This window comes from Plecotus auritus (genome assembly GCF_963455305.1).
Source record: "Plecotus auritus genome assembly, chromosome: 12".
Classification (NCBI taxonomy): Eukaryota; Metazoa; Chordata; class Mammalia; order Chiroptera; family Vespertilionidae; genus Plecotus; species Plecotus auritus.
Window position 1 is genome coordinate 31,693,889 of NC_137778.1, and position 133,658 is coordinate 31,827,546.

The 133,658-nt window shown below is 49.6% G+C and overlaps 8 protein-coding genes and 1 pseudogene across 24 annotated transcripts; 4 read left to right on the plus strand and 5 right to left on the minus strand.

The window, feature by feature from the left end:
- Positions 1 to 2,134: 2,134 nt before the first annotated feature.
- ZNF687 (zinc finger protein 687) lies at positions 2,135 to 11,296 on the plus strand. Of its 3 annotated transcripts, none has more exons than XM_080648618.1 (9): positions 2,135 to 2,270; positions 5,596 to 7,715; positions 7,858 to 8,036; positions 8,372 to 8,548; positions 8,640 to 8,802; positions 8,958 to 9,287; positions 9,391 to 9,503; positions 9,708 to 9,849; positions 9,973 to 11,296. In XM_080648618.1, the coding sequence occupies exons 2-9, from the start codon at positions 5,613 to 5,615 to the stop codon at positions 10,462 to 10,464; spliced, it is 3,699 nt and encodes a 1,232-aa protein (XP_080504744.1). In that variant the 5' UTR covers positions 2,135 to 2,270; positions 5,596 to 5,612; the 3' UTR covers positions 10,465 to 11,296. The 3 variants fall into 3 exon arrangements, with proteins under 3 accessions (XP_080504744.1, XP_080504745.1, XP_080504746.1); XM_080648619.1 differs by lacking the exon at positions 2,135 to 2,270 and adding an exon at positions 2,356 to 2,475; XM_080648620.1 differs by lacking the exon at positions 2,135 to 2,270 and adding an exon at positions 3,619 to 3,713.
- On the minus strand, positions 11,278 to 38,516 carry PI4KB (phosphatidylinositol 4-kinase beta). Of its 13 annotated transcripts, none has more exons than XR_013959454.1 (14): positions 38,117 to 38,261; positions 29,768 to 30,704; positions 24,788 to 24,832; positions 22,195 to 22,422; positions 21,153 to 21,380; positions 19,074 to 19,183; positions 18,131 to 18,235; positions 17,789 to 17,912; positions 16,461 to 16,726; positions 13,477 to 13,609; positions 13,108 to 13,228; positions 12,489 to 12,551; positions 11,594 to 12,123; positions 11,278 to 11,508 (listed from the first exon to the last, which is right to left on the minus strand). XR_013959454.1 is itself a non-coding variant. In XM_080648626.1 (14 exons), exons 3-14 carry the CDS (start codon positions 30,674 to 30,676, stop codon positions 11,942 to 11,944), a joined length of 2,514 nt encoding a protein of 837 aa, XP_080504752.1. In that variant the 5' UTR covers positions 30,677 to 30,704; positions 31,741 to 31,839; positions 38,117 to 38,441; the 3' UTR covers positions 11,278 to 11,941. The 13 variants fall into 13 exon arrangements, 11 of the variants coding, with proteins under 11 accessions (XP_080504752.1, XP_080504751.1, XP_080504757.1 ...); XM_080648626.1 differs by adding an exon at positions 31,741 to 31,839 and having other exon boundaries at positions 11,278 to 12,123; positions 38,117 to 38,441; XM_080648625.1 differs by having other exon boundaries at positions 11,278 to 12,123; positions 38,117 to 38,516.
- A 5,054-nt stretch (positions 38,517 to 43,570) lies between these two features.
- On the minus strand, positions 43,571 to 50,379 carry RFX5 (regulatory factor X5). 2 transcript variants are annotated; one of them, XM_080648634.1, is made up of 10 exons: positions 49,850 to 49,980; positions 49,301 to 49,435; positions 49,034 to 49,067; positions 48,536 to 48,618; positions 47,924 to 48,043; positions 47,633 to 47,752; positions 47,410 to 47,491; positions 46,907 to 47,108; positions 46,578 to 46,678; positions 43,571 to 46,430 (listed from the first exon to the last, which is right to left on the minus strand). In XM_080648634.1, exons 2-10 carry the CDS (start codon positions 49,414 to 49,416, stop codon positions 45,438 to 45,440), a joined length of 1,851 nt encoding a protein of 616 aa, XP_080504760.1. In that variant the 5' UTR covers positions 49,417 to 49,435; positions 49,850 to 49,980; the 3' UTR covers positions 43,571 to 45,437. The 2 variants fall into 2 exon arrangements, with proteins under 2 accessions (XP_080504760.1, XP_080504759.1); XM_080648633.1 differs by lacking the exon at positions 49,850 to 49,980 and adding an exon at positions 50,302 to 50,379 and having other exon boundaries at positions 43,720 to 46,430.
- Positions 50,380 to 71,651: 21,272 nt separating this feature from the next.
- LOC308237614 (protein S100-A7-like) lies at positions 71,652 to 72,872 on the minus strand (the record flags this gene model as incomplete). The annotated part of the gene is made up of 2 exons (XM_080648420.1): positions 71,652 to 71,816; positions 72,732 to 72,872. The coding sequence occupies 2 exons, from the start codon at positions 72,870 to 72,872 to the stop codon at positions 71,652 to 71,654; spliced, it is 306 nt and encodes a 101-aa protein (XP_080504546.1).
- Positions 72,873 to 83,886: 11,014 nt separating this feature from the next.
- Positions 83,887 to 85,078, plus strand: LOC308237278 (protein S100-A7-like; the record flags this gene model as incomplete). The annotated part of the gene is made up of 2 exons (XM_080647820.1): positions 83,887 to 84,027; positions 84,914 to 85,078. The coding sequence occupies 2 exons, from the start codon at positions 83,887 to 83,889 to the stop codon at positions 85,076 to 85,078; spliced, it is 306 nt and encodes a 101-aa protein (XP_080503946.1).
- A 9,427-nt stretch (positions 85,079 to 94,505) lies between these two features.
- Positions 94,506 to 95,719, minus strand: LOC308237117 (protein S100-A7-like; the record flags this gene model as incomplete). The annotated part of the gene is made up of 2 exons (XM_080647618.1): positions 94,506 to 94,670; positions 95,579 to 95,719. 2 exons carry the CDS (start codon positions 95,717 to 95,719, stop codon positions 94,506 to 94,508), a joined length of 306 nt encoding a protein of 101 aa, XP_080503744.1.
- Positions 95,720 to 102,182: 6,463 nt separating this feature from the next.
- On the plus strand, positions 102,183 to 102,590 carry LOC308237114 (large ribosomal subunit protein uL29-like; annotated as a pseudogene). Its single transcript has one exon. The product of its transcript is annotated as a large ribosomal subunit protein uL29-like (transcript).
- A 4,542-nt stretch (positions 102,591 to 107,132) lies between these two features.
- On the plus strand, positions 107,133 to 108,346 carry LOC308237279 (protein S100-A7-like; the record flags this gene model as incomplete). Its single annotated transcript, XM_080647821.1, has 2 exons — positions 107,133 to 107,273; positions 108,182 to 108,346. The coding sequence occupies 2 exons, from the start codon at positions 107,133 to 107,135 to the stop codon at positions 108,344 to 108,346; spliced, it is 306 nt and encodes a 101-aa protein (XP_080503947.1).
- An 11,261-nt stretch (positions 108,347 to 119,607) lies between these two features.
- On the minus strand, positions 119,608 to 120,807 carry LOC308237280 (protein S100-A7-like; the record flags this gene model as incomplete). The annotated part of the gene is made up of 2 exons (XM_080647822.1): positions 119,608 to 119,772; positions 120,667 to 120,807. The coding sequence occupies 2 exons, from the start codon at positions 120,805 to 120,807 to the stop codon at positions 119,608 to 119,610; spliced, it is 306 nt and encodes a 101-aa protein (XP_080503948.1).
- Positions 120,808 to 133,658: the final 12,851 nt, after the last annotated feature.

Here is a 133,658-nt window from a genome sequence, read left to right on the forward strand (position 1 = left end):
GTTAAGCGTGAGACCTAAAAGGTCAGCAGGGTGATAGGGTCAGAGACTGTCAGCCGGTGTGCCTCAGTGTGGGGCAGGTGAGGGAGGAACCAGTTTTTGAGTTTCTGTAAACTTTTTCTCCTGGGCCACTCATTATCCCTCCCTCCCTCCCCTCCCCAAAGGAATTTTCCAATTCTCCTGAACCTGCTTTCAAAGGACTAAGAATTTTTAATTTTTAAAATCTTTACAAGTTCTAAGATTTCAATTATTTTGTTCATTTTTGGTTTCCCTCTCCCCACTTCGTAAGTAGAATAGAAAATATTAAAACTTTAGGATTTAAACTCCCAGACCTATGACTTTCCATTTTTCAAAATATCATCTCTCATTTGTCTACTCTTCTCTCTTTGTCCTTGTACTTTTATGCTTTTTTCTTAACTGTCATGTTGATGTCCATATTTAACTAGAAGCTCCTTACCTCCTGAAGTCTCAGTTACCTCTACTTCATAAGGTGTAACATGATGTTGAAAAAGAATTTTTCTGTTGTTTTGGAGTCTGAGCTGAGTCCTCAAGGAGAAAAGAACTTGTAGGTACCCCCCATCGTAAAGAAAGACTTTACTAGACTGACAAAAGGGCTTAAGTCTCCAATAATGAAGGTTCCTATAATTGTTGTCAGCCCATATAAATTGGTAAATTTACTGGGGATAGAGCCCACAACCTGGGTATGCACCCTGACCGGAATTGAACCAAATACCTCTTGGTGCCTGGGAGGACCCTCAATCCACTGGGCAACAGCGGCCAGCACAGAACCACTTTTAATAGCCACGCCCAGGTTGCCAGCGGCTGCGTGCGCACCGTCTACCGAGGCTCATCAGCCAGCTACGGTGTGCGCGAGGTGGCACACTGGGCTAGCAGATGAATTCTGCAAGTGAGTGCTGATTACAGTGTCAAGGCAACTCTTTTTCCAAGTACCTCTCCCCCTTCTCCCGCCTCTAGGGGGCGGGGCAACAAAGCGCGGGAAAATCGGCCTGGACTCCACCCTCATCCTTGCTGGCGGCAGGGAAAAAGAGATCTTAAATGGGAAATGGATATATCTATATCTATGTATTTATATACACACACACACACACACACACACAAATATATAATTCAGGGTGTCCCCCCAAAATGCATGCACTGTAACAGCTGTTAGCTCAATTTTGAAAATGAAATGTATTTTAATAAACACTGGCTTTATAATTATTGTGTATACATTTTGGGGGACACTATATGTGTGTGTGTGTGTGTGTGTGTGTATTTTGACTCTCTTCCTGCTCCCCTTCACGTGTTTCGGAAGCCTACCAATGTGCCGCTTTAAGATCCCTTTGGAAATGGCCCAGGCCACGCCAGCACTCTAACGTCACCTCTCCCCCACTTCCGGTCTGCATGCCTGTCCCAGGCTTCAGGTGCCGGTTCCTTCCACTCTCCAACACCTGCTCTGCTCCAAGCCCTCCCGCATTGGGGGGAGCTATGGGTGACGCCAGCCAGCTATGGGCCCGCGTGAGGACCCCATCCATATGACGATTTAGACAGTAGGAAAACCGCAAGAAAATAGTCAACCAGATGACGTAATGTTTTGGGTGACGTCCCATTCTCTCACTTCTGTATGGCATGACTGACATTGGAGTTTAGCTTGAGAAAGCGCAAACGGATCTACACATCCGGGTCCTTTCAGAGTCGAAGAGATTCTCCTCAAAGTATTCACCAAATCGAAGCTGAGAGTTCCTGAAATTTGTATAAGTGAACTGCAGGCTTTCGGGATCGCGGCCAATAGGGAGCGAGGGGGCGGAGATGCACCTGGAGAGTCACCGCCTCCAGTAGGAAAGCAGGGAATCAGATTGGCTTCTTCCTAAACGACAGGTAGCGCGGCCAATCGCTTTTGAGATGCACAGATGGGGCAGGTGGCGGCACAACCAATGGCAAGAGGCACTTCAGAAGGACTAGGCTCCTTGCCCAATGAAGCTAGGAAGACCGTGCGGGGTTTGTCCGGAGCGGCAGTACTTAAGGCCAACCCAGTGTGGGGCTGGGCGGGGCGCAGTACTGAACGACGAGGGGATTGGCCAATGGCGAGTACGAAAGCCGGCCGCCCAGACCGGGAACGCCGAGGGAGCTGAGGAAGGGGGAGGCCGAACGGGAGAGAAGCAGGAAGTAGCGGCGGCGGCGGGGAGGGCTGCGGCGGCGGCGGCGGCGGCAGCGGCAGCGGCTGGAGCAGGGGAGGGACCGCCGGCGCTCAGCCCGCACTGGGAGCCAAACAAGTAAGCGCGCCGGGGGTGAATATCCGCCCTTGGCCCCGCCCCCGGGGGGCGGGTAAATGCCCCCGCCCCTCCCCCACTTGGTCAACTACCCCCTTCTCCGCGCAGTCCCCCCGGGGCTGCTACTCGGAAGGCCGGGACCCCGCTCCCCTTCCTTGGGGCGGATGGGCGCAACCCCCAGCCTGTTGAAAGCACAGCCCCTCGCCGGGTAAACGTGGAGGGCGGGCCAGGGTCTCCAAGTCCTGGGGCTTCCAGCCCAAGAAGCGTCCGAAGCGCGGCCCGGGGGCTGGAGGCTGCGGGGTGTCGCGACCTAAAATGGTGTCCGCGTCCAAGGGTGGGGGCGGGGGACCCGGCAGGCCGGAGCAGAGCCTGCACCCCAGCTGGGCGCGGGTCAGCGTCCGGGCCCGGGCGGGACTCGGGCTCGCGCCCTGGCCGCCGCGCGCCTCCCGCTCACTCCCGTCTCGAGGGGTCCGGGGAGGAGGCTGCGGTGCGCTGGGCGGCGAGGGGGGCGGTCGGAGTTGGGACGGACCCCCGCCGGAGAGCTGCGCGTCTCGCACAGATCGTGCTGTCCCCACTACTCCGTTTCCGCGCGCCTAACCCACTCGGGAGTCCTGGGCCCCGAGGTGCTGTGCGGCGGCTCCCTAAGGGCCGGTGCGAGCGAGAGGCGCCGCACGCCTCAGTTTCCCCTCTGGCTTCTCCAATGTACACCCCACCCCGCCCTTTCCCCGCAACGACGGACGTGCTCCAGGCGCCGGCCCTCGGCAGATGGCAGGGACTTAATTCCGCCCGCTGCCCAGCTTGGCGGCAGTCTAATCACCCCCAGCCGCCAGCCCCTCGCCCTCTGCGTTGCAGGCCGCTGGCCAGGGAAAGGGCTGTGGAGCCCCCACCCAACCCGGACCAGTTCACCCTCTTCCTGTTAAGCCTTTTCCTTTGGCTTTTGGGGAAGAACGGAGGGAAAGGGGGTTGGGGGCGGAGCCCAAGAGACTGGGCGCAGCCGCCGCAGAAAGGCCTGGGCAGGGAGGTGGGGGAAGCCTCTTTGGCCTTGAGCTCCTCTGCGTGGTCTACTGTCTGCTCCTGGCTATCCGACGACCTCTAAGTCACTTGGACGCCAGAGGGGTAGTTGCTTGGAGGAGGCGAGTTTGCAGATGTTTTCTCACAGTCCCCATTGATCTGTGCTCCGCCAGCCGAGTGAAATGTAGCTCAGGCCTCCCCAGGTCAGGAGAGAGCCAGGCAGAAGAGGGCCTAGCGATCCATCAGGGGCAGAGGCAGGAGGTGGAGGGCTTTGTTTAAATCCAGAGCCTGCAGAATTGGGGTGGGTGGGTCAGGGGAGAACGCCCTTTTCTTCCTCTAATTGGTACCCTCACCCTCTACCCCCACCTTGGTCCCAGCAATGCCACCTGCCACCTGCTGGGACTATCTCCAGTTACAGTCTAAGACTAGAAAGAGGTGAGAGAATTGGCCCTGGGAAATGGCTTGCAACCCGGGCAGGGAATGTGTAAAGGGGGAGACTTCTTCATTTGCTTCTTCCAAGATATAGGTGCACTTGTGGGAAAGGCTGGTAAGGGAGCAGACCTGGGTCCCCCACAAGCTCTAGGCTGGCCTTGTTGTTTTAGTGACACATAAGTCTTGTGGGATTTTTTTTTTTTTTTTTGTACTGGGCAAGGTTGGGGTTGGGTGAGACTTCCTGGGCTACTGTTGCCAAAGGAAAATTAAATGGGGGAGGAGTGCAGTTAGGGGATAAACTAGGGTGAGGAACTCAGCAGCCATGGTAGGGGTGAGGGGGCCTGGCTTTTCCCCATGTGGCAGCTGTGCTGGATAAGCTTGTACCCTAGAGTTTTAGCCCTGAGAGAGCAAGATGTGGAGGTAGGAGGGGTGGGCCAGGGGAGGGCCCAGGCACTCTGGGGAAGGTAGGTGAGGGAGCACCAGGTGTTTATGATGGGAGGAGGCCCTTGTGACCAGGCTCCTCTCCGTTTTCCCCTGTCTTTTCTCTTTGTCTCTTCCTCTTCCTGTGTTTTATTCTATCTTGGTTTCTTGGGTGATTACACTGAGTCCACTTCTCTCTGTTAACCAAGCTGGATCTCCAGGTGCCAGTGATGACCCCAGGTGCCTCAGACTCGATAATTATCCCTGACTCTTGTCTCTGACCCCAGCTCTAGATTTCCAGTGCTTACTCCTCCCCAGCCCTGCCACGACCTGACATGGCCTTGTTTGTCCTGTCATAATTAATTGTATTCTGGGTTCTATCACATTTACAATTTCATATCATGCTCAGGATAACCCTATGATATGTGGGTTACTTGCCCCCTCTTTCATTCAAATGACAAAAGGCAATGGTGTAACTTGCTTATCTCCAGCAGGCTATTGATAAAGCTGGAATGAGAATCGTGTCTTGTGTCTCGTGACATGGTTTTTCAGATCTCTGTAAACCCTCAGAAGATCCACGAAGAATATGAATGGAGCCCGGCTGGCATGGCTCAGTGGTTTGATCAAACCAGGAGGTCATATTGGTTTGATTCCCAGTCAGGAGACATGCCTGGTTTGCAGGCTCAGTCCCCAGTGGGGGGCATGCAGGAAGCAGCCAATTAATGATTCTCTCTCATCATTGATGTTTCTATCTCTCCCTTCCTCTCTAAAATCAATAAAACTATACTTAAAAAAAAAAAGAATATGAATGGATACCATGCTGCCACAAATGAGCTCTTAAACCTAGAGCATTGCCCTAACCGATTTGGCTCAGTGGATAGTGTGTCAGCCTGCGGACTCAAGGGTCCCGGCTTTGATTCCGGTCAAGGGCATGTACCTTGGTTGCGGGCACATCCCCAGTGGGGAGTGTGCAGGAGGCAGCTGATCGATGTTTCTAACTCTCTATCTCCCTTTCTGTAAAAAAATCAATAAAATATATTTTAAAAAAATTTAAAAAACCCAAAAACCTAGAGCATTGTGTCTGTCCTCCTCCTTAATAGTACTGATTAGTTGACTCTGGGCTGAACACAGCAGGGGCTTAGGTGGTTTCACCCAAGATACACACTGAACTCCCTCCATCTCTGTTACTCTTATCTTGTATATGTATTTCCGAGAAGTCTTTTCCTCTGCTTTCTCTGGATCTTGGTGTCTTCTATGGGATGTGCACACCATCTTTCTTCCTATTTTAGGGTTTGGCAAACCAAGCGCCTCTACTAACTCTAGGTTTGCACTATGATGGAGGTGTGCCTAAGTCAGTGTGCGTGGGTTTCTGAGAGGAGATAACTATGGAGACCCTGAGGGAGGAGGTCCAGGGTTTCTGCTTCCAGAGATTGCAGTTTCTCCATCTTCTTCCTGTTTTCATCAGGTCTGGGACTTGCCGCCATGGGAGACATGAAGACCCCTGATTTTGATGACCTCCTTGCTGCCTTTGACATCCCCGATATTGATGCAAATGAAGCCATCCACTCTGGGCCAGAAGAAAATGAGGGGCCAGGAGGCTCAGGGAAGCCAGAACCCAGTGTAGAGGGTGAATCTGGAGAAGCAACAGCAGCAGCTACTGGGGATGGCCCTGGGGTTTCAACCCAGGTCTCTGATCATGATCTGTCGTCGGGGGATATCTCAGTAGTCAGCGTCATTGTCAAGAACACTGTGTGCCCTGAGCAGCCTGAGTCCCTGGTTGGAAGTTCAGGAGGGGAAGGGGCCCGGGCTGGGGTTACGATTAAGGAAGAACCTGTGGGGCCTCATCTGATGCAGAATGGTTTTGGGGGCCCTGAGTCATCCCTTCCAGGAAACCCCCACTCTCCAACTCCCAGTGAAGGTACCTGGAAAGAAAAAGCCATAGAAGGCAAAGCACCTTTGGACCTCTTTGCTCATTTTGAGCCTGAGCCAGGGGAGCACCCTGATCCCCTGCCTTCCTCTGTGCCCTCCCCACTGAGGGAAGGGACCATGACCCCACCTCCTTTCCCCTCTCCCTTTGAGCTGGCCGAGGAGAATGGCCCTGCCCTTCTGCCGCCTGGTTCTCCCCCACCGCTGGGCACCCTGAAGCAGGGCAGTGGCAGCCCCCTTTATCCCCGGGGCATAGCCCGGCTAGGCTCAGGCACTGAGGCTGTGGGCATCCCTGCCAGCCCCTCACCTCCCCAGGTTGCTGGGGTGCCCTTCTTCAAGCAGTCTCCAGGGCATCAGAGCCCCCTTGCCTCCCCAAAAGTGCCCAGCTGTCAGCCCCTAAAGGAAGAAGAAGAGGATCAGGGGCCAGTGGACAAGTCTCCCCCAGGAAGTCCCCAGAGCCCTTCTAGTGGAGCTGAGGCTGCTGACGAGGACAGCAATGACTCCCCTGCCTCCTCCAACTCTTCTAGGCCCCTCAAGGTGCGGATCAAGACCATTAAAACATCCTGTGGGAATATCACAAGGACTGTAACCCGGGTCCCTTCAGACCCTGGTCCCCCTGCCCCCTTGGCCGAGGGGACCTTTCTGGCTGAGGCTAACCTCCTAAAGCTGTCCTCTGCAGTTCTGACTCCTGAGAGTCCAAAAGTGGTGAACGTCCATTTGGGTGATGGCACAAGGCTAAAGGGCACTGTGTTGCCTGTGGCCACCTTCCAGAACGCAAGTACTGCCATGCTGATGGCGGCCAGTGTGGCCCGCAAAGCTGTGGTTCTGCCTGGGGGCACTGCCACCAGCCCTAAGACAATTGCTAAGAATGTGCTAGGACTAGTGCCCCAAGCCCTGCCCAAGGCTGAGGGGCGGATAGGGCTGGGGATAGGGGGACAGAAGGTGAACGGTGCCTCGGTGGTGATAGTGCAGCCTTCCAAGCCAGCCACCGTGCCAGGTGCAGGGGGCGGCACGGTGATCTCAAGGACGCAGTCCAGCCTGGTGGAGGCCTTCAACAAGATCCTCAATGGCAAGAACCTGCTGCCTGCCTACCGGCCAAACCTGAGTCCACCTGCTGAGGCCGGGCTGGCCCTCCCTCCAACAGGCTACCGCTGCCTCGAGTGTGGGGATGCCTTCTCACTGGAGAAGAGCCTGGCACGGCACTATGACCGCCGGAGCATGCGCATCGAGGTCACCTGCAACCACTGTGCCCGCCGCCTGGTCTTCTTCAACAAGTGCAGCCTGCTACTGCATGCCCGGGAGCACAAGGACAAGGGGCTTGTCATGCAGTGCTCACACCTGGTCATGAGGCCTGTAGCCCTGGACCAGATGGTGGGGCAGCCGGACATCACGCCCCTGCTGGCTGTCCCACCTGCCCTCGGACCTCCAGTCTTGTCTGCCTTGGGCAAGGGTGATGGGGCCATCACCACCTTTGCCATTTCTACAGTTGCTGCTGAGGCCCCTGTGCTGCCACTCTCAGCTGAGCCACCTGCTGCCCCTGCCACCTCTGCTTACACATGCTTTCGCTGCCTGGAGTGCAAGGAGCAGTGCCGGGACAAGGCGGGCATGGCTGCCCACTTCCAGCAGCTTGGGCCCCCTGCCCCTGGGGCCACCAGCAATGTGAGTTGCCTTTCACTGCCCTTCCTGGGAAAGGGGACAAGCCAGGGGCTAGCACCTGGGAAGGTGCGAGGGGCTTGGTTAGGAGAAGTCATGGGGGACAAGCCACTCCTCCCGGACTCACCTTGTTTCACCCTTTTGACAGGTGTGCCCAACCTGCCCCATGATGCTCCCCAATCGCTGCAGCTTCAGTGCCCACCAGCGCATGCATAAGAATCGACCTCCCCACGTCTGCCCTGAGTGCGGGGGCAACTTCCTGCAGGCGAATTTTCAGACCCATCTCCGGGAGGCCTGTCTGCACTTCTCTCGCCGTGTGGGATACAGGTGCCTCTCCTTTCCCATAGTGTCTCCACACTCCCTCATGCCAAGGTTCCTAGCACCAACCTTTCAGATGGCCTCTAGAAAGCCCCATCTTTCCTGCTCAGTCCCGCAGCCCTGGTGTCCTGGCAAACACAGAGCAAGGCCCCCTCTGCAGCTCCAGCTCTGCCTCAATGGGCCTCTCCTGGGGATTGTCTCTGCAGCTCCCTCCTGCCCTCACCTTGCTCAGGCTTCACCACCGATTAGCTTCTCAAAGTCCACCCAGTCCTTGAGGATGAGCGTGGAGGGGGGGTATAGAGATGGCCCACCTCACCACCATGCCTCCCATGTCCTCCCTAAAGGTGCCCCAGCTGTGCTGTGGTGTTTGGGGGTGTGAACTCCATCAAGTCGCACATCCAGACGTCACACTGCGAGGTTTTCCACAAGTGCCCCATCTGCCCCATGGCCTTCAAGTCTGCACCCAGCGCCCACGCCCACCTCTACACCCAGCATCCCAGCTTCCCCACGCAGCAGGCCAAGTGAGACCTGGGATGGGGTGACGAGGGGTGGGCCAGAGGGGGTTGGGCCCTGAAGGGGCAGGTGTCTGCACTGTCCTCTCCACCTGCACAGGATGATCTACAAGTGCGCCATGTGTGACACGGTCTTCACTCACAAGCCCCTCCTCTCCTCACACTTCGACCAGCACTTGCTGCCCCAGCGCGTCAGTGTCTTCAAGTGCCCGTCTTGTCCTCTGCTTTTTGCCCAAAAAAGGACCATGCTGGATCATCTCAAGGTATAGGGGTCAAGGGCTCGAGTGGGGGTGCTCGGCTGTGTTGACCTGGTGCAAGGGTCACATAACCTTCAGGAAGAGGGGGAGGGGGAAAACAAGGATTGTGGCAAAGCCAGGCCCTTCCCACAACCGCCATCCCCCTTGTCTCCCTCTTACAGAACACCCATCAGACTGGTCGCTCGGGAGAGGAGACTGCTGGGAAAGGGGCCGGGGATACTCTTCTGACCCCTAAAGCTGAGCCTGAGGAGGTGGCTGTGTCTCCGGGAGGAGCAGCTCCCCCTATAGAGGAGCTGTCTTCCTCTTCAGAAGAGGACCTACCCAGCTCCCCAGAGCCTCCTCGTCCACCCAAACGGCCCCGGCGGGATCTAGGGAGCAAAGGCACCAAGGGTGGGGGTGGGGGCCCTGGAGGCTGGACCTGTGGCCTTTGTCACTCCTGGTTCCCGGAGCGGGATGAGTATGTGGCTCACATGAAGAAGGAGCATGGCAAGGTGAGCAAGATGGGCTGGAGGGGCAGCCTTGGGGTTGTCCTGTGTGGCATTGGGGCTCGGTCTTGCAAGCCTGGCTCTGAGGTTCCCCTCCCTGCTCTCTTAGTCAGTGAAAAAGTTTCCCTGTCGCCTGTGTGAGCGATCCTTCTGTTCCGCGCCCAGCCTGAGGCGCCACGTCAGGGTCAATCATGAGGGTATCAAGCGAGTTTACCCATGCAGGTAACCCTTTTCTTCTTACCCCTTCCTGTTTCTGCCCATCAGGTGACCCCTCCCATTCCCTACCCATTCCCAGTCCCCCTAAGTATTTTCCCACCTGCCTCTTGTGCGAGTGGACTGTGTTGAAGCTCTAGTCCTCCTCTCGAGCCACTGGCCTTGGTCTTCGGGCTGTGCCCTTGGCACCCACCCGCGCACTCTCCCCTCTAGGTATTGCACAGAAGGAAAACGCACCTTCAGCAGCCGCCTCATCCTGGAGAAACACGTCCAGGTCCGGCACGGCTTGCCGCTCGGGGACCAGTCTCCTGGCCGGGGGAGTATTGTGGTTCGGGGCCCCGGTGCCAGAGCCCAGGTAAGCCCCCCGCTGGGGTAGAGTTGTGGGAACTACAGTTATAGACTGGCCTCTGCAAGCTAGGTGGGGGTGCCAGGGTCACTGGGGTGATGGGGAGGCCCAGTTCTTCACTATCTTCTCCAGGGGCCAGGACGGAAACGTCGGCAGTCCTCTGACTCTTGCAGTGAGGAGCCTGACAGCACAACACCTTCAGCCAAGTCCCCCAGGGGTGGACCCGGGTCGGGAGGCCCCCTGCGCTACCGGAGCGGGGGCTCAGTGGAGCAGAGCCTCATGGTGGGGCTGAGGGTTGATGGTGGGACCCAGCAGTGCCTCGACTGTGGCTTATGCTTTGCCTCCCCTGGCTCCCTGAGCCGGCACCGCTTCATCAGCCACAAGAAGAAACGGGGTGTGGGTAGTGCCAGTGCCCTGGGTGTGGGGGATGGGGAGGAAGAGGCGACCCCTCCATTGAGGTCTGACCCAGAGGGTGCAGATTCACCCTTGCCTGCTTCTGCAGGTCCACTGACCTGTAAAGTCTGTGGCAAGAATTGTGACAGCCCTCTCAACCTCAAGACCCATTTCCGCACACACGGCATGGCGTTCATCAGGGCTCGGCAAGGCGTCAGTGGGGACAACTAGCCCCAGACCTGGACTGACTGGCCCCCTCCCTCTTCCCTGGGAGCCTGGGTCACTGCTGCTCCACAGGCTGGGGGGTTTCATTATAATTCACATTTTGTTCAACTCCTCTCCCCCTAGTCCCCAGAGTCAACAGACTTGAGCATTATAGTTATTTGCAGTCCCCACTGGGTTTGGCCCTTGGATCCTAGTAGAGTGGGCCCTCCATTCTTCCTTTCTTAGCCCAACACTAATTATGCTCCTGCTGCAGCCCGTGTGGGACTGGGAGGACGGGACTTCCAGGCCTGCTAGACAGGTCCAAGGAGAGACCAGTGCCGGCAGTCACACTCCACAGCCCCTGCAGGCGGACTTCAGGCCTGGCCCTGCCCTAGCACCACCCCTTAGATTCCCTGGCACTCAAGCCCCCCACCCCTACAGTGCCTTTCACTTGTTTTTCCTCCCACCCCCAGAAATCCAGGGGGGTTGGTAGGGATGAGTCCTGTCAAGGGGGCCCAGGGAGAGGAGGGGACAGGCTCTCAGGAATTCTTTATTCTTGTAGTAATAATACTAACAGTGGGGGTGATGGGAAGGAGAAAACCAGACCATTAAAACTGCTTGTGGTTTAATCCCCATTCAGGCTCTTTTTGATGTGACTTGGACAATGTAGACTTTGATGGAGGGGGTGAGAATCAAATCTAGGGAGGCCTTTCTCTGGGAAGAAGTGGTACTGACGGAGACAGGTAGGGAAAAAGCAGTCTTCCTCCACCTTGTTCTGTGTGGTACATCTATTCGCTTATCTCTCACCCACCCCCCAAAAAATACAACTCAGAAATGACACATGGCTAACTAAGGACTTTATTTCAAACAAAAATTAAAAAATTGAGAGCTATTTCCCTGGGTGTGGGAAGGGATCAGGGCAAGGAATTCCCTGTGGCTAGGCCAATACCCTCATGTAGGGGAGGGGTTGTGATAACCCTTCCTGGCCTCTGTGATGCGTGGACCTCAGCAAGGGCAGGACCCTATGCCAGAGCCCACCTGCCAAGGGGAACTCAGGCTAGGAGTCAGTCCCTGGGGGGAACAGTCAGGCAGCAGCATGGCCAAAGGTGAACCACAGGATCAAATTGTAAGTACCAAGAACCCACTCTTCCCCCGCTTCCTGGGACTAGAACAGATTAAGAAGATGGCCTGTGGAAAGAAACTCTTGGACCCTGGCGAGGAGAAGAAAGGCCCAGTGCCCTCACATTTGTCACCTCTCTTCTCTGGGGGGCAGTGAGTCCTGGAGTCCCTCAGGTGGTAATACTGACACCGCTGGGGGCAGGGAAGCCTCAGCAAGCCTGGACCCCACAGCTGGCTTTCCCCTGGCAAGCTCTCCAGTCACCACATGATCCTTTGTATTTCTTGCCTTCCATTTCCCGTGGGTGGGTGGGTGGGTGGGTGGGTGGGGTTTCTCCCAGGGAGGGTCCCCTGAATGCTCCACCACGCTGGGGCCTGAGAGAGGGTGTCACATGATGCCGTTGGTGAGGTACTGGAAGCCATCATAGAGCTTGGTGGTAATGGACCGCATGCTGCCGTCCACCATCTGCTCCACCAGCAGCTGCAGTTGCTCCTCGGTCATGCTCATGTGGAACCTCTCCTTGAGGTTGCGGATGGTGCTGGAGCCGTGGAAGCAAGGGAGCTGAGAACCTGGGGAGGCAGGGAGGGCAGAGGCTCATGGACGGAAGGGAGGGAGGGCCAATGGTAACAGCCCAGCAAGACCTTAGAAAGACCCCTGAGCATGTGGATGCAATTCTGCTTGCGCAGAGAATGGAGAATGGCGGGAGGCCCTGTCTTGCACCCATCCTCATGCCATGCTCCAAAACCCCTCTATAGGTGAGGGCATGAGGGTAGAGGAGAGCAGGGGGCCAACACCACGTCTCCCCCAGTAATAGCTGAGGTAGCAGAGTCTTAGGACCCAGAGGGAAGGCTGGGAAAAGGTCCTGGGGAATGGGCCCTGAGCTGGGCACTTATCTGGTTTGCAGGACTCTGCCTATGCTACGTCTGACACTCACAGATGACCTGGGCCACTGTCGTCATGGGGCCAGACAGGGGTGCTCCTGAGCAACGGCGGCAACCTGTGGGGTGGGGGAGGGGGGGGGAGGAGGAGGAGACTGGCAGCTCAGAATGGGTGTATACTGCACCCCTAAGGAGTGGGGTTAGGACAAGGGCCCAGAAGGCTGGGAGAGGAGGGACAAGACTAGATGATGGCAGTGAGGACAGGACAGTGAGTGGATAGGTGACAGGTGAGGAACTACTCAGCTCAGAGCAGGAGGGATGAGTATCAGGACAAGGAAGGGGCCTGAGGACAGGGCAACTGGAGGTCAAAGCCCAGTGGGGAGGAAAGTGGTGACTGGAAACACCTGAGCTGGTGAAGAGCTGAGTGATGGGACGGAGGGTGGGGGGGACCAAAAGGCTGGAGATGAGACTGTTCTTGCCAAGAGGAGGTAGTTTCTGGGGCCTCTGCCCATCCCCACAACCTAGCTCTGTCAGGAGGCATGTCCCAAAGGAGAAACAGGGCACTGGGTCAGAGCTGGGATCCCCTGCCCGCCTGGTGTCAAGGGAGAATGTACTTCCTAGAAATTCCATGCTGGGCACATCCCTGTCCCCACACCTGCCTCTCCCTAGCCCCACCTTGCTGCATGATCTCCACGATCTGCACCACCTTGTCCATGTGTTTCCGAGCAGCAATCAGCCCCTGCAGCATCAACATCTTGTAGTAGTTGAACATGTCACCATCCAGGCCGCCCATGACCTGTGAGGGGGAGGAGGAAGTTGTGGGTATAAGGGCTCAGCGTACCCCCACCCAGAACTCCATCATGGCAAACATGCCAAACCCCACTACTTCCCAACTCTCAGCAGGCAGGAAGCCTCGGACACCCAGCCTCACCCTGACTTACTGCCATTTCTGTTCTGTTTGTCCGTAATTTGGGGGGAGCCCACTAGTTCCCCCTCCCATGACAGAGAAAGAACACAGTGAGGCACCTCTCCTTCCTGACTCACGTCCACAAACTCTGTGGTCAGCTTAAAGGCTGACGTCTCAAAGCCCAGGTTTCGGGGAGAGCTGGACAGGATGAAACCGAAGTCAATGTGGATGATGTGGCCCTCTGCGTCCAAAAGGATGTTCCCATTGTGTCTGAGGAGGGCAAAGGAGAGGAAGAGGCAGTATAAGTCAGTGTGAGGTGGCAGCCTCAAGCTGAAACACTGGCCACATGACACCGGGCAGGGAAGTCCCCTGCCATGTTTCCTGTAACTCAGTTCAACCTCCTACGACCTAAAGCTAGCAGCAGAAACTGGAAATCAGGAACGTAAACTGCTAACAAAGGCTGTGGGGTCTGAAATCGCTTTTATTGACAACTTAATAGTTTAAGATTGTGATTCTATCACCCAAACTGATCCCAACCTAGTAGAAAACCCAGAAGGGAAGAAAGCCTCTGAGGCTCCCACCAGCTGTCACAGAGGCCAAGCAGTTGGCTCAGGCCTCAGTCAGAACCTATTTACTTCATTTTATCTGTGAGCCCCACCAGAAGGGAGTGGCAGGCTGGGAGGAGTTTAAGTGTAAAATAATGTGGGGGCTTCAAGGGTGAGTTCTAACTATCTGGTAAGTCACCCCAGTAAGAAATGCCAGGCTGCAATGACCAAGGCCAGCTGCAGGAAGAGGAGAGTTAAAGATGAGTCCAGGTCTGTGACCCCAGACATGAATAACCAGGAGGAGGAACAATGAACATGCAAAGCATGTGAGGCCTGGCCCATTCAGGATAACCAGCCTCAGTGTCAACAGAGGCTTTGTTAGGCTGAGCGCTCCAGGTCTGAGGCCACCTCCGCGGTTGGTCTGAGTGGCCAAAAAAGGGACAGAAAGAGAGCCAGTCCAACCTGAGTCCTCTCTACTCTGGGAAGCACTACAAATTTAGCCACAAAGGCACAATCTTAAGAGCCAGAAAGATTCTCGCTGTCTCAGTTCCACCTCTCATTTTACAGGGGAGAAAACAGGCCCTGAGAGGTCTTGAGCAGTGAGGGGCTTGCTCTCTTCTAACAGCTGGAGATAGCTGGGCTCATTCTGAAGCAGTTCAAGATCCTAACCTGCGCCCACCGCGGAGCCCGGGGCAGTGTTGCCAGTTCTTTCCACTGGCTGATTCCTTCAGGGCTTGACTACATCTATTCTTTTTTGAGTTATTATTAAAGGTTTCTCAGCTGCCTGTTCTCTTATCCTCTCCCCCTTTTTTAAAGGATGAACTCTGACCTTCCAAATACCTTCCTGAAGGAAAGCCACAGGCCTGACCAGCACCTGCTTCCCTGCCCCCATTTACTCAAACCTGCGGCTCAGTTCTAGGCTGTGCCCTCGATTCAAAACCCTGACTCTTTAGGGACAGTCTAACGCTTGTCAACCAATTCCTTATAAACAATTCCATGTTCCTTCGGCCCTCAAATGCAAAGCCTCCACTGGGCTCATTTGTAGGGCTGACCAGATGGAATGAGCGCAGGTTCTGAAAGCTCTCTGACCGCCAGTCCCCTCATAGGAAACACCTGTCTGAGTGTTTTCAGCTGGTTTCCATAGAAGCATGTCAGGCCACAGCAGGCACTTACTAGTAATAGATCCTAGATTTCTGACAAGCTTTTCTGTTGGCTAGAATTCAGTGGTCGGCAAACTCGGCTCACGAGCCACATGCGGCTCGTGAGCCGCAGTTTGCCGCTCTGTTGACTAATGAGTTTGCCGACCACTGGGATAGGGGCTTAATCACAAGGAACAACAACAGCCTGTAATTATTGTAATCGAGAGTCTAGGTCAGTGGTCGGCAAACTCATTAGTCAACAGAGTGGCAAACCGCAGCTCGAGAGCTGCTGTTTGCCGACCACTGGCCTAAAGTGCCACTGTGCCCTGGGAGCTCTGAAAGCTCATGCCATTGTATTTCTGCCTTTCCAGGGCAGCTGCCCTATGCCCGTGAGAGGTGCAACTCACAGGAGCATTCAGGATACTGACCCTGAGTCACGTCTGGGTGGAATTATTTTTGTACGCTATGTTGTTCACCTATATGCGAAGCTGGGCCTCATAATGGTCACGTGATATTGGAAAAGACAGCTCTGGGGAAAGCAATAAATACTTAAAACATGTTGAAAATTGTATGTTGGAATAAAAGGAGATTTCAGGGTTGGGAGTTTCAACTCTGTCTCCACCATGCCCCTCGTATCTATCTTCTTCCTTTCTGCTCTCAGTCACTACCACCTCCCTCAGGTCAGGACTCATTACCTCCTGCTTTGTTGCTTAAAGGCCTAACTATAACCAACCTTACTCAGTGCCACAGGGTGCACTCACTAAACAAAGACTGGTCATGTCATTCCTCACCTGCAAAGTACAATCCCTCAGCCTCACTGTGCAGGTGCTTCTAGTCTGGCCTCTGCTCACCTGTCTGACATCGCTGCCTACTATTCTCCTGCCAGGCAGCAGAGCCCAAACTTTTCTTAAAATGTTTACTTTTTGTTATTTATTGATTCGAGGGAGAGAAAGAGGATAGGGAGGGAGAGACAGACATCGCTTTGTTGTTCCACTTGCCTACCCATTCATTGGTTGATTCTTGTCTGTTCTCTGACTGGGAATCGAACCCACAACCTTAGAGTATTGGGACAAGACTCTAACCAACTGAGCTACCCAGTCAGAGCCAGGAGCCCAAGCGTTGCTCACACTGACTTGTTCCTCTGGAACTCTGTGTCCTTTCCCCACAGCTTCCTCTGCCCTCATTCTCCTTCATCCTCTAAGAGCCTGCTCATTCAAACCCTTGCTTCTCCCCATATAGCCTTCATATCTCGCTCCTTTACCCTAGGACTTGTCAGTCTGTCTCTCTGGCTTAATGGCACGTGAACATGTCTGTCTCTGCTTAAAATACGTTGTCTCATCTTTTACGCCCTGGCAGTGGAAGGTGGTGGTGAGTATACAAGAACTACATATGAAGGGACAGAGATGGCCCTGGAAAAAAGGTTAGGAATTTACCTACCTGTCCTTGACTTGCAGCAGGTAGCAGACCAAGCAGTAGCCAGCGCAACTTTGCACGAAATTGCGCTGGGCACTGAGGAATGCCTCAGTGGTGTAACTGCCATGCTCCTGAAGGAAGTAATCGAGCAAGGAGAGCTGTGACTGTTTCTTCACCTGGTGGATGGACACAGCGTTGACCACTGGTTCAATCATGCCACTGTCAGCCGAAATCACAAGAATCTTGTATGGCTTGATCCACAGCGGCACTCGCTCCTGTTCCCAAATGGACTGTGAGGAGACACAGGACCATCATCTTTCATTCAAATTGGGGGAGGAGGTGAAAAGCCCTCTATCCCTAACCTTGGACAGTTACCAGCCTTGGTGGCCTTGGCTTCTAGTCCATCAAGTGAGTAAAACCCATGAGGACCAAGGAGTTTTTAAAGAAAACCCAGGTTCTTACAAGACACAGAGAGGTGTATGGGAAAAGGCATCTTATAGGTAGATAGTCCCCAGAAGGCAGAGAACAGGGCACCACACAAGCAGCGAGAGTGGGAGCTATTGATTCAAATTCAAGGAACAGGGAAAAGGATTCAGGTCCACAGAAAGCTCCTCTAGAAAATGAACGTATCTGTATAAAGAACTGGATTAAACAGTGAAGCTGCTGGCAGGCGACCAACCCAGAGGCTCAGGGGACTGACATCTCAGCACACTGCAACCCACTTACGAAGACCAGATGGGAGTTTTTATTTATTTATTTTAATAAATTTATTGGTTAATAAAATCATATAGGTTTTCTTTAAAAACTTCCTTGTCTTCAGTGGATTTTACTCACTTGATGGACTAGAATCTAAGGCCACCAAGGCTGGGACATTGGTTTATGAAATTATATAGGTTTCAGGTGTATAATTCCATAATATATCTACTGTATATTGTGCTGTGTGTTCACCACCCAAAGTCAAGTCTCCTCCCATTATAATTTACCCCCCCTTTAACCTCTTCTATCTCCGCCCATCCCTCTTTCTCTCTGGTAATCACAATACTGTTGCTTGTGTCTATGAGCTTTTCACATGGGAGTTTTTGACTGAAGGACAAAGCCAGCATCCTGAAGTTCGGGAATCAGAACAGGTGCAAATCACAAAAGGGCCACAAGAGGTTGCTGTGGAGCTGTGTTGTGGCTGTACTTGCAGGGGAAGTACAATAGGGAAGAAGCACCAGCTTTACTTTAATCTACATCCAGTTTAGACCTGGGCAGGAAGCTGTCCTCAGTAGAGTTCCCTTTGAACAATCTGTGTGGTCCCCTCAGGTGGGCTGCAGTGAGCTGAGTCCCTTCCTTCTCCCTCCCTGTCTTACCTGCAGCTGTTTCAACACCTGGAAGGCCAGCAGCTCCTGCCGAAGATCATCCCCGCACTTGACAATGACTGACAAGAGCCGCCAATTGGGGAGATGGCCATAGGGGGAGCCCTCTCTGATCCTCCTGCATAAAGAGAAGCAAAAGGTGTCAAAAGGTGATGACAGAGACACAGCTTCTACCAAAAATGCAAACTCAACTCCCCACAAGGCAAGGACTGGGACTGCCTAGGAGCATGATGGATTTGGGGGGAGCCCCGTGGACACTGGGATGGTGCAGTGAGTTCCTGCAGTTGTCTCCAAACTTTGAGAGGTCTAGAGACACCCGCCTCCCACCCAACTCACCGCACTTTCTCCTGCCAGGGCTCTTTGAGAGCAACTGCAGAAGGGTCTTCCGGATCTCGTTTGAAGGCTGTGGGGGTGTGAGCCAGCTGCTCCGAAAGGCGCCGTCTAGCAGGAAGAAATGGTATCATTTGCTTGGAGGTGTTACCCCAGAGCCTCAAGTCCCTGTCTGTGGCAGCACTGCCTGCACTGTTTCCTTGATTCTAAGCACAGAGAGAAACCTGGGCTGAGAGACTCGTAGAAGGAAACACGCCATTGATACCTTTTTGCTAACCTGATGGTTTGGAATCATGATAAAATGATGATCACCAGGCCCTCCCATTCCTCTACCAAGATTCTGGTTCAGAACAGCTGTGGCTCCAGCATCTGCATTTTCAACAAGATCTCTCTCTCCCGATTCTGACATGTGAATCCTTGCACCCACTCTGAGAACGCTGCTCTAATTCCTCCCTCTGCTGCTTTCATCCCTTTGGAGTCTTTTTAACATTTAATTTCCTTTTTTAAAAAAAATATGCATTTTATTGATTTTTTTACAGAGAGGAAGGGAGAGGGATAGAGTTAGAAACATCGATCAGCTGCCTCCTGCACACCCCCTACTGGGGATATGCCCACAACCAAGGTACATGCCCTTGACCGGAATCAAACCTGGGACCTTTCAGTCTGCAGGCCGACACTCTATCCACTGAGCCAAACCCGTTAGGGCAGTGGTCGGCAAACTCATTAGTCAACAGAGCCGGAGTTTGCTGACCACTGCGTTAGGGCAACATTTAATTTCTTTCTGTAGTAGCCTAGTAAATTCTCCACCTGCCCCTTCACTGCCTCAAGTTTGGTGGCCTCAGGACAAGGACAGAGTAAAGAGAGAAGAAAGGGAAAGACACAGGCTGACAGAAGAGGAGACAGGCAGAGCCTTAAAGAGGGAATGAGAGGCAGTGTGGTCTGGCCATACCGGATGTCCCCTGCTGCAATGAACACAGGCTCCTTGCTCTCCTGGCTGGTGATGCTGTCCACAGAGAACTGGGAGATGTTGTCACAGCTGTTGGTGTGCACTTCAGGGAGCTGGGGAGAGCAGGGGATGGTAGGTCAGAAGCGCTAGGCACAGGTCTCGCTTCTTTCACCTCCTCCACAGATCATGATCATCCCTCTCTTCCTAAGTCTGCTCCAAAAACCCTCTCCTGGTTACATAGCATCCTGATCACTGGGACCCCAAACTGCCGAGGCACTCACATAGGCCCTACAGTGGTGTTTCTCAAAGTGTGAACTACCTCTATCAGAAACACCTGGAATGCTACTAAAACCATATTCCCATATGGAACCATCAATCTGGATTAGAATTACTGGGAATGGATCTGGAAGTCTGAATTTTTTTTTTAACCCTTACTCAAGGACCTGCTTAGAGAGAGGAAGGAAGAGAGAGAGAGGGACAGGGAGAGAAAGAGAGTAGCATCGATGTGAGAGAGAAACATCGATTCCATATGTGTTCCGATTAGGGATCGAACCCCCAACCCAGGTATGTGCCCTGACTGGAAATTGAACCCACAACCTTTTTTTGTATACAGGACAATGCTCCAACCAACTGAGCCACTCCAGCCGGGCTGGAAGTCTGAATTTTTAACAAGTTCTCTTGAAGACTCCCAGCACACTCAAGTTTGCAAACCACTGCCATGACCATCACGGAAAGCAGAACTTTCAGTCATTTTAAAAAAATTGATTGTAGAGAGAGGAAGGGAGAGGGAGAGGGATAGAAACATCAGTGATGAGAGAGAATCATCCATCAGCTACCTCCTGCATTGCCCCTATTGGGTATCAAGCCCATAACCCTACCCCTACTGGGAATCGAATTGTGACCTCCTAGTTCATGGGTCGATGCTCAACCACTGAGTCACACCGGCCAGGCAGAACTTTCCGTCTTATACTGAGAGTTCCCAAGGCTAGGGACGCATTTACTATTTTCCCTTACGGTCCAGAACAGACGCCTCTCTCCAGACTAGGATCCATGACCATTTCTTCAATCTGATCTCTCCTTCTCCCTCTATCAAGTCCCTTCTCTTCTTTTTCCTTTGTACCAGAGCATTTCTCCTCAACTCCACTCATCACTTATTGTACACTGCCTTGCTGTGTATCTTAAATGTGTCCAATCTCCCCAACTGGACTGTAAACTCAAGGACAGTCTGTCTTTCCCCAAAGTTGTGTCACAGCCCTACATAAAACCCTCCCTGGCTCCGCACAACCCCAGAATAAAGTTTAAGTTTCTTCCCACAGCTTACAGGATCCTGCCTCCAAGCTGGCCCGCGCGGGCCTCTCCAGCCTCATTTGTCACCACTTCACACATCATACAAAATTTCCTCCAGGTCCTAAGACGAGCCAAGCTCTCTTGTCTTCCAGTCATTGCACATGCTCTCCCCTCTGCCTGAATAGGTAATTCAAACCCATCTTTAGGCCTCAGCTGAGATATTACTTCCTTGAGGAAATCTTTTGGGGTGTGTCCGACCCCAAGTCTGGAGTAAGTGCTACCCCCACCATCAAGTGCTCTCATAATTCCCCATCCTCTCCAGCATAACCTGGTCACACCACACCACAACTACCTGCTGGCTAGTCTTCTACTCTCTCCTGTTAGGTCAGAAGCTCCTTGCAGGCAGGGGCCAGGTCTTGTTCACTAGCACACAGCATCAGGGCTGGCACAAAGAAGGCCCTCCATAAATAGTTCTTCAGTGAATGAACGAATGTTAATTTACCATTCTCTGCTTTTCTAAAACAAGTTTATATAGCAGGTGTTCAATAAATATTTTGATTAAATTTCTCTTTCCTCAGCTTAGAAGTTCCTCCTTCCATTTAACCCAAATTCCTGCTGGAAAATGAGCTCTACCTGAATCTACTCGACTAGAGCTGTTCAGACCCAACACTACCTGCCCCTCTCATGTGTGCGCTTGCCTCAGCCTGCCTCGGGGTGTTGTCTTGTCTCAAATATATCAGAAGCTCCTGGAGAATAGGTGTTGTGCCCCAGTATTACCTCTGTGAGTTCCCTCACCTCCACCTGCAGCTCGCCTATGTCGTCCACGGACCAGGCCTCATCATCGTTGTCATAGTTGGGCACAGTACTAAAGCTTCCTGCCCGCTGCTCATGGGTGATGCCGCATTCGGGCAGGTTCTCTACGGACCGTGTGCTCCGGATTCGGTTCTCCGGGATCCGGGCAGGGACATTGGTGGTGTCAAAGTTTTCACATTCAAGGACTTCCACATAGATCAGGTAGGGAGCCTGGGGGAAAGTGAGAACAGTATTTGCAATTCACCTGCACCACTGTCCCCCAAATCACAACTCTGTTAACACAGTTCTTCCTGCTGCCTGCTCCTAGCTTCAACCCACAATCATCAGTCCCCTGACACTATGAATGCCATATTTAGGGTATGAACTTGTCCTATGAACACCTATATAAGGAATTTGGGTGAGAGAGTGCACCCAAGTCTTCAAAATAGTTCAGCTGAGTTTCAAAATGTATAGATGATGCAGTTGGGCAAAACCATTCCAAACTATCAATTACAACCCATCAGAGAGGCGTGGAAGCCTCTCAGGGCTTGTCCTAAAGACAAAAAAACTGGGAAAGAGTGGGGCACTGTTTCAAGCAGGGCTCTAATCTTCACTACTTCTGAAAGAAAAATCTGAACCCTTGATACTATTCCAACCAGCAGATAAATTTAGCTAATTCTCTCCAATGTGAATAAGGCATAATCTCTCCTTCTTGCCCACTCTGTTCAGAAAAAATCTTAGAAACAAAATATTTCTCTATTCTCATGTTGCTATATCTAGAAAGCCAACAAGTTATAGAGGGCTATAGAGAGGTAGAGAGTGACTCTCTCCTGAGACATGGCAAGAGGTGAGCTGGAAAGATCAGGCTCTGTGATCCAGAGAAACAAAGCCCAAGAAGGGAACAAGAGGGCCCTCAGAATCACAACCACAAGGTAAAGTTAAGGTGGACACGTGCACATGAACCAGGAAGGAGCCTAGGATGCTGGTCGGGCATCTCTAGGCATAGACACAAACCCTGGACAACCATGGAGTAGAGCCCACCTACCTTGTCCTTGGAGTTGAGGACAACAGCCTGGGTGTGGGGCACGCGGACCACGTGGTGGTCAAAGCCAGCAGTGGGCAGCCAGACTCGGGCAGGGAGCTTATGGTTAAGCAGGGAGAGCTCTGAGATCAGCCGCTGTGTTTTCTGCTCCTTAGTGGGGAGCGTGGCCAACCGCTTGCCGATCGCCATCAAGGACTTGATGAATTCTCTCTCAGGAGCTAGTCTGACAGGCTATAGAAGGTTGGAGTGAAGTAAAAGACGGTAAAGAAACCATAGCAAAAAGTGGCCCTCCCACTCAGTCACTCCTGGCCGTGCAGACCAGGGATCTGTGTCTGGAGAACCCCAGGGAAGGAGTAGATTCCACCCACCCCTGGCAAACTGAGCTGGGAACAGTGAAAGAGCCAGCACATTCCTTTCCACAAGCTGTTCATTGCGTAAAGGAGTGTGGAACCAGGTCTCTGGGATGCACTGCTCTTCTGAACCTGAGTTCCTCAGGAACTATCCCAAGGCTTCAAGATGGGCGGGGGTTACAGGACTCCAGAGCCAAGAGCTGCGTACACCTAAAGTGCTTCACCCATCTTGACAATGAGGGTGTCCCTCTCCCCACCTGGATCCCTGGCAGAGCCCCAGCCCACAAGGCTAGGGAGGGGAGCTTCAAGTCAATAGCTCCCCTTTCAAAGGAGGACTCACTCCATTCAAATGACTTTTGTTGCTTTACATGGCATCCCCGGCCACCCCACGATTTCTTACACGAGGTCAATGCGCATGCAGGGGATGAGAAGAGGATGAGCAGACTTGGGATAAGGGGATGATCAATGCGGAAAGAAAAAGCAGGTGGAGGGAGACTGTTGTGGGCAGGTAGGTGAGGAAAGCAATAGCTCCTTTCACTCCTCAACAATGGCCCTGAAGGCCTGTCTCTTTCCTGTGATTCCTCCTTGGGTCCTCTTCCCCTACTTCTCAGGACGAGGGTCCCCAGATTTGCTCCCTGTTGTGAGCTTGGCTCCTCATGCGGGCACTTCAGTTGTTCCCAGAAAGGGCAGTCAGTCTGGGGGTGAGGTGGGGTGGACTAAGCTAGACATGAAGAGGGGCTCTTTTCCCTAAGTCCACCTACCATAAGGGCATTTTATCAAGATAGCCACCCAGCTCCCCACCCCGTCTCCCCTCAGCTAGATAAGAACAGTGTCTCCTCTGTTCACAGAAACAGTATTTCACTCACCAGACTTTTCTCTCCCTCTCTGTGTCTTGCTTAGTTTCCTGATTGAGAATTTCTACCCTCACTCCCTCAAACTGCAAAAAAGAGCTTCTTTTGAAAGCTGGGCAGTACCAGGCCCACCTCTGCATGTGTGCGGAGCCAGGTTCAAAGGAACAGCTCCTCTCTCAGCCTCTACCCCGAAAGGGGCTGGCTCTGGGGCCCCACAATAATGAAACAGGTGTCTGGATCAGTCACGAATGCCTTGTGAGGCAGGGTTGAAGAGAGATTCAGGAAGACAATAGAACGAGGCTTCTGTGGTCCCTGGAAATATCCCAGGGGCCTAACAGAGAAAGAGAAAGAAGGAAGAGAACTCACTTCTTCATTCATTCTGATCCCCTAATCCATCCACTCAGGTGGCAAATGGTCACTGTTCCAAGGATCCTCCACCCCAACCAATTCACAGACATTTCAGATTAAAAAAGGCAGAATTCCTTCCCATCTTCAAATCAGCATTTGGGTTGGGGGCCCCTATGTCACATGAGCATGTTTGAAATGTGACCCCAGGCCTCCAAATACAGGCTCTGCCACGTGGGAGGAGATAGGAATCATGATTGAAAGGGGATCAGCACAGAACAGAGAAAACTGATTGGGTAGACAAATCAAAAATAAAATGTGAAGAAAAAAAAAATCATCCAAACTCCCAGAGGGTCCAGCATTTCCTCTCACGTCTCTGCCCAGCAACAAGGTCCAAGACCCTGTAGGACCGGAAGGTCAGGAGTTATTCCAGAGGCAACAAGAAAGGAGAATAATGATTAAGGAACATCCTGGGCAGGGAGCTGGGAAAGGGAAGAACTCAGACCTGGAAGAAATGTGGTTGAAGCTAAAAAGAAAAAAAGACTGTGGGGAGAGAAAACTTTCCTTCAGACCAAATCCTGTTTGCTTTTGGAATCAGCTCACCCAGCACAGGGCCTAGCATTTAGAAAACACTGAATAAATATTTGATGGTCTGATGGCAGAAGCCATGGGGAAAGGGTCCTGGGTGAGAGAAACAGGATCCTGGGGGTTTCTGCCAAGCAGGTGTTGGCATCAATCCAGGGGTAAATTCTACCTCTCTCCCAGCTGTTTCATCTAGAGACCCAGGAGCTGGGGGCTAAATCACACTGCATCCCAGCTGTCCCTTGGAAAAAGATCGACTGAGCTCCACTGAGCCTGGGCTCAGGGCATGGCGACAGGCAGGGGACTTCTCCAGGCCTGGGAGGCCTGGGAAGGAGGGGCTGATCTCCCAGGAAGAAAAGGCACCTTTTAACTCCAGCCTTGGCCTGGGGACTTAGAAGACCTGGGGACGGAGAGGAAATGCGGCCATGGGGGGAGCCTGCCACCCAGTCCCAGCCTGGCCCCACTTACGGAACTGAATGAGTTATCAATACTCTCGGTGCTGGAGGAGAGCTCCTGGGAAAGGGCCGAGGGCAAGGGGAGAAGAAAGGGGCAGGGAGGGAGGGGAGAGAGACAAAGGCAAAGAATTTAGGTCCAACTTGGATCATACCTGCTTCTCTTGTGTAGCTCTACCTTTCTGCTTTAATGAAAGAAAGTCAACCCAGAAATGCCGCTTGCCCAGTTATGACACTGTGGGAGATGCTGGAAGGCTAGCTCAGACCTGTGGTCAGAGGGCTGAAGAGACAACAGCTTCTGTTTTTCACTTTCTTCCTTTCTATTCTTGCCTGCAGGAACTTTCCTCCTAGGACAAAACCCTAAAGCTGGGACCCTTAGTGAGGTAACCCTGCTCTCAATCAAACCCTTCTCTGTGGAGGCCACCACAGAGGGACTGAATTTAACAAGCGGCATGGCCCCTTACTACCCATACTGGAAACCCTGTGTTCCTCTAGCTCAGTGGTCGGCAAACTCATTAGTCAACAGAGCCAAATGTCAACAGTACAACGATTGAAATTTCTTTTGAGAGCAAAATTTTTTAAACTTAAACTTCTTCTAACGCCACTTCTTCAAAATAGACTCGCCCAGGCAGTGGTATTTTGTGGAAGAGCCACACTCAAGGGGCTAAAGAACCGCATGTGGCTCGCGAGCCGCAGTTTGCCGACCACGGCAGTCTAGCTTCTTGGAAGCGTCAAAGAGGAAGCAGAAAAGCTAAACTTCCAGTGCCAGGTGTATGTCCTCTCAAATCAGCCTCATTATCACCCTGGGAAGCCTCATCCCAACCTTAAATCATGTGACAAGGGGTATCACAGACCCATGAGCATGAAACCTCTGGGCTAGATGCTGCTGGAGTAAAGGATGAATACCTTTCCTATCTACCAAACCTCCACAGGCTTCCTATCAGGCTATTTCACATGACAACCAATTATAATTTGTTGTCCTAAGTTGGGAGCTAGGTCCTAGCTTACTCCATCTGAGAAAGCTGAGCAGCTGAGCAGCAGCTGTCCTGGTCCCAGCCTAGGGTGTTTATCTAAACCTTGCCTGTGTCTTACTGGGATCCGTGCGCAAAACAGGGGAAAGGGCCAAGCTCTCATTCAGTGGCTCTGCTACAGCGCATGCACAGGCTCTTCCTGGGTTCTGTGCAACAAGCTCTCCCAAAGCAGGGAGAAGGGGCAATAGTGTGCACAAACCTGCAGTTAGGGGAGGGGCCTGGACTTAAGAGACAAAGTCCTGGGAGCTCTCAGGGCAGAAGGGCAGTGGTCACTGAGCTTTTACTCTGCAATTAGCATTTCAAGCATCTACTTAATTCAGTTCCGTGGTGTAAGTTCTATGCTGGCTGGAGGTCCTGTAGTCAGGCCGTTCCTTGAAGAATCTGGGGAGAGAGGCCCTTTGAGGGAGAAGCCAAGCCAAACACTCCCAAGGCAGGGAGATCTGAGGCAGTGAGGATACCAGTCTATTATGGCTTAGTGGTTCAACTTCTACCCATGCACTGGTGGGGGAAGTAATAGCAGGCAGGAGGATGCTGGCTCCATGAACAATGATCCAGCTGAGTCTCCCACAGACAGGTCCTGTCTGACTCATTAACAGCCTTGGGGGAGGGAAGGTATATCATGATCGACTCCTCTCTCCTACTCTGTACACTTGAGTCACTCATACTGAGTCAGCTCCAAGGAGAAAAGCTGCGTCCAAGAAGCTGATATCGCACCTTATCGGGCTGGAAGGCCCACTGGGGTTTTCAGTGTGACATGCAGCAGATTTCTCTGTACAAAGGTTGCAGTTCTGGAAAGACAAAGCTGATCCACTAGTGTGTCATTATGTGGGGCAGGGTGTGGGGTAGGACATAACTCGGCCCCTCCCTATGCCAAATGATTTACCATTTGGTTATAAATGGGAAGGGAAACTGCCTAAGCACAGTTCCCTGGCTAGGCTGATAAAAACTGTTTGGAAGAGGTGGGCTTTGGGATGGAAGAGGGGAGAAAGCAGTGCTCGAGTGCTGATTGTCGGGGAGTGTCAAGGATCCCTCGTTAAAAGAAAATAGGAGTCTCTGTGAGATTAGGGCAGAGAAGGGCTCGACAGGGAGAAGCAGCCTTCTCTGACCTCACCCTCGAGAGCACCTCTACTGGTGGCAGGAGCGTAGGGTTAAACTCAGAACTTGTGGGGAAAGCAAGGGATGGGAGCAGTCAGGTCTCCTTCTAGCCTCTCCTTCTAGAGTCTCTGTTCAGAACTTAGAAAATTATGTGCCTGGAGTTAGTAAGCTGTATACATCTTCCTTATATGTAGGAAACAACTTTTTAAGAGTCAGAAACTCCACCAAAAAACTGTTCAAATAAATTCAGTAAAGTTTCAGGATACAAAATCAAGAGCCACAAACTAAACAGTGCCCTAGATAATGGGGTCTCCGTGTTACCGTGTAAGTTCCTGGAGAGGACAGCATTTTATCTTCCATCCTCCACTGCCTCCAGCACAGGGCTTTACACACTGTACAAGCTCAACAACTGTTTGTTGAGTGAATAAATGTTGCATGACAGGGGAGAAGGAGAAGTATTGGTATTTGGGGGACAAAGGTCTTGACAGATGTATCCTCAAAATGCCAAAGGCACGTGGCGAGACCTCTGTGCTGAAGATTCCAATGCTCATTCTCCTAGAGATGTTCCTGTTTATTCTCTCACTTTCACTCTCACATTTCCTGAGGAGCTGCAGTGGATTCAGGTGTCTCATTCTGCCAGCATCAGATAACCTAGGAGGCTGGGATGTAGTATCTCCTTCCTTTCCTAGACCTGGTGTTCCACCATAAAGAAGCCAGGTTGGGAAGAATGGCAGCTGGAGAGGCCACACTAGAGGATTTAGGCACTCACAAAAGACCTGCACCTCAGTGTGTTGCCCATAATCTCACCTGAGCAGGGGTCAGATGCAAGGAAGAGGGACTAAGGATTAGCACAGAGTAAGAAAAGCCCTGAGGTTCACCCTTTCTGATGCTAAGATGAGGACACAAAATACAGAGAGAAAAGGCAAGCCTGACAAGAGGCACCTGGGGTTCACTTCCAAGTGCTCACACTCATACTTCTATAGACCTGACCCCGAAAGGAAGAACTCCCAAACCTTTTATGACCCTAATCTCTCCAGATCTGGATGATTCTTCTTGCTTTGCAACAGCCCCCTTTATGGCCTTGGGCTTCCCTGCCAAGTAAATTAAAATGGTCCTTTTTAGTTCTGAGAAAACAGGTGAGCTCTGCCCATGCATGGATGTGGAAACCTAGATGGCTAAGGCCTAGGGCTATTCTTCCCCAAATGGACTCTGACAGCTGAAAACCCAGGAAAGCAGATGCTGAGAAATAACCGAGAGAGATCAGCTGAATGATTAGTAGTACCAGCTGTGATGTGAGGTCTAGTCTGACAGGCACTAGTTGAGAGACCTTGGGCAAGCCTCTGTAAGCCTATTGACTCAATGGTAAAAAAATATCTGTCTGCTAGGGTGGTTGTGAGGATTAAATGTAAAATACCTCACATGATGCACATAATAAGTGCTCAATAAATGTTAGCTCTTTTAGCCTCACTGTTATTAAATGATCATAATAAAATACTGAATTTCCAGAGAAAGCAAGCTCTATAGTCTCCTTCCCTCCTGTGCTTTTCCTTCCCTAGTCACTATGACCTCCTTCTTGCTGAAAGAAGTCCCACTGTATCAACACTGTGGGTGGGTTATGTGCCCCACAAAGGCGGATGCCAACACCATGGCTATATGCATTTTCCAACAACTGCAAATTCCTCATTCTTTTCTCCCTTCTTTTCTATGCTGGGCTGGTAGCCAGGATGGGAGCTAGGCTGGTGGTGAGTCAGAGGGGGAACTGGGGCACCATTGTCTGGCTGGGATACCAGGTCACTGACACTTGGCTGTCCACTGGGCAACTTCCCCTGCTATCTGTCCAGATGTGGAACGGAAGGTGAGCATAACCTACTGACAGGCTTAACTCTTCCCTGCTCTGTATCCTAAATGGGTATCTACAACTACTGCTGTAGCTCAGTCTTCTTTCTAGACACTGGGTATGTCCGTGATTTACTCTCTACCAAGATTGCTTCCTTCTTTCCTTGTGCTTCTCCTAAATGATTTGGGAAAGATCAACCAACATCCCTTCCCCTAAGACAGTGGTCGGCAAACTCATTAGTCAACAGAGCGAAATATCAACAGTACAACGATTGAAATTTCTTTTGAGAGCCAAATTTTTTAAACTTAAACTTCTTCTAATGCCACTTCTTTAAAATAGATGCGCCCAGGCCGTGGTATTTTGTGGAAAAGCCACACTCAAGGGACCAAAGAGCCACATGTGGCTCGCGAGCCGCGGTTTGCAGACCACTGCCCTAAGAAAAGGCAGGTAGCAGGCATTCTGCAGATGCCTCAGTGATAAAGAATGAACCTTACCCTTATGAAAACAAAAAGCAGGATCTTCAGGGAGTGGGAGGGAGGGATTATGAAGAGGAATGGTCAGGAGAATGAGGCTGAGGTTCTATTTAATATCTCCCCTTCCCCAGCACACACAAAATTCACACACATAGTCCCTTCTCCTCCCCATGGTTGCTGCTCTGAGAGGTTCTGGTAGATATCCCAGGTCTCAAGTCAGGGTGGGGAGGGTCTCTGCCACAGTTCTCAGTAAGTAAGGAGTTAATGGAATGGCAGTGCAGGTCAGTAAAAACAACATTGGACACAGTCAGGTGTACCAGCCTTGCTTTTAGCTCTATGACCTGAGACAGGTCACTTTATCTCTCTGGGTCTCTGAGTTCTTCCTTTGTAAAATGAGGCAGCTGGAATACATGAATTCTAAGGTTTGTTTCCATTCTAACATTCCATGCTTTTATCAGTGAAATGAAACAGATGGAAGGAAAGAAAAGGACAGAGTGACCCTATGTCAGACATCCTGTCTCCATGCCACCTTGCCCCTCTGTCCCTCCCAGGGATTTTACCTCATCCTCATTCTCCACTTTGGGGTTGCTGGCTGTTCGTTTCAGGTTGCTGCTGAGACTTATACTGGCGGTGGCATCTGATTTAGAGCGCTGGTGAGTCCTTTTAGAGGGAGACAGCCCTGTGTCAGGGGCTGGGCTCAAGGAGGGCAGCTCCCTCTTTCGGTGAGCTGGCTTCAGCTCATCTGAGAGGATCAACTTCCGTAGCTTGGTCCCACGGGAGTGTCGTTGAGTGGAAATGTGCATGTCTGAAGAGTAGGCCCCGAGCAACAGGGCACACTGTAGGGAAAAGTTAATGCTCTGGCGGCATCGGTGGACTATGTAGGGCTTGATGGCGTCACCTACGTCCTCATCCATGTGGATGTACATGTTAAGCAACTGGGGCAGATAGAAGTCCACGTCCTCATTGCGAAAGCAGAAGAGCCGATTGCCGATGTAGGCCTGCACTCCGGGCTCCTTGGAGTTATACAGGTATGAAATGGCCATGGAGATGTCAAACAGTTTTGACTCAAACAGCCTCAGCAGCCAAGACTGTTTGGCTGAGTTGTTCTGCCGCCGCCTTCTTGCTCCCTTGGCTGTGCCCGAGGCCACAGTGACCCCCAACTCATCTTCCTCCTCTGTTATCTGGGCAGGAGGATCGTCCAGGCAGCGGATCTCACTGTCCACACCATCCCCATTGACCACCTCCAGCGGAGTGCCTCTGCTAGAGATTGCCACGCCTCCATGCAAAAGCTTGACCTTCTCTAGCACCTCCTGGCAGGCCTTTTGGGCCACTTCGGGGTCAATCACTGATAGTTCCCCGACCCCCTCTGTGATGACACTTAGCAAGGAGACCCCGTTATTCCCTGATGGACCAGGAGTGGGCTCAGAAGTTGGCTTCAGGGGCGCAGGTTCCACTACCGTGTCTCCCATGGCCACAGCCAGACTTCGAGCTTCCAAGCTACAGGAGGAAGGAGAAAGGAACAGAAAGGGAGATACATACACATATAGGTTAGTGGTGCCCTCCTCAGGTCTTCCCTTTGCCATGAAACCTTCCCAGGCACCTCCTCTCTTTGTCTTTCTGGACTCCTTCAAAAACAGATGAAGCGTCATCTCCCGCCAAGAAGCTTTCCCTGACCACCTCCCTCTGATCACTGCTTTCCCCTTCATTCCTTCTGAATTTAGTTACTCAACTTGGGCTCTGTTCCTAACTTGTATTTGCAAAATGCTGCTTTATATGTGTTATGTTTATATAGGGTTACAAATTCTTCAGCTAGATTGAAAAGCAATTCTGGTCTTATTCCCTTGTCCCTATTCTATCTTTGTGCTCTTCCCATGTCTCCTTTAAAATGCCCGCCCATAACCTTTTTCTTTTCCTCTTTAAACTGTATTTCCTTACTCATTAACACTCCATACACAGGTCCGGAGTATCTCACCTTTATTTAGCATTAAAGTCTTGATGTATTTTTCTAGTTAGTGATACATTTTTACCTTCCCTTTTAGAATCAGAGTCCCATGGAATAAGGGCGAGCAATACCAAGCCAAGCTTCATTTAGAAATAAATACCTCTAAAACAACTATCAACCGCCCTGCTGAAGTCGTGCCATTTGTCTGACTTCATGATGTCATTTCCTCTTTCTCTAGTGCTGTGGCAGCTAAAGTATAGTGGAAAGAGTCCTGAACTTGGGGTCAAATAGGCTGGAGTTAAAAATTCTGCCATTATGAAATGTATAAACTTATGCAAGTCATGTGGTTTCTGAGTTTCAGTTTTCTCGACTGCAAAAAATGAGAAAAACATATTTATACCTCACTACTGCCACACAGAATAAATAACTTCATGCACATAAAAAGATCGAGCATAGGCCCTGGTGCAAAGCAGCACTCAATAAATGCTAGTTGGATCCTAATTACTGAAAAGCTTAGTAAACAGTGTGTGTGTACCTGTGTGCGTGCACACGCATATACTGTTTATTATAAGGGAATTGAATTTCAGTTACCTCGTTGTTTGAAAATCTTCCAAAACATTTATGACAGCCCTCTGCTATCCCAACACTACTTTCCCCATTATCATACACACACTCCAAGAACTGGAGGGGCTGTGGAAAAAAAAAAAAAAGGAAAAGAAATTAGGCTGGAACTCATGGGTCTAGAACATCTAAAGAACAGGGGGAACAGGAATTACACAACCAGGAATCCCTCTCTGGAGGGAGTCTTGGGAGGAATTTCAGTGAGAGAACACTGCTGACAAAAGCCATTGCCTTCCTAAAATGATTCCCCAGAGCCTCACCAAATCCAGATCAGGAGAATCAGTGCAAAACAGAAAGAAATTTCAAAGTAAGGACTGGGAGAGGCACACAATGTCGGATCAACCCAGCTCAAGAGTATGACTGTAGTCAGCTCAGAGGCGTCCCCACAAAAATGCAGATAGAGTGAATCTAAAACATGCTCAAGGATGTGGGCAACAGAAAGGCACAGGCTGCTGGAGAGCTGGAGTGCAGAAATTTCCAACTAACAGTGGCATCACCTTTGACCCTAGTGAACCTGGGTGCATATACTTTGTGGAGGTGGAAGGAGGCTCCAGATACAGATGCACTGGTCACTCTGGAAAGCCCCATTTTCCACTGTCCCTTCTTACACCTCTAACATGTTAAGAGTCAAGTTACTTTCATCTGCCCAATATTATGTAGCCTAGCTCCCTGTCTCCCAGCAGTCAGCATTAAAATCTTGCAGGAAGGCAGAGGGAACTTCTGTTCTCAGAGATCACCAAAAAAGGCTACTTCAGTTTATCTTTCTCCCAACTCTGTCAAGTAAGACGTTCACCCCCGAATTTAATATCCCGATGCAGTTGGAGTTTGTCATTGGTAAAAAAGGTGGCAACTCTTTCACTATACTCTCTCCCCAAATTATGCAGTGCCTTCTGAGCAGTAGAACCAGCATGGCTGCCTGCATGGATCTGTCTCTACTCGCAACTACGGGTTGCACAGGAATAAGAAGAAGAAAGCTTTACTCATCCCCTGCCACACCTCTACAGGCACTCTGCACCAGAAGGTCATTCTAATTCAACTGGGACCACTACCTTTCAGGTCTACTTAGAAACCCACATGACAGCTTCAATTGTTTTATGCAAACAACCCTTTTTCTTCTCAATCTCTCTCTGCTTGGCACATCTTTCCCTTTTTCTCTACTCCAGAGACTTTCATGTCACCAACACCTCATAAGGTCCACTTTTCAAAACTTCCAAGGAAAATGAAGTTAAGACCTTCTCCCACATACAGCGTCTCAGATCTCACTAGGAAATGCAGTAGTTGTCTGCTCCAATTGATCAAGTGGGGATTATTACTGGCACCAGTAAAAGAGGTAAGGATAACATTTCTTTCACCCTGGGACTCAGCTAGGAATCCCCTCTGACAGTATTCAGGGGACTTTCCCACTGAACAGAAACCCCATTTGGCAGCCGTTACTCCCCAAGGAACCAGATGATATCAAGAGGTGCAGGAAAATCAGACTTCTCTCCTATAGAAGCAGCTCTGCCACTGGAAACTGCCCAGCTGGGCCTCCCTCCTGGCCTCTCTGAGCCTGCATCCGAAGCAAACAGGGCGGAAGGAAGTACTGAAGGGAATGTAGGTTGTTTTTGTTAAATTTAGACAATAAAAAATTGGAAAGGTATTCTCTAAAATCTAAATCCAGATATGGTCCTAAATATCAATTCATTCACTTTCAAATGCAAAGAAAAAATAGCATTGATAAGGAACCATTCTAAAGTGAAAGGACTAGAAAGTGAAAGGAAAAAGGAAGAAACAGGTCCTGCAATCAGTACCCTTCTTACAAGTCAGAGAATAAGTAAAAACTGAGAGAAGACAATCAAATGACTCCCATGGCTCTCAATGACATTCAGACGAATGAGGCTCCACATGTGGCACTAGGTGCCCGATCTGGCCTTCCAATGAGACTGGAAGGGAATCGAAGAGGCCTCCCTTACCCCGGCCTAGCAGCTGGCTTCTAGGAAAGGGGAGTGAACGGCCTGGGTTCCACAGCTGTGTCTGGGCAATGTCGGGAATCCTCATCTGAGCATCAGGGGGGTTTTCAGAGCAGAGCAGCTGTAGAGGGCAGAGGGGTTACAGGCATGTGTTCTGTGTGATTGAGCGTTTAAGTAAATGTCTCCAGAGGACTCTGGGGTGAGGGAATGTTATCACTTGACTTGGCTTTCCACTTCTCTTCACCTCAAAAGATTCTATGCAAACAACCCTCCATTGGCCTCCTTTAAAGGATTTACTGAACTGGTCTCTGCTAGGACAGGATGGTAAAGAGCCCTGAATCCATCCCCTCACCCAGTTCATCACCATTCCCTTCTTCAAATATTTTTCCATGGGCTAAATAAATATGAATTGGTTCAGAACAATCCCCATGTTTTTTATGTTCCTGCATTTTCACAGAATGGCCTTTAAAAGATGATCTGATTTCGTGCTCTGTCTCCAAACAGAAGGTGAGATCAACTTTCCTCCTCCTTTGAGATGGATCATATGAATTGGAAAAAGGGAAAGCGGAGCCAATATCTTCATCCCACAAGATGGGTAGTTAAGAGAGACTGTTAAAGTTAATGGAGCCCAGCCGGCGTGGCTCAGTGGTTGAGTAACAACCTCTTTCTTTCCTTCCTTCCTTCCTTCCTTCCTTCCTTCCTTCCTTCCTTCCTTCCTTCCTTCCTTCTTTCTTTCCTTTCTCTCTCTCTCTTTCTCTCTCTCTCTCTCTCTCTCCTCTCTACCTTCCTCTATCTCTAAAATCATTAAAGACATTTTTTTAAAAATATATTTTATTGATTTTTACAGAGAGGAAGGGAGAGGGATAGAGAGTTAGAAACATCGATGAGAGAGAAACATCGATCAGCTGCCTCCTGCACACCTCCCACTGGGGATGTGCCCGCAACCAAGGTACATGCCCTTGACCGGAATTGAACCCGGGACCCTTCAGTCTGCAGGCCGACGCTCTATCCACTGAGCCAAACCGGTTTCGGCAAAGACATTTTTTTAAAAGTTAATGGAAAAGAGGGAGCATCTGATAGCTTGCTCCCCAGTGTATGTCATCAGTTTGGCTCAAACTCATAAAAATTCTTTAAAAATTGTTAATGGAAAAGAAAAGGAGGTTCAAATATGTTATTTAAGGTTTCCTTAATAATGAAATAAAAGTAACATAATCACTTCCTTAAATGAAAATGACATAATCATGTAGACAAGTGCCGAAACCGGTTTGGCTCAGTGGAAAGAGCGTCGGCCTGCGGACTGAAGGGTCCCGGGTTCAATTCCGGTCAAGGGCATGTACCTTGGTTCCGGGCACATCTCCAGTGGGAGGTGTGCAGGAGGCAGCTGATCGATGTTTCTCTCTCATGATGTTTCTAGCTCTCTATCCCTCTCCCTTCCTCTCTGTAAAATATCAATAAAATATATTTTTAAGAAAAAAAAAATCATGTAGACAAGAGGTATAAATCCTAGAGCTTAATCCTCTTTGTAACAACTAATAAATCAAGAAATAGAGACACAAGCATTTTATCTGAAGTTCTGGCAATAACCTTCAGAAGTCAACACTGAGCTAATGAAGAGGTTAATTCTAAAGGAGTAGGAGAAGAGATGAATGGAAAGTCCTGCTGCTTTTCATCATAAACTCTTATGTACCATTGGATTTGTTACCAAGTACACATATACCTTTAATGATGATTTTTTAAAAAGCTCAGTGATGTCTCCACATCACTCGAGAGTCTCCACATCACTCGAGGCTACCTGTTCTCCTGTTGAGAAGTTCCTTCTCATGCTTTAAGGTCTAATTCACACCTTGCTTTAAGGAGGTCTCAGCTCATCTTCCCCCCTTGACCTCAATGACAGAGATGGAGATTGAGTACTACTTTTTCCTTGTAGAAACAAAGGGCCAAGCAGTCAAGCAGGCTCAAGCCCTAATAGGAACCAGGTAAATGGTTACCCAAAGCCACAAGGGGGGTTGGCATCCGGAGAGAGGGCATTCTCAAGCTACCAGCAGGAGGGCAGTGGTCTCAGGATAGTTAAGTCAATATTGAATCAGGCTGAGAACTCTCTCTGCAGTGCCATGGAGCTAGTCTAAGCAGATTCCAGCCAGACAGTCCAAGCCAGCTCTGGGAGCCTCTGCTGAAACAGACAGACGACACAGAAAGCCACCTGTACACTCACCTCTCTCTGAACTGATCCTCCCTGCTGCAAGCCCCAAATGGGCTTGGACTAGGTTCTCTCTTATCTCATGCCAATTACCGAAAGGTTCCTCCCAAAGTTCTTCCCCAAATCAAAGAAGCTCAATTTGCTGCACTGGACGGTGTTCAGCAAATACGTTCTCATGCAGTGTGAACCCAGCTCTGAGAAGCAGGAAAACCAAGGAAATATGGTTTCTCTTCGGAAGTGCTTCCAAGGAGTAAAGCTGCTCCTAAAAAAGGGAGGTTATGAGTAGACTGCACTCTGGCTAATGAGGAAAGACAGGGAGAAGTGGGATGAGGTTGTGTGATTACTTCCAAACAGGCCTAGAGTCGGAAGATGAATGGAACTTCACGTGTCCTCTTTGCTATCGCAGGCCAAGAGAGAGACATGGCATGCAGGGGGGCAACTAGTTTCCCAAGTCCCAACTCACTCCAATTCTCTTCTCCAGCTAGCTTCCTCAAAGGTCTTGGTCGCCCGCAAACATACTTTCCACCTATGGAATCTGGAGTTAGGGATCAAGTACAAGAGGACGAGCTCAGCAACTATTGCAGTGCGGGAGCGGGGCGGGGGCGGGGGGGGGGGTGAGGTAGAAGCAGGCCTGGAGCTTGTCTTTCAAACAGATTTACTCCCATGGTTGTAGACTAGACCAAGGAAAATTCTCCAGACAACTAAACCACTACTAATACCTTTTGTCTGAGAAATCCAGAACACTGTGTAAAAAAAATAAACTGAGTCTATCCTCCCCCAACCCATATCCTGCTATTAGCCTATCACTGCACTGATGCCTATAGAGTGGGCCACTTTCCCAAAAATGTCACTCTAGAGGTCAAGTAGGAAGTCACGTGAACCCAGAAGTCCTGGTTTTGAATGTACAAGTTCTTTCCATTGTTCCTGGGCTCCTTTTCCCAGTTACCCCCCAACCCCACCCCAGCCTTCAGCTTCTATGGAACAAACCAAAACAACTCCAGTAAACCAGACAGTAAACTGGTTCCTTTGGGATCTGGGCAGGGGTGGGAGGACATTCTACACTTTGATCCCTTTAGGACAAGCCTAAAATTATATAATTAAAAAAATTTTTTTTTCTCACAACTTCATTCAGTTTCCAGGCAGGATTGTTCATCCCTCCTAGAGGCTGATCCTGAGCAGTCAACAAAGTGTAATCTGATAGGGACTTCTTCAAACCGAGCTCGATCCTCCAGAAACACCCTTATGTCCAGAAAAGCCCGTGAGACAGCTGAGGCTCCCCCTCCTCCCAACACATTTTCTTCTTAGTTCAAGGTTTAGCTGATCCTGAAATAAGTGGTATGTGGAGTTAAAAGAGTATGACAGAGAACCCATAAAGACCACAGGAAAAACAGAACCAGGTGTCACGAGGGTCAGCAAAACCCCGCCACTCAAGGGAGAAGGTGTCCAAGTTGGAAATCCTGAATGGGAAGAGGTACCGGAAGAAACCTCCAAAGGCTGGAGTATTGAGGAGGGGGCAAGGGAAGCTAGAGAAAGTTACCGGAATCGTAAAACACCAGAGAAGGGTAAGGATTACGGTTAAAGTCTAATTCAAAGGATCGTTTGGGAATGAGGATGAGACCCCTTGCGGACAGGGACACAGGCAGTTCCTGGGAGCCAGGAGCTGGGTGGTGGGCGGTGCGGTAATGGAACCTGAAGAAGCGAGGAAAGGGGGGGGGGGGGGGCACAGCCTTCAGCTCAGGGAAATGGGAACCCGGGGCGGGGGCTGCACAGAGACATTTGTGGAAAGGGGCAAAATACGAAAAGGGATAAAGGCGGAGGCCCTGAAAGGTTTGGGGCAGGAGCACAGGCTGGGAGGAAAGACAAACAAGGAGGGACATTATAAGAGGCGTCCGATGTGAAAGGAGTTCATGACTTGAGAGACAACATAATTCGGGAAAGGCAGCAGGGGGTAAGAGGGAGGGAGGGGGGAATCCCCAGGACAGAGGGAGGAGCTAAACAGAAGAGGAAGCCAAAAAGCAGAGAAGTACCCCAGGCTTGGTTGGAAAAGGGGGAGAAGGAACCCGGGGTGCAGCTGCCACCGGAGGGCAGTTTTGTAGTCGAACCTTCGTGTGGGGGCGGGGGAAGGCTGTGCGGGACAGCGGGGGGAGAGGAACCCCCACAACACAGGGCAAGGGGGGCTCACGGAGTAGGAGTCACTTACCTCCGGGGGACTCCCGCGGAGGGGGTGCGGGCGGTCGGGGTCGGGCTGCCGACACCGCCGCCTCAGCAGCAGCGGCCGCTCCTGGGTTCCATTGGCCGCCTGCGCTTCCCTGACAGCGGCCGCGACGGCTGCACCAGGCCCCGGCGGCGGGGCTGCCCTCGGCTCCGCCTGAGGGGGCCTTCGCGCTGCCTCAAGTTCGACTGGGCTACACAAGCTCCTCTTCCTCCCTCCGCACAACCAAGATCCCCCCCAAAAATATCCCCAGTACGGCTTGGTTCTTCTAAATCCAAGCCCCCTTCCTTGGGATATGCTTCCCTGCTTCTCCGACGCTCAGGCCCCTACCATCCCATAGTAATCTAAGGAGTCCAGTGAGCTGCCTGAAACATGCCTGTTCAGAAATAGGAAAGGGGGCGGGGAGCAGATGTTTGGAAGCGGGAGGGGGCGGGGAAGAGGTCAAGGGGAGGAGCCTACGGGTGGAAGGAGCGGCCAGTCTTTGGGAGGCGGACCTAAAAGGTGGAGTTTGGGAGCCTAAGGAAGCCGAAAGGGAAGTAAATTTTCCTGAATAAGGGGCTGGGGCTCCCGGTGTTGAGTGGCAGGCGGGCGTGGGTACCCAGTTAGAGGAGGAGCACAGACATATTGCGTACTTCCATAGGTACATGCAAATTGCATGTAAATAAGGCCGTTTGAGTTAGCGAATAATTGCAATCAGTGCCTTTACCTCCTCCCCTCTTCTCTTAGTAAATCAGGCGTGGAATGGACGCTGGGGCCCAGTGAGAGAGGGAAAGAGGGAGGGTGGGCGAAGATAGTCACCCTCGAATACCCTTTTCCTATTCATTTTAAAGGACGGTGCCCAGATTACGCCCCTTATCGCTTCGGGAATCTTTCCTACCTTTAGTGGTGCGACTTGAGGCCACGGTTCTGCCTCGGAGGTCACCACTGGCCTGGGTAGCCTTTGGCCTCCAGCCTCTGGACCTCGATCTCTCTAGGGAGCGGCTGGACAGGGCCACTTTGGGAGAGGGGAGAGAAATGACAAAGGCTTGGGGGGCACAACCCTTTCTTCAAAACAGAACAAAATCATATAAAACTAAACGAATAAACAAAAACAACCCTGCAGCTCTAGCTCGTTTTGCTCAGTGGATAGAGCCGTTGGCCTGTGGACTGAAGGGTCCTGGGTTCGATTCCAGTCAAGGGCACATGCCCCGGGTTGCGGAGTGTGCAGGAGGCAGCAGACCAGTGATTCCCTTTCATCATTGATGTTTCTCTTTCCCCTCTCCCTTCCTCTCTGAAATCAATTTAAAAAATAAATAAAACTCTTTCCCCTCTCCCTTCCTCTCTGAAATCAATTAAAAATAAATAAAAAATAAACCAACCCTGCAAATGACCTCTGTTGTTGGTTTTGTGTATTTGCCAACATTTTTATTGATTAGAAGCTCTCTCCATCAGAACCTCTGTCCCAACTCTCATAGGGCCTTATTTATTTTACATGGAGGCTAGTGTTTAGTTTGTATTTTTACTGATTTTTAGAGAGAGAGGGAGAGAGGTAGAGATAGAAACATCGATCAGAAAGAAACACCATCCATCTGCTGCCTCCTGCAGCGCTCCCACCCTCCCTCCACTGGGGGTCGAGCCTGCCATCTAACAGGTGATCTCCTGGTTCCTGGGTTGACGCTTAACCACTGAGCCACACCAGCGGGGGATTGAGGGGCTAGTTATTTGAGCCCAGGTCTCAGATGCCACCTTCCCTGCCACTTATAGGCTGTTTGATTTGGGATGACTGATTTAACCTCTTTGTACCAAGGTTTCTATGTCTGCAAAGTGGTTCCAGGAATATTAACTGTCTACGGGGGTTTGTGAGGATTAAGAGTACAGATTACTACTATGTGTAGTACTAGCTTACTATTATTGGGACAATAATATAGGGTAAATAGTGAAAGAAGAGGGTCACTGCTTCGGTTTAATTGGAAATATATTTTATGTCATGACCAGTGAAGAACACAGACATATCTTTACCGAGATACGTTTCATAAAACAATACTTACCTTTACTATATGTAATGCATTCTGATGTTTTCTATTCTATTTCACTTTTTTTTTTAAAGTTTTGCATCTTGCTAAATCAGCTTCACAATCTACTAATAGGATACAATCTACAGTCTGAAAGAACTGGACTAAATAAATGTTCAAAATCATACGGAAAGTGGTAAAGCTAAGATTTAAACTGAATTCACACTCCAATAAAGAAGTTTCCTACGAACAATTGATAAATACTGCTTTATTAATTATGTTATGCTTAGTTTTATCTTATAGGATGGAGCAAGCAGGATGATCCTAGGAAGTAGAGAAACTATACTGAGACAAAATACTGAGAAATTATAACATGAGACAAAATACTTAGATGAATATATAATGACATTAATTCTTCTGTTTGGTATGTGAGTGAATGTGGTATTTGCTTTGAGAGTTGTTACCCACAAAAGTGGGCAATAAATTTATTTGGAGACATAGACTAGACGGAGTTTGTCTTAGTTTAACAGCAAAATATTATTTCAAATTTTAGTACATTATAAATTATCTTTAACTTCATTTATGATAAAGCTAAAATGAAAGATGACACGGGGTGGGAGGTAAGGTAATGGGGAACAGGGTATTGGGGAGAGAGTAAGAAATGGTAGGTAGAGAGGAAGCAGTACAGTCCCCAAAATCTTAGTGTAGCCCTTCATCTAATGAACTGAAGATTGCTTGGACTACAGAATAACTTCGTATTTTAAAAATCGTGTTTTAAAATTGGACTGCTTAAAAACTATCCTATCACCAGTGATTTATTTTTCCATGTCTATCACCTCTACTGTGTCAGAAGCCTTGTCCAGTCCCTCATCCCCTCCCACATGGATAAAGGCAACCGATGCCTGGCTGGTTTCTTTTGACTCCATTCCCACATCCTAGAATGCAGACTTTATACCTTTTATACATTCATTCAATCAACACTGGTTGTGTATTCTTTTAGTTTATTTCCTACTGTTGTTCATACACATCCATTTTGCTGACAGGTCTCTTTATTGGGTTATTCTGCCATGCCCGCACCCCCAAAACCCTGCTTTTCCTTGGAATGCCCTCTTCTTTTCCACCAATCTGTCTACTTACCTTAAAGGATTAACTCAAGCCTAACTTTTCCATGAAGCCTTCCCAAATTACTCAGTCCAAAGTGACCTCTCTGAATTTACATTCTGCTCTTGCTCTTATGCAGAAGAGTTGGTATCATGATTTAGCTCTTTTTTTCATGTCTTATGTTGATCTGTTCTTATTTAAGAGTTAGACTTGTCCAGCTAAATTCCTACTCACCTCTACTGGGAAGTCATTCCTGATCCATGTCTGAGTTATGTGCTATTCTTCTGGGTTATCACAGCTCTCTGTGCTTACTCTTAACGTAACTCACTCACACTGTGTTGTGATTACTGAGTTGAAAACAGGGCCCAAATCTATTAGCTTCTAAAATGCAAATACCTAGCACTTAAAAAACAAGAAGGAATATATTAAAACACAGTAGTCGACTCCTACTTCTGACAGCATGGGTAGAGAAAGGGCTTTCCCATTAAAATACAACTAGATCCTGGACAAATTATAGCAAGCATGATATTTAGCACATTGCTGAGCTTGCTAGAAAGGGAAATCACAAAAAGAAGAAAAAAAGAACATCAAGCTGAAACCTATTAAGGATGATCAACATGCAGTAGGAAAAGCAGGTTTGCCCTAGGACAAATGCCAAAACCAGTCTTGTGAGCAGAAGCTAAACCTTGGGCCTAACCAAGGAAGGGGAGCAAACCTGGCACTCCTGAATGAAAGTGGGACTCTTGAAGTGACTAGCACAGTCGCAGGTCAAAAGCAACTTTTGGCTCCTAGTGAAAGCAAATACAAATCCTCTCTGGAGAAAGGTATCCACAACTGAGACCCTCTGGATTCCATAACAAAATATGAGCTCGAAACCCAAAAATGGAAAATATATAAGGAAACAAGCTACCACAGGCAAAACAACAAAACAGATTTAGACATCCAAGATAAGTTACAGAATATAAAATAACAATCCAAACAAATTTCAAAGAACTGGTATCACAGAGACCACATTCTCTGAGCACAAAAGATTAAGCTGAAAATATAAAAAAAGATATATTTTTAAATATTCAGGCACTTGGAAATTATAAAACACTTTGAAATAATTCATGAATCAAAAAAGTCATAAAGGTAATTTAAATATTCTTAGAACTAAATAACAAAATACTTTACAACAGAAAACTTGGAGAATGTAGAGAAGCAGGTCCTTAAAAAACTTACACTAGAAAAAAAAAGTTCGAAAATTAGATAAGTATCAAAATTAAGAAGTTATAAAAGAACATAAAATTAAATCTAAAGAAACCAAACGAAAGGAAATACTGTAGGTGAGATCTGCAATTAATGTAACGGAAAACGGGTACACAAGGGAGAGGACCAACAAAGCCCAAAGTAATGACTGAAGATAGATAAGTAGCCCTGGCTGGCATGGCGCAGGGGGCTGAGCGCCCTCCTGTGCACCACAAGGTTGCCAGTGGGGTTGTGGGCTCAATTCCCAGTGGGGGACGTGCAGGAGGCAGTTGATGTGGCACTCTCACATTGATGTTTCTCCTCTCTGTCCCTCTCCCTTCCTCGCTCTCTAAAAATCAAATTATTTTTTTAAAAAAAGATAGACAAAAACAGCAAATTTCAAATTTCTGATGCAGTTGATCAAAGGAAGAAAAAGAAAGCACAAGTAGCAGAAATGAAAAAGAGGACATGACTACACAGAGCAAAGGCAAAAAAAAAAATTAATTTAATAAAGGACATAAAATTGCCCTCGCCGGGTTGCTCAGTGGGTAGAGCATCGGCCTGCAAACTGAAGGGTCCTGGGTTCGATTTCAGGCAAGGGCACATACCTAGGTTGCAGGCTGGATTACTGGTCTGGTCAGGGTACATACAGGAAGCATCCAATTGATGTGTCTCTCTCACATCGATGTTTCTCTCTCTATCCCCTTCCCTTCCACTCTTTCTAAAAATCAATGGGAAAATATCCTTAAGTAAGGATTGACCAAAAAATAATAAAAAAATAAGAAAAAAAAAGAAAGCAATTCGGTTCATTTCTTTAAAAAAAAAAAAAAAGACAAAAAATGCACAGTCTTAAATACTTTACCTAATTATACTCAAAAAGAAATGAAAACCCAAATAGCCTATAATTATTAAAGAGATTGGATTAATAGTTAAAATTTTCCCCACAAAGAAATGCCAGGCTCAAATGGTTTAACAGGTGAGTCTTACCACTTTCAGGGATGGTTCATTTCAATCTGATATAAACTCTTCCAGGAGGAAACAGTCCCCAATTCAGGATATACAGACCAAAAGAACCATTTTAGAAATCTTGCTAAAAACAAAAGCACTAACATACCCAAGAATGCTCATAGCAGCATTGTTTGTAATAGCAAAAACTGGAAATAACCCAAAGCCCATTGATAGGTGAATGGAAAAGTAACTTGTGGTTTATGTACTGATGGAATAGTATGCAGATGAAAATGAATGAATCATAGCTATCTGCAATATAGATGAACCTTAGAAATAAATGTTTAGTGAAAAAAAGCAAACTACAGGATATTATTAGAGAATACATTTTTCATAAAGCTAAAAGCAAAACTGAACAATACATTTTTAAAGGATATATACATATATATATATTAGGTAATTAATAAACACAAAATGAAGGACAGTAGTTACCTCTAGGGAGAGGCAGGGGCTAGGAACACAAGAAAGTCAATGATATTTCTAATGTTTTAATGTATAGGTTGGGTGATGGGTCATAGGTAGTCATTTAATTATTATACTTCATAATTTATTTATGTTAAATATATTTTATAGATATCAAACATTACATATAATTTTTAAAATGTGCTGTGGTGGAAATAAATGAACAAATGAAGTCTCCCTGAAAGAAAATCTAAATTTCTTGGAAAGAACCAAGATTCCCTGACAGGAGCTACCCTATGCAAAAGACAAAGTAGGTCCTTGATAAATATTGGTTGGATTACTGCTTTTCCTAACGACCCACCTGGAGGGTCTGGATCCCCTTCTTTTTGGTGTTCCCTGATACGCAGAGCTACCTCCTCCACACAGCTGGCCTAAACCTGGCTAGTCCTGACATATGTATAAAAGACTGACACCTGGTGGATACAGAATGATTTTAATAAAATGATTAGAAGTGAATCTCACTCTATTTAGTGATAGTGGCAGAAGGGTGGGAGGCAGAAAGGAGGAGAAACTAAAGTTCAGAAACGAGAAAAGGAAGGAGCTCATCTCTGAGCCATAGGTGAGAAGGAAAAAAAAAGGTGTTGTCATCTAAAGGAGACTAAAGAGATAGTTCCTAAAGGAGAGCGACTTTCCTGTCATTTCTTCTGAGACCAGAATAAAAACAGGTTACAGCTGCAGTAAGAAAAATGCAAGACTATGAGGGGAAAAGCAGTTTTAGCTAATCTTAACCTAGCAAGCTAAAACCACTTGTACTTCATAGCAGTGGCCAGGTGTCAGCCGCCTCCCCAGGAACTTGCCCTCCCAGTTTCTAAGGAGGCTAATCCCACCCTTATTCCACAGGTGCAGCCCAGATGTAGACTATGCAAATTAGCATATACAACCCCCTTGGCCACAGGGATTGGATAGGGGTGGGCATGTGACAGTTCACCTAATCAGAGTGAATTATAGGGTTTTGCTAGGATTCTTGGCAGAAAGATGCCCTGTTTCTGATTGGACATAAATGAGGAAACATTATAATTCTAGGAGTGCTGGCAGCCACAAGGCAGCCCAGGGTTCCTATGATCCTATAGAAGGTAGAACAGCGGGGGTGGCGAGGCAATCAGGTATTTAGAGATGTGCTGAGCCACTGGATCAGCTTTACCTGGAGCTAGCACTACCTGTGGACTTTACAGTTACATGAGCCAGTAAATCTTTACTTTTAAGCCAGTTTGAGTTAGGTTTTCTATTACTTAAAACCAAAAGATTCCTAGCGTATACATTCATCTTATCACTCCATCCCTATCTTCCCCACAGGATAACACATGGATCAGATTTACTAGTGACTCTAAAGCCAAGGGTATTGAGCTGAAAAGGTCAGAGGCAGGAAGCAGGCACTGCGTAAGACAGGTTGCCTCAGCTGTCCATACAGAAGAGCATGAATTCCCTTTGGAAAAGAGCCAGAGGAGAAGCAAGTAAGAAGGGCTTTTACAAGGCAGACAGGCAGAGTTCACACCTGGTTATAAACACTCTTCTCTACGTATTTATCATGGGGGTGTTACTTTGGGGTCTTTCTGCTCATGGGATGAGGAACTTGGAAGCTTATGCCCCTTTAAATCTTTATTACCCTGTGCTACAGTATCTACCTCTCCCTTTCCCAAATGAAGAGCCTCCTTTTGGCTTCTACTGCCCCTGATGACACTCACTCTCTGGTTGACAAGAGGAATTTTATCTTCCCCTCCTTTGGCATGGCGGGAACTGGAACTGGGGCCCCTTCCTCCTTTAGAAACAGCACCATCTTCCTGACCTTGGGCAAGCACCGTCCCCTTCTCGGCCTTTCCCATTGGCCCTGGCTTCTCTGACCCTCCAGCTGAGTTGCTTTCCTCTCTAGTAGCCCACGTCTCCTGTGGTAACCTTGAGGACTGGGGAGAGTCCATGGCAGCTGCTGACTTATCAGGGGCAAAATTCCTTTCCCTATTTCCACCTGATTTTTTTCGAGGGCGCCCCCGTTTTCTTTTGGCATCACTTCCTGTATCCTCTATATCCTGCTTTGCAGCTTTTGCTGGTGGGTCCTGCCCGTTGGTCTCACTCATATTAACTTCGGCTGTCCTCTTGACACCCTTGTCATGAGGTCCTGGGTCACCACCTATGCCGACCTCCCTATTCTCTGTGCCCAGGGGTGGAGTGAGCCCCCCAGGTGGAGCTTGCCCAGGTCCAGGTCCAGGTAAAGCAGGAACAGTCGGTAAGATCATATTAATGATGGGCACAGCTGCCTGGGTTCCCCTAACTCTATTGGACACAGGCAGTGCAGTCAATTTCAGAGTGCCTGAAGAAAGCTTGGGGGCCACGATGGATGGAGAGACGGCGATCTGCTGAATAAGTGGGCGAGGGGCCCGGGGGAGGAGCAGAGGCAGCCGGGCCACCAGGGCATTAACCTGTGGGTTATTGGCTGCTGGGGCCGGACTCTCTACTACAGTCTTCTTCCGTTCTCCGTGTGCTGAGGGACCAGCCCCAGCTCGGGGTTCCAGCTCCTGAGGAGGCTAAAAAGTAAAGAGAGGAACACAGTAAATGGGAAGACTGGACACTAGAAGAAACAGGCTCAGGAGGTGAAAATATGGGACCCACGGAGGAAGGGTACATTAAGCCTGAAGGACAGGGCAGCAAGGTCAGGGGCTCCAACTTCCTACCTGGGTCAGTCTCTCTGGTTTCTTTTGGGCTCCACCCTCTAGGTTCTCTACACCATTCTTAGATTTAGATGTCCGTTCCCGGGGGGTATGTTCATCCTCTTCTGCAGAAGTGTCAGAAAAAGTAGTAAGTTGAGGAGGTAACAGAAATGGAGGAGTACGGCAATTCTGACTGGTAGAGGTAGTGGAAAGAAGGTGGTCTAAGGCATGTCCTAGAAGGGTCTCTAGGAATAGAAGGCAAATTCAAGGTGTCTCTATCCTAGTACATGGGAGGGCTTTTGAAGTTGAAAGTGGCGGAGGGTTTCTCAGGACAGAAGACAGGGTCCACCCACCAGCAAGCCCCATGGCCTTGAGCACATGGGCATGTGCAGATCGGGCGGAGATGAGATGATGTTGTAGCAGGAAGCGGGCGACCTCAACGATGGAACTGAAGGACCGTTTCAGGATTCGTTCTGCCCAGTCACAGGTCAGGGCACAGGCTGCCTCAACCAGTTCATCCCGAGGTGCTGGGGTTACTTCTGGGCCCATTTCTGGCTGCAGTGGGAAAGGACATGCCTCATAATACTCCAAACTAAAGGACCCTTGGCCCGTTTTGAACATCCACATTGACCATAGTAAGACCAAACTAGGGATGGGATTAGCCTGTACCATCCCATCCCGGAAACCCACATATGCTCTTCATCCTCTGCCTCAGCCAGAGGGTGGGCAGAGAGCATATCTATATACTCAGAAGCTCTGTGCAGCGTCACCTAGGCTGTGTCAGTCTTCAAAACATGTCCCAAAGACCTCCGACTTCTACCTTGGAGAGAAGAGTGCAATCAGGGTTGTTACTTACACTCTCAGAGCCCTTGAGGTCAAGGCCAGGCAAGGGTGGCATAGAAACCAAAGTCTTTCTTCGTATGCCACTGTAGCAATATCTGATGTAAGTTAAGGAGAAACCAACATCTGGGGATCACCAAGCCCCTTAGCAAGGTTGGGCTGTTTCTACTCCTGGCTCTCCATATCCATACATTTTCCTCCCCAGGTCCTCTGGCCCCAAGCTCTCCAGTCAAGGATACTTGGACTGACCCCGGCCACCAAGCCTTCGGGCCTTGATGTCAGGGAAGATCTCTCTGATGATTTTGCCAAAGTTGGCTGTGCTGAGTGGGCGGCAACAAGCGAGGCTCTCACAGTACTTCCTGAGTGAGGGGTGGGGGCAGAGTGGGAAGATACTCAGAGAAGGAGGTCATGGGTGGGTTCAGAGGGTCCCTGGGGATGAAGTTTGGGAAAGCTTTTTAAGAAGTCAGGCTCTTCCAAGGCAGGGAGCTCTCCAGAGACAACGCACCCTTCCACTCCCCCGATCCACCCACCGATAGGCATCATAAACGCTTTGCTTTGGTAGACACGTGTCAGTATGCTCTTCTAGGTGGTTTCGGATCCACTTGCAGGCATACATGTACTCCTCATTGTTAGGTGTACTTGGCTCTGAGCTGCAAAAAGAGTTAAAATGAAAACCATTACTAAATTCTCAACAGTTGTCCTGGTTCTATCCAGACTACCACTTCGGTAGTGCTGTACCAAGTCACTTCACTCAGAGTCTACTTTTGGTAACTCAGTGCAGGACAGGGACGTTTCTTCTTCTTTTTTTTTTTTTTATATTTTATTGATTTTTTACAGAGAGGAAGGAAGAGGGATAGAGAGTTAGAAACATCGATGAGAGAGAAACATCGATCAGCTGCCTCTTGCACACCTCCTACTGGGGATGTGCCCGCAACCAAGTTACGTGCCCTTGACCGGAATCGAACCTGGGACCTTTCAGTCCGCAGGCTGACGCTCTATCCACTGAGCCAAACCGGTTTTGGCAGGGACGTTTCTTCTCGATCAAGGACAGCATCATGAGTATTCCTATTCACCCCACCCTTTCCCAGTGAGCCTTTAAGAATCAGAACCTCTGACATCTAAAAGTCTAGCACCAAACATACCTTTTGTCTCCAGTACTGGGCCCTGAGGGGAGCTGAAGGTAGAGATACAGCTTGTCATTGTCTGAAAATTTCTGTACATCTTGCTGAGGTAAGGAAGAACAGAGGCAAGAGAAAGAATAAGGCCAAGAAGGACCCAAGGGTGGACCCTCTGATCTGTACCAAAAAGTCTAGCTGACTTAGAGACTGTCAGACTGAAAAAAGTCATTAGAATGACTTAAGGCTGGGTGCCCGCTGCTCTGAGGAACCCGTATGGGCCACCATGGTGACAGGGGGAGCAGAGGGGATCGACTGATTTTATTTCTATTGGGTTTCCATACAACAGGTCAGAGAGAGATGAAGTGAGGTGCTCAAGGTCAAATTGGTAGTTAAGTTGCAAAGCCAATTATCTTCTGACAGGGTAGACATCACTGCCTCTAACCTTTAATTTACTCATGTCTTCACCAACCTCATCCCCCACCAATTCAATCTCTCTATTGCCCTTTCCCCCAAAATACTTACCAAGATTCCCTCTACTTTGTTCTGCACGGCCTTACTGTGGAGAAGAGGAAAAAGCGGGAGGTCAGACGAGATGTCCCCCCATCCTGCGTCTGACTGCTAGGGAGAGGAAGAGGACTCCAATGTCTGGCAGGTGCTCAAGAACTGCTACCATGTGAAGAAGCTCCCCCTAGTCAGATGCATTTGCTCAGGGAGAGGCAGTTCATCTACAGAGGAAGTGGGGTGCTCTGGGGATCTATACAAGATTTGGAGGTGGTGACGAGTACTTACGAGATGGTGCCCCGGAGCCTCTGCAGAAGCGTGGTGGGTTCTCCTGCCTCAGCACCACCTGAGGGGGCCCGGCCCGCAGGCTTCGGGCTCTTAGTGTCAGGTTCGTCTTCTGCCATCCTGGCATGAGGGCGAGAGCTGACAGGAGACAGGCGATTTAACGTCCCTTCCCTGGAGACACCTCGCGCCCCCCCCCCCACCCCATCCTCATCTCTCTACCCAGAAAGAGAAGCAGAAAGCAAGCCTCCAAATTTCTCCAGTGTTTTTTTTTTCTTCTCTCGCCACTTGCCTTCTCCAAAAATTAGAAATTACTCCATTACTTCTCAAGGCTCATATCTATACCCCCAAAGATCTCTGCCTTCTCCATTCTATCTGCCCCACCTCCTTGCAGTCTCCTATACGTGGAAAAACTGTAAAGGGCGAGAGAGGAGGATAGGGAATGCACGCGAGGAAGCAATCTTCATTTCTGACTCTGACCTCATACTGCCCTTTTCTCCCTCAAAAACAACCACCACAAAACGAAGTTATCTAATTCTCTAACAGACGCCTCACCGTTGAATCTGCCTGGGAGGTCAGAAAGGATACGAACATATTCCGCCCTTTAGGCTTGGGAAAAAACTGGGCCCAAGTTCTCATTACTTAATCTTGTCACCGCTTCCCCCGCCGCTCCCCCTCCCCAAGTCGCCAGCCCCTACGTCATCTCCCTCAACACCCCATCCCGACGCGCGCCCCCACCCGCTGCCCTTCCCCCTCCATTCAATCCCGGGTTGCTGCAAAGTGGGGGGTTCAGGGTAGCGGAACTCCCGGGCTGGGCGCAGGAAACCCGGTCGGGGAAATGAGGTCCCAGATTCGGGGCACGTGCACATGGGTGAAGACGCTGCTGAAAATACAGCTGAGATGTTTTTCTCCTCTCCTCCCAACTCATAGTGCCCCCTCCCGTCTTGGAATAGCCAGCCGCCTTCCCACACAAGCAACAATAAAGGTAAGGGAGAAAGAGAAACTACCTCGTAGCCACCTTCACTCCAGCCCAGCCCCACGGTCCTGGCCCGGCGGGCTCGTGCGTTGCTTTATTTTCTTTTTTCTGAATGGCTGGAACAGCCCCGATCTGCCCGGATACTCGGAGGGCCTGCTCTATCATTGGTCGTTGCTGCCACCCGGAGACAGAAGGCGCCGGCTCGCCCGGGCGGCCGCTAAGGTCTGCCTGGTAACAGAATCTGATTGGTCAACAGGGGAGGGAAAATCCAAAATTGGTCTTATTTGAGTCAAGAGGGGGAAGTCCGGGTTAGGTTTCGGTTAAAACTGGGGTCGGTTGGGACTGCAGGTCCCAAGAGGTTCTTCTCTTAAAGGGACCGCAGGACAAAAGTCCGGACGCTTGGCCCCCTTTGTAGCTTCCTTTTCTTTTGCTCTCTCCTTCCGTATTTCAGTTTTGCCTTCGTTCGTCAGAGCTAGTGGAAGAAAAGAACCAATGGGTGATAAAAATAACTGGAAAATTATGGGTAGTAGTGATGGAAATTCACTGCAAGCTCACATAACCCCCTTTGGATGAAAAATAAATCGAACAATTTCTTCCTCCAACCCCCATACTTCCTCCAACTCACAACAAACCTGCCAGCAGGCTCACTGTCTTCATTGATGGAGGCCTGGAAACCTCAGCAGCTGTACTAAATGAGCTGAATTGTAAGCCAAAATGCTCTAGTGTTCCTTGGTTTCCTGTGTCTACTTTATTTCCTTAAAAAGAGTTGCTATTGCATTTGCAGCCCTGTAGTTCTGCACTGGTGAACACTAGAATTTTGGCCAACTCCCCAAGGGGCATGCTAGGTGCCCACCTGAACTTCTTACTCTCAGAGAACTTTGTACGGAACAGGTCATGGGTTCTTAACCCTCTCAGTTAGTTAGGCTTTCTAGGTCCTAACTCAGATGGAAGCAATGAACTGTGAAAACTAATAAAGGAAATTTCAATTACAGTTGGAGTCTGGAATGTTGGAATGTCTCTAGAGGGAGCTCTCATACTCTAGAAGAGACAACCTTGCATCTCTAACAGAAAGGTGCTTCTACTTGACTTCCGTGTAAGGGGAAGGAAGATTTTCTTCTAGCCCAGCAACAGCCCAGCCAAGGGAAAAAGTGCTGTGCAGCCAACCAACAGCCATTGTCACCCTGAACTCTTACTTTCCTCCAGTGAACTTCCACTTTTCTAATGACCCACCTCCTTCCTATAAAAGACTTCCATTAAAAAACATATTTTTCAATTACTTAGCCTCTGTGTATTTGTGTTTTTCAATTTTTTTTTGTAATGGGTTTCTACTTTCATACTATTGTGGTCAGAAAAGATTTTTTGATATGCTTTCAATCTTTTTTTTTAAAATATATTTTATTGATTTTTCACAGAGAGGAAGGAAGAGGGACAGAGAGCTAGAAACATCGATGAGAGAGAAACACCGATCAGCTGCCTCCTGCACACCTCCTACTGGGGATGTGCCTACAACCAAGTTACATGCCCCTGACCGGAATCGAACCCGGGACCCTTCAGTCCACAGGCCGATGATCCATCCACTGAGCCAAACCGGTTTTGGCTCAATCTTCTTGAATTTATTGAGACTTGTTTTGTGGCCTATCCTGGAAAATGTTTCATGTGCACTTGAAAAGCATATATATTGTGCTGTTTTGGGGTGAAATGCTCTGAAAATATAAATTAAGCCCATTTCGTCTAATGTGTCATTTAAGGCCACTGTTTCCTTTTTTTAAAAAAACATATTTTTACTTAGTGTACACAGAGAAGAAGGGAGAGGGATAGAGAGTTAGAAACATCGGATCAGCTGCCTCCTGCACGCCCCCTACTGGGGATGTGCCCCGCAACCAAGGTACATGCCCTTGACTAGAATCGAGCCTGGGACCCTTCATTCCACAGGCCAACACTCTATCCACTGAGCCAAACCGGTTAGGGCTCCTTTTTAATTTTCTGTCTGGAAGACCTATCCATTGTTGTCAATGGGTTGTTAAAGTCCCCTGCTATGATGGTATTACTGTTGATCTCTCCCTTTATGCCCATCAATATTTGCTTTATATATTTAGGTGCTCCTGTGGTGGGTGCATAAATGTTTACAGGTGTTATATCCTTTTTTTAAAAAACATATTTTATTGATTTTTTACAGAGAGGAAGGGAGAGGGATAGAGGGTTAGAAACATCGATGAGAGAGAAACATCCATCAGCTGCCTCCTGCACACCTCCCACTGGGGATGTGCCCGCAACCAAGGTATGTGCCCTTGACCGGAATCAAACCTGGGACCTTTCAGTCCGCAGGCTGACGCTCTATCCACTGAGCCAAACCGGTTTCGGCTATATCCTTTTTTAAAAAAAACACATATTTTTACTGATTTCAGAGCGGAATAGAGAGAGAAATATTAATGATGAGAAAGAATCACCAATTGGCTGCCTTCTGCATGCCCCACACTGGGGACTGAGCCCACACCCGGGCATATGCCCTGACTGGGAATCGAACTGTGACCTCCCAATCCACAGGTCAACACTCCACCACTGAACCACGCCGACTGGGCTCTTTTTCCATCTCTTTTTTTTTTTTTTTTTTAATTTTATTGATATTTCACAGGGAGGAAGGGAGAGGGATAGAGAGCTAGAAACATCGATGAGAGAGAAACATCCATCAGCTGCCTCCTGCACACCCCCCACTGGGGATGTGCCCACAACCAAGGCACATGCCCCTGACCGGAATCGAACCCGGGACCCTTCAGTCCGCAGGCCAACGCTCTATCCACTGAGCCAAACCGGTTTCGGCAGTCTTTTTCCATCTCTTGACCTTGAGTCTGTGTGTGCCTTTTGATCTGAAGTGGGTCCTTTGCAGACAGCATATATATGGGTCTTCTTTTGGAGAAGGTGAACTTGTTAAATTTAAAAGGGCAATACTCTAGGCACAAGCAGCCGTGCACTGCCCTCTGTTGGCCAGGTAAGACGTGGCATACAAGCTATGGGGTGCGTGGATCTGTCAACACTGAAAGCCCACACCAGGCTGAGTCCTCTTCCCAGGCTTGCTGTTAGACCAGAATAAATTCTGTAAGAGTCAGTGTTTTGGGGATGCCTTCTAGTAGAAGTCATTGCCCTGTCATTTCACACTGGAAAAACATAGGCCTCATCCCAAGCTCTGTAGTGCAGAGAGTGTGTATTGAGCTCCTGAATCCAGCCTTGGGTTCTAGGACCGTCCTTGTCTGAGGAGAGGCCTGGTCAGGGAACACTGGAGTGCACTCCCCTCCTCAGCTACCCAGGGTGGAGGAGTCTCGGCCCCTTTTATGCTGAATTCATGCTTATGCAATTCCAAATCTCACCTTTACTGGATACTTGGGAAACTGAGGCCCATAGAGATTCAGGGATTAGCCAGGGTACGTAACAGGCACAGTCCAGAGGTCAGAAGTGTTTCGACCTCCTAGGCAAGGGTTTTAACCTCTCCCATAAAGTTGGTTTGGAAATTAGAAATCCTAACATATTGGGAAGCTCTTGCCTATTTCTGCCTATGTGGGGACTGCATTTTTCTGGGATCCAGTAAATGAGTACTGGCATGCGTGCGTGCACACACACATTCTCTCTAGATGTATCGACTATGGGAAGGATACTAGGAGGAGCACACACAGAGGAGGGGACAGCAGAAAGAAAATACAGATTGGAGGCACTTCCTATACATGACAGCACTCCTCCAACTTTATACATATCTTTCCACCTGTGTCTGAACATTATTATTTCTAAGAAGTACATGCTGGAATAATATCATTGTGCAGGCAGGAGACAGACAGGCCCTGACAGTCAAAATGGCTCATCCAGTGTCAAGAAAAAGGGGACTCAGGGAAGGGGATCACAGGAAGTGAGGTCACTTCCCTAAAGAACTTAGAACCCCCGTAACCAGGCAGCCACATTCTAGCAACAGCCCAACAGCCAGTTCACTTGGCAAGAGACACTTGATAGTTTAAGATGTCCTCTTGCTGGTTCTCTAGTTCTTGGGGCTCTTGCTTCCGGAGACCCCACAGTGGGAGTTTTTCCAAACTCTGGAGACATTGGTTTAACCCTCATCCCCGGCGTCTCTGGCCATTCTCCAGGAGGTCCCCTCAGGTAACACAAGGCAGCCTGTCAGCCCAGTTGAGGCCGGGCCACCTCTGGGAGCCGTCCCTGGGCAGCCCCATCCCCTCCTCTTCATGTGGGGGAAGAGGGACCTGAAGGGAGGCCCCCTGGGCAGGAACAGGTTGCTGGGCGGGGCATATCCTAGTGAAGCTGTCATGATCACAGCCAGCACAGGGCTGGCAGGGTGGAGAGGGCTTTCTGAGGGGCCTTTCATCTGTGCCAATGAGAACCCTCGGCCCTCAGGCTGTCACGTCTTTTCTGTCCTTCGTGGAGGTGTGAGTAAAATGTGGAGTGTGTGTCTGCAGTGGAAAGAACCACAGGGTCTGCGAAGCACAGACCGGGCTCTGAGGCTTTCCGCCTGGCGGCTGGGCACTGTCTTTACAGAGCTCCCCACAGGAGGTCAGACAGGAGGTCAGACAGGAGCTGACTGATGGGGTTCTCCAGCAGGAGGCACAGGGGCCCCACGCTGCCGAAGGAGTGCAGCTCGGTCTCAAGGTGAGTGCAGAGGCCCCAGTAGTCAAAGGGGCCCGGGTTCCAGAAGCCACCCTGCTACTCCCCTGAGCCCCTTCCTAGAGTCCTGCTCCCAAAGGAATCTGGGTTTCCAGCTTCTCCCCCAACCCACCCTCACTGTCCAGCCCCTCCTGGCCAGGAGCAAAGTCACTGCATATTTGTAGGACTATCAGAGAGGAGGCTTTTGTATCATTTCACCTCATGTTCAGTCAAGAGGATTTCTGCATCTTTCTACAGATTTTCCTGTTTTAACACCCATCCCCAAGTGTCTATGTTGGTCTGACAATCCTTATACTCTTTCTCCCAGTCTTCCTCATCATCATGATTAGTAGGGATGCTTGTCCCCAAAAGACACGGGGCTCATGGTACCATATCTGTTGCTTTGCAATTTTCTGCCCCGGAGGAACGCATCCCTGTGGTTCCTCCAGGTCAGGAGCTGGGAGTCTCCCAAGGCTGTATATCATACTCCCAGGGGGACCGGTTACCATGGCGATCCAGCCCTTCACTGCTGTGGGATCTGGAAGTGATCCCCTTCTGTTGCCATGTCAACGATGCTGCCCTGAACATCTCACATGCCCTAATCTCCTGACCCCTCCCACCCTAGGAAAAGCCTCTGTGTTCTCATCTGAGCACGGGATGCTTTGTCAGAAATCCCAGGGATGACACTGTTAATACAGGGACGTGCTGTCCATCCTCAGCTAGCAAAATAGGACCCAAGTTACTAATGCGTTTCATCATTCCCCTCCTCCAATTCTACTTTTGATGCCAAGAACCTTTTCTCTCCTGCAAGCATTGGTGTGCCCCGTCTTGCCACCAGTCCCTGAGGGCTTGGGGGTTCGGTCTGAGCTGCAGCTGCCACCCCACCTGGTGGTCCGTGATGCTGTTTTGACTGCATGTCCCTCCTCTGTCCGACCCCAGGGGCAAGAAGCATCACCCGGGAACACAAATAAACTCTGTATGGTGCAGACCGCCCGGGCACACCGGCTGTTCAAGCTGGTGGAGCACCTGGTGCCTGCCTTCCTGGGCAGGGACCCCACCTTCGTCCCCACCTTTCTCTGGAACTACAGAACTTTTGCCACCACCCAGCAGGTGTTGGACCTACTATTGACAAGGTGAGCACCTGCCCCTCCACAGCACAGTGGTCATCCGGGCACTTGCTAGCGGTGAGTCTTCAGAAGGTCACTGCATCTCCTTGAGTCTGTGTGCTCCTCTGAACAGCGGGGTGAACCCAGCAGCAAACTCATAGGATAATTAGAGAAACCTGGTGGGGTCCTCCCTGTAACGTGCTCTCTGGGTGCCTGGCCACTGGAGAGGTCTGCGGGGGCGCGGGGGGTTGGGGGGCGGGCGGTGGTTGTGCTAATTGGACATTTTCTCTTCCTCATGACCAAGCCTCTGCCTCATCCCTCACTTTCCTCGGGGCCTTGGGCTGAGCTGCTTTCTCATTTGAAAAGGAGCTTGGAGATTTCATTAGGGTTCTCTGTCCTGGGTGAAGCCAGAGCAGGAATCCCAGGGGGGAGCAGCGGGCTAACTGAGATACCTGTGATGGGGCTCGTTCATTCAGCGAATATATCGGCAGGTGCAGGCATGTTCTAGACACTGACCATAATCCAGTGCACAGAGCAGACCCCAACCCTGCTTTCCAGAGCTTCCTTGTAGTCGGGAGTGAGACAGTCACACTAGACTTCACAGGCAGGTAGCGTCCACAGGGCAGTCGATGTGATGTCCTCCTGGCCTCCTCTAGGTATGGATGCATCTTCCCGTATGCTGAAGAGGATGGTGGGCCTGTGGACCAGCAGAAAAAGTGAGTGGGCTTTGGATCAGAACCGTGAGGGGAGTATAGGGACCCCAGGCTCCCACAGGGATACTCTGGAGGTTAGTGTGGAAGGAAAGGCCAGGCCTCAGACTCTGCGGCCCATGTCTCTCCCCAGGGCCATCATCTCCATCCTGGGCATGTGGCTGGACCAGTACCCTCAGGATTTTTTCCAGCCCCCAGAATTTCCCTGCCTGGTGATGCTGCTGGCCTACCTAGACCTCAATTTTCCAGGCTCAGACCTGGAGCGCCAGGCCCAGCTGCTCCTTTCAGAGCTGGAGCGCCGTGAGCCCACAGAGGCAGAGGCAGAGGGTGAGGAGGAGTCGGGGTGGGTGATGTGGGCGTGTGGGGAGGAGATGGGGCTCAGCCACACAGAGAAGAGCTTTTAGAGGCCAGGGGCAGAGCCGGCTCTGATCACTATCCCCATGGCCTGCAGTCCGGGAAGACTTCCTGGTGTGGGCTCTTGAACAAGGACTCCATCGATGGATAGGAGAGATTTTCTGTCTCTAGAAGGCACGTTGAGGCAGTCATGGTGATAACATGTTCTCTTCTGGGGTCTACAGAACCAGCTCCAGAGCAAGAGCAAAAAAGACCTCAAGAGGCAACGCCGACTCCAGCGGCCTCCCCAGAGCCAGAGCAGGCTCCGGGCACAGCCTTCACTGACCTCCAAGAGGCAGAAGAACCGCCTGCAGCTTGTGGGCGACTCGCCTCAGCTCCTGCGAGGCCTGTGGTCCCCGGTCCTGGGCCGCAGCGCGTGTCAGCTGCCATGGCAGAGAGGGCTCCCCCTTGAGATGCAGTTTTAAAATATTTTGTTTATCTTACATATGCGTAAAATTTACTGTAGTTTTGTATAATATTCAGTTAAAATAAAATGTTGTTTAATAAAATCTAATATATTAAAAATAAATTTTAATTTAAATAAAATAGCATTTACGTCTATGATCCTTCAAAATGTAATTTCAGCAGCATTAAGTACATTCACAATTTTTTTTCACATTTTTTATTTTTTATTGTTTAAAGTATTACATATAGTAGTACATATATCTCCTTTCCCCCTGCCCCCACCATTGACCTTCCCCCAGACTCCCCTACCCGCTGTCGCATGCCCTCATCCCCCCCTCCCACCCAGTGTCTTGTGTCCATTGGTGTGCTTATACACATGCATACAAGTCCTTTGGTTGATCTCTTTCCCTCCCTCCCCAACACACCCCTGCCTTCCCGCTGTAATTTGACAGTCTGTTCGGTGCTTTACTGCCTCTGTATCTTTTTGTTCATTAGGTTATAATGTTCTTTATTTTCCATAAATGAGTGAGATCATGTGGTATTTTTCTTTCATTGCCTGGCTTATTTCACTTAACATAATGCTCTCCAGGTCCATCCACGCTGCTGCAAATGGTAAGAATTCCTTCTTTTTTTATAGCAGCGTAGTATTCCATTGTGTAGATGTACCATAGTTTTCTGATCCACTTATCTGCTGATGGGCATTTAGGCTGTTTCCAAATCGTAGCTATGGTGAATTGTGCTGCTATGAACATAGGGGTGCATATATCCTTTCTGACTGGTGTTTCTAGTTTCTTGGGATATATTCCTAGAAGTGGTATTACTGGGTCAAATGGGAGTTCCATTTTTAGTTTTTTGAGGAAACTCCATACTGTTCTCCACAGTGGCTGCACCAGTCTGCATTCCCACCAGCAGTGCACGAGGGTTCCTTTTTCTCCGCAACCTTGCCAGCACTTGTCGTTTGTTGATTTGTTGATGGTACTGCATTGTCATTCTGACAGGTGTGAGATGGTACTGCATTGTCATTTTGACTTGCATCTCTCGGATAATTAGTGACTTTGAGCATGTTTTCATATGTCTCTTGGCCTTTCTTCTGTCTTCTTTCGAAAAGATTCTATTTAGGTCTGTTGCCCATTTTTTTTATTGGATCATTTATCTTCCTTTTATTAAGTTGTATAAGTTCCCTGTAGATGTTGGAGATTAAACCTTTATCAGTGATAGCATTTGCAAATATGTTTCCCACATTCACAATTCTTTATGACCATCACATCACATCACAATCACAGAAGAAAGTTCCAGAACATTCTTCTCCAGGACAAACCCAGGACCTGTCACTCCTCATCCTCCCTACTCGATCCCTGTCAATCACTGATCTCTTTCTTTCTTTTATTTTTTAAAATAATGCATTTTTATTGATTTCAGAGAGGAAGGGAGAGAGAGATAGAAACATCAATGATGAGAGAGAATCATTGATTGGCTGCCTCCTGCACACCCCCTCCTGGGGATCAAGCCCGCAACTAGGGCATGTGTCCTTGACCAGAATCGAACCCAGGACCCTTCAGTCCACAGGCCGACACTCTGTCCACTGAGCCAAACCAGCCAGGGCTTCTTCTTCTTCTTCTTCTTTTTTTAATCCCTTTTTACTCATGATCATTTTATCCCTCCAATTTAACAAGACAACTAGCTGGTCAAACCAACATAGAACCCAGGATAAATTTATAAGCCAATTTGTAATGAAAGGTACTTTTGTGATATTTTCAGAGAACATGAAATTGTTTTCCCTGTGATTCTTTTGCCTACAGAATGTTTTTCATGTTCTTAATCCTGAAATGCAGGATTTGGGACAGTTGTAGTAATCCTATAGATGCCCACTAGAGGACAGAAGAAAGTCAGGCAACATCTGAAAAGAAATATTCAGGGACCAGTTGTCCTTGATTATAGGATAGAGTTAGACCTTCCTATGGGAAACTCAGACGCCAGAGCCTGAGAATTGTTTTGATTAAGCTCATTATTTTTAAGTTAAATAATGGATCAGAAATCTCTCCCAAAGTTTTTTGTTTTGTTTTGGTTTTGTTTGCCTTTCAAAGGTAGGAAGGAGACAATTTTCATTTTATCATTTTGTATTTATACTTCTATTTTGGTTCTCATGTAATTCTGCGTTCTATTATTTTTATTTGTTTTCATGCTTGGCATCAACCACCATTATATGTAAAACTTTTGAAGGCTGATGTCGTGAGCAGCTCATTGGAATGACGCTAAGTCTCTGCCTTTTCCCCTCATGGTTATTGTTAGTTCTTGGTAAGAAACAAGAGATTGAGAAGCTGGGGAAGAGGACAGCTGCTAAGAGTCAGAGAAAACAGAAACACTAAGTAATCTCATGGACCTGGACAGAAAAAAAAAAAAATGAGGAAGAGGAAGAGGAACAGAAAGGAGGAGGAGGAGAGGAAAAGAAGGATCGGGAGGAGCAGGGGAAGAGAAAGAGGAGAAAGACAGGTGGTTGTTTTTTTCCAGGGAGTATTAATTCATTATGTGAATATACAACGGTTTGTATATCACTTCTCTGTTGATGGGCATGTGGGCTTTATCCAGTTTTTCCCTGGTATAAATCACATTGCTATGAACGTTTTTTTAAGAACCCTTTTTGGATATATGCATTCATTTTTCTTGGGAAGTAAATAGAAGGGATATTACCAGGTAACAGGGGAGGTATATTTTTAACTATGGGAGCTGCCAAATATTTGGGAAATGGTGGTGCTCAAGTACAGTTTAATCAATATCACATTGTAACCTCAGACATACTCAGTCCTGGGAATGAGAGAAAAAACAATTTTAAAAATCTATTTTTCTAGGGTATGTGTCTTCACCTTCTTTCACATTCTTAATGGCATCTATGAAGATGGGTGTGGTCTCACCAAGTGTCACCACTGGACTATTCAGCTCTGGCAGCAGAGCCAAAGAGATACTCCAGGGCCACCACTCAAGTCTCAGACTCAGCTCTGTACCATTTAAAATGATTTCTTGTGCTTGCTTTCCATCCCTCCATTTTCTGGCCTGGATTTTACTGGACCTGTTAGCTGGTCATGGTCACAGGACACTGTCAATGGCTCTAGAGCAGCCCAGGCAGGAACCAAAAGGGCACATTTTGGCCAGAGAATAGCAAAGAGATCCCCTTTGCCAAGAGGACACCAGAGAAGCGCTGAGACCAATGGGCTTGCGTGAAAAGAGCGCACAGGTCAGGTGCAATGGAACAGAGAGGAGGGAGGGCAGGGAGAAGAGTTCCATGGTTCCTGGGTCCATTTGAGGCACCCGGTCATTGGTCAAGAGCCCAGAGCACTGACCGCTGGCGCCATGAAAAGGGCCCTCATGGCGCGGGTCACAGCCCTGGAGGGGTGGTGTCCACACTGCTGAGAGCCAAGTCAAGAGAAGGTAAATTATGACAATGTCTGGCATCCAGTGAAAGAAATCCAGGTGTGCACAGAGGCAGGAAAGTCTGACCCACAATGAGGAGAATAATCAGTGTATTGAAACGGAACCATAACTGACTCGTTGCTGAAATTAGCAGAGAGGATTTTAATACAATTATTATGGGTGTTAATATGTCTGAAAAATTCATTAGAAACTTGGAACATACTAGTATATGAATGTCCAGAGTCAAACTGTATAGATGAAAACAATAATGTCTGAGAAAATAAATTCACTATATAGAATTTATAGATTAGACATTGCAGAAAAAGGATTGGGGAACATAAAGCCATGAACAATTGAAAATATAAAAAATGAAACAGAATTCAAAAAAAAATTTAAATCAGTGAGTGATAGGGCAACTTTAAAAGGCCTAATAAATGAGTAATGGATTCCCTGAAAAGACTGGGGGTGAAGAGACAATTTTGAAAAAACAATGACAGAAACCTTTCCCATCATGATAAAAATTATAAACCCACCAATCCAAGGAGTCAAATGAACACAATGAACGAGCACGAGATACAAAAAGAAAACCACATCTAGTAGTCACATAATTAAATTGCTCAAATCCATTGAAAGAGCAAAAATCTCCAAAGCTGCCAAAGGAGAGAGACATGCTACATACTAAAAAAAAAAAAAAAAAAAAAAAAAAAAAAAAAATTGTCAGATTTCTCATCAGAAACAGTGCAAGTGAGAAGATGGTGGAGCAGCAGTTTTAAAGGACTGAGGGGGCGGGGGGCTGGCCCGCGAGGCCCGCAGGTCAAAGTAGCATTCTATGCCTCCCCCCGAAGTCTTTCAAAAATGAAGGTGAATGATGACATTTACAGAAACATAAATGCTGAGAGACTTCACCACCAGCAAACCCACACCACAAGCAGTGTGCTTCCAGGAAGATGGACAAGTGATACCAGATAGAAATCTGGGTGTACAGGAAGGGAAGAAGGACAACAGAAATAGTACCTGCCTGGGAACAGATATAGATACATAGGTGTAAGACGTCTTTCTTATCATTTACATCTCTTTAAAAACGTGGGATAGACACAACAACAGTAATAACGATGGATTTCGGGGCTTATAGCATAGGTCAGGTGCAATGCATGACGACCACAGCATAAGGGCAGGCAGGAGGGAAATGGGGAGAGGTACTCTACCACTTGAAGGCAGACTGTGGTAAGTTACAGATGTGTGCTCTAGAGCCTAAAGCAGCCGCTGAAATAACAAAGGAGAGAGTGATATATAGTAAGTCAACAAAAGGAGAGAAAATGGAGTCCTATAGAAACCTTGTCAACACTACGTTAGAGCAACTGCTCTTCTGGGACTCTGCCCTATGAAATGCTTGAACAAGTGGCCAGATATTTGTACCAGAACGAAGAGCTCAGCATACTTTTACCCCCACATTAATTTGAAAAGTATATGGAGAGTGTTCAAAAAACCCTGCTACCAACAAACAATGACTGCTGGATTGCCCTTGACTTGTTTTTCCCTTAGCCTCTGATTTTGCCCAGCCCCCGTCTAGTGCAGGAGGCACAGAAGACAAGAGGGTAGTAATGGAGGAGACCTCTTTCCAGTAAGGGTTGAAAGAGAATGTGCAGAGAAAGAGGTGCAAAGGTTTGGCTAAGACGTCCGTGGGTGGGCTCGAACCGCCACCCTTTCAGTTAACAGCCAAACGCACTAACGGATTGCGCCACAGAAACGGATGGAAAGCAAACACTCAAGGTAGCAGAGAGCAAGTCTTTAGTCACCGCTAGTAGAGTCATATCTCTGTCACTGGACAGAGGACCGTGTAGACTCCAAAACCTCGGAAAACCGTAGGGGGGAGGCGGGGGCAAGAGATGGAGTTCACGCTGCACGTTAGTCGCGTTTGAAACGCGTGCATTGGGTGATTCCGAAGGCAATGGGCCGCCGAATGGCCTCCCTGGCCTTGCTCTACTCTCTCCTTAGATGCCAGCGCCCCAGAGACGCCCGGAACCGGGACTCCCTGGGCCTGAGCCGAGTGGGGGCCCCCAAAAGCAGCTGAACGACCCGTGGGCTCCAATGGTGACTCTTCCGGTTTGCTTCAGCTGCAACCGACCTTACGGAGGCTGCACGGCACTGACCTGGTGGGGGAGACACCTTCCCCTGAAGTGGTGCCGGGCAGAGGAAAGCGCTGGTCTGTGGCCCCCAGATTTGGGGGTTTGAACATGTGTGTAAAAGTCAAACTCTAAGCATCACGGGGGCTCCTGCCGTGACTCGGATTCGAACCGAGGTTGCTGCGGCCACAACGCAGAGTACTAACCACTATACGATCACGGCACGCTACACCCGCAGTGCTACGCCGCGCTCTTGCTCTATGAGCTTTGACGTGGAACCATTCCATTTACTGCGCTTTGTTTCCGAACAACTGCAGGTATCTCCTCTTTCCTGCTCATTCTGTTTCCCCTCCCTTCCCCTCAATTCCGATGATAAAACAAAACAGACTCCCCCTCCCCCTCCCAGCAATTCTCATCTCCCCAAATCGGGCCCAAACCTCTGCCCCGGCCTCCTGGTAAGGCCCCGTCCCGGTCCACGTCTCCCCCGCACTTTCCCGCCTCTTCGCGTTTGCCACGGCGACCCCAGCCTACCCACTCTTTCCAGCTCCTGTAGCACCGACCGCTGTGGAGCGAGGGGAGCGCCAGCGGCGCAGACTTGGGGGCCACTTTCTGCGGCTTCCCTGGCATTTCCCCATCGCCCGGGGAAGCCGGATAAAGCGGCCCGAAGTCTTGTCAGCAGGCTCTACGCAAACACGGGTGACGCTCCGAAGGAGCAAGAGGACCCAGCCCTCTGCCTGGCTGGCCCTCGTGGACAGCGTCAAAGGAGGTTGATTTCGAGGACAGAACCAAAGGGAAGGCCTAATGGTAGAAAACCCCACGATCTCGAGACGCGTCTCAAATCCCACGCCCACGTGAGCCGGGCGCCGAGAGCCGAATCGTCCGCCCCCTGCGCCCTGGTCAGGCAAGTCCGGGACCAGGTGCAGCAGGGACTGTGCACCGCGGCTGGTTCTCAATCGGGGACGATTTAGTCACCTCCTCTTTCCACACCCCCCATCCCCAATACACACACACACCCGGCCCTCGCTGTGACTCTAGTGCTCGTCTGTAGATATTTGGGATGGTCGCGACTGGGGGAAGGAGCGAGAGTTTGCCGCTGGCATCTAGTCCGCAGAGTAACGCAACACCCAGCAGCCCATGGGCGGAGCCCTCCGCACGGAACTGGTCGGATCCCAATCCCTCGTGCAGACCCAGGTCGGCACACCTGACCCACGAGAGAACACCTGCCTCATTGGATGTGGGGAAGCTCCGGCGACGGAGAGAACTTCAAGTGGTTTCTGGCCAGAGCATCCGAAAGGATGGACTTTCCATCAACCAAGCGGGGGAAATGCGGGGCGGCAGGTTGCGGCAGGTCAGGGCCGCAGAGCCTCGCTTGAAAGCGTGTTCCACCCCGCTATTCGGGTCCCGCACCCCGCAGAGTGCCTTCTGAGGTTGGGGATCCCGGGGTCTCACCCTGGGCGCCTCTCCTCTCGCCTCCTCCCGACCACTTGGTCCACTGACTCGCCCAGGCGACCTTCTCTCCACGCGGGGCCGCCTCGCAAAGGCGCGCTCCCCGGCGGTTCGGAGGGGCGGCGGGGGGCAGGACAACTCGCTCCCGGACGTGTGCACTTGGCGGGCTGCGCGGGCGCTCGGTGGCTGGTCTGCGGGCTCCTTTGGTGGAGAAGGCAGGAAAGAACCTTGGCCTATGAAAGCATTCCTGGGAGGATGGGTGATACGCCCCTCTCCACCTTGTGCTCCCGGTAAAGCCCCTCAAGGCTCAGGAGAAATGTCACTCTTCCGAACTGCAGAGGCAAGCCAGGCAACCACCGAGTCCCTGGTGGTCTAGTGGCTAGGATTCGGCGCTTTCACCGCCGCGGCCCGGGTTCGATTCCCGGTCAGGGAACTTTTTTTGCGCCGTCTGACATCTGTCCTCCCGCAGGAATCTCCATCTCCACACCTGCTCTGTCGTGTGCTCCTCCCACCGAGTGAGTCTTCAACTCCCGCAGAAGGGACACGGGGGCGCGCGCTCCTCGGTGCTCACGGGTCTTGCTTTTCTCTACGGCAGCAGCCCTCCCGCACAAGGGGCTTCAGAGGGCTCCTCGGCCTCCCGCTCAGGTTTACAGGGCCGGCAGCGCGGAGGTCGCATCCCGGGCGGTTGGGGGTGGGGGGTGGGGGGGGGCCTACACCCGAGCCCACGCTGCTGGCCGCGGCACCCGCCGAGCCGGCTCTGCCCGCATCACGGAGAGGAGGGTGGGTGGGTGCGCGCCCCGGAAACGCGCCGGGCGGCTGGGCCTCCCCAGCTCGGTCGCACACAAATGTTTGCTCGGCTTCGGAAGAGGTGCCGCCGCCGGGGGTGACTGTCCGTCGGTCTCTCAAGCCGGGTAGGGAGGTGACGTCGGCACAAATGGAAAACGCTGGTTGCTGCCATGAGCAGCGGGAGGAGGAGGAATCAACACCAGCTCCAAACCGCCGGACCAGGGTCCAGCCCCACGAGGACTGCTGCCTTTAAAGCCGTGGACTCTTCCAGGCGCGGGGCACGATTCCCCTTTCCCTCCGAAGACCGATTGGGATAAACGCGGTGTCCTCTGGGGCCAGGGGAGAGCGAGCGAGACGGGTGGTGATGGGGACCCCGTCGCAGAGGGAGCAGAGGGAGAAGCAGGTGACAGCGCAGTGGCTGCGGGTCGCTGGGTCTGGTGCCGCTGCTGCCAGGCGGAGGATGAGGGGTCTCCCGTGTGCGTTTGCGGGGGCCGGGGGTGGTGGCCCTGAGTGTACGGAGCAGGGACGGGAAGGCTGCACGGTGCTAGGAGGGCGTGCGCTCACACTTACCTGGCAGGGGAGACACGTGATCACGAAGGTGGTTCTCCCTGGCGAGGCTCGGCCATGCACCCAGGGGGTGTGGAGGCCCACGAGCTCTCCCCTGACCTCCCCGGTTCCCGGTGCCACACGGCGCCCCTCCATCCCCACAGCGTGTGGGTTCGCCCCACCCAGCGCTTCACCATCTCCCAGGCTCTCCCATTTCGGGACCCAAGTGTGTGGACCACTCCGCCTCCTGCGCCGCGCCTCCTCCTGTCCAGATGGGGACTCCCACAGTCACCACAAATGCCCCCGGTGCGTGGTGCTGGGAAAGCGTGACAGATGTGTCCCCATGACCTCCCACTCCACCGTCCTTCTCCGGCCAGGTCCGAGGGAGGCACCCTTTCTTGGAAAGATAAGGCCCGAGCCCTGCCTTTGCCTGGGGGCTCCCGGCTCCTGGTTCCCTTTCAAGCGCTCCCTTTCCCTGCCGGGACTAGCCAGCTGCAAAAGTGTATTTAGCATGCAAAAGGAAAGAACACTGGAGGAGAAGATTCAAGGGGGCCGCTCAGAGAGATGCCTTGGCCTTTAAGAGAGAAAGTCATGGAGGCAGAAGTGAGCCAGCTGGGCTGCGTGGACTCAGAAAACAAGTTACAGAGACAGAAGAAGAGCCCTTAGAGCTTAGCAGAAAGAAAGCAAAGATGCACGCCTGAAGGAGGAAGGCACGTGCATGCTCTAGAGAGAGAGAGAGAGAGAGAGTGTTCATGCTAGCATGTGCACTGGGTTCTTTGCCTTAAATGTTTTTACCTGTTTTCTAAAGGCAGGAATTTTAGGGGAGGTCTCAGGGAGGATCTCAATAGAATATACATCAGCTTTCCAGGTGTGTCCTTTAATATACTGATTAATCAAAATTAGCACAGATAGGATCAGGGTCCTGGTCTCTATTAATTGGTTGGTGCTAGGGTGTGTGTCTATGGGGGGGAGGGGGTTGGGAGTGGGAGGTGGGGGAGGTTCCTTGGTCCTGATGCCAGCCATGGTGTCCCTTTGTCTGGTTTGGGTGCTTTTCTGGTCCTGGAGTTGAAACACAACTGAGGCCTAGATGTTATCTCTAGTTTGAACAAAACGCTGTCTCTGCAGTCAACAGACTGGAGGCGTTGTTCCTATGATTATTTGATGCTGATCAGACCCTCATTGTCCTGAGGGCTTAATGTTTAAGGCAGATGAGTCAGGGTGCTGTTGGATGAAGCCAGTTGGAATGGGCTATCTGTCTCAGTTTCCCATTCCACTTGCCAAAGCATTCTCCTAAATTTTTACTCTCCTGCCTCACAGTGAGGAGAGCAATGGACAGAGAGAATCCGGGCATGTGGGAAAAGTCTCCTTCAGGTACACAGCAGAGTACTGATCAGGACATGCTTGTGAAGAAACTGCCTGAGGCCAAGGAAAGAAACTTCTGTAGAGATCCTAAGTCTACTAGAGACTTAACCAATACACACTTATTAGCTCAGGGTTTCTGTGAGGATGAATCCAGCCTGGCTCAGCTGGTACTACTGCCAGTGTCTCTCACTGAGGTCTCAGCTGAGGCAGGATCTGTGTCACTCTGGCTCTGAGCTCACCTGTGTGTGTGTGTGTGTGTGTGTGTGTGTGTGTGTGTGTGTGTGTGTGTGTGCTGGGGGGAGGGTCTTCAGGATTCAGTTGGATTGAAGGCCTGACTTCCTCTCTATCTGTTGGTCTCATTTAGTGCTAGGCCATGTGGATCTCTCCAGATAGCAACTCATAACACAGAGGCTTATTCTTCAGAGTGAGTGACTGAGAGAGACAGAAACAGAGAGAGACAGAACACAGGTCAGAGTGAGCAAGTGGGTAGGCATTGACTTTTTTTTTTAATTTAAAAAATGATTTTCAAAAGAGGAAGGAAGAGAGTGAGAAACATCTATGTGAGAGAGAAACACTGATTGGTTGCCTCCTGTACACTCCCTGACTTAGGATCGAACCCACAACCTAGGTATGTGCTCTGACCAGAAATCGAACCAGCAACCTTTTGGTGTTCAGGATAATGCTCAACCAACTGAGCCACTCTGGCTGGGCTAGGCACTGGCTTTTTATGACCAAATTATGGAACTAATGTTGGATCACTTTGCCATCTTCTATGGAATCATTACTGACATCCACACTTGAGGGGAGGGGACACATTCGCACTACAGGAGGAAGATGAAGACCATGGGGAGTCACCGAGGAGAGAAGCTGGTGACCAAGAGGTCCATGCCTTGCCCAGAGTCACAGACTGGTCAGAATGCAGAGCCTGAGATAAACCCAGCTGTGTGTCCTCAAAGTTGGGGTCCTGGCTGCACTCCAGTTTTCTCAGTGGCTCTGAAAAAGGCTGTGCTGATGGGATCCTGTACAGACATGGAGATGGCGTGAGGGAGACAGTGAGCATTGGGCAGGCTAGATGGGCATTTGGCCAGTATTTGGCTGAAAAGGAGCCCAGATCTGGAACCACGGAGGTGCACCTCTGTCCACAACCCACCCAGAGTGGAGGGAGCTGCAGCCCCTTTATGCTGAGCTCATGCTTATGCAGGACTGAACCACACCCTCAGTGGATAATTGGGAAGCTGAAGCCCATAGAAAGGCAGACACTGCCCAAGGTACATGACATACAGAGTCCTGAGTTCAGGAATGTTCAGACCTTCCAGTCCAAGGCTTCAACCCCTCCCAGAGTTGGTTTGGAAATTAGAAATCCTGACATATTGGGAAGCTCATGCCTATTCCTCCCTATGTGGGGGCCATTTTGTTCTGGGATCCAGAATGGGGTTTGGCACGTGAACTGCATCCAGCACGGCCAGGGGTGAACCTGAGGAGGGGTGGTGAAGGATTTCTAAGGCTCTCTGTCTCACCTGAGCCCAGGGACAATTACTTCTACTTGAACAAGGTTGTGCACGTGCCCTGGCTTCTCTCTTTACATCAGTCCTCCAAACCACCCTGGAGAGATCGGACCAACACCCTCCTTTGGCACCGTGCCATGGCTGAAGCTACAGTGTCTCAGGACAAATGGGTATAAACATTGGACCAGACTCATGCCCCTGCCTCAAGGAGATCACCTCTCTGGTTGACACAGGTATGAAAAACAATTCTAATAGAATGTGATGAGTTCTACAGTTGACCTTTACCATAAGCATGGAGAACATGAGCCCATTGGGGATCACACACAAGGCTCTCTTTAGGATGTGATTCCTAAATCATACCAGAAAATGAGTAAGTATATGTCTATCCACTTCATCCTAATTTTTAATGGACCATGGCAATGACGGGAAGCACTGTGAGATTAAACAGAGGTTGGAAAATTCAAGGGAGATTAGGTCCACCTTAGAGGCCATGGTCAGTAGACTTGTACGTACTACCAATGGCCTTGGAAGTGGGGCCTCCGACCGAGCGGGAAGCAGCTCCTCCTTTCGGAAGGTCGGGACTATGGTCTCCACAGCAGCTGGTTACTATTTCAAATTACACTTTCTCACCTGGCCTCACTTTCCAGGGTCCTTGTCTAAGTTTCACAGCCGACTTCGAAACTGGAGGTTTTTACATCTTTGATTGCTGTTAACATTAGATGCAATGGACCTCAGAATTTGAACAATTATATTTTAACAAAAAAAATAGTTTTAGAGTAAGGACTAGGAACTGCTAGGTACTAGAGATCAGTGAAGCTAAAATAAGTGTTTTTCCTCCCTAATTTGGAATACAGACATATGGGGGCGATGATGTGACGCGATTCCCATAGTAGAAGTGGGCGTAGGTGACCGGCAGCATAAAGGGGAAAGAACACATTTCTTTATGGAGAAGTAGTCTGTGTCCACTTCCAAGGAGGATCCCTAGAGAGGAGTTCAGATTTCTAGTTTGTTGAGATATATCATATTAAACAGGAAGGTGAGGAATTGAAAGATATTTCAGGCAGAGGGAAGCATTAGAAAAATTGAATGAGTCAGGAAACCATAAGATCTGTTGGATGGGGTTGCAGGGACTGGGACCATCAGGAGGTAAGTTCCCAGGACAGGAACAGGGATGGCTGAGCAGAGAGGAAGTCAGACACCAGCTCTGGGGGCCCTGGCAGGGTGGTTCCTAGCAGAGACCAGCAGTCCTGGTGCAGGAGTGAGAAGACAAGTGGAGGGATTGGTTCAGGCTGGGAGGTTTGCAGGGAGGGTGTGGCCCACAGGCAAGTCAGCACCAGAGATCCTAGTCTGTGGAGAGCAGTTGGTGTGGCGGATCATGGGGTGCAGGCTGCAGAGAGACAGAGTAGGGTTCTGACAGGATAAAAGTGAAAAGGTCTCCCTGAGTTTGAGAGCAGGTGGAATGAGAAGGAGGGGGGGGAGGGGACAGACAGTAGCAGCAAGAGAGTGAGATGTAGGCAGGGAAAAGCTCAGACATGTCCTAAATGATGACAAGCTGCAGAGGATGGGCAGGAGAGGATGCCCCTGAAGTGGACGGAGGTGATGGTCTCAGAACTGAGATGCTAATGAGACGGTGAGAGTAGGAGTTGGAGGAGTCATCCACATGTACCAATACCTCACCCACCGAGATTCCTGCAGGTGGGACAGAAGGAGATTTTGGAGGCAGTTGCCTAATTACTCCCTGAAGAATGTGGCCTGATTGAGGGGTTAGCAGGAGACTGTGAGTAGGAGGTAGGGAGTGACCCAGCTGGATGATGGGATCCTCAAGTAGGGGAGCTACTGAAGCAGCAGGGACGTGTCTAGAGGTGGCCCTGGATGTACAGGTGAGTGCTGCCTGGCCTCCTGGCACCATGGAGAGAGCCCATCTGTGGGAGAGCCAGCACTTGCTGAGAAAGCACTTGTTTCTGAACTCCTCAGCCCCAAGCACATTTTATGACCTCAAAGAGCCCAAGGGTAATGACATGCCCCTTCCTATGACAGATAAGGGGAACTGTCACCTAGGATGCTCAGCATGAGCTTTCCCCTCCTCCTTCAGGCCCTCTCCTCCCCGCTCCTCTTCAATCTTCTCTTCTCACTTGCTGCCCAGACACTCTCTGGACTCCAGCACTAGCTTTACTCCTCACGCCTGGAACACCCATCGCTCTGTGCTTTCCCCAGACACCCATCTCCCAGCATTGAGCAAACCATTGCGAGGATCAGCTCAGCAGACAGGCTCTCTCATCTCCGCAGGGACACCCACACAGGCTAAAGCACACACACACACACACACACACACACACGCACACGCACACGCACACGCACACGCACACGCACACACGCACAGGGACAGGACACAGCCCAGAAGCCCAGGACACAGGACAAGGGATCCAGTCCTCTGGGCACTGCTGAGTGTCCCATGCACAGTGACCAGTGTCCATGTGCCCCCAAAGCCCTCCACCCAATGCCTATTTCAGTGGTGCCATCTATGTCCCTGGGGTCATGCTGGGCAGGAAGCGGGGGCATGAGGCACCGTGTTCACACTCCCTCGGCTCCTGCTCCCTGCAGTTCCTGGATCCCCAGATGCTGATCCCGGCTTGAGAAGGAAAAGCATGGCTGGGGCCAGTAGAATGCTCTGCACTGATAACCATGGGACCCGGCACGCTGGCTGCGCTAGGGAGCAGGGGCAGAGGTAGACAGTGGCCCTGCTGAGAGAGGTGGTCAGTTGTGCTGGAGGCCAAAGGGAGGGCACCCTCCTGGCACATTCCTGGGTAATGCCCCCATGGAGAATATACAATTACATTCACCAAGAAGGGGCAGTTCTGACAGCATAAGTAGCCAAAGAAAAGCAGGAAACAGGCCATATCTGAGCAAGAGACACTTTATTGTTTCTTGGGGTTTCTGGAGGCCTCAGGCTGGGCTGGGCTCACTGTCCTCCCCCAGAACAGAGCGGGGCTCCGTGGCTATGATTGTGGTAGTCCGTGGCTATGACTCCCAACACCGACAGGAACTCGGAAAACTCGATCTTCTTATCCTTATTCTTGTCCTCATCCTCAAAGATATGGGCCAAGAAATGTTTGCCCTTTTTTTCCTGTTGAAAAGACAAATTCAGTACCAAAAGTGTTATGGGTGGAATAGGAGGAGGAGGAGGCAGAGAGGGGGAGGGAAGCACCTGGGGCTGCACAGGTGTAGCTGGTGTGGGCCAGTGGGGGGTGTCAGGGGATGAGGGGAACAGTAACATTACCCTGCAGGTCAATGAGGGAGATTCCTTGGACCAAATATCAGCATGAAAGAGAGACCTAGTGGTGGTGGGCAGACTCTGCCCAGAGCTTCACTGATCAATGAGCTGGTGGGTGGGTGGACTTTAGACCCTGATCTGCTCTCCCCACCCACTCCCAGGACCCCATCTACTTAAGTTCTACCCAGAAACTAAAGAGAGGCCCTACCCCTTGTCTCTTCATTCCTAACCCTCCTCTCCTATCTCCTATCTCCTATCTGCCTTCCCGAATCTTCCATGCTCAGTGCCCTCTATTGCTCACCTACTCTCTGTGTCACCTAGTAGCCTCTCTTTCTCTAATCAGTTCAGTATATTGTAACTGTCAGACTAAATCAGGTCTACGAATGAGCTTTTCATTGTAATGAAAGGTGTTACATTTTATCAGCCATGGATTTTCTATCATCTTCCCTTGGATCTCAGAGAACTTAATGGAGGCATCGAGAGGCAGAGCCTGAGCCTATGGGCTTCAGTCTCCTAGATGGAGAGTGACAAGTGGGAGGGGACCCATTCTTTACTCTCCTATTTGACCACCTCATAACCACCCTTGATCTCCAGATGCCTTTACACTTGGCCACCTGTTTCATCTCTTTTATCCTGATAATAACTCAGGAGAGTCTTCTTAGGCCTTTTTGCAGATGAGAATATGGAGGATGAGAGAATGGGATTGACTTGTCCAAGGTCTTTCGCCATGCCAGGCCCAAGCAACCTTGAGAAGTCACCCAGACTTACACAGGCCTTGAGGAAGTTAGGGAAATTCTCCTTCAGCATCTTGAGCAGGCCCTGCTTGTCAATGGTGTCATCGGGTTTTGTGTATTTGTGGAACAGGACGATCAAGTCCATCACGGACTGCTCAACTGGAGTATGGCTCATCTTGGTTTTCAAGGAAGCTGCTGGAAAGAAAGACGAGGACCTTTGTTATCCTTCTCCCCAGGTGAGGGTCCCTAAGTCAGGACAATGGGGTGGGAACTGGGCATCCAGTGAAGGGAGGCTCAGGTGGAGCAGAAGGAACTGTATCACCCTAGGAGGTGGGAGGAGATGCTCACAAGGAGGAGAGTGTGACCAAGGCTGGGGGCTGGCCCGTGCAGGTCAGGGTCCAGAGGAGATGGAGGAGAACACAGAAGCCCACTGTGGACAGAACCACAGGAGGCAGAAGCAGAGAGGGTAGGGATCCACCACACACAAAAGGACTGACATTTTAATTGAGATCTGAGCCAAACAAACCATTTGGATGACTCTACTCTTTAAGAGCATCAACACCAACTCCTCCAGGGTCAACGTCAGGGTTAGAATCAAGGGGACAAAATAACTTCCTGACTAGTCTGGCCTCACCCGCCCTGAGCTGCTCTTGGAACAAGACCCCTGAGGAGCCCATTGTGAACATGAAGCAAGCTGTAAGTGAAATGGGCCCTGGAGGCTCCCAGTGGTGAGTGTGAGTAGGAAGGTCAGTGTGAGCAGATATACAGCCCTGTCCTGAGCTCCCGCAAGGTTTCCTGGACCATCCCCACCAGTGGGAAAGAAGGACTGCTGACCAGTGTTGGCATCATGTTTGAAATAAACAGAAATACCTGCCTCAGTTTTAGACTCTTGGGTGGAATGTAGGGAGATAAGCTCCTTCAGATGACCTTTGTACCTCCCTGCTATCTGGAACCCCAAGGCTAGACCACATTTAAGTAAAGAGGTCTGACTTCCCAAAGCCGGTACTTCCACCAACAGTCCGGACCCCAAGCAGAGAAATGGGACAATGCAGCCCTCACACCCCAGACTTTCCAAAACTCTCAAGAAATGTGTATGGCTCACATGTGCGGGCATCTAACAAAAACTACATTTCCTCATCATCAGGGAGAAAGAACCTTGCTGCTATTCCCTAAGTGGAATTACCCAAGGCCTTCTGTGAACTTGGCCAAGGTCAGAGCTGAGCTCTTTGCACAGAAAGTCCCTCGTCATTCCCTCAGCTGGGGAGAAGGTCCAAAACCTTAGTTGATGGGTGTCTGATGCATGTCATGACAGACCTTCTCACCAGGACAAGGTGAGTGGGAGTCCCAGGCTTGGGTTTAGGAGAACCATCAAGACTTTGATAGAGACACCCACTCTCCCCAGAGGTTGGGGTGCAAATTGAGTCTTCCCCAACCTGTGGTCTGAGAGTCAGGTGAGTCCAGAGAGTAAAGAAGAGAAGGAGAGAAGAAGGGTCATTTCCTCAGCTCCCACCAGAGATGTTTCCACAGAGTTGTCACACAGAGGACAACAGAGCAATGGAGCATTGGTCCAGCCATCTTGTAGATGAGGTCCGCATGACCCCAGTGGAATGAAGTTACATATCTCCATTACAGGCAGAGTCCCATAAGGGGCATAGCCCCATTTCAGGCAGAGCCCCATAACAGGCAGATCCCCATTACAGGCAGAGCCCCATTACAGGCAGATCCCCATTACAGGCAGAGCCCCATTACAGGCAGATCCCCATTACAGGCAGAGCCCCATTACAAGCAGAACCTATTATATCTGGACACAAGCTCCTGAATCCTCTCCCATCACTGCTTTCCCTACTCCTGGACCCAGAAGAACACACTGGGTCCTGACGATCCCCCCTGGCAAAGAGACAGGCGCAGACTTACCAAAGCTGACGAGGTGTCACTGAGGAGAAGGTAAGTGTGCTGTGCATCTGGGCAAAGACTGGTCCCTTTATAAGGCTCAGTCTGGCTCCTCCCAAGCACTGGGAGCCTTTTGGTCATATCTGTCTACTTCCTGGACCATAGTTCCATTCAGGTGGGTGGCATACACCTAGGAGTGTGTGATCAGCATGTTCCTGTAAAATCCCAGGAAACTCCCAAAGGAAAACACCTAGAGCCTTCTTCTGTCCTCACTTTACTGGGGTCAGGGGTGTGGAAGACAATGGGATGTGTCTTGAAAGCACAGGAATTGTGGTAGAGAAAACTGGGTTTCTAAACTTAAAGAGGATGGGACTCTGAAAGGCTGCATGGTCTGTGTTTGCTCATCACCCAGTCCTTCCACAAGTTTGTTCTGGTATCTAACCAAAACTCTCTAGCGGTTTATAAGTTCATAATGATACCATGCATCACCTTACCTGTCATATTGACATTCCTCCTAAGCCTTCAAAACCTTATGAGATGGTGCTGTTACCCTCATGTTGAGGATGGGGAATTGAAGGATTAAAAGATAAGCAAAGTTCCCATGTGTACAAGGCTAATAGCATGCTCAAGATGTGATGCCAAAAAAGCCTGATTCAAAACTTCCTCCTAACCCCAATATTAGACCTCTGGGGTCACTGCAGGGCCTGTGAACTCAAAGTCCAGGGTCACCTCACTCCAATCTTCATGTTGAGTCCTCATTGGAGGGGTAGAAGGCAAACAGTTGGCATGATCCACAGTGACAGACCAGAAAACACAGAGAGAGTAGTGGCTCAGCATGTCACCTGCAGGTGAGGGAAGACAGGAGGTCAGACTCTGAGTCCTGGTGTTAGCCCCACACTCTAGAAATTCACTTAGTAGCTCCAGGACCCACCGGGGCCCACCAATGAAGCCACTGTCTGAACTCAGGGATGGTGACCACCATGAAATGAGCCAGCAGGAGATTGGGCAAAGTTGCCTCCCCTCCCATGATGATGCCTTCCTATAAATTCTTCAATGATGTTTCTCCTTCTCTTATGCAAAACAGTCTGCTTAGGAGTCAGTGGCTTATGCCCTGAGGTCAGTTATGTCCTAACCTGCTGTGAAAAATCTAGTTCAGGAGCGGGAAACAAGAGCTTGGAGGTCAGGATGAAACCTGGGGACCTCTGGGGACATGCCATGCTGATTCACTGAAGAGTCCTTGTTCCTGCTCTCTGCTCCCCTTAGAACATCCTCCCATGGAGTAAGGGGACTGCTCTGGCATTGGGCGCCCTGGGACAAGGCCCACCACTGAGCTCCCAGGTCAGGCCCCCCAATGCACTGGGCCTCCATGCTTCAGCCTGGCCTTTCTGTCCCCAGTTATGTCCATATTTGCATCAGCACCAGACCTCTCTGGTTCACTCATTTAATTTATTCTCACCCCCACTCAAAGCCTCCCAGGAAGGATACACAGAAAACCTGGAGCACGAACTGCCTTCGGGCAGGGGAACTGAGATGGCTGGCCCATTTTGGCCCTGGTATAGCTTTTGAAATTTGAACAATGTCAAGATATTTTAAATTAGTTTCTAATTATTTTAGTTTAACTTTTGCTTTGTTCAATCCTGACCTCACTTTCAAAGTCTGAACCATGTATAGTCCTCAGCTTCCGGAATCTAAACATCATTGATCTGTTGCAAGGTCTCTCTCTTATTTTACTTATATACTTATTTTCCCTTAATCTTCATTACTATTCAATTTCTCCCAAAAAGCCAAAAAAAAAAAAAGAAATATATGTTTTCTGTTTATTTTTATGAATACTCATCAATGTAAATGATTATTTTGGCCTGTGTTCTATCTATGCCCTTTATTTGATACAGATCAATCACACAAAAAATACAACAAACTACAATGTACAGCCCAATGAATTATCTCTAACATCTGTGACTGCCACCCCGGTCAATGAATAAAATATTGCCACCACCCCTACCAGTCACTGCCCCTTTCCTCTCTTCCCCAAAACCATCATCTGGACTCTTATGGTAAGGCTCTCTCTTTGTTTCATTTGTATTTTACCACTTAAGCAAATTTACTTGAAAGGGAACATATTCTGTATATTCTACTGTGTCTGCCTTAGTTTGCTCAGTATTACATTTATAAGCTATACCATGTAGTACTGTTTGTTCGCCATTATCTTGGTATAAATATCACATCATTTTCTGCTTTAGATATCGCATGCCCTTAATTTCCTTTTTTTCCTTTTGTATGGTTTCCAGCTCAGGTGACCAGGGATTTTGACCTCTGACCTCCTGTTCCTAGGGGAATAAGCCACCTTGTCTGGTGAGGATGTGGAAAGGGCTCAGGGCAGGCCCTGGTTGTGTAAGTCCTGGGTGTTTAAGGAAGAAGAAGGGGATGAGCCCATGTTTCAGGGACCAACTTCAAAACAGCCCTGTTTATTGTCAGAGACATTAGTGTTTGCAACTATTGTGACTAACAGCCAAGTCCCACCCCAGCATCTCCCTTATCACTCACCACCACCAGAAAGGCTATAGGTATCTTCCAATCCCTGAGCCAATAGTCCTTTGGCAACATGGTCTACACATCCAAGTCATCACTTGGAACCATCTCGCAAGCATTTACTGTTTATCCTGAGCCACTCTTTCATTCATCACAATGGACTCTGGACCCCAGCTGTCCTTGGCTGTTTGGAGCTGAGACCTGGACCATTTGTTCAAGGTACAAAATTTAAGGAGAACCCACTGAGCACCACTCACTGTGCTTTAGAATAAACTTATGGCAAGAGATATTTTTAAAGAATTTATCTCCCTTCAATGCTCACACTTTAGAAGTGAAGACAAAAAGAATAAAACAGAAACTGTGGATGTTGTAGATGTACAGTGACACCCTGTATAACCCGAGAAGAGAGGGGTAACTTTCTGGGGAGGAGAGGTGGACCGAGATACCTTAGATGTGGCATTTGAATGCATATCAACATCTAGTGTTCAATCAAGCAAACCAGGGAAAGAGATTCCAGACCATGACACGTGAGCAAAACTACAGCGCAGAACAGACGTGACATCAGGAGGACAGAAACAAGTCTAGAGCCAAGGGTGTTGGAAGTGAGAGGTTTGGGACAGGCACCAACTATGTCCAACCCAGTTCCCAACCCCTCGTCTGAACTAACAGATCCCGGTTTTGCTTGGGGTTAAGGTGCCCAGTACGTCCATGTGTGTCTGGTCTCGTCTAAGCCATTCGGAGAGTCCTGTCCCTGCTTTCCCTGTGCCCCTTGCAACCAAGAGTGAACATGTGTCCCAATGAAACTGAGTGATGCTGGGCCAGGCTTCTGGGACTCTGCTTTTCTGACAGAAGGGGACAGGGAGAGCTGGCCTTGCCCTGCCTCAACCCATGCCTGGGTTGCTGGTCCTGGTCACAGGCAGTCGTCAAAAAATACTTACGCAAGTGAGTTGAAGAGTTACAGCTTCATAAAAACCTCCAAATGAATGGTTTTAGAAGCTTTAGTCATAATTGCCCCAAACTGGAAGTAACCAAGATGTCTTTCAAAAGGTGAATGAATAAACAAACTGTGGTAAGCCATACAGTGGAATGTAATCCAGCAAGAAAAAGAATTGAGCTATCAAGCCACACGAAGACATGGAGGAAACTACAAGGATAGTGCTGAGTGAAGGAAGCCATTCTGAAACAGCCACATACTGTGTGATTTCAAATATATGACGTTATAGAAAAAGCAAAACCCAATATATTGACAATAAAAATATCAGTAATCATCAAGATTCAGGATAGGAGGGGATGGCTGAATAGGTGGGGCACCGGTGATTTTTAAGGCAGTGAAACTACTTTGCATGATACTGTAACGGTTAATATGTGGCATTACACATTTGTCAAAAAACCACAGAATTTCACAATATGAACTGAACCCTAGTTAAACCAGGGACTTTAGTTCATAATAATGTATCAATATCGGTTCATTAATTATAACAAGTGTTTCACGCTAATTAAGATGTTAATAAACAGGGGACATGGTGGGGAGAGGGGATATATAGGAAATAAACTCTCTGTTCCAAAATTTTCTGCCAATCTAAAACGGTTCTAAAAATTAGAGTATATTAATAATAAAAATAATAAGATCATGTTTCTTTTTATTGTAAGACAAGTTTGATTGAAATAAATAGCCCTCAAGAGTTATCTAGGAGTACCCTCCTGACCTATGATGCTGGGTTTATGAGCAAGCATTCTATTTTCTTCTTTTCTATATTTCTCTGGAGCTCTCTTACAATCTTATCTGAAAGCTAGCTAATAAATTGAATCTGTTGTTTGAGAACTAAGTCTCTGAATGTAAACTTATTAGCATTTTAGATTTTCTGTCCAACAGGAAATTACTTAACCAATTTATTTTATTTATTTTTTAAAATATATTTTTATTGATTTCAGAGAGGAAGAGAGAGTGAGAGATAGATAGGAACATCAATGATGAGAGAGAATAATTCATCAGCTGCCTCCTGCATGCCCCACACTGGGATTAAGCCTGCAACCTGGGCATGTGCCCTGACCAGGAATTGAACCGTGACCTCCTGGTTCATAAGTTGATGCTCAACCACTGAGCCATGCTAGCTGGGCCCAATTTATTTTAATTCTTTGGCCTATTGACCTTTCCTCCCCAGAAAGTTACCCCTCTCTTCTCGGGTTATACAGGGTGTCACTGTACATCTACAACATCCACAGTTTCTATTTTATTCTTTTTGTCTTCACTTCTAAAGTGTGAGCATTGAAGGGAGATAAATTCTTTAAAAATTTCTCTTGCCATAAGTTTATTCTAAAGCACAGTGAGTGGTGCTCAGTGGATTCTCCTTAAATTTTGTACCTTGAACAAATGGTCCAAGTCTCAGCTCCAAACAGCCAAGGACAGCTGGGGTCCAGAGTCCATTGGGATGAATGAAAAAGAGGCTCAGGATAAACAGTAAATGCTTGCGAGATGGTTCCAAGTGATGACTTGGATGTGTAGACCATGTTGCCAAAGGACTATTGGCTCAGGGATTGGAAGATACCTATAGCCTTTCTGGTGGTGGTGAGTGATAAGGGAGATGCTGGGGTGGGACTTGGCTGTTAGTCACAATAGTTGCAAACACTAATGTCTCTGACAATAAACAGGGCTGTTTTGAAGTTGGTCCCTGAAACATGGGCTCATCCCCTTCTTCTTCCTTAAACACCCAGCACTTACACAACCAGGGCCTGCCCTGAGCCCTTTCCACATCCTCACCAGACAGGGTGGCTGATCCCCAGGGAAACATGAGGTCAGAGGTCAAAATCCCTAGTCACCTGAGCTGGAAACCATACAAAAGGAAAACAAGGAAATTAAGGGCATGCGATATCTAAAGCAGAAAATGATGTGTTATTCATACCAAGATAATGACGAACAAACAGTACTACATGGATATAGCATATAAATGTAATACTGGGCAAACCAATGCAGACATAGAGGAATATACAGAATAGTTCCCCTTCAAGTAAATTTGCTTAAGTGGTAAAATACAAATGAAACAAAGAGAGAGCCTTACCATAAGAGTCCAGATGATGGTTTTGGGGAAGAGAGGAAAGGGGCAGTGACTGGTAGGGGTGGTGGCAATATTTTATTCATTGACCTGGGTGGCAGTCACAGGTGTTAGAGATAATTCATTGGGCTGTACATTGTAGTTTGTTGTATTTTTTGTGTGATTGATCTGTATCAAATAAAGGGCATAGATAGAACACAGGCCAAAATAATCATTTACATTGATGAGTATTCATAAAAAATAGCAGAAAACATATATTTCTTTTTTTTTTTTTTTGGCTTTTTGGGAGAAATGGAATAGTAATGAAGATTAAGGGAAAATAAGTATATAAGTAAAATAAGAGAGAGACCTTGCAACAGATCAATGATGTTTAGATTCCGGAAGCTGAGGACTATACATGGTTCAGACTCTGAAAGTGAGGTCAGGATTGAACAAAGCAAAAGTTAAATTAAAATAATTAGAAACTAATTTAAAATATCTTGACATTGTTCAAATTTCAAAAGCTACACCAAGGCCCAAATGGGCCTGCCATCTCAGTTCCCCTGCCCGAAGGCAGTTTGTGCTCCAGGTTTTCTGTGTATCCTTCCTGGGAGGCATTCAGTAAGGGTGAGAATAAATTAAATGAGTGAACCAGAGAGGTCTGGTGCTGATGCAAATATGGACATAACTGGGGACAGAAAGGCCAGGCTGAAGCATGGAGGCCCAGTGCATTGGGGGGCCTGACCTGGGAGCTCAGTGGTGGGCCTTGTCCCAGGGTGCCCAATGCCAGAGCAGTCCCCTTACTCCATGGGAGGATGTTCTAAGGGGAGCAGAGAGCAGGAACAAGGACTCTTCAGTGAATCAGCATGGCATGTCCCCAGAGGTCCCCAGGTTTCATCCTGACCTCCAAGCTCTTGTTTCCCGCTCCTGAACTAGATTTTTCACAGCAGGTTAGGACATAGCAGACCTTAAGCAGACTGTTTTGCATAAGGGAAGGAGAAACATCATTGAAGAATTTATAGGAAGGAATCATCATGGGAGGAGTGGCAACTTTGCCCAATCTCCTGCTGGCTCATTTCATGGTGGTCACCATCCCTGAGTTCACACAGTGGCTTCATTGGTGGGCCCCGGTGGGCCCTGGAGCTACTAAGTGAATTTCTAGAGTGTGGGGCTAACGCCAGGACTCAGAGTCTGACCTCCTGTCTTCCCTCACCTGCAGGTGACATGCTTAACCACTACTTTCTCTGTATTTTCTGGTCTTTCACTGTGGATCATGCCAACTGTTTGCCTTCTACCCCTCCAATGAGGACTCAACATGAAGATTGGAGTGAGGTGACCCTGGACTTTGAGTTCACAGGCCCTGCAGTGACCCCAGAGGTCTAGTATTGGGGTTAGGAGGAAGTTTTGAATCAGGCTTTTTTGGCATCACATCTTGAGCATGCTATTAACCTTGTACACATGGGAACTTTGCTTATCTTTTAATCCCTCAATTCCCCGTCCTCAACATGAGGGTAACAGCACCATCTCATAAGGTTTTGAAGGCTTAGGAGGAATATCAATATGACAGGTAAGGTGATGCATGGTATCATTATGAACTTATAAACCGCTAGAGAGTTTTGTTAGATACCAGAACAAACTTGTGGAAGGACTGGGTGATGAGCAAACACAGACCATGCAGCCTTTCAGAGTCCCATCCTCTTTAAGTTCAGAAACCCAGTTTTCTCTACCACAATTCCTGTGCTTTCAAGACACATCCCATTGTCTTCCACACCCCTGACCCCAGTAAAGTGAGGATAGAAGAAGGCTCTAGGTGTTTTCCCTTGAGAGTTGCCTGGGATTTTACAGGAACATGCTGATCACACACTCCTAGGTGTATGCCACCCACCTGAATGGAACTATGGTCCAGGAAGTAGACAGATATGACCAAAAGGCTCCCAGTGCCTGGGAGGAGCCAGACTGAGCCTTATAAAGGGACCAGTCTTTGCCCAGATGCACAGCACACTTACCTTCTCCTCAGTGACACCTCATCAGCTTTGGTAAGTCTGCGCCTGTCTCTTTGCCAGGGGGGTTCGTCAGGGCCCAGTGTGTTCTTCTGGGTCCAGGAGTAGGGAAAGCAGTGATGGGAGAGGATTCAGGAGCTTGTGTCCAGATATTATGGGTTCTGCTTGTAATGGGGCTCTGCCTGTAATAGGGATCTGCCTGTAATGGGGCTCTGCCTATAATGGGGCTCTGCCTGTTATGGGGCTCTGCCTGAAATGGGGCTATGCCTCTTATGGGACTCTGCCTGTAATGGAGATAAGTAACTTCATTCCACTGGGGTCCTGAGGACCTCATCTACAAGATGGCTGGACCAATGCTCCCATTGCTATGTTGTCCTCTGTGTGACAACTCTGTGGAAACATCTCTGGTGGGAGCTGAGGAAATGACCCTTCTTCTCTCCTTCTCTTATTACTCTCTGGACTCACCTGACTCTCAGTCCACAGGTTGGGGAAGACTCAATTTGCACCCCAACCTCTGGGGAGAGTGGGTGTCTCTATCAAAGTCTTGATGGTTCTCCTAAACCCAAGCCTGGGACTCCCACTAACCTTGTCCTGGTGAGAAGATCTGTCACGACATGGATCAGACACCCACCAACTAAGGTTTTGGACTTTCTCCCCAGCTGAGGGAATGACGACGGACTTTCTGTGCACAGGACTCAGCTCTGACCTTGGCCAAGTTCACAGAAGGCCTTGGGTAATTCTACTTAGGGAATAGCAGCAAGGTTCTTTCTCCCTGATGATGAGGAAATGTAGTTTTTGTTAGATGCCCGCACATGTGAGCCATACACATTTCTTGAGAGTTTTGGAAAGTCTGGGGTGTGAGGGCTGCATTGTCCCATTTCTCTGCTTGGGGTCCGGACTGTTGGTGGAAGTACCGGCTTTGGGAAGTCAGACCTCTTTACTTAAATGTGGTCTAGCCTTGGGGTTCCAGATAGCAGGGAGGTACAAAGGTCATCTGAAGGAGCCTATCTCCCTACATTCCACCCAAGAGTCTAAAACTGAGGCAGGTATTTCTGATTATTTCAAACATCATGCCAACACTGGTCAGCTGTCCTTCTTTCCCACTGGTGGGGATGGTCCATGAAAACTTACGGGAGCTCAGGACAGGGCTGTATATCTGCTTACACTGACCTTCCTACTCACACTCACCACTGGGAGCCTCCATGGCCCATTTCACTTACAGCTTGCTTCATGTTCACAATGGGCTCCTCAGGGGTCTTGTTCCAAGAGCAGCTCAGCGCGGGTGAGGCCAGACTAGTCAGGAAGTAATTTTATCCCCTTGATTCTAACCCTGACGTTGACCCTGGAGGAGTTGGTGTTGATGCTCTTAAAGAGTAGAGTCATCCAAATGCTTTGTTTGGCTCAGATCTCAATTAAAATGTCAGTCCTTTTCGGTGTGGTAGACCCCTACCCTCTCTGCTTCTGCCTCCGGTGGTTCTGTCCACAGTGGGCTTCTGTGTTCTCCTCCATCTCCTCTGGACCCTGACCTGCACGGGCCAGCCCCCAGCCTTGGTCACACTCTCCTCCTTGTGAGCATCTCCTCCCACATCCTAGGGCGATACAGTTCCTTCTGCTCCACCTGAGCCTCCCTTCACTGGATGCCCAGTTCCCACCCCTTTGTCCTGACTTAGGGACCCTCACCTGGGGAGAAGGATAACAAAGGTCCTCATCTTTCTTTCCAGCAGCTTCCTTGAAAACCAAGATGAACCATACTCCAGTTGAGCAGTCCGTGATGGACTTGATCGTCCTGTTCCACAAATACACAAAACCCGATGACACCATTGACAAGCAGGGCCTGCTCAAGATGCTGAAGGAGAATTTCCCTAACTTCCTCAAGGCCTGTGTAAGTCTGTGTGACTTCCGAAGGTTGCTTGGGCCTGACATGGCGAAAGACCTTGGACAAGTCAATCCCATTCTCTCATCCTCCATATTCTCATCTGCAAAAAGGCCTAAAAGGACTCTCCTGAGTTATTATCAGGATGAAAGAGATGAAACAGGTGGCCAAGTGTAAAGGCATCTGGAGATCAAGGGTGGTTATGAGGTGGTCAAATAGGAGAGTAAAGAATGGGTCCCCTCCCACTTGACTGAAGCCCATAGGCTCAGGCTCTGCCTCTAGAAGCCTCCATTAGGTTCTCTGAGATCCAAGGGAAGGCGATAGAGATTCCATGGCTGATAAAATTTAACACCTTTCATTACAATGAAAAGCTCATCCGTAGACCTGATTTAGTCTGACAGTTAGAATATACTGAACTGATTACAGAAATAGAGGCTACTAGTTGACACAGAGAGTAGGTGAGCAAAAGAGGGCACTGAGCATGGAAGATTCAGGAAGGCAGATAGGAGATAGGAGAGGAGGGTTAGGAATGAAGAGACAAGGGGTAGGGCCTCTCTTTAGTTTCAGGGTAGAACTTATGTAGATGGGGTCCTGGAAGTTGGTGGGGGGAGCTGGTCTGGGTCTAAAGACCACCCACCCACCAGCTCATTGATCAGTGAAGCTCCAGAGTCTGCCCACCACCACTAGGTCTCTCTTTCATGCTGATATTTGGTCCAAGGAATCTCCCTCAGTGACCTGCAGGGTAATGCTAATGTCCCCCTCATCCCCAGACACCCCCCACTGGCCCACACCAGCTACACCTGTGCAGCCCCAGGTGCTTCCCTCCCCCTCTCTGCCTCCTCCTCCTCCTATTGCACCCATTACACTTTTGGGACTGAATTTGTCTTTTCAACAGGAAAAAAAGGGCAAACATTTCTTGGCCCATATCTTTGAGGACGAGGACAAGAATAAGGATAAGAAGATCGAGTTTTCCGAGTTCCTGTCGGTGTTGGGAGTCATAGCCACGGACTACCACAATCATAGCCACGGAGCCCCGCTCTGTTCTGGGGGAGGACAGTGAGCCCAGCCCAGCCTGAGGCCTCCAGAAACCCCAAGAAACAATAAAGTGTCTCTTGCTCAGATATGGCCTGTTTCCTGCTTTTCTTTGGCTACTTATGCTGTCAGAACTGCGCCTTCTTGGTGAATGTAATTGTGGATTCTCCATGGGGGGATTACCCAGGAATGTGCCAGGAGGGTGCCCTTCCTTTGGCCTCCAGCACAACTGACCACCTCTCTCAGCAGGGCCTCTGTCCACCTCTGCCCCTGCTCCCTAGCGCAGCCAGCGTGCCAGGTCCCGGGGTCAGCAGTGCAGAGCATTCTGCTGGCCCCAGCCATGCTTTTTCTTCTCAAGCCGCGATCAGCATCTGGGGATCCAGGGACAGCTGGGAGCAGGAGCCGAGGGAGGTCTGAACACGATTCCTCATGCCCCTGCCCTCCTGCCCAGCACAACCCCAGGGACATAGGGGAGATGGCACCACCGAAATAGGCATTGGGTAGAGAGCTTTGGTGGCACATGGGCACTGTTCACTGTGCATGGGACACTCAGCAGTGCCCAGAGGACTGGATCCCTTGTCCTGTGTCCTGGGCTTCTGGGCTGTGTCCTGTCCCTGTGAGTGTGAGTGTGTGTGTGTGTGTGCGTGCGTGCGTGCGTGTGTGTGTGTGTGTGTGTGTTTTAGCTTGTGTGGGTGTCCCTGTGGAGGAGAGAGCCTGTCTGCTGAGCTGATCCTCACAATGGTTTGCTCAATGCTGGGAGCTGGGTGTCTGGGGAAAGCACAGAGCGATGGGTGTTCCAGGCGTGAGGAGTAAAGCTAGTGCTGGAGTCCAGAGAGTGTCTGGGCAGCAAGTGAGAAGCGAAAATTGAAGAGGAGCGGGGAGGAGAGGGCCCGAGAGAGGAGGGGAGAGCTCATGATGAGCATCCTAGGTGACAGTTCCCCTTATCTGTCACAGGAAGGGGCATGTCATTACCCTTGGGCTCTTTGAGGTCATAAAATGTGCTTGGGGCTGAGGAGTTCAATTACAAGCAGAACTGCAAGTGCTTTCTCAGCAAGTGCTGGCTCTCCCACAGATGGGGTCTCTCCATGGTGCCCGGAGGCCAGTCAGCACTCACCTGTACATCCAGGGCCACCTCTAGACACGTCCCTGCTGCTTCAGTAGCTCCCCTACTTGAGGATCCCATCATCCAGCTGGGTCACTCCCTACCTCCTACTCACAGTCTCCTGCTAACCCCTCAATCAGGCCACATTCTTCAGGGAGAAATTAGGCAACTGCCTCCAAAATCTCCTTCTGTCCCACCTGCAGGAATCTCGGTGGGTGAGGTATTGGTACATGTGGATGACTCCTCCAACTCCTACTCTCACCGTCTCATTAGCATCTCAGTTCTGAGACCATTACCTCCGTCCACTTCAGGGGCATCCTCTCCTGCCCATCCTCTGCAGCTTGTCATCATTTAGGACATGTCTGAGCTTTTCCCTGCCTACATCTCACTCTCTTGCTGCTACTGTCTGTCCCCTCCCCCCCTCCTTCTCATTCCACCTGCTCTCAAACTCAGGGAGACCTTTTCACTTTTATCCTGTCAGAACCCTACTCTGTCTCTCTGCAGCCTGCACCCCATGATCCGCCACACCAACTGCTCTCCACAGACTAGGATCTCTGGTGCTGACTTGCCTGTGGGCCACACCCTCCCTGCAAACCTCCCAGCCTGAACCAATCCCTCCACTTGTCTTCTCACTCCTGCACCAGGACTGCTGGTCTCTGCTAGGAACCACCCTGCCAGGGCCCCCAGAGCTGGTGTCTGACTTCCTCTCTGCTCAGCCATCCCTGTTCCTGTCCTGGGAACTTACCTCCTGATGGTCCCAGTCCCTGCAACCCCATCCAACAGATCTTATGGTTTCCTGACTCATTCAATTTTTCTAATGCTTCCCTCTGCCTGAAATATCTTTCAATTCCGACAAAGATGGCGGCATAGGTAAGCACCTAAACTGCTGCCTCGCACAACAATTTCAAAACTACAACTAAAAGACACAACGGACACCATCCAGAACCACAGGAAAGCTGGCTGAGTGGAAATTCTACAACTAGAAGGAAAGAGAAAAGCTCACAGAGAATTGGAGGTACAGCAAAGGGTCTTTGTGCGCGCAGAGAGGAAGGGCGGCTGAGAGCCTGGCTGACTTTCTCTGGCGGGAGCGGGAAGGAAGCCCCCGACTGCACTGAACCCCAGTTCTGATTGCACTGAACTCCAGTTCCGGGTGAAACCCCGTGGACCCAGGCTCATACAGGGGAGTCTGGACTGTCAGATAGAGAGATAGGTACCCGGAGACTCGGAGACGGGGGGGTGGGGGGAAGGGGGGTAGACCCAGGGGATCCCTGGGGCAGGGGTCTCGGGGCCCGCGCACCAGAGCACACTAAGGCTGTGGAGGTTGCCACAGGCTTTCCCTAGCAGAAGGGAGTCAGAAGCTCCTGACTGCACTGAAACCCAGTTCTGACTGCACTGAACCCCAGCTCCAGGCGAGCCTCTGGGGACCCATGCTCTTGTGGGGGGAATCTGGACTCTGGGGCGGAGACTGGGGAGGCGGGGGAGGCAGAGGTCTGGGGGCGGCGCACAATTGTCCCTGGGCTCAGGTGAGACAGAGAGCCTTAGAAATCCTTCACCGCCCCTCCTCAGGTTCACCCCTGGCCGTGCTGGATGCAGTTCACGTGCCAATCCCATTTTGGATCCCAGAACAAAATGGCCCCCACATAGGGAGGAATAGGCATGAGCTTCCCAATATGTCAGGATTTCTAATTTCCAAACCAACTCTGGGAGGGGTTGAAGCCTTGGACTGGAAGGTCTGAACATTCCTGAACTCAGGACTCTGTATGTCATGTACCTTGGGCAGTGTCTGCCTTTCTATGGGCCTCAGCTTCCCAATTATCCACTGAGGGTGCGGTTCAGACCTGCATAAGCATGAGCTCAGCATAAAGGGGCTGCAGCTCCCTCCACTCTGGGTGGGTTGTGGACAGAGGTGCACCTTCGTGGTTCCAGATCTGGGCTCCTTTTCAGCCAAATATTGGCCAAATGCCCATCTAGCCTGCCCAGTGCTCACTGTCTCCCTCACGCCATCTCCATGTCTGTACATGATGCCATCAGCACAGCCTTTTTCAGAGCCACTGAGAAAACTGGAGTGCAGCCAGGACCCCAACTTTGAGGACACACAGCTGGGTTTATCTCAGGCTCTGCATTCTGACCAGTCTGTGACTCTGGGCAAGGCATGGACCTCTTGGTCACCAGCTTCTCTCCTCCGTGACTCCCCATGGTCTTCATCTTCCTCCTGTAGTGCGAATGTGTCCCCTCCACTCAAGTGTGGATGTCAGTAATGATTCCATAGAAGATGGCAAAGTGATCCAACATTAGTTCCAAGATTTGGTCATAAAAAACCAGTGCCTAGCCCAGCCAGAGTGGCTCACTTGGTTGAGCATTATCCTGAACACCAAAAGGTTGCTGGTTCGATTTCTGGTCAGAGCACATACCTAGGTTGTGGGTTCGATCCTAAGTCAGGGAGTGTACAGGAGGCAACCAATCAGTGTTTCTCTCTCACATAGATGTTTCTCACTCTCTTCTTTACTCTTTTGAAAATCATTTTTTTAATTAAAAAAAAAAATCAATGCCTACCCACTTGCTCACTCTGACCTGTGTTCTGTCTCTGTTTCTGTCTCTCTCAGTCACTCTGAAGAATAAGCCTCTGTGTTATGAGTTGCTATCTGGAGAGATCCACATGGCCTAGCACTGAATGAGACCAACAGATAGAGAGGAAGTCAGGCCTTCAATCCAACTGAAGCCTGAAGACCCCCCCCAACCCCCCACCCCCGCCCCATGTGAGCTCAGAGCCAGAGTGACACAGATCCTGCCTCAGCTGAGACCTCAGTGAGAGACACTGGCAGTAGTACCAGCTGAGCCAGGCTGGATTCATCCTCAGGTGACAAGGTTTCCCTAGAAACAGGGGACTAATCACAGCCACCCAGTCCCCCCTCTGTGACCTGGTGGCTGCGATCCAATAAGCCCAGGACAAGACTCTTCTCTTATGGTCCCGAAAGGGAGGCAAGGGAGACCTGCAGGGACTAGGGGTGCCTGTCCTGGATGCAGTAGCCTTGGGTCACCCCGGGGGCAAAGCACCGCGGGCACCGAGGGCAGACACTCGGGTTGGCCTTGCAGTCCCCAGGGAGCCGGGTAATCACATGGCTGGTCCTGATGGCAGAGAAGATTCCAGGCCTGAGCAGGGTGGCTGAGCAGCCTAGATTCGGGGCTGGGCCCCTAGGCTGGTCTGAGACTCGGCCTGGGACAAGAGGGGGAGGCAAAGCTCCATTTCCTACCTGCCCACACCTAGTCCCCCCTGGCTTCCCTTTAGCCCGGCTATCCTCCCCAGCATGGGGGTGGGTAGGAGGAGGCTGTGCTAGACCCCAGGAGAAGGGGCTGGACTGGAGGGGCAGGTGGGGCAGGGCCTAGGGGCAGTGGGAGGGTTGATGACCTGTTCTCAGGGGAAGCAAAACAAGCAGAACAACACACAGCTTTGGGGTTAGGATGGAGTTTCAGGGGTTAGCGATGCTTGGGCTGGAGTGGGGCCAGGCAGGGAGTTTCAGGAGGAAAAGCCGCCAGGGCCGTCCTCCCTGTGGCCGCTGATCCTGCCTAAGCACTCCCCTCCCCTAAATTCCAATGCTCCTGGGAGATGCTCCCTGAAAAAAACCGTCAAACCCCACAACCCACCCTCCACTGCACCCCACCTGCCCCCAGCCCCCACGCACCAGGCTCTCCATGAAGCGGGGCACGTTGTCCATGAGCAGGGCCTTCAGCTCCTCCAGGGACAGGGTCTCCACGTCCCCCTCCCGGGCCGCGTACTGGTGGTAGCTGTGGATGATTTGGAAGAGGGATTCCTCGACTGGTGTGTTCGTCATGGCTGCGGGGCCCCTCTGATGGCAGCGGGACAAGGGCCAACTCCAGAGATGTGGAGGTGGAGCAGCTGGGGACAGTGGAGAATCTGGGAAGAGAGAGCAGCACCTCCTCTGGGCCCGCCCAAGCATCCTCAGCCCTTTGCTTCCTGCCTGCCTTGTCTCAGGGCCCCTCCCTGCCCATCCTCAGTGCCTCCAATGATGGCAGCCAGTGTTGTGATGCCTCACAGGTCCTTTGGCAGCACAGCTGAGCCTTCGTTGCCTTCCTGAGATGACATCACACGCACTTGCTCCCTAAGATTAACTCAGCCAGTTTCAGGGACCCACCTTCCCTCGGAGCCTGATCTGAAGCATCTCAGACCCACACAAGGTCACAAGGTTATCCATCTCCCTGCCTCCCAGCTCATCCTCCCAGCTCCAGGGCTTGGGTGGGGCTACACACACAACTCCAGTACACCTCCCTTGCATGTCCTACCTCAATTAGTGGTAGGACACAGTCATGAAGGACATTCACTCATCCGACAAATATTTCTCGAGGCCCTGCCGTGTGCCAGGACTCTCCAGGCAATATGAGTAGGACACGCGGCCAGCTCACAGGGCGGGAACAAGCGGAGGGGACAGTCACACACTGTGAACACTGCTAATTTAGTGGCACAAATGGGGCACCCTGGGCACCCAGGAAGGACACTGTCTGCCTGCAGAGTTGAGGAAGACTTCCTCAGGAGGCAACATTTTAGGTGGGACTGAAGAAAAGATGCTGTTGCGAGGAGAAGCATGGAGGACCGGCACTCCAGACGGAGGGAACCACATGGTCAAAGGCGTGGGGGTATGAAGGTGGGTGGCCTGCGAGGGGAAGGTGTCCACGGGGTTCATGAGGAGCAGGTAGGAGACCCAGGGCTGGAGAGGAGAATGAAGGCTGATGCAAAGGGCCCTGTGTGCCAAGCTAGAGCTGCAGCTTCCTCCTGTGCACAGGATCTCAGATGGTAGGTGATGGGTGGGAGGTGAGAGACAAGTGGTAGGAACAGCTTTATTAGAAGGCAATAATCGACTGCTGTGTGGCATTGACCCCGCTCTGAAAGAAGCCAGGTGTGTAGGCTTGGCCTCCATACAGCTACCACCTGGGCCTTTGCGTGGCAGGTGAACTCCTTCCCCCATCTCCAGCTTTCTCCCAGCCAGCCAGCCCTTCTATCCCTGGGGGGGCACACAGCGGGTGAGTGGATCTCCCAGAAGGGGGCGCCAAAGGGCAGGTTATTGAACCAGAGATTAAGCCTCCACATCCCTGAAGGTTTGAGAGAAACAGGTAAATACTGAAGCCAAACTTCTTCCAGTTTACAGGGTGAGCCTTCATCTACCCAACATAATGATTTCCTCGGCAAATAAGTGGTTCATCAATACACTAAAATAAAATAAAAATGGCTCACGTGTCTAAGAGGTAAAACAGTTTGCAATGCCAAGCTAGAGTCACAGAGAATTTATTGAATACCTTAGGTTCAGCCATCATTCCCGTGGGAATTCATCCCAAGAAAGTAATTAAACAGCAATAAGTCTGGTAAGAAAAAGCAGTAAGTAGGCGTTTACCACAGCAAGGTCTATAGCCATATAGCAAAAATAAAAACCTAGAAGCCATCTAATTAAGGAATTTGGTGTGCCAATATGACCTTGGACAATTTAAAGATAATAATTTATCACTTAAAAATAATTCATTTTAGACACAGAGCTTGTTGGGGGTAGAGGTTTCATATTGTACCCCCTTCACCCTGCCTTTTTTTCAATCTGGGACAAAACCCCAAGCCCCCACACACAATCCCAATACACAGTGATGATCTCCTTACAGCTGTGCTGTAACTAGTCTTTCATTAATACTACTAGAGGCCTGATGCACAAAGATTCATGCAAGAAAGGGCCTTCCTGTCCAGACCGGTTTGGCTCAGTGGATAGAGCGTCGGCCTGTGGACTGAAGGGTCCCAGGTTCAATTCCAGTCAAGGGCATGTACATTGGTTGCGGGCACATCCCCAGTAGGGGGTGTGCAAGAGGCAGCTGATTGATGTTTCTCTCTCATGGAAGTTTCTAACTCTCCCTCTCCTTTCCTCTCTGTAAAAAATCAATAAAATATATTAAAAAAAAGAGAGAGAGAGAAAAGAAAGGGCCTTCCTTCCCCTGGCTGCCCACACCACCTTCGCTCTGGCTGGATCTGCCTTTCTGCCTTCCCATGCTGACCAGAGGCCGGGAGTAGCTGGGGTGGTGTGGAATGCCTGCACCACCACCTATGGCAGCTCGGCGCCTGCATATGCAAATTAACCATTTATTGTGTTAATTTGCATACTCACTCCTGATTGGCTGGTGGGTATCATAAAGGTACAGTCAATTAGCATGTTGCTCTTTTATTAGTGTAGAGGCTGTGGACATCTGTCACACACTAAGTCAGTGGGCGGCAAACTGTAGCTCTCGAGCCACATGCGGCTCGCGAGCATGGTTTGCCCCTCTGTTGACTAATGAGTTTGCCGACCACTGCACTAAGTCAATGTAGCCTGATTTTTAACTGCTCTTTAATCCATTACCAGTTGCCATTTAAGTTACATTAGGTTCATACGATTCAAGGTTAAATCTTGTTGAACACTGACATTTCTTCCAAATTTTGCCATGTGTGCTACGTGCTGGGGGAAGGATAGAAATGAATTTCCACCACTTCCCCTGCCTGAGCCACCCTGTTCCACTGCCAGCACCTCCCACAGCCACATGAAGAGGCTTTGGAACTAGAGAGAGGTTGTGTTGTGATGTGGTGGTTGTGGAAAATTGTGAATGTACTTAATGTCGCTGGCATGTACATTTCTAAGGATCATAGATAAATACATTTTATTTAAATTAAATTTTATTAACATTTTATTATATTTCACTTAAAATACATTTTATTTTAACTGCATGGTACAAAAACTACAGTAAAATTTAAGCAAATGTAAGATAAACACAAATATTTAAAAACTGCATCTCAAGGGGGAGCCCTCTCTGCCGTGGCAGCTGACACACCTGCGGCCCAGGACCGGGGACCACAGGCCTCACAGGAACTGAGGCGAGTCGCCCACAAGCTGCAGGCGGTTCTTCTGCCTCTTGGAGGTCAGTGAAGGCTGTGCCCGGAGCCTGCTCTGGCTCTGGAGAGGCCACTGGAGTCGGCGTTGCCTCTTGAGGTCTTTTCTGCTCTTGCTCTGGAGCTGGTTCTGTAGATCCCAGAAGAGAACGTGTTATCACCATGACTGCCTCGATGTGCCTTCTAGAGACAGAAAATCTCTCCTATCCATCGATGGAGTCCCCGTTCAAGAGCCCACCCCAGGAAGTCCTCCCGGACTGCAGGCCATGGGGATAGTGATCAGAGCAACTCTTTGCTCCTGCCTAACCCCAGCCTCTGGGAGCTCTTCTCTGTGTGGCTTAGCCCCCCACTCACCCACACCATCTACCCCCAGGCCTCCTCACCCTCTGCCTCTGCCTCTGCGGGCTCACAATGCTCCAGCTCTGAAAGGAGCAGCTGGGTGCAGTGCTCCAGGTCTGAGCGGGTTCTGTAGATCCAAGGACAGAGGCAGATGGGAAGGGCCCTGTGTGGGTAATGGCACGCCTCTTTCCACCGCTAGCGGAGTGGACTGTCACTGATGACTCAGCATGAGCTTTCTGCTCATCAATCCCTGCCCTCTCCTCCCCGCTCCTCTTCAGTCCTGTCTTCTCACTACCTGGCCACTCTCTGGACTCCAGCACTAGCTTTACTCCTCACGCCTGGAACACCCATCGCTCTGTGCTTTCCCCAGACACCCAGCTCCCAGCATTGACCAAACCATTGCAAGGATCAGCTCAGCAGACAGGCTCTCTCACTTTCACAGGGACACCCACACAGGCTAAAGAACACACACACGGACACACACACACACACACACGCACGCATGCACACACACACACACACACACAGGCACAGCCCAGAAGTCCAGGACACAGGACAAGGGATCCAGTTCTCTGGGCACTGCTGAGTGTCCCATGCACAGTGAACAGTGCCCATGTGCCCCCAAAGCCCTCCACCCAATGCCTACTTCAGTGGTGCCATCTCCCCTACATCCCTGGGGTCGTGCTGGGCAGGAGGGCAGGGGCATGAGGCACTGTGTTCACACCTCCCTCGGCTCCTGCTCCCTGCAGTTCCTGGATCCCCAGATGCTGATCGCGGCTTGAGAAGGAAAAGCATGGCTGGGGCCAGCAGAATGTTCTGCACTGCTGACCCCGGGACATGTCACGCTGGCTGCGCTAGGGAGCAGGGGCAGAGGTGGACAGAGGCCCTGCTGAGAGAGGTGGTCAGTTGTGCTGGAGGCCAAAGGGAGGGCACCCTCCTGACACATTCCTGGGTAATCCCCCCATGGAGAATCCACAATTACATTCACCAAGAAGGCGCAGTTCTGACAGCATAAGTAGCCAAAGAAAAGCAGGAAACAGGCCATATCTGAGCAAGAGACACTTTATTGTTTCTTGGGGTTTCTGGAGGCCTCAGGCTGGGCTGGGCTCACTGTCCTCCCCCAGAACAGAGCGGGGCTCCGTGGCTATGATTGTGGTAGTCCGTGGCTATGACTCCCAACACCGACAGGAACTCGGAAAACTCGATCTTCTTATCCTTATTCTTGTCCTCGTCCTCAAAGATATGGGCCAAGAAATCTTTGCCCTTTTTTTCCTGTGGAAAAGATAAATTCAATCCCAAAAGTGTTATGGGTGGAATAGGAGGAGGAGGAGGCAGAGAGGGGGAGTGAAGCACCTGGGGCTGCACAGGTGTAGCTGGTGTGGGCCAGTGGGGGGTGTCTGGGGATGAGGGGGACAGTAGCATTACCATGCAGGTCACTGAGGGAGATTCCTTGGACCAAATATCAGCATGAAAGAGAGACCTAGTGGTGGTGGGCAGACTCTGGCCAGAGCCTCACTGATCAATGAGCTGGTGGGTGGGTGGTCTTTAGACCCAGACCAGCTCCCCCCACCACTTCCAGGACCCCATCTACCTAAGTTCTACCCAGAAACTAAAGAGAGGCCCTACCCCTTGTCTCTTCATTCCTAACCCTCCTCTCCTATCTCCTATCTGCCTTCCCAAATCTTCCATGCTCAGTGCCTTCTTTTGCTCACCTATTCTCTGTGTCACCTAGTAGCCTCTCTTTTTGTAATCAGTTCAGTATATTCTAACTGTCAGACTAAATCAGGTCTACGGATGAGCTTTTCATTGTAATGAAAGGTGTTAAATTTTATCAGCCATGGAATCTCTATCGCCTTCCCTTGGATCTCAGAGAACCTAATGGAGGCTTCTAGAGGCAGAGCCTGAGCCTATGGGCTTCGGTCTCCTGGATGGACAGTGACAAGTGGGAGGGGACCCATTCTTCACTCTCCTATTTGACCACCTCGTAACTACCCTTGATCTCCAGATGCCTTTACACTTGGCCACCTGTTTCATCTCTTTCATCCTGATAATAACTCAGGAGAGTCCTCTTAGGCCTTTTTGCAGATGAGAATATGGAGGATGAGAGAATGGGATTGACTTGTCCAAGGTCTTTCGCCATGCCAGGGCCCAAGCAACCTTGAGAAGTCACCCAGACTTACACAGGCCTTGAGGAAGTTAGGGAAATTCTCCTTCAGCATCTTGAGCAGGCCCTGCTTGTCAATGGTGTCATCGGGTTTTGTGTATTTGTGGAACAGGACGATCAAGTCCATCACGGACTGCTCAACTGGAGTATGGCTCATCTTGGTTTTCAAGGAAGCTGCTGGAAAGAAAGACGAGGACCTTTGTTATCCTTCTCCCCAGGTGAGGGTCCCTAAGTCAGGACAATGGGGTGGGAACTGGGCATCCAGTGAAGGGAGGCTCAGGTGGAGCAGAAGAAACTGTATCACCCTAGGAGGTGGGATGAGATGCTCACAAGGAGGAGAGTGTGACCAAGGCTGGGGGCTGGCCCGTGCAGGTCAGGGTCCAGAGGAGGTGGAGGAGAACATAGAAGCCCACTGTGGACAGAACCACAGGAAGCAGAAGCAGAGAGGGTAAGAGTCAATCACACGAAAAAGGACTGACATTTTAGTTGGAACCTGAGCTAAACACAGCATTTGGATGACTCTGCTCTTTAAGAGCATCAACACCAACTCCTCCAGGGTCAACATCAGGGTTAGAATCAAGGGGACAAAATAACTTCCTGACTAGTCTGGCCTCACCCGCCCTGAGCTGCTCTTGGAAGGAGACCCCTGAGGAGCCCATTGTGAACATGAAGCAAGCTGTAAGTGAAATGGGCCCTGGAGGCTCCCAGTGGTGAGTGTGAGTAGGAAGGTCAGTGTGAGCAGATATACAGCCCTGTCCTGAGCTCCTGCAAGTTTTCCTGGACCATCCCCACCAGTGGGAAAGAAGGACTGCTGACCAGTGTTGGCATCATGTTTGAAATAATCAGAAATACCTGCCTCAGTTTTAGACTCTTGGGTGGAATGTAGGGAGATAGGTTCCTTCAGATGACCTTTGTACCTCCCTGCTATTTGGAACCCCAAGTCTAGACCACATTTAAGTAAAGAGGTCTGACTTCCCAAAGCCGGTACCTCCACCAACTGTCTGGAGCCCAAGAAGAGAAATGGGACAATGCAGCCCTCACACCCCAGACTTTCCAAAACTCTCAAGAAATGTGCATGGATCACACGTGTGGGCATCTAAGAAAAACTACCATTGTCTCCTGATCTGGGAGAAAGAACCTTGCTGCTATGTCCCTAAGTGAAACCACCTAAGGCCTTCTATCAATTTGGCCAAGGCCAGAGCTGAGCCCTGTGCACAGAAAGTCACTGGTCATTCCCTCAGCTGGGAACGAGGTCCAAAACCTTAGTTGATGGGTCTCTGATCCATGCAGTGGCAGGTCTTCTCACCAGGGCAAGGTGAGTGGGCATTGCTGGCCTGCGTTTAGGAGAATCTTCAAGGTTTTGGGAGAGACCCCACTGTCCCCAGAGGTTGGGGTGCAAAGTCTGTGATTCCAGAGAGAAAAGAAGACAAGGAGGAGAGGAAGGTTCCTATACTTAGCTCCCACCAGGGATGTTTCAACAGAGTTGTCACAGAAGAGCCCAAAGAGCAATGGGAGCATCAGTACAGACATCTTGTTGTAGATAGGCCATCACGACCCAGTGGGATGAAGTTGGAAAGACCCATAACAGGCAGAGCTGAGACTGGATCCAGGCTCCTGAATCCTCTCCCATCACCGCTTTTCCTACTCCTGGACACAGAAGAACACACTGGGCCCTGATGAACCCCCCTGGCAAACAGTTAGGTACAGACTTACCAGATCTGACGAGGTGTCACTGAGGAGAAGGATGAGTGTGCTGTGCATCTGGGCAAAGACTGGTCCCTTTATAAGGCTCAGTCTGGCTCCTCCTAGGCACTGGGAGCCCTTGGGCCATGTTCTTTCTCTGCTTCCTGGACCATTGCCTCACTCAGGTGGGTGGAACGCACCTAGGAGTGTGTGTTCACTACGTTCCTGTAAAATCGCAGGCAACTCCCAAGGGATAGCACTATTCTAGAGCATTGTTCTGTGGGTAAGGAAACCTAGGGCTGGGGTTGGGAAAACAATGGGATGTGTCTTAAAAGCACGGGAATTGTGGTAGAGAAAACTGGGTTTCTGAACTTAAAGAGGATGGGACTCTGAAAAGCAGCGTGGTCTGTGTTTGCTCATCACCCAGTCCTTCCACAAGTTTGCTCTGACATCTAACAAAACTCTCTCCAGCGGTTTATAAGTCCATAATGTTACCTCACATCACCTTACCTGTCATATTGATATTCCTCCTAAACCTTCAAAACATTATGAGATGGTGCTGTTACCCTCATGTTGAAGACGGGGAATTGAGGGAGTAAGAGGCAAGCAAAGTTCCTATGTGCACGAGGCTAATAGACAGCAAGCTCAAGATATGATCCCAGAAAAGCCTGATTCCAAACCTCCCTCTTAAGCCCACTACTAGACCTCTGGGGTCACTGCAGGGCCTGCAAACTCAAAGTCCAAGAAAGGGAGGCAGGGTCACCTCACTCCCATCATCACGTGGGGTCCTCACTGAAACGCTAGGAGAGAAAGAGGTGGCATGACCCACAGTGACAGGCCAGGTAGCACAGAGAGAATAGCACATCACCTGCAGGTGAGGGAAGACAGGAGGTCTGAGTTCTGGCGTTAGCCCCACACTCTTGAACTTCACTTTGCATCTTCAGGGGCTGCCTGAGCCCACCAAGGAAGCCACTGTCTAGACTCAGGGATGGTGACCACCATGAAATGAGCCAGCAGGAAATTGGGCAAAGTTGCCTCCCCTCCCATGATGATGATTTCCTATAAATCATCACTGAAGAGTGATGTTCCTCTTTCCCTTATGCAAGACAGTCTGCTTAGGAGTCAATGGCCATGCCCTAGGGTCTGCTGTGTCCCAACCTGCTGTGGAAAATCTAGTTCAGGTGCAGGAGACAGGAGCTTGGAGGTTAGGATGAGGCCTTGGGACCTCTGGGGAATGGCCCTGCTGACTCACTAAGGAATCTTTGTTCCTGCTCTGTTTCCCTAAGAACATCCTCCCATTGAGTGAGCAGACTGCTCAGGCATTGGGCACCCTGGGACCAGGCTCACCGATGAGCCTGGATCAGCCTCGTCCTCCGCCCCCGCCCCCTCTTCCCCCCCCCCCCCCCCCGCCAATGCATTGGGCTTCCACACCTGGCCCTTCTGTCCCAACACCAGCACCAGCCCTCTCTGGTTCACTTATGTAATGTGTTCTCACCGCCACTAAAAGCCTGCTGTGAAGGATACACAGGAAACCTGGAGCAGGGGGTGACTTGGAGCAGAGGAACTGAAATGTCGTTCCCACATTCGCCCTGGTATAGCTTTTGAAATTTGAACAATGTCAAGATACTTAAAGCTCATTTTTAATTTTTATATTTAAGTTTTGCTTTGTTCAATCTTGGCCTCATTTTCAGAGTCTGAACTATGTATAGTCCTTGGCTTCCGGAATCTAAACATCATTTATCTGTTGCAAGGTATCTTATTTTACTTATATACTTATTTAATATTCATTACCATTCAATTTCCCCCAAAAAAGCCAAACTATTCAATTTCCCCCCAAAAAAGCAAAAAAGAAATATATGTTTTCTGTTTATTTATATGCATCCTCACCAATGTAAATAGTTCTTTTGGCCCGTGTTCAATCCACTTTTTTAAAATATAAATTATGCAGAAAAATACAACAAACTACAATACACAGTCTAATCTCTTACACTTGTGACTGTCCCCCACGTCAATGAATAAAACATTGCCACCACCCACACCAGCCTGCTTTCTCTCTTCTCCAAAACCATAATCTGAACTTTTTTGATGAGACCCTCTCTCTGTTTCATTTTTATTTTACCACCTAAGCATACATTCCTGAACGCTGCCATTTCCCCCACTTTCAAATTTTACTTGAAGGGAAACATATTCTATGCATTCTTCTGTATCTGCTTTATTTTTCTCAGTATTACATTTATAAGTTATATGTTGTACTGTGTTTGTTCTTCACTGTACTAGTGTACTATATATATCTTTATATGAATGTGACATAATTTTTTCATAATTCTGCTTTAGATACCACATGCTCATCACTTTGTCTTCTTTCTGAATGGTTTCCAGCTCAGGTGACCAGGGATTTTGACCTCTGACCTCATGTTCCTGTGGGGATCAGCCACCCTGTCTGGTGAGGATGTGGAAAGGGCCCAGGGCAGGCCCTGGTTGTGTAAGTCCTGGGTGTTTAAGGAAGAAGAAGGGGATGAGTCCATGTTTCAGGGACCAACTTCAAAACAGCCCTGTTTATTGTCAGAGACATTAGTGTTTGCAACTATTGTGACTAACAGCCAAGTCCCACCCCAGCATGTCCCTTATCACTCACCACCACCAGAAAGGCTATAGGTATCTTCCAATCCCTGAGCCAATAGTCCTTTGGCAACATGGTCTACACATCCAAGTCATCACTTGGAACCATCTCGCAAGCATTTACTGTTTATCCTGAGCCACTTTTTCATTCATCCCAAAGGACTCTGGACCCCAGCTGTCCTTGGCTGTTTGGAGCTGAGACCTGGACCATTTGTTCAAGGTACAAAGTTTAAGGAGAACCCAGTGAGTACCACTCACTGTGCTTTAGGATGAACATATGGCAAGAGAAATTTTTAAAGAATTTATCTCCCCTCAATGCTCACACTTTAGAAGTGAAGACAAAAAGAATAAAATAGAAACTGTGGATGTTGGAGATGTACAGTGACACCCTGTATAACCCAAGAAGAGAGGGGTAACTTTCTGGGGAGGAGAGGTCAATAGGCCAAAGAATTAAAATAAATTGGGCCCAGCTAGCATGGCGCAGTGGTTGAGCAACAACCTATGAACCAGGAGGTCATGGTTCGATTCCTGGTCAGGGCACATGCCCAGGTTGCAGGCTTAATCCCCAGTGTGGGGCTTGCAGGAGGCAGCTGATGAATTATTCTCTCTCATCATTGATGTTACTATCTCTCTCTCACTCTCTCTTCCTCTCTGAAATCAATAAAAATATATTTTAAAAAATAAATAAAATAAATTGGTTAAGTAATTTCCTGTTGGACAGAAAATCTAAAATGCTAATAAGTTTACATTCAGAGACTTAGTTCTCAAACAACAGATTCAATTTATTAGCTAGCTTTCAGATAAGATTGTAAGAGAGCTCCAGAAAAATATAGAAAAGAAGAAAATAGAATGCTTGCTCATAAATCCAGCATCATAGGTCAGGAGGGTACTCCTAGATAACTCTTGAGGGCTATTTGTTTCAATCAAACTTGGCTTACAATAAAAAGAAACATAATCTTATTATTTTTATTATTAATATACTCTAATTTTTAGAACCGTTTTAGATTGGCAGAAAATTTTGGAACAGAGAGTTTATTTTGTATATATCCCCTCTCCCCACCATGTCCCCTGTTTATTAACATCTTAATTAGCGTGAAACACTTGTTATAATTAATGAACCAATATTGATACATTATTATGAACTAAAGTCCCTGGTTTAACCAGGGTTCAGTTCATATTGTGAAATTCTGTGGTTTTTTTACAAATGTGTAATGCCACATATTCATCATTACAGTATCATGCAAAGTAGTTTCATTGCCTTAAAAATCACCGGTGCCCCACCTATTCAGCCATCCCCTCCTATCCTGAATCTTGATGATTACTGATATTTTTATTGTCAATATATTGGGTTTTGCTTTTTCTATAACGTCATATATTTGAAATCACACAGTATGTGGCTGTTTCAGAATGGCTTCCTTCACTCAGCACTATCCTTGTAGTTTCCTCCATGTCTTCGTGTGGCTTGATAGCTCAATTCTTTTTCTTGCTGGATAACATTCCACTGTATGGCTTACCACAGATTGTTTATTCATTCACCTTTTGAAAGACATCTTAGTTACTTCCAGTTTGGGGCAATTATGCCTAAAGCTTCTAAAACCATCCATTTGGAGGTTTTTATGAAGCTGTAACTCTTCAACTCACTTGGGTATTTTTTGACGACTGCCTGTGACAGGACCAGCAACCCAGGCATGGGTTGAGGCATGGCAGGGCCAGCTCTCCCTGTCCCCTTCTGTCAGAAAAGCAGAGTCCCAGAAGCCTGGCCCAGCATCACTCAGTTTCATTGGGACACATGTTCACTCTTGGTTGTAAGGGGCACAGGGAAAGCAGGGACCGGACTGTCAGAATGGCTTAGAGGAGACTCCACACACATGGTCGTACTGGGCACCTTAACCCCCAGCAAAACCGGGCTCTGTTAGTTCAGACGAGGGGTTGGGTACTGGGTTGGACATAGTTGGTGCCTGTCCCAAACCTCTCACTTCCAACACCCTTGGCTCTAGACTTGGTTCTGTCCTCCTGATGTCACGTCTGTTCTGTGCTGTAGTTTTGCTCACTTGTCATGGTCTGGACTCCGGAATCTCTTTCCCTGGTTTGCTTGCTTGAACACTAGATGTTGACATTCATTCAAATGCCACATGTAAGGTATCTCAGTCCACCTCTCCTCCCCAGAAAGTTACCCCTCTCTTCTTGGGTTATACAGGGTGTCACTGTACATCTCCAACATCCACAGTTTCTATTTTATTCTTTTTGTCTTCACTTCTAAAGTGTGAGCATTGAAGGGAGATAAATTCTTTAAAAATTTCTCTTGCCGTTTTTTTCTCTCCGAGCAGGCGGCGGCGGAGGGGTGTTTAGCCATGGCCAAAATTAAGGCTTGGGACCTTCGCGGCAAGAAGAAGGAGGAGCTGCTCAAACAGCTGGACGACTTGAAGGTGGAGCTGTCCCAGCTGCGCAGGCGGCGCAGCTTCCAAGCTTTCTAAGATCCGAGTTGTTCGCAAGTCTATCGCCCGTGTTCTTACCGTCATTAACCAGACTCAGAAAGAGAATCTCAGGAAATTGTACAAGAGAAAGAAGTACAAGCCCCTGGATCTGCGGCCCAAGAAAACACGCGCCATGCGCCGCCGGCTGAACAAGCATGAAGAGAACCTGAAGACCAAGAAGCAGCAGCGGAAGGAGCGACTATACCACCTACGGAAGTACGCGGTCAAGGCCTGAGCATCACGGCATCAATAAAGCACAAATTGGCTGACTAAAAAAAAAAAAAAAAAAAAAAAAAAATTTCTCTTGCCAAAAGTTTATTCTAAAGCACAGTGAGTGGTGCTCAGTGGGTTCTCCTTAAATTTTGTACCTTGAACAAATGGTCCAGGTCTCAGCTCCAAACAGCCAAGGACAGCTGGAGTCCAGAGTCCATTGGGATGAATGAAAAAGTGGCTCAGGATAAACAGTAAATGCTTGCGAGATGGTTCCAAGTGATTGACCTGGATGTGCAGACCATATTGCCAAAGGACTATTGGCTCAGGGATTGGAAGATACCTATAGCCTTTCTGGTGGTGGTGAGTGATAAGGGACATGCTGGGGTGGGACTTGGCTGTTAGTCACAATAGTTGCAAACACTAATGTCTCTGACAATAAACAGGGCTGTTTTGAAGTTGGTCCCTGAAACATGGACTCATCCCCTTCTTCTTCCTTAAACACCCAGGACTTACACAACCAGGGCCTGCCCTGAGCCCTTTCCACATCCTCACCAGACAGGGTGGCTGATCCCCAGGGGAACGTTAGGTCAGAGATCAAAATCCCTAGTCACCTGAGCTGGAAACCATACAAAAGGAAAACAAGGAAATTAAGGGCATGCGATATCTAAAGCAGAAAATGATGTGTTATTCATACCAAGATAATGACGAACAAACAGTACTACATGGATATAGCATATAAATGTAATACTGGGCAAACTAATGCAGACATAGAGGAATATACAGAATAGTTCCCCTTCAAGTAAATTTGCTTAAGTGGTAAAATACAAATGAAACAAAGAGAGAGCCTTACCATAAGAGTCCAGATGATGGTTTTGGGGAAGAGAGGAAAGGGGCAGTGACTGGTAGGGGTGGTGGCAATATTTTATTCATTGACCTGGGTGGCAGTCACAGGTGTTAGAGATAATTCATTGGGCTGTACATTGTAGTTTGTTGTATTTTTTGTGTGATTGATCTGTATCAAATAAAGGGCATAGATAGAACACAGGCCAAAATAATCATTTACATTGATGAGTATTCATAAAAGTAAACAGAAAACATATATTTCTCTTTTTTTTTTTGGCTTTTTGGGAGAAATTGAATAGTAATGAAGATTAAGGGAAAATAAGTATATAAGTAAAATAAGAGAGAGACCTTGCAACAGATCAATGATGTTTAGATTCCGGAAGCTGAGGACTATACATGGTTCAGACTCTGAAAGTGAGGTTAGGATTGAACAAAGCAAAAGTTAAATTAAAATAATTAGAAACTAATTTAAAGTATCTTGACATTGTTCAAATTTCAAAAGCTACACCAAGGCCCAAATGGGCCTGCCATCTCAGTTCCCCTGCCCGAAGGCAGTTCGTGCTCCAGGTTTTCTGTGTATCCTTCCTGGGAGGCTTTGAGTGGGGGTGAGAATAAATTAAATGAGTGAACCAGAGAGGTCTGATGCTGATGCAAATATGGACATAACTGGGGACAGAAAGGCCAGGCTGAAGCATGGAGGCCCAGTGCATTGGGGGGCCTGACCTGGGAGCTCAGCGGTGGGCCTGGTCCCAGGGCGCCCAATGCCTGAGCAGTCCCCTTACTCCATGGGAGGATGTTCTAAGGGGAGCAGAGAGCAGGAACAAGGACTCATCAGTGAATCAGCATGGCATGTCCCCAGAGGTCCCCAGGTTTCATCCTGACCTCCAAGCTCTTGTTTCCCGCTCCTGAACTAGATTTTTCACAGCAGGTTAGGACATAGCAGACCTTAAGCAGACTGTTTTGCATAAGGGAAGGAGAAACATCATTGAAGAATTTATAGGAAGGAATCATCATGGGAGGAGTGGCAACTTTGCCCAATCTCCTGCTGGCTCATTTCATGGTGGTCACCATCCCTGAGTTCACACAGTGGCTTCCTTGGTGGGCCCCGGTGGGCCCTGGAGCTACTAAGTGAATTTCTAGAGTGTGGGGCTAACGCCAGGACTGAGAGGTCTGACCTCCTGTCTTCCCTCACCTGCAGGTGACATGCTGAGCCACTACTCTCTCTGTGTTTTCTGGTCTGTCACTGTGGATCATGCCAACTGTTTGCCTTCTACCCCTCCAATGAGGACTCAACATGAAGATTGGAGTGAGGTGACCCTGGACTTTGAGTTCACAGGCCCTGCAGTGACCCCAGAGGTCTAGTATTGGGGTTAGGAGGAAGTTTTGAATCAGGCTTTTTGGGGATCACATCTTGAGCATGCTATTAACCTTGTACACATGGGAACTTTGCTTATCTTTTAATCCCTCAATTCCCTGTCCTCAACATGAGGGTAACAGCACCATCTCATAAGGTTTTGAAGGCTTAGGAGGAATATCAATATGACAGGTAAGGTGATGCATGGTATCATTATGAACTTATAAACCGCTAGAGAGTTTTGGTTAGATACCAGAACAAACTTGTGGAAGGACTGGGTGATGAGCAAACACAGACCATGCAGCCTTTCAGAGTCCCATCCACTTTAAGTTCAGAAACCCAGTTTTCTCTTCCACAATTCCTGTGCTTTCAAGACACATCCCATTGTCTTCCACACCCCTGACCCCTGTAAAGTAAGGACAGAAGAAGGCTCTAGGTGTTTTCCCTTGAGAGTTTCCTGGGATTTTACAGGAACATGCTGATCACACACTCCTAGGTGTATGCCACCCACCTGAATGGAACTATGGTCCAGGAAGTAGACAGTTATTACCAAAAGGCTCCCAATGCCTGGGAGGAGCCAGACTGAGCCTTATAAAGGGACCAGTCTTTGCCCAGATGCACAGCACACTTACCTTCTCCTCAGTGACACCTCGTCAGCTTTGGTAAGTCTGCGCCTGTCTCTTTGCCAGGGGGGTTCGTCAGGGCCCAGTGTGTTCTTCTGGGTCCAGGAGTAGGGAAAGCAGTGATGGGAGAGTATTCAGGAGCTTGTGTCCAGATATAATGGGTTCTGCTTGTAATGGGGCTCTGCCTGTAATGGGGATCTGCCTGTAATGGGGCTGTGCCTGTAATGGAGCTCTGCCTGTTATGGGGCTCTGCCTGTTATGGGGCTCTGCCTGAAATGGGGCTATGCCTCTTATGGGACTCTGCCTGTAATGAAGATATATAACTTCATTCCACTAGGGTCCTGAGGACCTCATCTACAAGATGGCTGGACCAATGCTCCCATTGCTCTGTTGTCCTCTGTGTGACAACTCTGTGGAAACATCTCTGGTGGGAGCTGAGGAAATGACCCTTCTTGTCTCCTTCTCTTCTTTACTCTCTGGACTCACCTGACTCTCAGACCACAGGTTTGGGAAGACTCAATTTGCACCCCAACCTCTGGGGAGAGTGGGTGTCTCTATCAAAGTCTTGATGGTTCTCCTAAACCCAAGCCTGGGACTCCCACTAACCTTGTTCTGGTGAGAAGATCTGTCACTATATGGATCAGAAACCCATCAACTAAGGTTTTGGACATTCTTCCCAGCTGAGGGAATGACGAGGGACTTTCTGTGCACAGAGCTCAGCTCTGACCTTGGCCAAGTTCACAGAAGGCCTTGGGTAATTCCACTTAGGGAATAGCAGCAAGGTTCTTTCTCCCTGATGATGAGGAAATGTAGTTTTTGTTAGATGCCCGCACATGTGAGCCATACACATTTCTTGAAAGTTTTGGAAAGACTGGGGTGTGAGGGCTGCATTGTCCTATTTCTCTGCTTGGGGTCCGGACTGTTGGTGGAAGTACCGGCTTTGGGAAGTCAGACCTCTTTACTTAAATATGGTCTAGCCTTGGGGTTCCAGATAGCAGGGAGGTACAATGGTCATCTGAGGAGCCTATCTCCCTACATTCCACCCAAGAGTCTAAAACTGAGGCAGGTATTTCTGATTATTTCAAACATGATGCCAACACTGGTCAGCAGTCCTTCTTTCCCACTGGTGGGGATGGTCCAGGAAAACTTGCGGGAGCTCAGGACAGGGCTGTATATCTGCTCACACTGACCTTCCTACTCACACTCACCACTGGGAGCCTCCAGGGCCCATTTCACTTACAGCTTGCTTCATGTTCACAATGGGCTCCTCAGGGGTCTTGTTCCAAGAGCAGCTCAGGGCGGGTGAGGCCAGACTAGTCAGGAAGTTATTTTGTCCCCTTGATTCTAACCCTGATGTTGACCCTGGAGGAGTTGGTGTTGATGCTCTTAAAGAGTAGAGTCATCCAAATGCTCTGTTTGGCTCTGATCTCAATTAAAATGTCAGTCCTTTTCCATGTGGTAGACCCCTACCCTCTCTGCTTCTGCCTCCTGTGGTTCTGTCCACAGTGGGCTTCTGTGTTCTCCTCCATCTCCTCTGGACCCTGACCTGCACGGGCCAGCCCCCAGCCTTGGACACTCTCTCCTCCTTGTGAGCATCTCCTCCCACATCCTAGGGTGATACAGTTCCTTCTGCTCCATCTGAGCCTCCCTTCACTGGATGCCCAGTTCCCACCCCATTGTCCTGACTTAGGGACCCTCACCTGGGGAGAAGGATAACAAAGGTCCTCGTCTTTCTTTCCAGCAGCTTCCTTGAAAACCAAGATGAGCCATACTCCAGTTGAGCAGTCCGTGATGGACTTGATCGTCCTGTTCCACAAATACACAAAACCCGATGACACCATTGACAAGCAGGGCCTGCTCAAGATGCTGAAGGAGAATTTCCCTAACTTCCTCAAGGCCTGTGTAAGTCTGGGTGACTTCTCAAGGTTGCTTGGGCCCTGGCATGGCGAAAGACCTTGGACAAGTCAATCCCATTCTCTCATCCTCCATATTCTCATCTGCAAAAAGGCCTAAGAGGACTCTCCTGAGTTATTATCAGGATGAAAGAGATGAAACAGGTGGCCAAGTGTAAAGGCATCTGGAGATCAAGGGTAGTTACGAGGTGGTCAAATAGGAGAGTGAAGAATGGGTCCCCTCCCACTTGTCACTGTCCATCCAGGAGACCGAAGCCCATAGGCTCAGGCTCTGCCTCTAGAAGCCTCCATTAGGTTCTCTGAGATCCAAGGGAAGGCGATAGAGATTCCATGGCTGATAAAATTTAACACCTTTCATTACAATGAAAAGCTCATCCGTAGACCTGATTTAGTCTGACAGTTAGAATATACAGAACTGATTACAGAAAGAGAGGCTACTAGGTGACACAGAGAATAGGTGAGCAAAAGAGGGCACTGAGCATGGAAGATTTGGGAAGGCAGATAGGAGATAGGAGAGGAGGGTTAGGAATGAAGAGACAAGGGGTAGGGCCTCTCTTTAGTTTCTGGGTAGAACTTAGGTAGATGGGGTCCTGGAAGTGGTGGGGGGAGCTGGTCTGGGTCTAAAGACCACCCACCCACCAGCTCATTGATCAGTGAGGCTCTGGCCAGAGTCTGCCCACCAACACTAGGTCTCTCTTTCATGCTGATATTTGGTCCAAGGAATCTCCCTCAGTGACCTGCAGGGTAATGCTACTGTCCCCCTCATTTCCAGACACCCTCCACTGGCCCACACCAGCTACACCTGTGCAGCCCCAGGTGCTTCCCTCCCCCTCTCTGCCTCCTCCTCCTCCTATTCCACCCATAACACTTTTGGAACTGAATTTGTCTTTTCAACAGGAAAAAAAGGGCAAACATTTCTTGGCCCATATCTTTGAGGACGAGGACAAGAATAAGGATAAGAAGATCGAGTTTTCTGAGTTCCTGTCGGTGTTGGGAGTCATAGCCACGGACTACCACAATCATAGCCACGGAGCCCCGCTCTGTTCTGGGGGAGGACAGTGAGCCCAGCCCAGCCTGAGGCCTCCAGAAACCCCAAGAAACAATAAAGTGTCTCTTGCTCAGATATGGCCTGTTTCCTGCTTTTCTTTGGCTACTTATGCTGTCATAACTGCCCCTTCTTGGTGAATGTAATTGTGGATTCTCCATGGGGGGATTACCCAGTAATGTGCCAGGAGGGTGCCCTCCCTTTGGCCTCCAGCACAACTGACCACCTCTCTCAGCAGGGCCTCTGTCCACCTCTGCCCCTGCTCCCTAGCACAGCCAGCGTGCCAGGTCCCGGGGTCAGCAGTGCAGAACATTCTGCTGGCCCCAGCCATGCTTTTCCTTCTCAAGCCGCGATCAGCATCTGGGATCCAGGGACTGCTGGGAGCAGGAGCCGAGGGAGGTTTGAACACGGTGCCTCATGCCCCCACCCTCCTGCCCTGCACAACCCCAGGGATGTAGGGGAGATGGCACCACTGAAATAGGCATTGGGTGGAGGGCTTTGGGGGCACATGGGCACTGGTCACTGTGCATGGGACACTCAGCAGTGCCCAGAGGACTGGATCCCTTGTCCTGTGTCCTGGGCTTCTGGGCTGTGTCCTGTCCCTGTGAGTGTGAGTGTCTGTGTGTGCGTGTGTGTGTGTGTGCGTGTGCGTGTGTGTGTGTTTTAGCTTGTGTGGGTGTCCCTGTGGAGGAGAGAGCCTGTCTGCTGAGCTGATCCTTGCAATGGTTTGGTCAATGCTGGGAGCTGGGTGTCTGGGGAAAGCACAGAGCGATGGGTGTTCCAGGCGTGAGGAGTAAAGCTAGTGCTGGAGTCCAGAGAGTGTCTGGGCAGCAAGTGAGAAGCGAAAATTGAAGAGGAGCGGGGAGGAGAGGGCACGAGGGAGGAGGGGAGAGCTCATGCTGAGCATCCTAGGTGACAGTTCCCCTTATCTGTCACAGGAAGGGGCATGTCATTACCCTTGGGCTCTTTGAGGTCATAAAATGTGCTTGGGGCTGAGGAGTTCAATTACAAGCAGGACTGCAAGTGCTTTCTCAGCAAGTGCTGGCTCTCCCACAGATGGGCTCTCTCCATGGTGCCAGGAGGCCAGTCAGCACTCACCTGTACATCCAGGGCCACCTCTAGACACATCCCTGCTGCTTCAGTAGCTCCCCTACTTGAGGATCCCATCATCCAGCTGGGTCACTCCCTACCTCCTACTCACAGTCTCCTGCTAACCCCTCAATCAGGCCACATTCTTCAGGGAGAAATTAGGCAACTGCCTCCAAAATCTCCTTCTGTCCCACCTGCAGGAATCTCGGTGGGAGAGGTATTGGTACATGTGGATGACTCCTCCACCTCCTACTCTCACCGTCTCATTAGCATCTCAGTTCTGAGACCATCACCTCCCTCCACTTCAGGGGCATCCTCTCCTGCCCATCCTCTGCAGCTTGTCATCATTTAGGACATGTCTGAGCTTTTCCCTGCCTACATCTCACTCTCTTGCTGCTACTGTCTGTCCCCTCCCCCCCTCCTTCTCATTCCATCTGCTCTCAAACTCAAGGAGACCTTTTCTCTTTTATCCTGTCAGAACCCTACTCTGTCTCTCTGTAGCCTGCACCCCATGATCCACCACACCAACTGCTCTCCACAGACTAGGATCTCTGGTGCTGACTTGCCTGTGGGCCACACCCTCCCTGCAAACCTCCCAGCCTGAACCAATCCCTCCACTTGTCTTCTCACTCCTGCACCAGGACTGCTGGTCTCTGCTAGGAACCACCCTGCCAGGGCCCCCAGAGCTGGTGTCTGACTTCCTCTCTGCTCAGCCATCCCTGTTCCTGTCCTGGGAACTTACCTTCTGATGGTCCCAGTCCCTGCAACCCCATCCAACGTATCTTATTGTTTCCTGACTCATTCAATTTTTCTAATGCTTCCCTCTGCCTGAAATATCTTTCAATTCCGACCAAGATGGCGGCATAGGTAAGCACCTAAACTGCTGCCTCGCACAACAATTTCAAAACTACAACTAAAAGACACAACGGACACCATCCAGAACCACAGGAAAGCTGGCTGAGTTGAAATTCTACAACTAGAAGGAAAGAGAAAAGCTCACAGAGAATTGAAGGTACAGCAAAGGGGCTTTGTGCGCGCAGAGAGGAAGGGCGGCTGAGAGCCTGGCTGACTTTCTCTGGCGGGAACGGGAAGGAAGCCCCCGACTGCACTGAACCCCAGTTCTGACTGCACTGAACTCCAGTTCCGGGCGAAACCCCGTGGACCCAGGCTCATAGAGGGGGCGTCTGGACTGTCAGATAGAGAGATAGGTACCCGGAGATTCAGAGACGAGGGGGGGGGGGAAGGGGGGTAGACCCGGGGGATCCCTGGGGCAGGGGTCTCGGGGCCCGCGCACCAGAGCACACTAAGGCTGTGGAGGTTGCCACAGGCTTTCCCTAGCAGAAGGGAGTCAGAAGCTCCTGACTGCACTGAACCCCAGTTCTGACTGCACTGAACCCCAGCTCCAGGCGAGTCTCTGGGGACCCATGCTCTTGTGGGGGGAATCTGGACTCTGGGGCAGAGACTCGGGAGCCGGGGAAGGCAGAAGTCTGGGGGTGCGCGCACAATTGTCCCTGGGCTCAGGTGAGACAGAGAGCCTTAGAAATCCTTCACCGCCCCACCTCAGGTTCACCGCTGGTCGTGCTGGATGCAGTTCACGTGCCAATCCCATTCTGGATCCCAGAACAAAATGGCCACCACATAGGGAGGAATAGGCATGAGCTTCCCAATATGTCAGGATTTCTAATTTCCAAACCAACTCTGGGAGGGGTTGAAGCCTTGGACTGGAAGGTCTGAACATTCCTGAACTCAGGACTCTGTATGTCATGTACCTTGGGCAGTGTCTGCCTTTCTATGGGCCTCAGCTTCCCAATTATCCACTGAGGGTGCGGTTCAGACCTGCATAAGCATGAGCTCAGCATAAAGGGACTGCAGCTCCCTCCACTCTGGGTGGGTTGTGGACAGAGGTGCACCTCCGTGGTTCCAGATCTGGGCTCCTTTTCGGACAAATACTGGCCAAATGCCCATCTAGCCTGCCCAATGCTCACTGTCTCCCTCACGCCATCTCCATGTCTGTACATGATGCCATCAGCACAGCCTTTTTCAGAGCCACTGAGAAAACTGGAGTGCAGCCAGGACCCCAACTTTGAGGACACACAGCTGGGTTTATCTCAGGCTCTGCATTCTGACCAGTCTGTGACTCTGGGCAAGGCATGGACCTCTTGGTCACCAGCTTCCCTCCTCGGTGACTCCCCATGGTCTTCATCTTCCTCCTGTAGTGCGAATGTGTCCCCTCCCCTCAAGTGTGGATGTCAGTAATGATTCCATAGAAGATGGCAAAGTGATCCAACATTAGTTCCATGATTTGGTCATAAAAAGCCAGTGCCTAGCCCAGCCAGAGTTGCTCAGTTGGTTGAGCATTATCCTGTACACCAAAAGGTTGCTGGTTTGATTTCTGGTCAGAGCACATACCTAGGTTGTGGGTTCGATCCTAAGTCAGGGAGTGTACAGGAGGCAACCAATCAGTGCTTCTCTGTCACATAGATGTTTCTCACTCTCTTCCTTCCTCTTTTGAAAATCATTTTTTTAATTAAAAAAAAAATCAATGCCTACCCACTTGCTCACTCTGACCTGTGTTCTGTCTCTCTCTGTTTCTGTCTCTCTCAGTCACTCACTCTGAAGAATAAGCCTCTGTGTTATGAGTTGCTATCTGGAGAGATCCACATGGCCTAGCACTGAATGAGACCAACAGATAGAGAGGAAGTCAGGCCTTCAATCCAACTGAATCCTGAAGACCCTCCCCCCAGCACACACACACACACACACACACACACACACACACACACACACACACACACACACACAGGTGAGCTCAGAGCCAGAGTGACACAGATCCTGTCTCAGCTGAGACCTCAGTGAGAGACACTGGCAGTAGTACCAGCTGAGCCAGGCTGGATTCATCCTCACAGAAACCCTGAGCTAATAAGTGTGTATTGGTTAAGTCTCTAGTAGACTTAGGATCTCTACAGAAGTTTCTTTCCTTGGCCTCAGGCAGTTTCTTCACAAGCATGTCCTGATCAGTACTCTGCTGTGTACCTGAAGGAGACTTTTCCCACATGCCCGGATTCTCTCTGTCCATTGCTCTCCTCACTGTGAGGCAGGAGAGTAAAAATTTAGGAGAATGCTTTGGCAAGTGGAATGGGAAACTGAGACAGATAGCCCATTCCAACTGGCTTCATCCAACAGCACCCTGACTCATCTGCCTTAAACATTAAGCCCTCAGGACAATGAGGGTCTGATAGGCATCAAATAATCATAGGAACAACGCCTCCAGTCTGTTGACTGCAGAGACAGCGTTTTGTTCCAACCAGAGAGAATATCTAGGCCTCAGTTTTGTTTCAACTCCAGGACCAGAAAAGCACCCAAACCAGACAAAGGGACACCATGACTGGGAGCAGGACCAAGGATCACGCCCCCCCCCCACTCCCACCTCCCACCCCCCAACCCCCGCACAGACACACACCGTAGCACCAACCAATTAATAGAGACCACGACCCTGATCATATCTATGCTAATTTTGATTAATCAGCATATTAAAGGACACACCTGGAAAGCTGATGCATATTCTATTGAGATCCTCCCTGAGACCTCCCCTAAAATTCCTGCCTTTAGAAAACAGGTAAAAACATTTAAGGCAAAGGACCCAGTGCACATGCTAGCATGAACACTCTCTCTCTCTCTCTCTCTCTCTAGAGCATGCACGTGCCTTCCTCCTTCAGGCATGCATCTTTGCTTTCTTTCTGCTAAGCTCTAAGGGCTCTTCTTCTGTCTGTGTAACTTGTTTTCTGAGTCCACGCAGCCCAGCCGGCTCACTTCTGCCTCCATGACTTTCTCTCTTAAAGGCCAAGGCATCTCTCTGAGCAGCCCCCTTGAATCTTCTCCTCCAGTGTTCTTTCCTTTTGCATGCTAAATAAACTTTTGCAGCTGGCTAGCCCTGGTAGGGAAAGGGAGCACTTGAAAGGGAACCAGGAGCTGGGAGCCCCCAAGCAAAGGCAGGGCTCGGGCCTCATCTTTCCAAGAAGGGGTGCCTCCCTCGGACCTGGCCAGAGAAGGACGGTGGAGTGGGAGGTCATGGGGACACGTCTGTCACGCTTTCCCAGCACCACACACCGGGGGGCATTTGTGGTGACTGTGGGAGTCCCTGTCTGGACAGGAGGAGGCGCGGTGCAGGAGGTGGAGTGGTCCACACACTTGGGTCCCGAAATGGGAGAGCCTGGGAGATGGTGAAGCGCTGGGTGGGCGAATCCACATGCTGTGGGGATGGAGGGGCGCCGTGTGGCACCCGGAACCCGGGAGATCAGGGGTGAGCTCGTGGGGCTCCACACCCCCTGTGTGCATGGCCAAGCCTAGCCCCGGAGAACCACCTTCGTGATCACGTGTCTCCCCTGCCAGGTAAGTGTGAGCGCACGCCCTCCTAGCACCGTGCAGCCTTCCCGTCCCTGCTCCGTACACTCAGGGCCACCACCCCCGGACCCCGCAAACGCACACGGGAGACCCCTCATCCTCCGCCTGGCAGCACCGGCACCAGACCCAGCGACTCGCAGACATCTGGGGTCAGATTTCCGCAGGGGGTGCCATCTGCCAAGGATTGTTCATGGCAACTGGCCTGTGTCCAAAGGAAAGTGCAGAATGGGGGGAAGGCCAACGCCATGGGCCCTGGGACGGTCCAGATGTCCCAGAGCAGTGGCCCTGAGGGCTAAGGCCTGGGGGTGGCCTAGGAGAGCGAAGGAGCATTCGAGGTGGAAGGGACAGCAGGGAGGAAGTCAACGGTCACAGTGCATGAGGAGACGGGACAGGCGAAGATGAGGGAGCCCCGCCACAGAGCTGGCTGACCCGACAGCGCACAGGCCTCCTGCCCGGGGCAGATCTCCCAGGCTTCCCTCAGCCCCCCTGGCCAGGCTGCCATCTCCACCCTGTACCCAGGTGCCTGCCCTGTGGACCCCGTGCCCAGGTGACAAGGTTTCCCTAGAAACAGGGGACTAATCACAGCCACCCAGTCCCCCCGCAGTGACCTGATGGCTGCGCTCCAATAAGCCCAGGACAAGACTCTCCTCTGATGGTCCCCAAAGGGAGGCAAGGGAGACCTGCAGGGACTAGGGGTGCCTGTCCTGGATGCAGCAGCCTTGGGTCACCCCGGGGGCAAAGCACCACGGGCACCGAGGGCAGACACTCGGGTTGGCCTTGCAGTCCCCAGGGAGCCGGGTAATCACATGGCTGGTCCTGATGCAGAGAAGATTCCAGGCCTGAGCAGGGTGGCTGAGCAGCCTAGATTCGGGGCTGGGCCCCTAGGCTGGTCTGAGACTCGGCCTGGGACAAGAAGGGGAGGGGAAGCTCCGTTTCCTACCTGCCCACACCCTAGTCCCTCCTGGCTTCTCTTTAGCCCAGCTCTCCTCCCCAGCATGGGGGTGGGTAGGAGGAGGCTGTGATAGACCCAGGAGAAGGGGCTGGACTCGAGGGGCAGGTGGGGCAGGGCCTAGGGGCAGAGGGAGGGTTTAGGACCTGTTCTCAGGGGAAGCAAAACAAGCAGAACAACACACTGCTTTGGGGTTAGGATGGAGTTTCAGGGGTTAGCGATGCTTGGGCTGGAGTGGGGCCAGGCAGGGAGTTTCAGGAGGAAAAGCCGCCAGGGCCGTCCTCCCTGTGGCCGCTGATCCTGCCTCAGCACTCCCCTTCCCTAAGTTCCAATGCTCCTGGGAGATGCTCCCTGTATAAAACCCTCACTTCAAACCCACAACCCAGCCTCCACTGCACCCCACCTGCCCCCAGGCCCCGCAAACCGGGCTCTGCATGAAGCGGGGCACGTTGTCCATGAGCAGGGCCTTCAGCTCCTCCAGGGACAGGGTCTCCACGTCCCCCTCCCGGGCCGCGTACTGGTGGTAGCTGTGGATGATTTGGAAGAGGGATTCCTTGACTGGCGTGTCCGTCATGGCTGCAGGGCCCCGCTGATGGCAGCGGGACAAGGGCCAACTCCAGAGATGTGGAGGTGGAGCAGCTGGGGACAGCGGAGAATCTGGGAAGAGAGAGCAGCACCTCTTCTGGGCCCGCCCATGCATCCTCAGCCCTTTGCTTCCTGCCTGCCTTGTCTCAAGGCCCCTCCCTGCCCATCCTCGGTGCCTCCAATGATGGCAGCCAGTGTTGTGATGCCTCACAGGTCCTTCGGCAGCACAGCTGAGCCTTCGTTGCCTTCCTGAGATGACATCACACGCACTTGCTCCCTAAGATTAACTCAGCCAGTTTCAGGGACCCACCTTCCCTCGGAGCCTGATCTGAAGCATCTCAGACGCACACAAGGTCACAAGATTGTCCATCTCCCTGCCTCCCAGCTCATCCTCCCAGCTCCAGGGCTTGGGTGGGGCTACACACACAACTCCAGTACACCTCCCTTGCATGTCCTACCTCATTTAGTGAATCCCCAAACTCCACAGTCATGAAGGACATTCACTCATCCGACAAATATTTCTCGAGGCCCTGCCGTGTGCCTGGACTCTCCAGGCAATATGAGTAGGACACGTGGCCAGCTCACAGGGCGGGAACGAGCGGAGGGGACAGTCACACACTGTGAACACTGCTAATTTAGTGGCACAAATGGGGCACCCTGGGCACCCAGGAAGGGACACTGTCTGCCTGCAGAGTTGAGGAAGACTTCCTCAGGAGGCACCATTTTAGGTGGGACTGAAGAAAAGATGCTGTTGCGAGGAGAAGCATGGAGGACCAGCACTCAAGACGGAGGGAACCACATGGTCAAAGGCGTGGGGGTATGAAGGTGGGTGGCCTGCGAGGGGAAGGTGTCCACGGGGTTCATGAGGAGCAGGTAGGAGACCCAGGGCTGGAGAGGACGATGGAGGCTGATGCAAAGGGCCCTGTGTGCCAAGCTAGAGCTGCAACTTCCTCCTGTGCACAGGATCTCAGATGGTAGGTGATGGGTGGGAGGTGAGAGACAAGTGGTAGGAACAGCTTTATTAGAAGGCAATAATCGACTGCTGTGTGGCATTGACCCCGCTCTGAAAGAAGCCAGGTGTGTAGGCTTGGCCTCCATACAGCTACCACCTGGGCCTTTGCTTGGCAGGTGAACTCCTTTCCCCATCTCCAGCTTTCTCCCAGCCAGCCAGCCCTTCTATCCCTGGGGGGGCACGCAGCGGTTGAGTGGATCTCCCGGAAGGGGGCGCCAAAGGGCAGGTTATTGAACCAGAGAGATTATGCCTCCACATCCCTGAAGGTTTGAGAGAAACAGGTAAATACTGAAGCCAAACTTCTTCCAGTTTACAGGGTGAGCCTTCATCTACCCAACATAACGATTTCCTCGGCAAAATAAGTGGTTCAGCAATACACTAAAATAAAATAAAAATGGCTCACGTGTCTAAGAGGTAAAATAATTTGCAATGCCAAGCTAGAGTCACAGAGAATTTGTTGATTACCATAGATTCAGCCATCATTCCCGTGGGAATTCATCCCAAGAAAGTAATTAAACAGCAATAAGTCTGGTAAGAAAAAGCAGTAAGTAGGTGTTTACCACAGCAAGGTCTATAGCCATATAGCAAAAATAAAAACCTAGAAGCCACCTAATTAGGGAATTTGGTGTGCCAATATGACCTTGGACAATTTAAAGATAATAATTTATCACTTAAAAATAATTCATTTTAGACACAGAGCTTGTTGGGGGTAGAGGTTTCATATTGTACCCCCTTCACCCTGCCTTTTTTTCAATCTGGGACAAAACCCCTCGCCCCCACACACAATCCCAATACACAGTGATGATCTCCTTACAGCTGTGCTGTAACTAGTCTTTCCATTAATACTACTAGAGGCCCAAGGCACAAAGATTCATGCAAGAATGGGCCTTCCTTCCCCTGGCTGCCCATACCGCCTTCGCTCTGGCTGGAGCCGCCTTTCTGCCTTCCCATGGTGACCAGAGGCCTGGAGCAGCTGGGGTGGTTCAGAATGCCTGCACCACCACCCCGGGCAGCTCAGCGCCTGCATATGCAAATTAACCCAACACATTAACCTTTTTTGGGGTTAATTTGCATACTCATTCCTGATTGGCTGGTGGGTATCATAAAGGTACGGTCAATTAGCATATTACTCTTTTATTAGTGTAGATGCTGTGGACATCTGTCACACACTAAGTCAGTGGGCGGCAAACTGTAGCTCTCCAGCCACATGCAGCTCCCGAGCATGGTTTGCCCCTCTGTTGACTAATGAGTTTGCTGACCACTGCACTAAGTCAATGTAGCCTGATTTTTAACTGCTCTTTAATCCATTACCAGTTGCTATTTAAGATACGTTAGGTTCATACGATTCAAGGTTAATTCTTGCTGAACACTGACATTTCTTCCAAATTTTGCCATGTGTGCTACGTGCTGGGGGAAGGATAGAAATGAATTTCCACCACTTCCCCTGCCTGAGCCACCCTGTTCCACTGCCAGCACCTCCCACAGCCACATGAAGAGGCTCTGGAACTAGAGAGAGGTTGTGATGTGATGTGGTGGTTGTGGAAAATTGTGAATGTACTTAATGTCGCTGGCATGTACATTTCTAAGGATCATAGATAAATTACATTTTATTTAAATTAAATTTTATTAACATTTTATTATATTTTATTTAAAATACATTTTATTTTAACTGCATGGTACAAAAACTACAGTAAAATTTAAGCAAATGTAAGATAAACACAAATATTTAAAAACTGCATCTCAAGGGGGAGCCCTCTGCCGTGGCAGCTGACACACCTGTGGCCCAGGACCGGGGACCACAGGCCTCACAGGAGCTGAGGCGAGTCGCCCACAAGCTGCAGGCGGTTCTTCTGCCTCTTGGAGGTCAGTGAAGGCTGTGCCCGGAGCCTGCTCTGGCTCTGGGGAGGCCACTGGAGTCGGCGTTGCCTCTTGAGGTCTTTTCTGCTCTTGCTCTGGAGCTGGTTCTATAGATCCCAGAAGAGAACATGTTATCACCATGACTGCCTCGATGTGCCTTCTAGAGACAGAAAATCTCTCCTATCCATCGATGGAGTCCCCGTTCAAGAGCCCACCCCAGGAAGTCCTCCCGGACTGCAGGCCATGGGGATAGTGATCAGAGCAACTCTTTGCTCCTGCCTAACCCCAGCCTCTGGGAGCTCTTCTCTGTGTGGCTTAGCCCCCCACTCACCCACACCATCCACCCCCAGGCCTCCTCACCCTCTGCCTCTGCCTCTGCGGGCTCACAATGCTCCAGCTCTGAAAGGAGCAGCTGGGTGCAGTGCTCCAGGTCTGAGCGGGTTCTGTAGATCCAAGGACAGAGGCAGATGGGAAGGGCCCTGTGTGGGTAATGGCACGCCTCTTTCCACCGCTAGCGGAGTGGACTGTCACTGATGACTCAGCATGAGCTTTCTGCTCATCAATCCCTGCCCTCTCCTCCCCGCTCCTCTTCAGTCCTGTCTTCTCACTACCTGGCCACTCTCTGGACTCCAGCACTAGCTTTACTCCTCACGCCTGGAACACCCATCGCTCTGTGCTTTCCCCAGACACCCAGCTCCCAGCATTGACCAAACCATTGAGAGAGTCAGCTCAGCAGACAGGCTCTCTCACCTCCACAGGGACACCCACACAGGCTAAAACACACACACATGCACACACGCACAGGGACAGGCACAGCCCAGAAGCCCAGGACACAGGACAAGGGATCAAGTCCTCTGGCAATGCTGAGTGTCCCGTGCACAGTGACCAGTGCCCATGTGCCCCCAAAACTCTCCACCCAATGCCTATTTCAGTGGTGCCATCTCCCCTATGTCCCTGGGGTGGTGCTGGGCAGGAGGCGGGGGCATGAGGCACCGTGTTCACACCTCCCTCGGCTCCTGCTCCCTGCAGTTCCTGGATCCCCACATGCTGATCACGGCTTGAGAAGGAAAAGCATGGCTGGGGCCAGCAGAATGCTCTGCAGTGCTGACCCCGGGACCTGGCACCTCGCTGCGCTAGGGAGCAGGGGCAGAGGTGGACAGAGGCCCTGCTGAAGAGGTGGTCAGTTGTGCTGGAAGCCAAAGGGAGGGCACCCTCTTGGCACATTCCTGGGTAATGCCCCCATGGAGAATCCACAATTACATTCACCAAGAAGGGGAAGTTCTGACAGCATAAGTAGCCAAAGAAAAGCAGGAAACAGGCCATATCTGAGCAAGAGACACTTTATTGTTTCTTGGGGTTTCTGGAGGCCTCAGGCTGGGCTGGGCTCACTGTCCTCCCCCAGAACAGAGCGGGGCTCCGTGGCTATGATTGTGGTAGTCCGTGGCTATGACTCCCAACACCGACAGGAACTCGGAAAACTCGATCTTCTTATCCTTATTCTTGTCCTCGTCCTCAAAGATATGGGCCAAGAAATGTTTGCCCTTTTTTTCCTGTGGAAAAGACAAATTCAATCCCAAGGTGTTATGGGTGGAATAGGAGGAGGAGGAGGCAGAGAGGGGGAGAGAAGCACCTGGGGCTGCACAGGTGTAGCTGGTGTGGGCCAGTGGAGGGTGTCTGGAAATGAGGGGGACAGTAGCATTACCCTGCAGGTCACTGAGGGAGATTCCTTGGACCAAATATCAGCATGAAAGAGATACCTAGTGATAGTGGGCAGACTCTGCCCAGAGCTTCACTGATCAATGAGCTAGTGGGTGGGTGGTCTTTAGACCCAGACCCGCTACCCCCACCCACTTCCAAGACCCCATCTACCTAAGTTCTACCCAGAAACTAAAGATAGGCCCTACCCCTTGTCTCTTCATTCCTAACCCTCCTCTCCTATCTCCTATCTGCCTTCCCGAATCTTCCATGCTCAGTGCCCTCCTTTGCTCACCTATTCTGTGTGTCACCTAGTAGCCTCTCTTTTTGTAATCAGTTCAGTATATTCTAACTGTCAGACTAAATCAGGTCTTCGAATGAGCTTTTCATTGTAATGAAAGGTGTTAAATTTTATCAGCCATGGAATCTCTATCGCCTTCCCTTGGATCTCAGAGAACCTAATGGAGGCTTCTAGAGGCAGAGCCTGAGCCTATGGGCTTCAGTCTCCTGGATGGAGAGTGACAAGTGGGAGGGGACCCATTCTTCATTCTCCTATTTGACCCTTGATCTCCAGATGCTTTTACACTTGGCCACCTATTTCATCTCTTTCATCCTGATAATAACTCAGGAGAGTCCTTTTAGGCCTTTTTGCAGATGAGAATATGGAGGATGAGAGAATGGGATTGACTTGTCCAAGGTCTTTCGCCATGCCAGGGCCCAAGCAACCTTCGGAAGTCACCCAGACTTACACAGGCCTTGAGGAAGTTAGGGAAATTCTCCTTCAGCATCTTGAGCAGGCCCTGCTTGTCAATGGTGTCATCGGGTTTGGTGTATTTGTGGAACAGGACAATCAAGTCCATCACGGACTGCTCAACTGGAGTATGGCTCATCTTGGTTTTCAAGGAAGCTGCCGGAAAGAAAGACAGGGACCTTTGTGATCCTTTTTCCCAGGTGAGGGTCCCTAAGTCAGGACAATGGGGTGGGAACTGGGCATCCAGTGAAGGGAGGCTCAGGTGGAGCAGAAAGAACTGTATCACCCTAGGAGGTGAGATACGGTGCTCACAAGGAGGAGAGTGTGACTAAGGCTGGGGCCTGGGCCCGTGCAGGTCAGGGTCCAGATGAGATGGAGGAGAATACAGAAGCCCACTGTGGACAGAACCACAGGAAGCAGAAGCAGAGAGGGTAAGAGTCAATCACACGAAAAAGGACTGACATTTTTGTTGGGACCTGAGCCAAACACAGCATTTGGATGACTCTACTCTTCAAGAGCATCAACACCAACTCCTCCAGGGTCAACGTCAGGGTTTGAACCAAGGGGACAAAATAACTTCCTGACTAGTCTGGCCTCACCCGCCCTGAGCCGCTCTTGGAACAACACCCCTGAGGAGCCCATTGTGAACATAAAGGAAGCTGTAAGTGAAATGGGCCCTGGAGGCTCCCAGTGGTGAGTGTGAGTAGGAAGGTCAGTGTGAGCAGATATACAACCCTGACCTGAGCTCTGCAAGTTTTCCTGGACCATCCCCACCAGTGGGAAAGAAGGACTGCTGACCAGTTTTGGCATCATGTTTGAAATAATCAGAAATACCTGCCTCAGTTTTAGACTCTTGGGTGGACTGTAGGGAGATAAGCTCCTTCAGATGACCTTTGTACCTCCCTGCTATCTGGAACCCCAAGGCTAGACCACATTTAAGTAAAGAGGTCTGACTTCCCAAAGCCGGTACTTCCACCAACAGTCCGGACCCCAAGCAGAGAAATGGGACAGTGCAGTCCTCATACCCCAGACTTTCCAAAACTCTCAAGAAATGTGTATGGCTCACATGTGCAGGCATCTAACAAAAACTACATTTCCTCATCATGAGGGAGAAAGAACCTTGCTGCTATTCCCTAAGTGGAATTACCCAAGGCCTTCTGTGAACTTGGCCAAGGCCAGAGCTGAGCCCTGTGCACAGAAAGTCACTGGTCATTCCCTCAGCTGGGAACGAGGTCCAAAACCTTAGTTGATGGGTCTCTGATCCATGCAGTGGCAGGTCTTCTCACCAGGGCAAGGTGAGTGGGCATTGCTGGCCTGCGTTTAGGAGAATCTTCAAGGCTTTGGGAGAGACCCCACTGTCCCCAGAGGTTGGGGTGCAAAGTCTGTGATTCCAGAGAGAGAAGAAGACAAGGAGGAGAGGAAGGTTCCTATACTTAGCTCCCACCAGGGATGTTTCAACAGAGTTGTCACAGAAGAGCCCCGAGAGCAATGGGAGCATCAGTACAGACATCTTGTTGTAGATAGGCCCTCGCGACCCAGTGGGATGAAGTTGGAAAGACCCATAACAGGCAGAGTTGAGACTGGATCCAGGCTCCTGAATCCTCTCCCATCACCGCTTTCCCTACTCCTGGACACAGAAGAACACACTGGGCCCTGATGAACCCCCCTGGCAAACAGGTACAGACTTACCAGATCTGACGAGGTGTCACTGAGGAGAAGGATGAGTGTGCTGTGCATCTGGGCAAAGACTGGTCCCTTTATAAGGCTCAGTCTGGCTCCTCCAGGGCACTGGGAGCCCTTGGGCCATGTTCTTTCTCTGCTTCCTGGACCATTGCCTCACTCAGGTGGGTGGAACACACCTAGGAGTGTGTGTTCATCACGTTCCTGTAAAATCGCAGGCAACTCCCAAGGGATAGCACTATTCTAGAGCATTGTTCTGTGGGTAAGGCAACCTAGGGCTGGGGTGGGGAAAACAATGGGATGTGTCTTAAAAGCACGGGAATTGTGGTAGAGAAAACTGGGTTTCTGAACTTAAAGAGGATGGGACTCTGAAAGGCAGCATGTTCTGTGTTTGCTCATCACCCAGTCCTTCCACAAGTTTGCTCTGACATCTAACAAAACTCTCTCCAGTGGTTTATAAGTCCATAATGATACCTCACATCACCTTACTTGTCATATTGACATTCCTCCTAAACCTTCAAAACCTTATGAGATGGTGCTGTTACCCTCATGTTGAAGACGGGGAATTGAGGGAGTAAGAGGTAAGCAAAGTTCCTATGTGCACGAGGCTAATAGACAGCAAGCTCAAGATATGATCCCAGAAAAGCCTGATTCCAAACCTCCCTCTTAAGCCCACTACTAGACCTCTGGGGTCACTGCAGGGCCTGCAAACTCAAAGTCCAAGAAAGGGAGGCAGGGTCACCTCACTCCCATCATCACGTGGGGTCCTCACTGAAACGCTAGGAGAGAAAGAGGTGGCGTGACCCACAGTGACAGGCCAGGTAGCACAGAGAGAATAGAACATCACCTGCAGATGAGAAAAGATAGGAGGTCTGAGTTCTGGCCTTAGCCCCACACTCTTTTTTTTTTTCTTTTTTTTAAAATGGTAGTAATTAATGTTGTTGTTATTATTATTTTTTTAATATATATATATTTTTTTATTGATATTTTACAGAGAGGAAGGGAGAGGGATAGAGAGCTAGAAACATCGATGAGAGAGAAACATCGATCAGCTGCCTCTTGCACACCTCCCTACTGGGGTTGTGCCCACAACCAAGGTACATGCCCTTGACCGGAATCGAACCCGGGACCCATCAGTCCGCAGGCTGACGCTCTATCCACTGAGCCAAACCGGTTTTGGCCAGCCCCACACTCTTGAACTTCACTTTGCAGCTCTAGGGGCTGCCTGAACCCTTCAAGGAAGCCACTGTCTAGACTCAGGGATGGTGACCACCATGAAATGAGCCAGCAGGAAATTGGGCAAAGTTGCCTCCCCTCCCATGATGATGATTTCCTATAAATCATCACTGAAGAGTGATGTTCCTCTTTCCCTTATGCAAGACAGTCTGCTTAGGAGTCAATGGCCATGCCCTAGGGTCTGCTGTTTCCCAACCTGCTGTGGAAAATCTAGTTCAGGTGCAGGAGACAGGAGCTTGGAGGTTAGGATGAGGCCTGGGGACCTCTGGGGAATGGCCCTGCTGACTCACTAAGGAATCCTTGTTCCTGCTCTCTGTTTCCCTTAGAACATTCTCCCATGAGTGAGCAGACTGCTCAGGCATTGGGCACCCTGGAACCAGGCTCACCGATAAGCCTGGATCAGCTTCGTCCTCAACCCCACCCCACCCCCAATGCATTGGGCTTCCACACCTGGCCCTTCTGTCCCAGCACCAGCACCAGCCCTCTCTGGTTCACTTATGTAATGTGTTCTCATCGCCACTAAAAGCCTGCTGTGAAGGATACACAGGAAACCTGGAGCAGGGGTGACTTGGAGCAGAGGAACTGAAATGTCGTTCCCACATTCGGCCTGGTATAGCTTTTGAAATTTGAACAATGTCAAGATACTTAAAGCTCATTTTTAATTTTTATATTTAAGTTTTGCTTTGTTCAATCTTGGCCTCACTTTCAGAGTCTGAACTATGTATAGTCCTTGGCTTCCGGAATCTAAACATCATTTATCTGTTGCAAGGTATCTTATTTTACTTATATACTTATTTTCCTTTAATCTTCATTACCATTCAATTTCCCCCAAAAAAGCCAAAAAAGAAATATATGTTTTCTGTTTATTTTTATGCATGCTCACCAATGTAAATAGTTCTTTTGGCCTGTGTTCAATCCATTTTTAAAAAATATAAATTATGCAGAAAAGTACAACAAACTACAATATACAATCTAATCTCTTACACTTGTGACTGCCCCCACGTCAATGAATAAAACATTGCCACCACCCACACCAGCCTGCTTTCTCTCTTCTCCAAAACCATAATCTGACTTTTATGAGACCCTCTCTCTGTTTCATTTTTATTTTACCACCTAAGCATACATTCCTGAACACTGCCATTTCCCCCACTTTCAAATTTTACTTGGAGGGAAACATATTCTATGCATTCTTCTGTATCTGCTTTATTTTTCTCAGTATTACATTTATAAGTTATATGTTGTACTGTGTTTGTTCTTCACTGTACTAGTGTACTGTATATATCTTTATATGAATGTGACATAATTTTTTCATAATTCTGCTTTAGATACCACATGCTCATCACTTTGTCTTCTTTTTGAATGGTTTCCAGCTCAGGTGACAAGGGATTTTGACCTCTGACCTCATGTTCCTGTGGGGATCAGCCACCCTGTCTGGTGAGGATGTGGAAAGGGCCCAGGGCAGGCCCTGGTTGTGTAAGTCCTGGGTGTTTAAGGAAGAAGAAGGGGATGAGTCCATGTTTCAGGGACCAACTTCAAAACAGCCCTGTTTATTGTCAGAGACATTAGTGTTTGCAACTATTGTGACTAACAGCCAAGTCCCACCCCAGCATCTCCCTTATCACTCACCACCACCAGAAAGGCTATAGGTATCTTCCAATCCCTGAGCCAATAGTCCTTTGGCAACATGGTCTACACATCCAAGTCATCACTTGGAACCATCTCGCAAGCATTTACTGTTTATACTGATCCACTTTTTCATTCATCACAATGGACTCTGGACCCCAGCTGTCCTTGGCTGTTTGGAGCTGAGACCTGGACCATTTGTTCAAGGTACAAAATTTAAGGAGAACCCACTGAGCACCACTCACTGTGCTTTAGAATAAACTTATGGCAAGAGAAATTTTTAAAGAATTTATCTCCCTTCAATGCTCACACTTTAGAAGTGAAGACAAAAAGAATAAAATAGAAACTGTGGATGTTGGAGATGTACAGTGACACCCTGTATAACCCAAGAAGAGAGGGGTAACTTTCTGGGGAGGAGAGGTGGACTGAGATACCTTACATGTGGCATTTGAATGAATGTCAACATCTAGTGTTCAAGCAAGTAAACCAGGGAAAGAGATTCCGGAGTCCAGACCATGACATGTGAGCAAAACTACAGCACAGAACAGACGTGACATCAGGAGGACAGAACCAAGTCTAGAGCCAAGGGTGTTGGAAGTGAGAGGTTTGGGACAGGCACCAACTATGTCCAACCCAGTACCCAACCCCTCGTCTGAACTAACAGAGCCCGGTTTTGCTGGGGGTTAAGGTGCCCAGTACGACCATGTGTGTGGAGTCTCCTCTAAGCCATTCTGACAGTCCGGTCCCTGCTTTCCCTGTGCCCCTTACAACCAAGAGTGAACATGTGTCCCAATGAAACTGAGTGATGCTGGGCCAGGCTTCTGGGACTCTGCTTTTCTGACAGAAGGGGACAGGGAGAGCTGGCCCTGCCATGCCTCAACCCATGCCTGGGTTGCTGGTCCTGTCACAGGCAGTCGTCAAAAAATACCCAAGTGAGTTGAAGAGTTACAGCTTCATAAAAACCTCCAAATGGATGGTTTTAGAAGCTTTAGGCATAATTGCCCCAAACTGGAAGTAACTAAGATGTCTTTCAAAAGGTGAATGAATAAACAATCTGTGGTAAGCCATACAGTGGAATGTTATCCAGCAAGAAAAAGAATTGAGCTATCAAGCCACACGAAGACATGGAGGAAACTACAAGGATAGTGCTGAGTGAAGGAAGCCATTCTGAAACAGCCACATACTGTGTGATTTCAAATATATGACGTTATAGAAAAAGCAAAACCCAATATATTGACAATAAAAATATCAGTAATCATCAAGATTCAGGATAGGAGGGGATGGCTGAATAGGTGGGGCACCGGTGATTTTTAAGGCAATGAAACTACTTTGCATGATACTGTAATGATGAATATGTGGCATTACACATTTGTAAAAAAACCACAGAATTTCACAATATGAACTGAACCCTGGTTAAACCAGGGACTTTAGTTCATAATAATGTATCAATATTGGTTCATTAATTATAACAAGTGTTTCACGCTAATTAAGATGTTAATAAACAGGGGACATGGTGGGGAGAGGGGATATATACGAAATAAACTCTCTGTTCCAAAATTTTCTGCCAATCTAAAACGGTTCTAAAAATTAGAGTATATTAATAATAAAAATAATAAGATCATGTTTCTTTTTATTGTAAGCCAAGTTTGATTGAAACAAATAGCCCTCAAGAGTTATCTAGGAGTACCCTCCTGACCTATGATGCTGGATTTATGAGCAAGCATTCTATTTTCTTCTTTTCTATATTTTTTCTGGAGCTCTCTTACAATCTTATCTGAAAGCTAGCTAATAAATTGAATCTGTTGTTTGAGAACTAAGTCTCTGAATGTAAACTTATTAGCATTTTAGATTTTCTGTCCAACAGGAAATTACTTAACCAATTTATTTTATTTATTTTTTAAAATATATTTTTATTGATTTCAGAAAGCAAGAGAGAGTGAGAGAGAGATAGTAACATCAATGATGAGAGAGAATAATTCATCAGCTGCCTCCTGCATGTCCCACACTGGGATTAAGCCTGCAACCTGGGCATGTACCCTGACCAGGAATCGAACCGTGACCTCCTGGTTCATAGGTTGATGCTCAACCACTGAGCCATGCTAGCTGGGCCCAATTTATTTTAATTCTTTGGCCTATTGACCTCTCCTCCCCAGAAAGTTACCCCTCTCTTCTCGGGTTACACAGGGTGTCACTGTACATATCCAACATCCACAGTTTCTATTTTATTCTTTTTGACTTCACTTCTAAAGTGTGAGCATTGAGGGGAGATAAATTCTTTAAAAATCTCTCTTGCCATATGTTCATCCTAAAGCACAGTGAGTGGTGCTCAGTGGGTTCTCCTTAAATTTTGTACCTTGAACAAATGGTCCAGGTCTCAGCTCCAAACAGCCAAGGACAGCTGAGGTCCAGAGTCCATTGGGATGAATGAAAGAGAGGCTCAGGATAAACAGTAAATGCTTGCGAGATGGTTCCAAGTGATGACTTGGATGTGTAGACCATGTTGCCAAAGGACTATTGGCTCAGGGATTGGAAGATACCTATAGCCTTTCTGGTGGTGGTGAGTGATAAGGGACATGCTGGGGTGGGACTTGGCTGTTAGTCACAATAGTTGCAAACACTAATGTCTCTGACAATGGACAGGGCTGTTTTGAAGTTGGTCCCTGAAACATGGGCTCATCCCCTTCTTCTTCCTTAAACACCCAGGACTTACACAACCAGGGCCTGCCCTGGGCCCTTTCCACATCCTCACCAGACAGGGTGGCTGATCCCCACAGGAACATGAGGTCAGAGGTCAAAATCCCTGGTCACCTGAGCTGGAAACCATTCAAAAAGAAGACAAAGTGATGAGCATGTGGTATCTAAAGCAGAATTATGAAAAAATTATGTCACATTCATATAAAGATATATATATAGTACACTAGTACAGTGAAGAACAAACACAGTACAACATATAACTTATAAATGTAATACTGAGAAAAATAAAGCAGATACAGAAGAATGCATAGAATATGTTTCCCTTCAAGTAAAATTTGAAAGTGGGGGAAATGGCAGTGTTCAGGAATGTATGCTTAGGTGGTAAAATAAAAATGAAACAGAGAGAGGGTCTCATAAAAGTCAGATTATGGTTTTGGAGAAGAGAGAAAGCAGGCTGGTGTGGGTGGTGGCAATGTTTTATTCATTGACGTGGGGGACAGTCACAAGTGTAAGAGATTAGACTATATATTGTAGTTTGTTGTACTTTTCTGCATAATTTATATTTAAAAAAAATGGATTGAACACAGGCCAAAAGAACTATTTACATTGGTGAGCATGCATAAAAATAAACAGAAAACATATATTTCTTTTTTGGCTTTTTTGGGGGAAATTGAATGGTAATGAAGATTAAAGGAAAATAAGTATATAAGTAAAATAAGATACCTTGCAACAGATAAATGATGTTTAGATTCCGGAAGCCAAGGACTATACATAGTTCAGACTCTGAAAATGAGGCCAAGATTGAACAAAGCAAAACTTAAATATAAAAATTAAAAATGAGCTTTAAGTATCTTGACATTGTTCAAATTTCAAAAGCTATACCAGGGCGAATGTGGGAACGACATTTCAGTTCTTCTGCTCCAAGTCACCCCCTGCTCCAGGTTTCCTGTGTATCCTTCACAGCAGGCTTTTAGTGGCGGTGAGAACACATTACATAAGTGAACCAGAGAGGGCTGGTGCTGGTGTTGGGACAGAAGGGCCAGGTGTGGAAGCCCAATGCATTGGGGGTGGGGAGGTGGGAGCGAAGGACGAGGCTGACCCAGGCTTATCGGTGAGCCTGGTCCCAGGGTGCCCAATGCCTGAGCAGTCTGCTCACTCAATGGGAGGATGTTCTTAGGGAAACAGAGAGCAGGAACAAGGATTCCTTAGTGAGTCAGCAGGGCCATTCCCCAGAGGTCCCAAGGCCTCATCCTAACCTCCAAGCTCCTGTCTCCTGCACCTGAACTAGATTTTCCACAGCAGGTTGGGACACAGCAGACCCTAGGGCATGGCCACTGACTCCTAAGCAGACTGTCTTGCATAAGGGAAAGAGGAACATCACTCTTCAGTGATGATTTATAGGAAATCATCATCATGGGAGGGGAGGCAACTTTGCCCAATTTCCTGCTGGCTCATTTCATGGTGGTCACCATCCCTGAGTCTAGACAGTGGCTTCCTTGGTGGGCTCAGGCAGCCCCTGAAGATGCAAAGTGAAGTTCAAGAGTGTGGGGCTAACGCCAGAACTCAGACCTCCTGTCTTCCCTCACCTGTAGGTGATGTGCTATTCTCTCTGTGCTACCTGGCCTGTCACTGTGGGTCATGCCACTTCTTTCTCTCCTAGCGTTTCAGTGAGGACCTAACGTGATGATGGGAGTGAGGTGACCCTGCTTCCCTTTCTTGGACTTTGAGTTTGCAGGCCCTGCAGTGACCCCAGAGGTCTAGTAGTGGGCTTAAGAGGAAGGTTTGGAATCAGGCTTTTCTGGGATCATATCTTGAGCTTGCTGTCTATTAGCCTCGTGCACATAGGAACTTTGCTTACCTCTTACTCCCTCAATTCTCCGTCTTCAACATGAGGGTAACAGCACCATCTCATAAGGTTTTGAAGGTTTAGGAGGAATGTCAATATGACAGGTAAGGTGATGTGAGGTATCATTATGGACTTATAAACCGCTGGAGAGAGTTTTGTTAGATGTCAGAGCAAACTTGTGGAAGGACTGGGTGATGAGCAAACACAGATCATGGTGCTTTTCAGAGTCCCATCCTCTTTAAGTTCAGAAACCCAGTTTTCTCTACCACAATTCCCGAGCTTTTAAGACACATCCCATTGTTTTCCCCACCCCAGCCCTTTGTTTCCTTACCCACAGAACAATGCTCTAGAATAGTGCTATCCCTTGGGAGTTGCCTGCGATTTTACAAGAACATGATGAACACACACTCCTAGGTGTGTTCCACCCACCTGAGTGAGGCAATGGTCCAGGAAGCAGAGAAAGAACATGGCCCAAGGGCTCCCAGTGCCTAGGAGGAGCCAGACTGAGCCTTATAAAGGCACCAGTCTTTGCCCAGATGCACAGCACACTCATCCTTCTCCTCAGTGACACCTCGTCAGCTCTGGTAAGTCTGTACCTGTTTGCCAGGGGGGTTCATCAGGGCCCAGTGTGTTCTTCTGTGTCCAGGAGTAGGGAAAGCGGTGATGGGAGAGGATTCAGGAGCCTGGATCCAGTCTCAACTCTGCCTGTTATGGGTCTTTCCAACTTCATCCCACTGGGTCGCGAGGGCCTATCTACAACAAGATGTCTGTACTGATGCTCCCATTGCTCTTTGGGCTCTTCTGTGACAACTCTGTTGAAACATCCCTGGTGGGAGCTAAGTATAGGAACCTTCCTCTCCTCCTTGTCTTCTTCTCTCTCTGGAATCACAGACTTTGCACCCCAACCACTGGGGACAGTGGGGTCTCTCCCAAAGCCTTGAAGATTCTCCTAAACGCAGGCCAGCAATGCCCACTCACCTTGCCCTGGTGAGAAGACCTGCCACTGCATGGATCAGAGACCCATCAACTAAGGTTTTGGACCTCGTTCCCAGCTGAGGGAATGACCAGTGACTTTCTGTGCACAGGGCTCAGCTCTGGCATTGGCCAAGTTGATAGAAGGCCTTAGGTGGTTTCACGTAGGAACATAGCAGCAAGGTTCCTTCTCTCAGATCAGGAGACAATGGTAGTTTTTGTTCGATGCCCACACGTGTGATCCATGCACATTTCTTAGGTGCTTTGGAAAGTCTGGGGTGTGAGGGCTGCATTGTCCCATTTCTCTGCTTGGGCTCCAGACAGTTGGTGGAGGTACCGGCTTTGGGAAGTCAGACCTCTTTACTTAAATGTGGTCTAGCCTTGGGGTTCCAAATATCAGGGAGGTACAAAGGTCATCTGAAGGAGCCTATCTCCCTACATTCCACCCAAGAGTCTAAAACTGAGGCAGGTATTTCTGATTATTTCAAACATGATGCCAACACTGGTTAGCATTCCTTCTTTCCCACTGGTGGGGATGGTCCAGGAAAACTTGCAGGAGCTCAGGACAGGACTGTATATCTGCTCACACTGACCTTCCTACTCACACTCACCACTGGGAGCCTCCAGGGCCCATTTCTCTTACAGCTTGCTTCATGTTCACAATGGGCTCCTCAGGGGTCTCCTTCCAAGAGCAGCTCAGGGAGGGTGAGGCCAGAGTAGTCAGAAGTTATTTTGTCCCCTTGATTCTAACCCTGACGCTGACCCTGGAGGAGTTGGTGTTGATGCTCTTGAAGAGCAGAGTCATCCAAATGCTGTGTTTAGCTCAGGTTCCAACTATAATGTCAGTCCTTTTCGTGTGATTGACTATTACCCTCTCTGCTTCTGCTTCCTGTGGTTCTGTCCACAGTGGGCTTTTATGTTCTCCTCCACCTCCTCTGGACCCTGACGTGCACGGGCCAGCCCCCAGCCTTGGTCACACTCTCCTCCTTGTGAGCATCTCATCCCACCTCCTAGGTTGATACAGTTCCTTCTGCTCCACCTGAGCCTCCCTTCACTGGATGCCCAGTTCCCACCCCATTGTCCTGACTTAGGGACCCTCACCTGGGGAGAAGGATAACAGAGGTCCTCGTCTTTCTTTCCAGCAGCTTCCTTGAAAACCAAGATGAGCCATACTCCAGTTGAGCAGTCCGTGATGGACTTGATCGTCCTGTTCCACAAATACACAAAACCCGATGACACCATTGACAAGCAGGGCCTGCTCAAGATGCTGAAGGAGAATTTCCCTAACTTCCTCAAGGCCTGTGTGAGTCTGGGTTACTTCCGAAGGTTGCTTGGTGCCTGGCATGGCGAAAGACCTTGGACAAGTCAATCCCATTCTCTCATCCTCCATATTCTCATCTGCAAAAAGGCCTAAGAGGACTCTCCTGAGTTATTATCAGGATGAAAGAGATGAAACAGGTGGCCAAGTGTAAAGGCATCTGGAGATCAAGGGTAGTTACGAGGTGGTCAAATAGGAGAGTAAAGAATGGGTCCCCTCCCACTTGTCACTGTCCATCCAGGAGACCGAAGCCCATAGGCTCAGGCTCTGCCTCTAGAAGCCTCCATTAGGTTCTCTGAGATCCAAGGGAAGGCGATAGAGATTCCATGGCTGATAAAATTTAACACCTTTCATTACAATGAAAAGCTCATCCGTAGACCTGATTTAGTCTGACAGTTAGAATATACTGAACTGATTACAGAAAGAGAGGCTACTAGGTGACACAGAGAATAGGTGAGCAAAAGAGGGCACTGAGCATGGAAGATTCGGGAAGGCAGATAGGAGATAGGAGAGAAGGGTTAGGAATGAAGAGACAAGGGGTAGGGCCTCTCTTTAGTTTCTGGGTAGAACTTAGGTAGATGGGGTCCTGGAAGTGGGTGGGGGGAGCAGGTCAGGGTCTAAAGACCACCCACCCACTAGCTCATTGATCAGTGAAGCTCTGGGCAGAGTCTGCCCACCATCACTAGGTCTCTCTTTAATGCTGATATTTGGTCCAAGGAATCTCCCTCAGTGACCTGCAGGTTAATGCTACTGTCCCCCTCATCCCCAGACACCCCCCACTGGCCCACACCAGCTACACCTGTGCATCCCCTGGTGCTTCTCTCCCCGTCTCTGCCTCCTCCTCCTCCTATTCCACCCATAACACTTTTGGAACTGAATTTGTCTTTTCCACAGGAAAAAAAGGGCAAAGATTTCTTGGCCCATATCTTTGAGGACGAGGACAAGAATAAGGATAAGAAGATCGAGTTTTCCGAGTTCCTGTCGGTGTTGGGAGTCATAGCCACGGACTACCACAATCATAGCCACGGAGCCCCGCTCTGTTCTGGGGGAGGACAGTGAGCCCAGCCCAGCCTGAGGCCTCCAGAAACCCCAAGAAACAATAAAGTGTCTCTTGCTCAGATATGGCCTGTTTCCTGCTTTTCTTTGGCTACTTATGCTGTCAGAAATGCCCCTTCTTGGTGAATGTAATTGTGGATTCCCCTTGGGGGGATTACCCAGGAATGTGCCAGGAGGGTGCGCTCCCTTTGGCCTCCAGCACAACTGACCACCTCTCTCAGCAGGGCCTCTGTCCACCTCTGCCCCAGCTCCCTAGCGCAGCCAGCATGCCAGGTCCCGGGGTCAGCACTGCAGAGCATTCTGCTGGGCCCAGTCATGCTTTTCCTTCTCAAGCCGCGATCAGCATCTGGGGATCCAGGAACTGCAGGGAGCAGGAGCCGAGGGAGGTTTGAACACGGTGCCTCATGCCCCTGCCCTCCTGCCCAGCACAACCCCAGGGATGTAGGGGAGATGGCACCACTGAAGTAGGCAAGGGTGGAGGGCTTTGGGGGCACATGGGCACTGGTCACTGTGCATGGGACACTCAGCAGTGCCCAGAGGACTGGATCCCTTGTCCTGTGTCCTG

Excerpts from the sequence above, each read along its gene's own strand:
- ZNF687 (XM_080648618.1), top strand. The coding sequence starts at position 5,613 with ATGGGAGACATGAAGACCCCTGATTTTGATGACCTCCTTGCTGCCTTT. Across the intron at positions 8,803-8,957 it reads CCATGCTGGATCATCTCAAG|AACACCCATCAGACTGGTCG; the intron begins GTATAGGGGTCA and ends TCCCTCTTACAG. Across the intron at positions 9,850-9,972 it reads GCCCCGGTGCCAGAGCCCAG|GGGCCAGGACGGAAACGTCG; the intron begins GTAAGCCCCCCG and ends TATCTTCTCCAG.
- PI4KB (XM_080648621.1), bottom strand. The coding sequence starts at position 30,676 with ATGGGAGACACGGTAGTGGAACCTGCGCCCCTGAAGCCAACTTCTGAG. Across the intron at positions 24,833-29,767 it reads AAGTGGAGAATGAGGATGAG|GAGCTCTCCTCCAGCACCGA; the intron begins GTAAAATCCCTG and ends GCCCTTTCCCAG. Across the intron at positions 12,552-13,107 it reads CGTGGAGATCATGCAGCAAG|GTTGCCGCCGTTGCTCAGGA; the intron begins GTGGGGCTAGGG and ends CCCACCCCACAG.
- RFX5 (XM_080648634.1), bottom strand. The coding sequence starts at position 49,416 with ATGGCAGAAGACGAACCTGACACTAAGAGCCCGAAGCCTGCGGGCCGG. Across the intron at positions 47,109-47,409 it reads ACCTCAAGGGCTCTGAGAGT|CCAGAAATGGGCCCAGAAGT; the intron begins GTAAGTAACAAC and ends TTCCCACTGCAG. Across the intron at positions 46,679-46,906 it reads CAAGGCCATGGGGCTTGCTG|AAGAGGATGAACATACCCCC; the intron begins GTGGGTGGACCC and ends ACACTTCTGCAG.